The sequence below is a fragment of the Mizuhopecten yessoensis genome, unplaced genomic scaffold (assembly GCF_002113885.1).
Source record: "Mizuhopecten yessoensis strain PY_sf001 unplaced genomic scaffold, ASM211388v2 scaffold10281, whole genome shotgun sequence".
Classification (NCBI taxonomy): domain Eukaryota; kingdom Metazoa; phylum Mollusca; class Bivalvia; order Pectinida; family Pectinidae; genus Mizuhopecten; species Mizuhopecten yessoensis.
This window is the reverse complement of record NW_018408468.1, coordinates 144816-278310: the sequence shown is the minus strand read 5'-3', so window position 1 is coordinate 278310 and position 133495 is coordinate 144816. Positions and strand designations below refer to the sequence as shown.

General features: G+C 35.9%; 5 protein-coding genes across 8 annotated transcripts; 3 read left to right on the top strand and 2 right to left on the bottom strand.

Moving 5' to 3' along the window:
- Positions 1–2550: 2550 nt before the first annotated feature.
- On the bottom strand, positions 2551–27928 carry LOC110460005 (monocarboxylate transporter 9-like). 2 transcript variants are annotated; one of them, XM_021512692.1, is made up of 6 exons: positions 27844–27928; positions 19514–19737; positions 15916–16059; positions 10785–11564; positions 9841–9891; positions 2551–5171 (listed from the first exon to the last, which is right to left on the bottom strand). In XM_021512692.1, exons 2-6 carry the CDS (start codon positions 19713–19715, stop codon positions 4975–4977), a joined length of 1374 nt encoding a protein of 457 aa, XP_021368367.1. In that variant the 5' UTR covers positions 19716–19737; positions 27844–27928; the 3' UTR covers positions 2551–4974. The 2 variants fall into 2 exon arrangements, with proteins under 2 accessions (XP_021368367.1, XP_021368368.1); XM_021512693.1 differs by lacking the exon at positions 15916–16059.
- A 22314-nt stretch (positions 27929–50242) lies between these two features.
- LOC110459999 lies at positions 50243–64439 on the bottom strand. Of its 2 annotated transcripts, none has more exons than XM_021512683.1 (7): positions 64217–64439; positions 60554–61953; positions 60275–60340; positions 59723–59779; positions 57623–57697; positions 55409–55501; positions 50243–53744 (listed from the first exon to the last, which is right to left on the bottom strand). In XM_021512683.1, exons 2-7 carry the CDS (start codon positions 61941–61943, stop codon positions 53059–53061), a joined length of 2367 nt encoding a protein of 788 aa, XP_021368358.1. In that variant the 5' UTR covers positions 61944–61953; positions 64217–64439; the 3' UTR covers positions 50243–53058. The 2 variants fall into 2 exon arrangements, with proteins under 2 accessions (XP_021368358.1, XP_021368359.1); XM_021512684.1 differs by having other exon boundaries at positions 57623–57694.
- An 8090-nt stretch (positions 64440–72529) lies between these two features.
- On the top strand, positions 72530–83005 carry LOC110460003. The gene is made up of 8 exons (XM_021512688.1): positions 72530–72588; positions 72743–72793; positions 76392–76685; positions 77106–77192; positions 77425–77516; positions 77757–77847; positions 80154–80374; positions 82842–83005. The coding sequence occupies exons 2-8, from the start codon at positions 72754–72756 to the stop codon at positions 82857–82859; spliced, it is 843 nt and encodes a 280-aa protein (XP_021368363.1). The 5' UTR covers positions 72530–72588; positions 72743–72753; the 3' UTR covers positions 82860–83005.
- A 4943-nt stretch (positions 83006–87948) lies between these two features.
- LOC110460004 (monocarboxylate transporter 13-like) lies at positions 87949–102459 on the top strand. Of its 2 annotated transcripts, XM_021512689.1 has the most exons (6): positions 87949–88072; positions 90056–90314; positions 91333–91476; positions 91896–92663; positions 93028–93078; positions 97656–102459. In XM_021512689.1, exons 2-6 carry the CDS (start codon positions 90104–90106, stop codon positions 97943–97945), a joined length of 1464 nt encoding a protein of 487 aa, XP_021368364.1. In that variant the 5' UTR covers positions 87949–88072; positions 90056–90103; the 3' UTR covers positions 97946–102459. The 2 variants fall into 2 exon arrangements, with proteins under 2 accessions (XP_021368364.1, XP_021368365.1); XM_021512690.1 differs by lacking the exon at positions 93028–93078.
- Positions 102460–104544: 2085 nt separating this feature from the next.
- On the top strand, positions 104545–118857 carry LOC110460000 (monocarboxylate transporter 12-like). Its single transcript, XM_021512685.1, has 6 exons — positions 104545–104746; positions 111449–111699; positions 113606–113749; positions 114706–115488; positions 116291–116341; positions 117077–118857. Exons 2-6 carry the CDS (start codon positions 111504–111506, stop codon positions 117439–117441), a joined length of 1539 nt encoding a protein of 512 aa, XP_021368360.1. The 5' UTR covers positions 104545–104746; positions 111449–111503; the 3' UTR covers positions 117442–118857.
- Positions 118858–133495: the final 14638 nt, after the last annotated feature.

The following is a 133495-nucleotide window of genomic DNA, read 5'->3' as shown; positions in this document are numbered from 1 at the left end:
TATAACTTATCAACTAGGGAAATAATACAAATGTACATAGAATTAGATTCAAAACCAGAAGTAACTAATTCTATAACTTATCAACTAGGGAAATAATACAAATGTACATAGAATTAGATTCAAAACCAGAAGTAACTAATTCTATAACTTATCAACTAGGGAAATAATACAAATGTACATAGAATTAGATTCAAAACCAGAAGTAACTAATTCTATAACTTATCAACTAGGGAAATAATACAAATGTACATAGAATTAGATTCAAAACCAGAAGTAACTAATTCTATAACTTATCAACTAGGGAAATAATACAAATGTACATAGAATTAGATTCAAAACCAGAAGTAACTAATTCTATAAAAAAATAATTATGGCGGTGATCCCCTTTCATAGCTGTACGCCTCTGTCAGCACATGTTCAGTACGTTACTCGTGTTTGGTCCCTTTTGACTTCGTTGATACACTAGCAGGACATGGCCACATATATACTGTTTTTCATGATTTCGATTCTAATCGTGATATCAAGGAAACAACTAGTGATTGCTTGCTGATATCGGACCTCCTCGCTTTCTTTCTTCATACACCGTATGTTTAAGAACAAACAGGACATGTGCTTCATCCTTTTTATTTTGGGTTCCATCGTCTAGATGGAATAAGTTTCAATGAGGTGCAGTAAACATCTTCTTTGTTTGGCTTTCCCCGCCGATTAATCTGATTTTCGAAATAGGTGGTACCTTACTTAGCAATTCTAGTGATTATTTTACACTACATTATTGTTGAGTCAATTGGTTGGCTGTCAGTCCCTGAGGCTTGACACAACCTTGTAGCTGGACTGTCAGTCCCTGAGGCTTGACACAGCCTTGTAGCTGGACTGTCAGTCCCTGAGGCTGGACACAACCTTGTAGCTGGACTGTCAGTCCCTGAGACTTTCAATTCCTGAAGCTGGATTGTCAGTCCCTGATGCTTGACACCACCTTGTAGCTTGGATGTATTCTGACACGGTTTAAGTAAAATTATTCATATGTTTTAGCCAACTGTTACAATCTTGGAACTATTTTCATACAGAGTTTGGACATATATACCATTTGCTGTATTTTTACATATGTTTTGGAACAGTTTTAACATGGATGTTTCATTCATTTTACCTTTATTACGAGTGATGAAGATTAAACATTAATGTACGATATTTCAATTTGGTGAAGTTAATATTTATTTGTTTGTTTAGTTTCTTCGTCAAGTAACTAATATTTAAATGTGCTTACTTACAATGCATTTCATTATTACTTTTTCTTTATACGTCACAAGGTAGTTAAATAAGGGATTTGACTGTCAGTCCCCAACGTTGACCAAAACATTGTTAATAGCATTTATTGTGGCACGTTTTACATGGAAATTGAATTATCTGTTGTAGCATAAAGTTGTAAAATAAAAAGTGTTTTAAAGACAAATTCCGATTTTTTGTGATTTTTACATATTCTGTGATTGGCTTTCGCCATCGTCATGCTACAAAATAACAAGATGCTTTCTTACCAAGTGTTTCTGGTCATTTCTTGACTTTAGACAGTTTACGGAGAGCGGATCCTTCCTCCTACCTGATGTTAACATTATATTTTGTCTTCGAGATAATATGTATAAATCTACCCTTTCTCATGCACATAGTCTGGCCAACTAACTTCACTGGATTTAACATGTTACGTAATAAAGGAAACTATATGCAAGGTGCAGGTTAGCTTATTCTTCCGGAGAGCCATAGTTTTGCCTCCGGATTCTTTTTTTCCGCACAGAATCACGATGTCTTTCGGTTTGGTTTGTAATCTCCTCTCTTTCTGTTAAACTTCAGGGGAGAAACTTCGTCCACAATATCATTCCTTTTGCCCCTAACGCGTAGGCACATTTTATAATCGATTTCGCTTTTCATCCTAGGTTTCTTTCGCGTTTCCGGTTCAACCAGAAGAAACGGTTAAACATAGAAAGTAAACGACATGCGTAGATCTGAACCGAGGCTGACTTTAGGAATATTCGTGTAGATGGAGGGGTCCAGACGTGCCTAACCGAAACTACACTATTTGCGTTATTTCTTTATAAAACAAGGCCAAGCCACATGTAAATTTTAATATACGTTACATAATTTAGTTGACGCGTGAAAGAAGGGCATGGTATTCTTAATACATGTACATTGTTATTTATTCTCCGAAACTGTGCACTTTTTAGCTCTGCCTGTAGTTCGGTCCAAGTGCGTTCGTTTGCCGTGGAATATTTCTGCGCCATCTGAGCCGTTTCAAACGGGATACCTGAATGTGATCCTAGTATGTTCCTCTTAGAACGTATGAGTCCGTGACGTCACTGTTTCTGCTATGGTTTGTGTTGTTATCACAGTAAATGGAACTATGTGCAATTTTCGCAGCATATAGACATGGCCAGTGTGGACAGGCTTTGCAAGGGACACTATCCCCGGATGGAAGTAAACTGACTGAGACTTTGATGAATTAATTGAAACACCTTCAACAGTGTGAATGATAAAAGACATACATGTAGCACAACGAAAATTGTACAGAAATAACAACTTTATTGCAACGTTAACAGTTAAATATATTACTTCGTTATATATAATACTTAACAATCAACAAGTTAACAGCACATCCGGTTCCTGAGTAGTAAAGACACAAAGGGTGTGTACACCCAGCCCACGATCAGTTTTCGACTTTTGGTTACGTGTAAACTTTAAACTGCTTTCCCGATGAGGTTCATACATTGTAGTTCCTATTACTACTCAATTCGGTTCATAGTCTTATAAACCGAAACGAAGTTTACTCGGTTCATATACATGAGTGGCATTATAGCATTATACATAAACCGTCATTTATTCTCTTAATTTACACAAACATTCTTTATGTACATAATCACAGCATCGGTATGAAAAACAAATGGTTACACAACTTAGAAAGTGTCTTTAGTTTTTCGCTAGTGTAGAAATTAGCCATCACATACAAAATACAACAGCGCATAATGAGAAGGAAATTGATCAATCATCGACTCTATAAAACCGAATTCTTACATAGAGAAAGGAGGTAAGTACTGAACCTGTACAACACCAATCGGGAACCGTCGATATTTTCTCGTTTACGGAAAGTGCCGACGGTTCCCGATTGGTACAACACACGCAGCCATTACCGCAACGGTTACCTGGTTATCTCCCTTCATACACTACACCGCTGAGCGTTCATCGTACACATACACTTACGTTATATCAGTCTCGTATATAATCATCGTCCTATCCCAATACTGACATTCGAGCAATAATATCACAGCGATGCCGAATACACTTCTGCATGCTAAGTTACAAAATTGACACGCTTCTATTTACATGACTGACACCGTGACACTATGAGCCGGGGAATATAACGTGGAGATAAATCAATACGACACATATCAAATATGAAAGACATGTGGCATATTTTCGCTTACTTGTTAGGTTTACCCCCAAAACAAAGAGATACAAATGCATCTACAGGTATTCCTGTGAAGACAAACAAATATTCACCTAATGATGCTGCCGAAATATATAAGTGATAAATAAAGTATATACCAAGTTAACTTTCTCATTTAATTTATGGTCTTTAAGTCATTCACAGCAATCATCCAGTATGATGTATATCAAATTGTTTATAATGAATTATTTCTGATTTTTTTTTACTTGAATACAGCGAAACGCTCATAATAAATAATATGAAATTAAATGGCTTTTTAATTTAACCTCCTTTCTGAGTTAAAAATCGGTCTGCGAACATACCATGCATATTGATTCAGTTTCGTCCAAGGTAGACGTGTTAGCATTTAATTATTTAAAAACAAACTCCTGCATGTTAACTGTATATATAAACTTGATATAAAAATGCAAACAACTGGGATTTAACAGACCCGATTATCTAGTAACCCCTGTAGTCCAGCAGGACAATGTGAGACGGACTGGTTAATGAAATTTCACCCTGACAAATGCAATATACTCAACATTACACCGAAAGGCAACAAAATACAACATGACTACAAACTTCACAACCACACTTTACACCAATTAGAATCCAGCAAATACTTAGACTTAACATTACAACAATAGCCTACGATGGGACAAACATATTAACAACATCACAGCTAATGCCAATAGGTCCCCAGGTCTTCTAAAACGCAACTTAAATTAAACTCACCACATATAAAAGAACAGGCATACAAAGCACGAGTCAGACCAAAACTCGAATACTGCTCTTCCATTTGGGATCCACACAACACACACCAAACAAATAGAAAAAAACACAACGAAGAGCAGCACGCTACGTAAACAACAGATACCACAACACTAGCTCCGTAACAGATATGATCCACAACTACAATGGCCAACACTACAAACACGGCGCTTTCACACAAGAATGATCCTTTTTTTTTTTACAACATTGTACACCAAATCGTAGCTATAAACCCAACATATATACTCACACCCGTAGACCTCAAACCAGAGATGCAAACCCTCACGCATACACACACATATCTGCTACACATATTCATTCTTCTTCTTTAGGGACCACATATTCATTCTCTCCACACACAATTACACAATGGAATCTCCTTCCAATAGCAGCAGTACAATGCACAAAACTAGAGGACTTATCAAGGCACACATACCCTATGCAGCCCTTGAAGCCCTTACCACACGCTAAAACATACGCAGCTTTTATCTTTTTATCCATACCTTGCACTAACACAACCCCCCCCCCCCCAAAAACTAATCACTGTAAATAACCCCTTTTTCACGCCTCTGTGATAGGACCTCGAGGGCATAATCGTCATTATTGATGGAGGCCCTACACCTAAAGGAGAAGAAGAAGATCTCCAAGGGTTTAGAGCGTAAAAAACATGGGAAAACAGGAACAGCGCATGGAACCCTGGGAGAGATCAGTGGCACGCCTGTATCAAAGGTCAAAGGTTATTGACTCCTATGGTCTGTAGACTCTGTAAGGAATGCTTTCTTTTCTGCATTGGTGTCGTATAAAACAACAATGTCCTCCACTTTCTCGGACGTCAGTGTTGGCTTCTGATCTTGACAAACTCTGGCCTTCGAATCCTGTTGCGTGAACAACGCCATTAACAGCCCAGAGAAGAATGAAAGAAAATGCATCATTCCTGAAATAAAAGTTAACATCATATTAAACATACTAAACAATTAAGTGTACATATAAAGCAATGTATACCACAAGACGACGCAGCTTTATATTTGGAAGCAATACACAGAATATTATGGTATTCGAATCCCTGCAAAATATGAGTTATAAATTAAACATGAATCATAATCTTTCACAGGGTACAACAATCTAGGTAGCGCTACATACGATGTTGGTGTACGTTGTATGTAGGAATTACAGCTTTGTACACAAAAACCCAGGTATATATTGATATTGTTTAAAGTTAACAGCTCGCGGTAAACTGATCGGAATAAACATTTATTTTCCTGTTCACCTTTATCATGCGTGATCAGTGAATTGCAAAGCAACCACGTCACTTCAAAGCACCGCCTAGCAATACAACGACACATGCCAATTCACTGTGAAAATACACTGTATAAGCTTCCTGTGAAAATACACTGTATAAGCTTCCTGTGAAAATACACTGTATAAGCTTCCAGTGAAAATACACTGTATAAGCTTCCTGTGATTTCACAGTTGCTACTTACTGGGTTTGAAAGCAACAAATATGATGAAATGTGAAGTTATCATAATCAGGTGTCCATCTGCAGTTATAAATGCTGTCAATATGTTTTTATTACAAAGACACACCCATAAGTTACATAACTGCGTCGTTTACATGTTGTAAAGTTAACTCTTTCGAGTGAGTCGATCGAACAAACATCTTCACTAGAGCATGGTAGATTTTATGCATTTTAGTTAAACGCGTGACTTTAAAAAAATGATTACGAAAGCGAATTTATCAGGAACCTAAGACTATAACTATAACTAGTTCAGGGTTGTAAGGTACATAGCACTAGTAAACTATAGATAGACTCATCCTTTCTCAGGTAATTATAGAGTAAAAAACAACTTTGGTCATTGGTATATTTGATCAACGAGCTAGAACATGTACGATGTGTCTATAAAGGGAACTTGTCAGCAACAAGTTTTGTTCACAAGTCTGAGTGAAAAGTTCATTTCGTATGTATATACCTCATTAAACACGAAAGTCGCAACAAATTGTTTATTTAATTCTGAAAATTGTTAATATTTCTCTTTACCAGAAAAGCCACGGGCGAGCAGCTCATTTAATTTTGAAATTAAAAAAAGATTTCATACCGCAGAAACCTCAGGCTGGTAAGTAGAAGTTTTAATTTTCTTTCTTGTTCATGATAATATTTTGCGTTCAATTTATAGAGCCTCTCGCTAAACTATAAACTTGTAATAGAAGAGAAAAGTAGATGCTATCTATTTATGACAAATGAACATTTTTGGCAGCTGATAATAGGGCATAAAATACTTCCATATTTAATTAAAAAACAAATTGGTACACTGACGTAAGTTGAATAGAATAGACTTCACCTTTACCTCAACACTCTTATATAGCTATCACACGATTTAATTAACCCACTCCTAACTGCTTTTCATGTAAATATGTTAAACGTGTCATTTGGTATGGAGCTCGTATAGAAAAAGTAAAGCATGTCAAAGTAAAATACAGGTAGCATATACATGTATCCTTATGTTGAAACTTCTGATTTATTGATCTAGAGCATTGTTATTCTGTTACGTTTCCCCGGTAACCATCTGTTTACTGAGTTAAACTGTTGGCATGGAGACAACTGGTCGCCATCCCTTCGCAATCACAACACATGTTCTAGCCGCCAGTACATGAAAGCACCTGTTGGACAGGTAATGGAGATAAAAACTGATATGAATGGTCTATATTAGGAAAGTGTGATCAATTCGACGTTACGATAATAAGGCCAGTCGATATTGCTCAATTACTCAAAGGCTAATCACAAGGTTGTTTTCACATTCTAGTGCACTCAGGGACGTTTCATCAGGGACATACACAGTAAATAAATCTCGTCAGCCATGTTAATTAAAAATGCAGTCTAATTTTCTACCACGCCTCAGTATCTGTCGTCATCTTTATGAGTAAAACAGGCTGCGTTGTACACGGATTATATGATTACAGGATTTTCTAATTTCTATAAGTATTGTCATAATTTAGCGACTAAGGTCAGATTCGTAAGCGGTGGAGGTATACATTATTACCGCCAACGAAATAAAGCCAATCTACGAAACAAAATAACAAAAAAACACAACGAAAACCTGCTAGAGCGAACTTATAGCCTTGTCGATGTATAGTAAACCTTCGTTATACCAGTACTGTCATGATTTGTCAAGCGTTGCTATTTGTGTTATAAAGAAGTTTGTGAAACGAGATCCGTTAAATGAATTAAATTAATAGAATTTCAAAATTGCCATGGTCCCCACGCAATTTAGGCACATATACATGCATTAATGACTTTTAAGGGGGTAGGCTCACATGTGCTTCAGCCCTTATGTACGAGGGCCATTCAATACATTATGTTACCACTCAGCTCCCATACGAAGTGGTTATAGTGCTGTAAAACATTAAAAGAACAATGCACGTGCAAAATTTCGACATCATCCGACAATAATTAAACAAGTTATGCATTGTTGAATGGTATGCACTCGTGACTAGTGGCTACTTTTCAATGCTAAAATGAGGGAAGTGAAAAATCTGAAATACGCACTTTGTCAAAGCACGGCGTGCTTTACAGATACCGTCAAAACACGCATACAGGCTTGTGGAACATAAAAGCACAAACGGCACCTCTGCCGTCACATTGATTACCGGTTTCAGGCAGGCTTGGTTTGGTTTGATTTTGTTTAACGTCCTATTAACATCTAAGGGCATTTAAGAAGGTGCCGCTATGTGTGTTGTGTAAGCTTGCAAGTGTATGTGTGCTGGAGACAGGGTATGTAGGTGTGCTTGCATCCTTGTAATAGCGCGGATCTGATGCCAACATTATAGTGCTATCTCACTGAAACACCATGCCGAAGGCACCCAGCACAGCATTCCACCCGGTCGCATTATACAGACAACGGATGAAACAGTTGTTGTAATTTCTATCTATACTGAACGTTTAGCAGGGAATAACAACTACCATTTAAATGACGTTGGTATGTCCTGACCTGGGGACATAACACATTGCCTTTCTTATCTGTGCGAACGCTTAACATTAAAGCCAGCAGAAGTGAGGTATTGTCAAGCAAGGTGCTAGGAAGTAAAAGGTAGATAGAAGAAGAAAGAACGACAAAGATTCCAAATGTTGCAGTGGGTGGAGCATAATTATTTTGGTCGCCTTTGTGTCTCCGAGTAGAGGGCACAAAAGCAAATCCTCAATTCTGCAGGGGTTCCCACACAAGTTGTCTTTTACAATGCATGCAGTGGGTGACCGCAGGTGTATTCTTTTCTCGATCCCCGACATGAAGGGATGTTTCAGGTGGGTAAACAAATTCAAGAACGGTAAAGTTGATATTAAAAAGTCCACACACGGCCAAGCAGGCCAGTTATTGCAGCATCAAAGATTGCTATGGTTAGGTTTAGTATTATTGTTTAACGTCCTATCAACAGTTATGGTAATTTAAGGACGGCCTCCCCTGTTTGCAAGATACATGCGTGTAGTGTATGCATGTGTGGTTTGGGAGGCTAGTTATGTTTGTGTTTGTCGCCTTGTGATAGCTCGGAACTGATGCCGACTTTATAGTACTACCTCACTGAAACATACTGCCGAAGACACCCAGCAGGACACCCCATGCCGTCACATTATACTGACAACGGGGGAACCAGTCGTCCCACTCTTAAATTGCTGAGTGTTAAGCAGGAGTAGAAACTCCCATTTTTACAGACTCTGGTATGGCCTTCCTCACAGGGGCAAACGCTCAACTAAAGACCAAAGTGAGGCAGCAGGTATAATTCGTACGCCCTACCTTCAGGAACATGCAGCGTCAAAGAAGATCATCACTGCTGTGAAAGCAATAATTAAGAAGAAAGGTCATCAAACTGTTTCAGAAATAGCTCATATGGTTTGCATTTCAGAAGGCAGTACACGTCGAATTTTGACCAAGTGCTTGAAATTAACGAGGCTTTGTATTCGATGGATCCCCATTTTGCTGATATCTGAACAAAGGCCAAACGTTTAAAATGTGTTAAAATATATTGAAAAAGTACGGTTATAACGACTCAAGCAAGCTATGTGACTGACTTACAGGGGGCGAGGCCCAGATCTTTTACTTTGAAGCCCTGAGGCGCGGTAATAATAATATAAGCAATGGTTGTCGAGAAATCAAGAAAGGCCGGTGATTGCAAGATGTATAAAAGGCGCGAAGAAATGTATGCATGCCACTTTATCAATTTTGTGGGTCTTTGGATCAGATACTGTGCAAGGAAGAGAAAACCATCACAGCTAAGTGTTATAGAGACAAAGTAATGTGTACAAAGATTCTACATAAAGAACCGTCAACGTAACATGCTGAATAGCATCTATTCACCATATAAATATAGGTCCCTGAAACTTCTTCCTGTTTTGGGGGAATTGTATAGCGAAAGTGTGTTTCTGCTAAAGCTAGACACTTCGAAGGATTGTAATAGATCGTTGATGTGATTCCTGACACAGGCGACATAATGTATTGAATTGCACTCACTAATTTACATTGTACACACATACAGTTCTATTTTAATGCTTCGTGTAGCAACATTTTTTTTTTGATATTTGGGGATATATGTGTATTTATGTATTCTAATTTCTTACCTGCGTACCCAAATACGTAACTAAATTTGTCCATTCCATTCATCATGTAACCTGAAAATAGAAAGGAAATAATCGGTCTGAATGCATTCACATTTGTCAAGTTGTGGTGATTGTTATGATTGATATTCCGAACAAGTATAATTGCATTAGTGCCAGTTCAGAACTGTACAGCATTATTCGAATACCTGCTATAATCCCATGTTTATTTCCTGTATATTGTATTTATATACATTTCGGTGCATCAATTACAGTATTATACCTGGAACCCCCTACGAGTTCAGTTTCCGTGGATGCTTTATCAAGTACCATCAACTTACTGAAAACAATAAGTCTACATTTAGAACAATCATATACAGACATTGCGGTTTTCATGATACATCGCCGATAATTAAGCCAATTAGAAGTCATCATTAACAAATTACAGTGCTATTGTTGTTCACATTGCCACATTGGCCGTCAACAATTTAACACAATAATATTTGTGCAATTGTACCAATCAGTAGTTACACTGTATGTGACATTTGGATAGAGTTTGTTAATTCGACCAACCAGAAATCGTGTTGTATATAACAACGCGGGTAAAAGGGCGTAATATATATATATATTATGCACATTGTAGTATCTTACGGAAGCCGGTACGGGTAACCGAGAAAACAATTGCTATGTCGTGATATCGACTGACTGTTTCGTACTAAAGAAATAGCTATGTCGTTATTACAATATGCAAAAATGTAGCAAGTCGTTATTACAAGAACATAATAATAAGTTGGTATTACGACATAACATTGATTTTCTCTATGGCCCGTACCGGCTTCCGTAGTATCCACACTCAACGTCAATAATTGACCAATCAGTGACCATGTAACATAAAAATGTAGTATTCCTCGCTGACAATTACACCAATCAGGGTAATGAAACATTACAAAACAGTATTCCACACTCACCACATATAATTGGACCCGACAGGAAGCCAAGTCCAGCAGCAGCCATCTCAATAGAAAACCCACTGGCCAGGTTTTGAATCCCTACTAGTTCCACGGTGATCGGACCGAGTAGTGTCCATGATCCTCCCGTATAGAGGCCAAATAGGGAGGAGAAGCAGGCCTTGCTCCAGTAGCTCGTGCAATAAAATGGTGAGGTCAAGGTCAGCACACCAATCACTCCGTACGATCCAAAGTACAATAACTGCCGGTCTACACCACCGTCAACGGCGGCAATTCCAACCAGAACACGTGATATTATGCTTCCTATCCCAATCAATGACGTCAGAAAGGCAGCTTCCACCATACTTGATCCGGTTGAATGATAAAAATCCGTCACATACAAAGTGACAATAGATAAAGATTTACACCATAAGAATATGCTCACACAGAAAATAAGAAACGACATTTTACCCAATATCCTTGCATCATCAAACAATCGTTTACACAGGGAAGGTTTACTTATTTCCCTCCGTCTCTGTGCCTCGGAGTATAACGCCCGTTCTGTCCGGCCCGGGGCGATAATGGTACCGAACACACACGTCTGAAAGCCAACAGCTGATAAAATTAGGAATGTACCCTTTAGGCCATACCCGTCCACAAGGATCTGAGTGAGGGACGGAAAGACTACCATACCCACAGCAAATCCTGCCACCACTACTCCTGTAGCTAAACTTCTCTGCTTTCCGAAGTAAAAACCAACCACTACGAAAGAGCCAGTGTAAACGAACGCCTGACCGGTACCTGTAGAAGAAAAGAAATTCGATTGTCTGAATGGATTGGTTAAAACAGTTTGTATTCCCATCTTCGTCTATGTCTGATGTAGCCGAATGTGTAACGCAATTAACTCGTGACAAGACAAAGTGAACGTGCAGGTTCGAATCCACGTTCAGGTTTTGTTTTGTTTTTGTTTGTTTTATATTTAGACATGTGATATTTTTCCTTAATTAATTAATAGAATATTTTTCAAATCAAAAGTACATTTAATTTATATTTTAATTACATACCTAATGATTTATCTTCTATGGAATCATGCCAACAAATCACTGTACACGTGTACAGTACAGCAACGCTTTGTCGATAAGACATCATCTTAAAAGTTATTTATGAATTATTTTTACCTCGAATTGGCACTAGTAATCTTATCTATTATTTGAACACAAACAACTGATGCTGAAATACAAAACAAAACAAAACAAACAATATGAAGTGTTATTATCACAAATATATTACCAAAAATTCGGGAAACTAATCGTTGAGGATAGTTTCATTTGTTTGAAATGCAGGAAGACTGCAGAACAAAGTAAGAATCGCAATACACGCTGGATGCATGCTATTCGAAAATATATATATCATCTTGCCATTCATATGTACAGAAAAAACAATATCAAGATGTGTTTTTTGTAAGAAAGCAGGTAACGGCATGACGCAGGAAGTAGTAATGATAATTGAATCCTACGATTGTTACATACAGCATATTATTTGTTTTAAATTCATAGAAATAACGCGAAATAAGCATTTTGTTGAGTCTTTATCGTGAAACGCATGCATCAATAGCCATGGCCTTGAAATGCAGAAACTTTTAGATTCATTATATTTATTTAACCTAGAATGGAAGTTAAAACTCAGTATCTCCAAAACCAAGATTGTTATCTTTCGATAAAATGGACCTACAACAACCAGGAGGTCGATATCGTAAATGAATTCAATTATTTGGGAATGTTGATGAATTTTAACGGAAAGTTCAATGTTACCCAGAAACATATTGCTAACCAGGAAAGAAAAGCTTTATTTGCAATTAATAGCAAATCAAAGAAAAATAATTTTAATATTGGTACAAAATGTTTAGTGTTTGATACATGTGTCAACAGCATACTCGAGTATGGAAGCGAGATATGGGGCTTTCATAAAGCACCAGAGATAGAAAAGTTCCATTCTGGGTTTTGTAAACGATTGCTTGGTGTCAACAAAAGTACAGGTACTGATTTTGTATATTACGAGCTTGGTAGACAGTCACGTTACATAAATAGAAAGTTAAAAGTTATAAAATACTGGTTAAAATTAAAAGAACCTAAAAATTGTATATTGGCCACATGTTAAGAAGAGCGATTAATAATGAATGATGATTGGATAAACAATATTAAACAAGAACTAGATAAACTTGGTTTATCTTACTTTTGGACTAGTGATACGATAAATGGTGATATGTACAAAGTAGTAGAACGATTTAAAGATTGTTACACCCAGGAAATGAGAGCAAGAATTATAAATGCTCCCAGAGCTGACCTATACAAACATCTAATTGATCATTTTTGCATGCAATATTATTTACTGAAACCTCTTGATAATTTATATAAAAAATCTATAACCAGTATTAGATTGTCATCACACCAGTTAAAAGTCTATAGCCAGTATTAGATTGTCATCACACCAGTTAAAAATCTATAGCCAGTTTTAGATTGTCATCACACCAGTTAAAAGTCTATTGCCAGTTTTAGATTGTCATCACACCAGTTAAAAGTCTATAGCCAGTATTAGATTGTCATCACACCAGTTAAAAGTCTATAGCCAGTTTTAGATTGTCATCACACCAGTTAAAAATCTATAGCCAGTAAAAAGTCTATAGCCAGTTTTAGATTGTCATCACACCAGTTAAAAGTCTATTGCCAGTATTAGATTGTCATCACACCAGTTAAACATCTATAGCCAGTTTTAGATTGTCATCACACCAGTTAAAAGTCTATAGCCAGTATTAGATTGTCATCACACCAGTTAAACATCTATAGCCAGTTTTAGATTGTCATCACACCAGTTAAAAATCTATAGCCAGTAAAAAGTCTATAGCCAGTATTAGATTGTCATCACACCAGTTAAAAGTCTATAGCCAGTATTAGATTGTCATCACACCAGTTAAAAATCTATAGCCAGTTTTAGATTGTCATCACACCAGTTAAAAATCTATAGCCAGTAAAAAGTCTATAGCCAGTATTAGATTGTCATCACACCAGTTAAAAGTCTATAGCCAGTATTAGATTGTCATCACACCAGTTAAAAACCGAAAACGGCCGCTATCATTAACGCTTGTGCAACTGTTAAGTATAAATAATGTTAAGGAACTAAATAATCGTGGAAAATATATTCATTTTGCCGTTGAGAAAAGAAAAACACACTTTGGCTAAAAGTGAATATTATCGTTATATACCTCACATATGTATTTCAGGTATATTTCGAATTCAAAGAAAAGCATGTCATCGCTGAAAACGAATTATTACTTTTACTTCTGTCTGTCTGTATAATAGTAGTATGATTGCTGATGTTGTACAACATATATTTATTATTAAACTTAAGCAATAAGTGGTACATAAGTGGTAGATTGACTCAGCACTAATGTAATCCCATTCAAGGTAACATTGGCGCATCTCTGTCAGTATGTGTTTGTTAAGTTAAATTTAACTTAAATTAATTTTTCTTGTACTGCTATGTCTGTGATGTATCTTATACATACATGTTAATGTTACCCTCTGTGTTCGGTATGCTTGTCATGCGAGATCACTCTCCAAATACGTATGCAATAGGTATATGTTTTGTAATCATGTATACCTTAGCATTCTGCCGTTAAGAAAAGAAAAACATACTTTGGATAAAAGCGAATGTTATCGTTAAACACCTTTCATCTGTATTTCATGTATTATTTCGAATGCAAAGAAAAGCATGCCTTCACTGTAATTATTACTTATACTTCTTTCTGTGTGTGTGTGTGTGTGTGTGTGTGTGTGTGTGTGTGTCTGTCTGTCTGTATAAGACAAGTATTAATTATGTGTTTGTGTATCTTATATATCTATGTTACTTTCTGTGTTCTGTATGCATGAGAGATCACTCTCCAAATATGCATGTAATATTATGTATAATATTTATGTATACGTAAGGCCCCGGAATAAACTTGAATTGTATTGAATTGATTTCGGCTGATTACATTAATCTATTCTTAGACACAGGATTCCGATATAGCTACCTGTATAAAAAATACCTGAGGACGTGTCATAACAGTATTCGGTGGCACGCGCGCACTAGCGGTCTCACTTTTGGGGAAATAGGTATAGGAACCCGTCATAGGTCTTTGTCAAAAAATAATAATTCATTGATCTGGATCACATAGTGTCCTTCTTTCAATGTTTAAGAAACTCTGTACGTATCTTTTACCTATGACCACTACACCTGTATAGATTTTCATTTCTTCTTTAAAATTCAACGACATGATATAAAACTTCAATGAAGAGATAAGAAGATAAGTATCGTGCCGGAGAAAAAGGGGTAACCGACCTCATGGTTCGGAGACTGGCACTGTGGATCATAGCTATATATATATATATAGGATGTTACGAAATAACGCGGGAAAAGGGAGGGAGCGCATGGCGGATGAGTTGGCCTGGGGTGGGTACTGACACCACGGGGTACCTGTTACCGGGATGGACCGCCTGGTGGGTGAGTTGCCCTGGGGTGGGTACTGACACCACGGGGGTACCTAATACCGGGAGGGACCGCCTGGTGGGTGAGTTGCCCTGGGGTGGGTACTGACACCACGGGGTACCTGTTACCGGGAGGGACCGCCTGGTGGGTGAGTTGGCCTAGGGTGGGAGCTGACACCTTGGGGTACCTGGTAACGGGAGGGTTCCACCTGGTGGGCGATTTGCCCTGGGATGGTGGCTGACACCATGGTGTACCTGGTACCGGGATGGACCGCCTGGCGGGTGAGTTGCCCTGGGGTGGTAAGTGACACCTTGGGGTACCTGGTAACGGGAGGGACGGCCTGGCGGGTGAGTTGCTCTGTGGTTGGGGCTGACACCACGGGTTACATGGTACCGGGTGGTATGGATAAATTGGGATGATGGGCGAGTTGCTCCATCACCATAGCACTACTCCTTATTTCTCTCAACAAGGCGATACATGTATATTATAGATACTTAAATGTTCGAATGGTCGAAGCAGTTGGCACACTGCTGGTTTGATGTAGAATAGCGCTTCTGTGTATGTGTACCTTTCTTATCCATGTAACACCGCTCTGGTATGTCCGTAAACCAAGTGGTGCAAAACGTACCCGCTATTATTCCGTAAGTGATATACAGGACGTATATGTTGCTGGCCAAGCTGGACACTCCAAATCCTATTAGGTTAAGTACAGCTCCACAGATGATGCACGCACGACAGCTTACTGTATTGATTACCACTCCGGCCAAAGGAGCTGGAAAATAAATGACGTCATCAAAATGGTGAAGGTGAATAGGAAGAAGTCGGGACGTCAATGATAACAGATGAAGATGTTTGAGTGATAGAGATACTTATTAAAGGGGTAAAACTGGATCGTTTATATGGAGGGAAGGGGCAACAGCTACTGAAATATGACGTGAAGAGTGGGTGATGACATGTGTACGCATCCAATACGAACATCACAACGGACCTGGCGAAAGTTGAAGGGACGGGAGGCGACGCATGTAACGGAGATAGACAAAAGGATGACAATAGTAATTATACACAAGGTCTACTACAAAAAATAGGGCAGTCGTGGATGTGTCGTACAGAATTCGGATGTTTTGCGGCGAGAAATGCGGTCAAAGACTGTTGTCATAAAGTTTTGGACATGTTAAAATTTTACTTCAACGATGTTGGTTTTTCTCGGCGTCAGGCCCATTCCGTAGACCCGTAGTTCTATACCTTACGATGTTCTACGGCTATAATGTAACCATATACCGACACATTTCTCATGTTTTAATTAAGGTCTGGGGCCCTACGAATCGTAAAAGTTTCCAACGATAGTTCTAAAATTGCCCGATGTTAAAACCCACAGCAGTTCTGTGAAGGTTCCATCAACGTTTAATATGTACTTCCTGTCTGCTACTGCCATAGCTTGGGTCCACGATATTAATGGTATATCAATCGTACGAGTTGGCCGGTTGGCGCAGTGGACAACGAACTCGACTTTCAGGCGGCCGGGGTTCGATTCCCCGATCGGACTTGAAAAGATATCGGGTCACCTGCCTTACCATGGGGTTTTTCTCTTGGTACTCCAATTTCCTCCCACATTAAGACCTCCATCCGCGCGCTTATATCCAGGCTAACAAGAGACATACTATCAGTGTCGCACGCCAACCAAATCTCCGAGGATTGTTGTACGACGGCCTTTTCTGTCTTGCAACAATCGACAGTCGTACATATAAACTCATTTTATGTGTGAACGCTACTGCTCAGCTTTCAAATCAAAATATAATTAAGGCTCTTCTGTAAAAGCTGCAATAAAGTCGTAGTTAGAATGCTATGGAGGCGTAAATAAGGGATACAATGGATGTTGAATAATGGATGTGCTTTTGTTTTGTATGACTTTAACATTTTTTTTTTGTAAACGCGCTAATACCAGGTATTATAAAGCATTGTAAGGTCCATAAACCTTTTACGAAACCGTTCACCTAGTACAATGTATGCACAGCGCTGACTGCTAGGCGCCTTTCTGTACAGAACTTTAACAGCAATACAAATACATGTAGAAGTGCATCAGATGGTGCACAGCAGGTACAGTATAATATACAAACTCCGCGTAGGTGAACATCCATGTAAACAGGTTTTGTTTATTAATTCATCTCCGCGACTAGATATAATGGAACATTTTTATAACATGATCCAACAACACCGATTAAATATGAACGTTGTAGCTTTCGGTCCATAAAATTACCCCCTTCTCATGTTTTACATATATGTACAGTCAGCCATTGTTATGCGGAATTGAATTGGGCATGCATTGCGTAGGCTGCCTTTGTGATGTCGAAGTGGAAAGGACATTGTGACAGAGTGGCTTTGTTATGTCGAAGAGGATGGGATATTGTGTTACTGAGTGGCTTTGTTATGTCGAAGAGGATGGGATATTGTGACAGAGTGCTTTTGTTATCTCGAAAAGGACGATGCATTGTGTATAATCACTGTGTTATATCCTAAGCGACGGGATATTTGACAACATAATTTTGTAATGTCGAAGTGGATGGGGCATTGTACAGAATTGCTTTCTTATGTCTAAGTGGATAGGATATTGTACATAATGACTCTGGTATATCGAAGAAGATAGAACATTGTACAGAATGACTCTGGTATATCGACGAAGATAGGACATTGTACAGAATGACTCTGGTATATCGAAGAAGATAGGACATTGTACATATTGATTTTGTTATGTCGAAGTTCAATAGGATATTGCACTGAATGACTGTATAACATGTATATTGATGCGGGTGAGACATTGTTCACAATAACATGTATATGTCGAAGTGGCGAAGAAAATGGGATACTATATAGAATAACTTTGTTATTTCGAAATGGTTGGGACATTGTGTAGACCAACTTTTGTATAATGGTGATATTATACAAAACAACTGTGTTTCATGTATATTGAAGTAGATGGGATGATTTGGACGGACATTGATCAGAACGATTTTTTTATGTCGAGGTGAATTGGGACACTGTGCAGACCAACCTTGTTATTTCTAAATGGTTGGGACATTGTGCGAACCGACCTTGTAAGGTCCAAGGGCTTGGGACATTGTACAGACTACAAAACGATCGAAGTTAACACATTTCGCTGTTCTCTGTTTACATATGCTTACATAGAAGGTACTACAACAATGATAGTCCATATGAGCGTTATTTATTATGAGAATGATATCAAATGCTAAAATAAAAATCATTAGTCGCTGCCTTTGTCATTGCGTATAGAACGTCGCTGTCTTACACGTAACCCCTACACCGTAACTGACGTACACGTAACCCATAGTTCGTAAATGCCCGGCCTTAACCGTTACTGTCCTACAGGTAACCCATAGTTCGTAAATGCCCGGCCTTAACCGTTACTGTCCTACACGTATCCATAGTTCGTAAATGCCCGGCCTTAACCGTTACTGTCCTATATGTAACCCATAGTTCGTAAATGTCCGGCCTTAACCGTTACTGCCCTACACGTAACCCCTAGTTCGTAAATGCCCGGCCTAAACCGTTTCTGTCCTACATTTACCCCCTGATCGTAACTGGCCTACATTTACCCCCAGACCGTAACTGGCCTACATTTACCTCCTAGACCGTAACTGACCTACACTTTCCCTATAGATCGTAAATACCCTACAATTACCTCCTATACCTTAAGTGTCCTTCACTTACCCCCTAGACCGTAATTGTCGCACACTACCCCCTAGACCGGAACTGACCTACACTTATATATAATTACCCTCTTGATCGTAAATTTCCTACAATTTGCACCCAGATCGTTAATTTCCTACAATTTACCCCCAAACCGTTACTGTCCTACACGTGACCCCTTGACCATAAACGTCATACACTTACCCGATAGACCGAAAATACCCTACATTTACTCCCTATACCGTAACTGTCCTACATTCACTCCCTATATCGTAAATGTCCTTCATTTTCCGCCTCGACCGCAACTGGCCTACACTTACCCCATATATCTTAAATGCTCTACAATTACCTCCTCGACCTTAATTGTCCTTCACCTACCCCCTATACCGTGCTTACCTACACTTACCTCATATATACCGTTACTACCCTACACCTACTCCTTAGACCGTAACTGACCTACACCTAACCCCTTCACGTTTATTGGCATACCTTTACCCTCTAGACCGTAACTGTCCTACACTTACCCCCTAGACAGAAGCAGGCGTTGAAAAGTGCTCCGGTCCAGGTAGTGACGGGAATGGATTCCTGAAAGAGATCCAGCAGAGCGATGTGAATTATCCCTGTTGCCGACATCAGACTCGAGCCAAAGAACATGGTAAGGAAGGCCGACACCAGCACAACATGGCGTTCGGGGATACATCGCCCGTCCTCACGCCACCCCGCCATTAGGACAGCTGTCTGGTCTGGCCTGTAGGTTTAAAAAAAAGCTGTTGTAGCGGATCACATGCCTCGCAGGACGTTCCCCGACCTTCAGCAATCATCTAGTTCACAGCCACAGAGGCAGCATAGCATATAGCGTCTTCACGGTCTGGTTAGCTTAACGCGATATGTAGATTTCTCAGAAGTTCTACTAAACATAATTTCGAACTTTGAATATAAAATGCTGTATTGTGTTGATATTCTAAAACTGTATTTATATATAATAAAAGACATCATTCATTTTCTTCAATACGATCGTTAATTATGCTTAGCACAAAACCTTACCGTCAAGACGTTAACTTATTACGTATCAAAGGTAACCCACGTGTTTCGAGCGTGTACTCATTTAATGTGTATGTACACGTCTGTACATACATATATATATATATTATATGTTTGCTAGACGATTTCCTTGTATACTTCAGGTTATATGGCGTCGACGTCATCACCACAAATCCTATTTTTTCTGTGTGATTTCATGTATCACGTTGCATCAAATTTAAAATTCACGTTTTAATCTAAGCCTCTAAATATAACATTCGTAATAGTAAACTGCAAACGCGTAAGACAGCTTCAGAACGAACTACGTCCGCGATCATTGTTCGACTTCATACACCTCGTCAACATATATAATTTTAACATGATGTGTACATTTTGTATAATATTATATTCGATTAACGAATCTTTATCACATCATGATATCATTAAAAATACTTCGTTGTTTCATTTAAGTAAATGTCCAGCCAACTTAGATTTATGAGACACTACACTATACACGTATAGATTTACATATTTGTAGTTTACTGATAAACAGCAATGTTTTTCTTCCGCCAGTATCACACAACTGACAGGTACACTCCTTCGACGGTATACCATTACATCGACCGAATTTTATTGCCAATGGTTAGACTGTCTTTATACGTGTACAGCAATAGTGTCTCATAAATCTAAGGTGGCTGGACATTTACTTTAATGAAACAACGAAGAAGTTTTAATGATATCGTGATGTGATAAAGTTTCGTTTATCGAATACAATATTATACACATCATGTTAAAATTGTATAATGTTGACGAGGTACATGTAATCGAAATAATATGTTTTACGGCACGGCCGTTAGTGAGGGCGGAGCCAGGTTGTACTGTAAATGTTTCGGAATATCGGTACTGTAAACTTTCAAGCATTGAGTGATGTGTTGAATGACTAAAGCAGACCTACATGTATAGCTATACATTGTATATTACAGTTAAGTTTCCTTTCTTGATTTCTTTTTGGCTAACAAGATGTTTGATATCTTGAAGTTTTCCGCCTAGGCGTATAATGACATGACATTAATGTGAGAATGCGAAAGGTTCATTAGACTCTATATAAGTATTTAAATTTGCATCTCTTGAATCCATTGCAAAAATCAAGTGCAGCATATTCTACAAAGACATTGAAATAAAACATATTACGATGGATATTGTTAATCATGTATAATAGCATAGGTATCTGATATCCATGAAAAGATATACATATATATATATATATCTTCACGAATAAGCCCTTTGGATTACTTCAAACTTAACTTCAATGATTTATAAATATTGCATCCAGAGAGAATTTATGCAAAGTATTTTACAATTTTTGTGCTTTTTATGTGTAAAAATTAATTTGTTCAATGCTATAAAAACTGGATTTATATGAAGTTTCTATTAAAATAAGAAGCATATGCGAAATCACAATTTTTGTCATTTTTCAATACCCATCATTGCAGCCAAGAGAGTCAATAGATCTATATATCATATATATATTGTGGATGAATACATTTGTTTCAGTAACTTACTGACCATATGCTTTATATGTCTCTGCTTTATGTATTGTTTTAGCAATAGAGAAAATGTATTGTTTCCTCAATTAGAATTTGAATCATAAAATTGTATAGTTTTTTTTTTTAAATCGAGCAGATTTGTAAAACAGCAGATTTTCTTTTATTTATAAAAAATAGCTGTGAGATAGTAATCAAAAATGAAAATGTTACAGTATGGATTCAATTTTTTTTCTTCAGTCTATTTTTTTATGCAAAATATCAATAAAAAAAATCTTATGAAAATACTTGTATGTTTTTTATCCTATCATTTTGCGTCACTGGGATAAACTCCCTTTTTGTTAACAACCAGCACGTTGTTTTGTTGATATTCCGTTTTCTAAATATATATATATACCACTGCAATCTCTACCCAGAGTTGTCGTCGGGAGTGCAAGGACCGTAACTCTGCGTGATAGTCTCGTTCAACCAGACTCTTGTTGTCTGCGCAAGCGTCTGATTGAACGAGACTACACTGCCGATACAATAATATTTCGACCATTCAGAACTAGAGCAATGTAGCCGGTAACGTTATGTCAAGAGAATTTACATCTTTAACCAAATCAAATATTTAAGTATCCTATAGTTAGATATAAGTTTTAAATCTTACAAAAATGTAACGTTTGTTCGAGATTCGGCAAACGAGAACTTGTTTCGAGATCAAGATGGCGGAGACTACAGCGCGTGCGACTGGCGGCCATGTTAAGACAAGTTTTTCAGTTCCATAGGTATTGTGAATAATCTTTATTTTTCTTACATACGTGTTACCTATAGGGAGAGCTTCGCTCTCACGGGCCCTAGAGCTCCGCCCTCTATTAATAAAATGCAAATGGGATAACTTCAAAATTCCAACTGTATCGGACTATCGGCTGCGGAACAACTTTTATTGGGAAAATAAATCTACATGAATCCTATGAGGTATTCTTACTTTTGGAGAAATTCTTCACTTTATCCGGACGTCTGCTCATCAAATCCTTCGCGGCGTCCATTTAAAAAAAGTCTTGGTCGTGAACATGCTTATTTCTTTTACTTTCATACTAAGTTCAAACGTTCAGACGACCTGGCTCAACACATTTTGCGGCGCCCATTTTTGAAAAGTGACTAATCATCAAAAAGAGGCGGTCCGGAATTCATTACAATAATCTATTACATTTTCGGTCCGGATCAATACGGTTTGTTGACTTAATCAATCCCGTGTAATTGCATAACCTACAAAATGGCGCCGCTTAGGTGGGACATTTTAAACGATTGAATACTGAAGACTGTACCACTACTGACGGAACGTAACAGTCGTTGGTGATAATTAGCGCGTTGTTGGATCAATTATAAATCCATTTATCGATATATGCTAGGTATGTGTATGTGTTGTGTCATACCAATTTTTTGTCAGTACCTTAAAACGTACCGCTTCCAAACGGTATCGGAGACAATTCCAAGTTTACATCTGGTAGTGAGCTCTGGACAAAAACCAGACATTTATCCATCAAAAATGTCTTAAGTCTGGTGTCGAAGACGGCGGAACCTGGGCTTATACTTCAGCCACGACACATGGCCTATACAGGTCATGTGTTAACTATAATTGAACAGATCATGTGACCTAGTCCGCTAAATCCGACAATAATCGCTCAACAATTCTTATCGATCGTCTGTTTATGGTCAGCTATTGACTGCTCTATAGAACACGGGGATTTGTCGTCGAAATCTGACGACAGCGATTGTGAGCGTTTTACATGTTTGTTAGAGAAAATATTTATACCTATATTTCAGTTGATGTCATGTCCGTACTCGATACATTATGGACGCTACATCGTTTTATTCAATTGAGGTGCTTTCGTTTGCTCACATCGACAGCCATTTTGCCAACATCAACAATAGGGCGCACTTGCCCATCAAAATTACTTCCGGTTAATTTGATCAAATGTAAACATTGGTTACGCAGTGATCTTTTAGCAAACATAAAGTACTTTAGCACGTTGGATTTATATATATTTATTACATTAATTAGGAATATCAAAATAACTCTGATAGTTCTAGCACTTCTCAGCATTATAATTACGAAAACAACTCGATCGCGAGGAAAAGGAAAACTAGAACACGTGTTTTTGTCGTCAACAAGTCGAATTGCCGGAAGCAATTCTGATTGGCAAATACAAACATTGTATTGATGTCTGCAATATGGCTGTCGATGTGAGCAGGCGCAATTGAGGTGCTTTCGTTTGCTCCGTATTTGCTCCATATGTTGTAAAGCGCCTTAGAGTAATTTTATAAATTATATAGGGCGCTATATAAATGTTGTATATTATTTTCTTATTATAGGGGTTCAGTACGACAATCTACATGATCGGGCAGGATTGGGCCATTTTCGGTGGATTATACCGTTATTTTGACAGGAAAATTGCATTTTGTGATATATTTTAATCTCTACAAGGCAATCATAATTGTAAGTTACATGTATACCTACCTAAAATAGTTTAATTTTACCTGTCAAAACAAGACAAATACACTGTACACGTACTTGTAGTTTACAATATACATATTTGACACTTAATATCATGAGCTTCCTGGTAGTGTACAATAACAGTAAAATTTCATTTGAAATATCCGTACATAGAGATTTATTCCTTCCTAAATCAGATTAATTTTACCTGTCACAACAAGACACATATTTTTAATGTACAACACTTGATTATCATAAACTTCCTATAAACGTTTTTAAAAACACTTATTTCTGTGGCTGATGTGGCGAAATGTTAAAATTTAAGACGTTCTATATAAATTATATCTTTTAAGGCTACAACTGGCAATGCTCTCAATTTGCGTAATATGCATATATACATAAATATATATAGGGTGGTTTGTACGTGACGTCTGTGTCAAGAGCCTAAACTGCAGACGTGAAAGGTGGGTCTCTATATCCTTCTAACTGAGCCAGGTTTTTTGTGTTCCTGATAGTAAATGGTAAGCTATTCCACAACGTGACTGAAACCCTCCCACAGCACAATTTCAATAGGTCACAGTACGAGAGTTTGGGACTCACAACAATGATTCGGTCTCTGACCGCAGTGATCGTGACGGCTGATACAAGGTTACAAGCGCCTGTAAATACTGGAGAGCTGTTCCATTCGGTGCCTTGAACATGGATGTATGTGCACACCAAAATTGTGCACTGCGACCTGTATCGTACAGGTAACCAGTGCAATGAATCAACCACAGGTGTGTATGCTCACTCTTTTAAGTTCGATTGACCAGACGTGGTGCAGTGTGCTGGACACTGTGCAGACGACTAGTTAGTTTATCAGATATATAACAGGGCAGAGCATTTCCATAGTCCAGCCGAGAAGTAACAAGCGAATGCATCAAACTATTGCATGCATCTGCAGTAATAAACTGCCGGATACAGAGGAGGTTCCTGATCTGGTAATGTCAGGATTGGTAATAGCTTCTCCATGTTTAGTGGACTAGGGTTTTTAACAGTTGAGACAGTCTCAATAGTTCAAGCAATGACCTCGATTTGGAGAGCCATTGTTTGCTGACACTTGAGAAAAAGACGACGAGTTCCGTTTTTTCCCATATCCATGTATTGATGTCTGTCAGACAAGCTTACAGATTTTCTGATATGGTATCCCCACTTTCTGTGGTTAAATGACCATGGAAATGTGTGTGTCGTCAGCATCACAATGATAGCGAAGGCTATGGCGACGACAAATCTCTACGATCGGTGGTGTTGCATATAGGCAATATTATCGTGGTCCTAACACCGAGCCTTGATGACCCCCAAAAACTGTCATGTGAGGTGGTAGATCCTATGGCAACACACTGTCGTTGTTCACTCAAATAAGACTGTATCGAGCACAATGCGTCCTCAGTCATTCCATAAGAGTACTCTTGAAGTGTGTTAAGTGTGCCATGGTCGATGACGTCAAATGTACCTGACGTTCCCAGCGTGGCAAGCACCACGTTGCACGTGTGCACGTAGGAGGGCCGTCTAAGTAGCGGTAGACCCATTGCAGGATGTCATGTGGACTGTTTGCACGGCGACGAACCTCTAAACGCCGGGACACATCCGTATCTAAAATCTTACACGGGAAAGGTATATTTGGTACTGGGCGATAGTTCTGCAACCCCTCCTAGTACAAATATATGTACCATGTTTACGGTACACGTACGCTTGTGCATAGATCGATCTATCAATATCAGTACACGCATGCTCTGTTTAAACTGTAATCATTTCAACCAATGTACACGCGTGATACTTTATTGGAAACTCCAAAAAAGTACCTAACGGTTTTATTTGGCTATTACTGGACCACTCGACATTTATTAAGTCCCCAGATCCTGAACAGTCGAACAAGACTTATTCCACCAAAGTTTGATACACATATGGACATTATCATCGTACGTACCAACAATATTTATAAACATGGTGTACGGGGCCGAAAAGTGCCCGCCCAACGGAATTTGTCAATTTATCCGGATTTAAAAACTCGCTATACCACATTTTGACATATTTATAGTTCCAAATGTTCGAACTTCGACTTCGACTTAACACAAACGGGTTTTGTTTTTATTTCGGTTATACATGTAATATGTGTCATATAGAACATGTTTCTTGTGTTATAAACTTTCAAAACCTAGCAACTTTCACTCCAGCCCGAACGGTTTTCGTTCCACACAAACGAGTACGACACGTGCAAGCTTCAGGCCATCCCTGAAAGACGCGTTGATGGTGTTTATAACAAAACCAGGTTTTCTCTTTCGGAATGTTTTTTTTTTACTATTTGTGGATTATTTATTGAGATTCGGAATTCTATCCTAGCTTCCCTCGAGATTGCCGTACCTTCTCTCTTCCCACAGGCACTTACTTTCAGAAACAGCTAAATATGCCACATGTTATATACTAGTAAACCAACCCACAAAAGACATTTTTTGAAATCTACAAGAAGACGTTATTTGCCGATCAGCTAAAACACAAAATCGATTGTGCACGTGCAGTTATGTTCATACGCGTGCGTACCACGAAACACTGATCCGCTACAGACACAAAAACAAAATTCGGAAAATGCTCGCCCATATTAATAAACAATGGTTTCATTACAGAACACCCAGTTTTCTACAAAGTACAACGTAATTCATCCATAAACAACGTTTTATTTGGCTAATAAGGTGGTTTGAAATCATTTTTTCCCCCGAACCGGTGTTTTAGTGATTTTGCCGTTAATTCACTTATCAAGAATAGTGGTGTGTATGTACGTATGTGTGTATGTATGTATGCTAGATATATGTGTTTATGATATGTGTGGGGATGCATACATGGAAGAAATAGCTGAGTTGCTTACATAATAATAAATCAATTGAATTCTGATTTATTATCTTATGACGTCTTTGAATAAGATTCTTAATCAATGACTTTTGTATTCATATAATAAAATATATCATATTAAAGTAAGTCATGCGGATGGTCTTTCCCGATATAAACAGTCTAATGGAAACAGATATACAAGGAGGACAAGAATGAACAGGAGAATGACGTATTTAGGCACGGGATGTCACGGACAATTCATCACTAACAGTGTATGGAATGTGAACAGTCTATCACAACGACTGTCTGCGTAAGGAAAAACATCCACATGATTATCATAGAGTATATTATATATGTTCGATCTTACTTATATGCATATATATACCTTTCTTGAAATAATCTGAAAATCAACCATAAAGTGTTTTAACGATGAGGCAACAGAAGGATTTTTCTTGACCACAATGTACTAATTTTATGAGAATAACGTATTTTGTACATGTACTATATTTTATACTGCATTTCCCCAACTCTCTTCTATCTTCCCCTGTAATTTATTCACGTCACTATCCCTAAGCTATAGTTCAAGTTGTTAATGTTGGTTACGATGAAAGGTAACAAATTTATATAAGTGTATTAGCACTTGTTTCTGTCTCCAATTCATTTATGTTTAATCATGTTTGTAATAGTATTATATATGTTATGTGAATAAAACAAAGTTTTAACTAATTCACTTAACACACTTCTTCTGTTACTTTCAAGAACAACGCCATATTGACAGGTTTGTACATACAAATGTAATATATATTCGTCCGCGCAATAAACTCGTGCTGTCTGATTCGTTAGATATTTATGAATCATAAACGCAACAACTGTGACACTTGTGATATGATTTCAACCAAGTGAATCTCATGGCCATAGCGATAAAATATCATTTTGTTAACCTGATACTTACGATGTACGACATGTCCTATTACAGTGTATACTCTGAACTCTTCTGAACTCTTCTGACTCGGAGCGATACTATTTAAACAAACAAAATGGCGCTTTCCCTTGAAAAAAATATGACGTCATCATGCTATGACGTTATACCATTTCATGATGGAAATTGATTTCAGAAATTGGCAGCATCATGATAAACAGATGAACATTTTTTCGATTTTTTTCGATATAAAAATACCCCTAACGTACTCAATCAATACATACACAGAATGCTGAAATACGACCGTATTCAATGTATACACGTGTAAAAGATGTGTATTGATAAGGTTGTCTTACGAGCGTCAGCTATAGGGAATTTCCTTTAGCTCAGCGGTAGAGCATCGGGGTGGAGAGCCAAGGGTCGTGGGCTCGAGTCCCAGCGACGACACGTTCTTTATCACTATTTCTCGTCCTACTACAAACGGGTGCCGTTGAACCTCCCCATTCAAGGTAGGAGAACTATTGGCTGGGAGTTAAAAAACCTGGGTCGGTGTTTGAGAAAAAGGGGGAGTGGATAGTGTAAAAGATGTGCATTAATTAGGTTGTCTTACAAGCTTCAACTGTAGGGAATTTTGGGCTGGAGAGCCAAGGGTCGCGAGCACGAGCACCAGCGACACTATCTTTATCACTATTACTCGTACTACTACAAACAGAACGCTAAAACCCGACCATACTCTGTCCGTACAAAGAACGCTGAACCGCGACCAAACACTGTCCGTACACAGAACGCTGAAACTGGGCCATACACTGTCCAAACACAGAACGCTGAAAACCGATCATACTTAGTCCATACACAGAGCGCTGAAAACCGATCATATTCAGTCAATACACAGAGCGCTGAAAACCGATCATACACAGTCCATATACAGAACACTGGAACACGATCATACTTAGTCCATACACAGAGCGCTGAAAACCGGTCATATTCAGTCAATACACAGAGCGCTGAAAACGACCATACTGATCAGTCCATACACAGAACGCTGAAAACCGATCATACACAGTCCATATACAGAACGCTGAAAACCGATCATACTTAGTCCATACACAGAGCGCTGAAAACCTATCATATTCAGTCAATACACAGAGCGCTGAAAACCGCTCATACACAGTCCATATACAGAACGCTGAAAACCGATCATACTTAGTCCATACACAGAGCGCTGAAAACCTATCATATTCAGTCAATACACAGAGCGCTGAAAACCGATCATACACAGTCCATATACAGAACGCTGAAACACGATCATACTTAGTCCATACACAGAGCGCTGAAAACCGACCATATTCAGTCAATACACAGAGCGCTGAAAACCGACCATACTGATCAGTCCATACACAGAACGATGAAACACGATCATACTTAGTCCATACACAGAACGCTACACGAACATACTCAGTCTATTCAAATGACGTTGGAACCTAACCATAATCAGTCCATACACAAAACGCCGAGATACAATCATACTCAGTCTTTATACAGAGCGCTGAAAACCGAGTATAATAAGTCCATACACAGAGCACTGAAAACCGACCTTACACAGTCAATACACAGAACGTTGAAAACTTACCTTACACAGTCCATACACAGAACGACGAAACATGACCATTCTCAGTCCAAACACAGAACGATGAAACACGAACCTAATCAGTCCACACACAAAAACCTTTACTACATTTTGTATCTTTAGCCTGGTCAGTTTTATTCATGCCGAGATTTTTTTAAGAAACAAGTCTGCTTTATACGATGGCCGATAGCAGCCGACACAATAACAAAACAACTACAATATAAGACATTTGTGTACATGTACACTTTTTAAAAACTGTACATGTACACAATACAACTACAAGTGCTATTAACATTCCTTAACGGTTCGGGTCAACTTGATATTTCACACGTGCCTGATGCGGCGGTGAGTTAAAGACCAAACGACAAGGAAAGGAAATATGTTCATAAATCAGCGAAGAGGCGATAAAGGTCACCACACAGTGTTGCTACGTAGACTGTACAACATATTTCACTAGTTGATGCTTGAAGGCGACTTAATCTCATTACCTGAAAATGGATAAACTAGGAAAGTTTGACATTAGTAATTATAAAGTATTTAATTTTTTTTAATCTTTTCTTTGTATGTTGATTGGTCTTATGTCCTATTTTTGATTTGAAAGAAATGTAACAGACATAAACCATCGTTATATGCATATCTATGTGGGCTTTACCTAATGTATGGATTGGAGTCATAAAGAAGAACGTTGCATTGTTCAGTGTGAATAGTTGAGTACTAAAGTCAAATATGATATAATACTTACTGTAACAAAAGTTGTATGTAGATTGTTCTGAGAGAAATAACTAGTGTTTTATACCAAAGGCTTTAGCCTTCAAACTTGTGAATATGTCACATGGAACACTTTAAATTACGTATTTTGGGTTATTGAGTTAAAATTATAGTTCTATATACAAATTAAGTAACTACATGTTTTTGTTTTGTCTCCAACCATTACTCCAAAAATCACATACAAATTATATGATATTTGGTATACCTCTGATTTGTGACCGTCTAGTACTGTTTGACATCTGGGGAATCTAGTAATTTCCTTGTCGTTTATTAGCCGCCGTATCAGACACGTGTGAAATATCAAGTTGATCCGAACCTTTAAGGAATGTTAATAGCATTGCAGTTGTATTGTGTACATGTACAGTTTTTAAAAAGTGTACATGTACATAAATGTCTTATATTGTAGTTGTTTTGTGTCGGCTGCTATCGGCCATCGTAGCTTTACGCTAGGCAGACTTATTTAATTACTATCAAATAGTACCAATACTGCGCACGTATCGCATATACTGGAAATACAATGCTGACACCGTTGTATTTACTAATTGAGTGACACTAATCGATAAATGGTATGCAGTTACATAACAGGTGTCCAGAAAGCATTTACAGCATGGTGTCATGTCCTCGAGTGTGTAAATGGACAGACAGATATAAATAGTTGAGGTCAATTAAGAACGGAGGGTAAACGAACTTGAGCAAGAACATCTAATCTTTCTGCATTTTAGAGTTTAACCTTTTCTGATATACAATGTATATCACCGCTATGTATATATGAATATATTTTTACCATTCTACAATTAAAATCGATGTATCGATCACTTATACATGTACATGGAATCGATTTGAAAGTAATTGTTTGCTTTACGAAATTAAGGTTGGACAGTACGTCCATTAAACTGTTTGTTTTGGTTAATGATTAATCTTCTAACTGTTGAAATGTTGCCTTTGGAAACATACGAGTCAATACCATTTGAGCAATTTACCTGTACCTACCTATATTGTACCGCACACCGCGTACAACGTATATCACCTGATAAACGGGGTCATTCTACACAAGTAAATCTCTTCAATATTTTCAGTGCATTTTACCTAAAGCTGAAAAGGCTTATGTTTTCTTAGGCTTGTAATTCTCACGTTTAGTTCTCCCGTTACTCTGTTATTTTATCATCTATTAATGACAGCTTCAGTTTGTTAAATGTTTAGGTTTATAATAGGTCATAGTCTGTCAAAAAATTTAAGATGATTTCTTGGGTGAAGAGTTATCAGAATTAATAGAATACATGACCTTGCCACACTTTCAATGTGACCAGGATCAAATACGTTCAAACCCTCAAACAATTTCTTCTTAAAATCTGTGAGGGCAAGAGTTGTAATACTCGGCCTGTGGCTTGCAGGGATACCACGCTCCCAAGTGTGTTTAAATGTATCACCTACATCAGGCATTGAAAGCTACACAAGTAAACAAGGTTAAGTCCACCACTAAAGATATGTAGTGTAATGATATTTTTCCTGACCTTTTCGGCCACTTATCAAGGTGCCACGGTGGCTAAATGGTTTACGGTGTCTGACATTCTGCTATCACTAGCACTCCACCATTGGGTCGCGGGTTCGAGGCCTACGTTGGGCAGTCTCCAGGTACAGACTGTTTGTCGGTGGTTTTTTCTTTGGGAATTCCGGTTTTACTCCACCACCAAAACCTGGCACGTTCTTAAATGACCATATCTGTTAATAGGACATAACACACAAACAAAAGGCTACTTAGATTTGCCTTGACCCAATTTGAGAAACCGTTTGCTAAAATATTGAATAACAAATGAGCGATAAAGACCCATTAGGCCTTTGTTATATGCATTTGATCATTTTCCCAATTAGAGTTAAGGTTATGAACACTAAAAAAAAGAAAACTATTGATGATCAATGCGGCTGGAAGGCGAATGTTGTGCAAAGTCTGTCGAATTGCCTCATAGTAATTTCTTATTGCAATTAATCCGGTAAATATTGACCGACAACTATTGATTGACTGGTACCTTGAACGCTTAATTGTTTCAGCTACGTCAGACAAATCGACCATCTGATCGTTTGCGTTTATTATTTATCTCGACAGAAGCTTAAGATATGCTAAATCAAATTTTCAACCCCCCCCCCCCCCCTTTATTCAAAGTTAAAAATAAAAAAAACATGAATATGTTTGGGAATTTTACATGAAAATGTTATTTGAAATTCATAGATATGAATATTTTATTTCATTTTTTTTTTAATATTTCAAAAAATTCCATTTACTTTAATGTGTCACTGGTAAGATTATGGATCTATGAACCAGAAAGCGTAATTGAACGTACCCGTCACGTAACACTTATCATGCATGTATGACATACTTGTCACGCAATCTGAAAGTGCATCCAGCATGATACTTACACACAGGTAGCACTAGCGTGCCCATCGTGAAAGGCTTGCGGTGACACTTTGAACACTGGCTCCAAAAAAAGTTTTAGATTCCTTTTCGTAAGAACTCGTCTGTGTTCTTGTAAACATCTACCACTATACTAGCTTTACTTTATATAATATCACATTCTTCAGCAAAAGATCTGTTGATACTTATCGTCTTACACTGAATTAAGCAAAACTGTCATTTCAGTGAGCTCCGGGTAACTATCACTTATTTCAGTGATACTGTACCTAGTGTTTGTATACATAATGCTTTCCTCACTTACTCTAGGTGATAAGTCTTTTTCTTGCTCATCACGGCCATATATATTGGAAGCCGAAATCCCCGGATGTAGCCAATAGGTCAGTGAGGCGAGGAATGAAGAGCGTTGCAACACTGCTGTGTGGCACTTTTTTATTCATTTGGGTTAATGTATTATTTATTCAATGAAAGTAGTGATTTCGTCCTTACATTTCTACTCTTAAGTTAAGATTATCCTCGCGAGTTGTTGACAAACGCAACACCAAGTAAAGTCTGTCTATTACTGAGGAATGTACTGCTGCTGGAGATATTGAACAGTCAGACAGAATGGGACTAGTTTACGATACATGTATAATGTACACGTGACTATTGACACATGCATTAAAATTAGCTTGTATTTTATTAATATCAATAATGTTAAGGCCCTGGTACATTACAATAAGATAACTTACATGTATAACTATGTACATGTAAGTTACGGGTATGGTAACATGCATCAAGATTAACTAGCATTTTGTTTTCAAATTAAATATAAATATGGCTACTATAACACTCCTGGCCAATATTACAAGCAGTCCTTAACTTAGTGAAATTCCTTAGTATTTCTGATTGAGGACGAGTTAAGATTTTTCATTTTCTCTAATAAGGATTTTCCATGGATGAGAATTTAGGAAGAATTTTCCTTCTGATTTAAGCACCAGCTAGGCGTCAAGTTTTGGACTATGTGATAAACGTTAATACTTTACTGTTATCTATTTAAATATTCCTATTCACATGATTTAAATACTATGTAAAGGACCAAGGGCCTCAGACTGTCCAATATGTTACATAATAGACAGTTTGAGGCTTATTTCTTACTTACCCCCCCCCCCCCCCCCTATTTGTGTTAATATTGGACAGTTTCAATATCTTTCAGTATGCGCAATCAACCATGACGGCTATCGATACAATAAAGGATAGTGGTGTACTTTAGCATACTTTGCATGCTCTTGTACAAGTGCATACCCGAGAAGAATTTAGTCTCATTTGAATAATGTCGTCCAACAGTGAAGGTGCGTTTCCAACACAGTCCCTGTGCAGTACATTTTGAGCATCAGCATTCAGTATTGAAATGGATTAAAATCAAATAATGTGATTGATTTATTGAAGAAAGTGATTACAGTATATTTCTGGGATTATATCTGTTAGAGAATGAAATGAAAGAATTAAACCACACAATTAAAGTGAGAAATTCAAAATTTCAACACCACCTCCAAAATATTTTCATCAAAGATATATCACAGCTATATATCTGGGATTATACACGAATATCTCAAGGGATGATAGGTATATTGTGTTGTACATAAAATACTTATTGCAAGTGGAATACCAGCTGTGCAAACGAATAATGTTTCATTAAATATAAACCATGTACATGTATACGACACATCTTATATAGCTTGCTATTCCCATGTTAGTGATATGTCCTCACTTGCTCTCTGTTATCTGTGATTAGTCGGGTCAATTTATTTATATATTACATATCATAACTGTTTCAACATCATTTTATATAAGATGATTGATCCCTGCTATACAACTTTATGCTTTTATGTCATGTAACTGTATATTTTTCAAAACAGTTATCAATGCAATTGTGATATATATGACGCTCAACTAAACACTGTTGGCGTGTTAAAGACACAGGGGGGTCTGGTGGTGCAGTGGATAGCGCACTTGCCTTTCACCAAGGCGGCCGGGGTTCGATTCCCCGATCGGACGTGAAAGGTTTGGGTCACCTGCCCGAACACGTGAGCTTTCTCCGGGTTCTCCGGATTCATCCCACACTAGGACCCCCACGCGCGGACATCCGGGCCAACAGGAGTGATAAATATAAGTTGAAATAACCGGTTTCATAATTGTTTTAAAATAAATAAAGTTTATATTTAAAAAAAATAGACTTGGTGTAGAGGCATGTGATGCGGAAGAGAAATTGCGTGCATACAGACAATCTAACCACTGACGATAGAAATCGGTCGATGTAATGGTATACCGTCGAAGGAGTGTACCTGTGATCAGTTATGTTAGACACAGGCACATGATCATATGTCATAACACGATGAGAAATACATACTGTTGCTAGTTTTCCTAAGTAGCATTTTAAACTATAATTTAATGTAACTTTAGCAAACCCATTTAATTTCGATAGACCTTGACCTAAGGGTTACTTGCATTGAAATGTTAACAGATAATGCTCATAATTCGTACAAAAGTGGGACAGTATCTGACTCAAGATGTAATCAGTTCTGATGATTTTTCGCATGATGTGGATGTTTTAAAATATCCACATACTTCAATATCCTTTTAACTCAGCTTCGAAAGTAATATCACAACCAAAGAATTAATATGACATGTTTGTGTCGTCATCTATAGAGTGTCTCGGACGTTGGTCTTGTCAGTAGGCCAAAACGTTTGTCGTTGTAGACGAAAATAACGCTTGGTGATATCATTTCATCTGATAATGTTGCATGAAATCTTTCGTCAGTATATGTACTGTTTAAAGTGGGCTGTACCAATGTGCTGTTTTACAAATGTGTATGATTTATAATGAGTGTGCTGTACATTATTTTCATTACCCTTACTCTACTTACTAAGCTATCTCTAGTTAAGTATTTTTTAAAAGATAATGCTTGGTACGTTTAATTGGTTTACAAACTTATTTTTAAGTATTTAAAGTAGGTTTACGAGATTACTGTTTAGTATATAGTATTCATAATTTGTTTACAATGTATTGTTTAGTATGTATAACTAGTTTATAAGACAGTGTAAAAATTGGTTGACTAGATATTTCTAAAGTAGGTTTGATTTTTAATGAGGTTCAGATCAAGCGATCGATCTAGGGAACTATACAGATAACAGTGACGGTTACGTACGACTATAACTGATCAAGGTTCACAGTGTTCAAATTAGGCTACTGACCCGGTAACATGTTAATAACAAGGTAACTATACCGCCACGGCTGTCAGAATGTTAAAGTCGGTCCATTTACCAGGTACCAAACATACGAAGCATTGACTTCCCTTATGTCACATAAAACTAAAATGTCAAACTGAAATGTTCCCATCGAATAACTAAAGTATGAAACTAAACGTATTTTATTTACTGAACCAATTATCGCTTAAAATGACAAAATGCTTATTTGTAATTATGATTGTAACACTCATACAAAAAATTTACTTCGATATTATTATCATGACTCAATACAAGCTAACTACATTTTATAAAATAGGTAAGAGTTAGCTATACGAAATTACTATACCAACTGACCTCACTTTTAAAGAATGAAAGGTTTAAAAGTAATCCTGTTTTGATCGAACTCTAGCGTACCAGCAACGCCTACTTTTAACATATGGTACTTCTAATGGCTCCAAATTGGAAGGAATGACCGTACAATCTTTTCCTCGTTTGAAATATTAAATTAAATAGTTACAGCCCTACGTTATGCTTTCAGCGATTGTTTAACGAAACACGGTGTCTGACTCTGAAAGTCGACTACCAGACCCCGATGTTGGCCGTAAATGTTATATTCAAGAACCTCAGAAGGACGAAACAGCTGTATGATGCAGTATAATGCATTTTTAGCATACTGATTCAGTTATCAAATTTCAAATGCAAGTACCTGTGTGTGTGTTACGTTCTTCATTGAATACAATAAATTCCTCCATTTAAGACTTATAAGTGGTACTACAGTCAACATAATGATAATAAAATTATCTGTAGAAATACAGCAATAGGACTCAGCTGAAAGACATTCATCATACAGCAGCAGACGGTGAACTAAACAAACTGTTTAATGCTTCATTGGTTATATCTTTACCTCAACATACGCACAGAGTATCAAATTTATATCACTGAATCAATAATTCCCCAGCAAGTAAAATATGATCTTGGAAAAATATGTTACATGAACATAGACAGGTTTATGTTCGATTATTACATTGTAATCGCTAATTCAATATCAAGTCATATATGTAGATACTGTTGATACACGTATTCCGTCTTTGCGTATTGCAGAGTTATCTTCTCTTGTGAGCAGAGATATTGATTGTTACGTCATTGGTTTGTGTGAGAAAAATTACGTCGTTTTCTCAAAAATTGATGACGTTACTCTCACAAACAAATGACGTAACAATCAATACCTACTCACAGGAGAAGATAACTCTGCAATACGAAAAGATAGAATAGAACGTTGAAATGAAACTCACTTGCTTATTTTGAAGGTGAATGCTAGGTAGTTTATTATCGGCTGCGTGTCTATTTGCTTTCTACTGCTATTTATTTGTTTTCAGGGTGGGGGTGAAGATAAATGAGAGCAGTTTTAAAACTTATATTAAAATGTTTGAGGTAAAGATATTTTGTATGTACTAGATCTCGTGTCAACATTATTTTAACCTTACAGGTATCATTGACCAGTGTAGGTATTTTGTAAATGTAATATCATGTGTATGAGGGAAAACGTAACATTTCAGAAAACTGGAAAACATCTGTTTCACACGAAATAAACTTTGCACTAAAGTTGGTAAACTGATGTCAATAAAGCTGCCGACAATATATAGCAACAGTTGATTCATAAATACCAACAGTGACTTTGGCGTTGACCTTAGGATTGTGCAATACAAACGCATTACAGCTGACCTGAAAATGAACTTTTAAACTAGTTAAATATTAAGAATTGAAGTCAGTAGAGTCGTGAATGAATCTAGAAGCAACGGTACTGGACGAGAGGAAAAGATGTCACACTATGTCCCTCTACCCCTACGTTTGAGACGAATCAACATTTAGGGATTTGAGACAACTACAAATTAACAGATTAAAGGTTATATTAATGCTGGAGCGTTAATTCGAGCATGATCTATCTGTCTAGGTAGGAGACAGTTCGAACTAAAAGTGATACACTCAGTAATCATAGATAAATCAGTATTGTGATGGTTAATGTTAACAAACTACAAATTAAATATCAAGAACGTGTGAAAACTCACCTGATCAAAACCTTCCTGACCTTATCTCTGATATTAAAAACACACTGAACAGTGTGCCGACTAACCCTGGCTTGACTCAGTTATATTTAACCTTGTGTTTGACCTTAACGCCTTATTATCTCAAACAACGTGCTACACGTACAGAAATGTATACGGTGTACACTATACTTAGATGTTCGTTCATTCACCCTACGATTATCTATACAAACTTACCCTACCTTTCATCGTTGTCTGGTGCCCTACTTTCTATTTTGTCTCACTCAGCTTTGGACTTTGTAATCTGTTATATCAACTGACTTTAAAACGGGAAACATATTTCATATATCTGTTAAAGTCACATAACTAAAACAGTTGTAAACTAACCATGCTTTTGACATGGCTGTATTTTAGTTGACCATAGTAATACACATCAACTTAACTGGGTAATGTTTATCGTTCTGACATTAAACAGGGATTCATTTCGGGACCTTTCAGCTGCATCTTGTGTACCACATTCCTTTATCACTGTGCCTTGAACCAACTTAGTTTATGTATACCCTGGAATATATCAATCGCTATAGATACAGTATCACACATGGCGTAATAGAAAATAATACATGCCTTTTTCCATATCACACCAAGTATCGACACAAGGGCTGATATTGGTCGAGGGTTGCTACTGGGTGTGATGTGGAAAAAGCCATGTTCAACTCTGTGTATTACATACTTACTAATAACAAACGGATAGATTTACTATCTTATGATCTATTTTTCTTTTGCAATATTGAAATACGAAATATTTCCAAAAGGGATGTGCTACGGGTACGAGTTTTGGGGTGTGATACGGCGAGTGCCGATATTGGTTAGAGCAACTGAGTCGTATGCATATACAAAAACACCGTATCCCGTATTGTTTAGTAAGTATATAGTAATCTAACTTAACTCACTGTTGTTATTTGCAATGAAATATATATGTATATGTAATACGTACTAATATCACTGATTAGGCAGACTTATTATGAGCGATACCAGTATTCATTCACGTTTTTCTTATTAACTCACGTATGTTCATTGTGTTTTTGTTTAGGGTTATATCAACAGATAAGGTCATTTGAAAACGTGCCTCAATATGTGTAATATATGTGCGCATGTGTGAATGTGTGCTGGAGTCCAATTGATATTGTATTCACTGACACAGGTAGGTTGTTCAGCTGGGTGACACTATATGTTGAATGGCCCAAAATCAATCATATCGCTATGAATAACCAACAAAACATAACTAATCGATATATATTATTTTTCCAAATATTATTTCGCCTACATCATAGGTGTAGTAAATTCAAATTTAGACAAATATAGAACTCGGGGATAACAGTTTTACCATCATGCTTATGACTTAATCAGTTGAATCATTATATCAGTTCAACAATCACAAAGGATTGATGTAAAAACTGGTCAATGATAGGCTGTTGGATGAGTAAGCGATGCTTATTAACAAGTAAGACACGTAACTCTTATAATTTGTTTCTTTCTTAAGCAAGCTTGAAATAAACGGTAACGAGGGTAACATCTGCACGATTTGCACGATGTTCGCTAGAAGCTGTAGTGGACACTTAGTCACATCTTCTTGTTGTAATACATTTGCTTCAAACCTAAGAGTCGATATTGTAATTAATGTTTATTTCCTATAATTTCTTTCTCATTATCTCACTAGCCTCCTTACTGTTGTTTATAAACGGGAAAGCATCTGTCCATACTATGGATGCCATACACATGTACGACGTTCGATAGAAACGATTCTTCTACTTGTCTATAAGTGCGTATCTCATACATTTACATCTAAAAAATGTACAACATCTTGATCAAAACATATAACATACTTGTCCATGCACTGTGCATATGCTTTTAATCCAAGTGATGTGATATGCAATACTGTTGAGAGGAACGCGGAAATCGGCCTGTTTAGCAGTCGTTCAAATTTGCTTCAGATGCACGCATTGTAAAACTTACATAGTATTGCGTGTACATTTCACCAGTAGATTACCAGAATTAAGTCTGTCTTTATTACATAATAGTAATGGTAAGTACATGTACAGATTTTGTAAATTCAGTGTCTGACGTATATAGATAGCCACGTGCTCTTCACCATGTCGTCAAGATCAAGACTAGGGAGAATTAAACAGTAGAACGGTATTATTAATTATTATACACGTATATATATAATGACATGTGGATTTATTGATGTATAAATTACTTTCAACTGTTGTTAATGTAATCAACTACCAGCCAGATACTGTTATCCACGTCTTCATAATCACCATTCATAAGCCGGAAATAAATCACGGTACGTACAACTAGTTTATTTGTGTTCCTAACGGAAGGCATGACAATAAACCAGATGGCAATGTAACTGTTTATAACAGCATGAGGTCCTGTCTAATAGAATAAAACAATAGCAGAGTCAATGTTTCAGTCGATAATTGATTTTAAAACGGAATATTTTAATACTTTTTCGGATTATATCCAAATCACAATTACTACAAAAAAATCAGGTAAAGGCGAATATTCAGTTAACGATCCAGGGAAGAGTAACACTATTGTGGAGAAATGATGGACATGCTAATTATTTAAAAATATTGTATGTGGAAATATTACATAATTGGTATCATAATGCCAGTCAGAGTCAAATTTCTCTCCTCAAGTAGACTCAATTTCACAAGAAAAAATTCAATGAATTGAAATAAAACACTTGACTCAAAACATAAAAGGAAATACATTAGGTGAAAGTTTGTTTGACTGCGTAATCCACGCACATTGCACAGGCATTTTTATAATAATAAAAGAAAAACAATAATAAGGAAACTTTGGAATCAAGGTGACTTGTATGAACATTGTTGAAGACTAAGCTGAATAGCTAGAGTTAAATAAATAAGAGTTTATTATTTTTTAGAAATTTAATTGCTGCAATAAAAAAACAGTTTTATCAACACATTTTCCGTGACTTGCGTTAACAACGTTATTTAACAGGTGCACACCTGTATTTTAGTGCATAGCTAGAGTTAGATTATCAACATAAATAGGCCAAATGAAGAAAGCGATAGATATCATAACATCTCACTAAGTAAAAATGCTTTAGAGAATGAGAAGACGCATTATCTTCACTTGTGTATTTTGTGGACTCACTTTCATGTAAATGTAATTTGTGCATTTTTTTGCGGATAGGTACGATGGCCGATAGCGGCCGACAGAACATTCGTATTAGTAAAAAGTGTTCTGTCTGACAGTTTGTCAAATTATAAGTGGGCATTTTACACATTTTGTAAAAAGTGTAAACTGTCATGACACTTTGTCAATTCATGCATGGCAGTTTACTCATTTTACTTTCACAAAATAAACATTGGGGGAGGAGGAGAGATAGAAAAAGGGTCACATTCCAAGGGTTTAAACATAAATCACACGGATTAGACGGTATTTTTAACTGTTCATTGTGTACACTGGGAGCAAGAGGGAGTTCCTGCTATGAAGTAGGTAAAACGATGCTGTTTAAAAAGTATTTATATTTTACATGTATATATATACTGTTTTGAATATGTAAACTTAAGGATTTATTGACGATCACAAGTTCAATACTGAAGGTAGCACTAGACTCTCCTGGCAGCAGGATAACCTTTCTTGGTCATGTTACACACCGTATGCTTGATCTGAAGGTCACAAATAGGAGGCTAATAGTTGTTTTAAAAGTTGTTTTGATAGAAATGATGGCATAGTCAAAGTCTGCATACATTTTAACCGTAATGTTTGATATACTCTTTTTATTAATATAGCACAGAATTGTTACAATCTTGATACAATAGTCCATACCATTAACTTAACTTATCCGGGAGAACACCGTAATGATAATTGTAATTATTGTACAAATGTAATACTCAGTGACTATTGACAAATTAGTAGTATACATATCATGTTGTTTTCAGTGACATTTCAAAATGCAGACTGAACCTCAAGACAGTAAGTATACTGTAGTGGTATGTAATGTTCAACCCTTCGATTTGATGTATGCGTTGTATCTCCTAATACACATGATGTATCCACTGATACATGTAATAGTATAATAATATATTTGAGATATACGATATGTATTACATTTTATCGTTGCGGACATATGTTTGCGCAGTCATTAGCTCCTTCGTGTGTCCGTTTACATAAGTATGCTAAATGCTCCAATCCCTTTCGAAAATTCAAATGATATGCGGTTTATTTCACACACAAAATTTCACGAAGTATATGTTATTAAGATAATGTTCACGAACTGAAACTTCATATCAAAATGGAATGTGAAACTGTTTTGCATGCCTTATTGAATGCCTTATAAGCTGAAAGTGAGGAATATGTCGAACATTTTATTAATATAATCAATACTGCTTAGTTTTCAAAACGATTTTCGAAAATATCAATTTCTACCACGTCACAATCATTGAGCTGTGGTATAAAATTTGCAGAAAGCATGACATGTCTAGCATTTTGAACAGTCAGTACTTTCATGTGATTAATTTCTACGCTACTATGGATTATCTTTTGTTCATTTTAGTCCCTCAGCCCTTGGAATGTGACCCTATTTCCATCTCTCCTCCTCCCCCAATGTTTATTTTGTGAAAGTAAAATGAGTAAACTGCCATGCATGAATTGACAAAGTGTCATGACAGTTTACACTTTTTACAAAATGTGTAAAATGCCCACTTATAATTTGACAAACTGTCAGACAAAACACTTTTTACTAACATGAGTGTTCTATCGGCCGCTATCGGCCATTGTAGATATGTTGTACATTAAGCAAGAGAACCATAGCGTGTCCCTGATAAATGTTTGATAAAACGTACAAACGCATATGTCTGCTCTATTTAAGCTTTAACGACCCACTTGTGTTCTTTTAAAGATCGTAAAGGTTATACATTTAGTGTCAGTAGACAATAGCGACAAAAGCTCTTTTACTGTGTCAACATATAGACGAGCACAAAGAAACACAAATAAATATAGTTCAAGGACAGGAACTAAGAAAATATCCCAGTTTACCACGCGACCGTCATGTGTACGTTAAAAATACTACAACATATAAAGCAGCACCATGATGTTGTTATACTATAACAAAATGGATATCGGAATAACACATATGCCAATATGATGACGGTTAAAAAATCACAATATATGTTATCATAGCATGAATTAATAATGAAATATACTTATTGTAAGAATAGTGAAGAGAAAGTATACTAAAACAATTGACTGCAAGCACACATTGAAAACAAATATCTTTATTGGTACTTTTAAACACCATTTTACAGCATGCATAGTGCATAAAAATCAATGTTTTTTTGCAGGAACACATTTGACTTTCTCTCATGAAAAATGTATGCATGTGTGTAGAATATACACCCATCGTACATGTAATTGTTAAGAGAATTACAGAAACTGATCTGTAACACTATATAGTACCAGACAGGGAGGTAAGGTTGGATATACGGCTTACATCATTATCACAGGTTTTATTGAGCTGTTAGCCCTTGAGACATTAAGCTGTAGTTACACAGTAGAATGATTTATTGTTACCTTTGATAGAATGACATCACCTTTCATTATTTATATCTAAATCCAAACCCAATATTTTATTATTATATATCAACTTCACATCCATTATTTCTTAATAGGCGGATTCGATGGTTTGGTTATTTTTTTATGTGTAGTATGCACAGTGAAACAAATGGTTATCATGATGGCTACTTTAACAACATATAGTCAGTACTACATTATAGTAAGATATACTGAAGGGGTTGTTCAGACAAACACAGGTTTCACGGTATAAAAACCGGCCATTGTTGCATGAATCCGGTTAAGTAATGTATAGTCATAATTTCCTTTACATCAAGGTTTGGAGTGCAGTCTATGTAAATACGGAAGAACATATTTGTTCTTGTATGTACAAAGTCATGTGCACTCCAGTTAGTGTACTTGATAATTTATTTTCCATGTAAAATATAATATAAATCATTCTAAAATATGTTTGTTTTGCATAAGACTATATTCTGTAACAAATAGTAAAAGTAAAGGTCATACTTATGATATAAATGTTTTTGTTTATTACATAAATATAATGTAGTAAAGGTAAGGTCATACTAAGGTGATATATATGACCTGCTTATTGTATTAATTGCAGAACTAAGGTAAGACATGTTCTTGCGTTATATATGGCCTGCTTATTATATTAATTGTAGAACTAAGGTAAGACATGTACTTGTGTTATATATGACCTGCTTATTATATCAATTGTAGAACTAAGGTAAGACATGTACTTGTGTTATAAATGGCCTTCATATTATATTAATCGTAGAACTAAGGTAAGACATGTACTTGTGCTATATATTGCCTGCTTATTATATTGATAGTAGATGTAAGACACTACTTATGATAAATAGGGTCTTCGTATTATAATAGTACTAGAACTAACGTAATACTTATGATATATATTGTCTTCTCATTATATTTATCAGAAGTTCCTTCAAATAGGGAATATATGAATTTGCATCAAAGCAATAAGAAATCACAATCATTCATCGAATAATTTTCTCATAGACTCCCTTTCAATATCTCAATTTTTGTTTGCTGTTGAACAAATACAGTGTCCTTTTTGCATTTGATGTGGCCTACAATTGATTTTTAAGTTAAGTTCAGACACCGTATAAGTATTAGAACCGTCTTTTACAAAGATATATATATATATATGTTTGTGTATCACGTTCAATGGTATCTAGTTGGACATGGTAGCACGTACAGTGTAGAATGTAGAAGACAATCTAGCATGAACATCATCACTTACCTCAAAACGACAACACATCGACTACTCAGTTTGTTATGAATCAGTAACGTATGAGTGTGTTAACATGGTTTGGTTATAATCGAGGTTTTAAACCGCAGTGAATCGTGAAGCTTCGAGAACTATAGTCGTGTATTACATTTTAATGCTCTGTAGATGGGACGTCACATCTATTCTTTCGCGTAGAATAACGAGCTTAGCCTGATCGCATGGACAACATTTAAAATAGCTATATACATGTGACATATATTTCATTTGTATTTATACTTATTAACCATTGTGTGTATAAATAGATAGCACACATACATACACATGCACAAACGCCTGCTGTATTGGTATTAACGCCAAAATGGATTTTACTTATAAATCCAGGCTAGTCTGAACTTACGGAGTAAACGGGAACGTCTCTTGTGTACCAGGTTTGTACTGTGTTGACAGTTTTCACACACGAAATTCGATTCTGTAAAATCAACCTACTGAGGGACCCATTGAGATGACGTAGAGGTCACGTGGTTCAGTGCTAAGGGAGTTTTCGGTTCAGACAGACGTGTTTTCTTATTCATTTAACAATTAACAGCATAGTACGGATACCAAGATTAATTATAGCTATCAGCTTATCTTGTTGTACATATAGATGTTTCCGGAATACCAGGTTAGTCCGTGTTAACAATGTTAACATGAGATGTCCGGATTTCAATGTTCATTAACAAAGTTAATTGAAGTGGGTTTTTTCTCAGATTATCAGTTTAGTTTATATTAGAAGGTTCTCAGGCATCTATATCGATGAATCTCGAGGGACTGTATGATTTGCGATGACGAAATATTGTAAAAATAAAAGGTTCAGCGTGTGGAGATATTCGCAGTGTAACCTTTGCAACAGATCGTGATGTGGAAATGTTCGCGTCGACGATGGTTCGGAAATCATCCCATATATCTATGACCCATAGAATCTACAAATATCCATTGCGTTATCGCGTGTTTATACTTTTGCGCTAGTTTACCCAACGCGAAAATTATCGATATGAATTAGATGGCGCTTACATGTGTTGATGTGGAATCATTCAACATATTAGTCTGGAAATATTTACACACAAGTGAATTAAGTACACGAAACTTAAATCATTCGCCTTTCGTTCCAGTGACGTAAGTTTTGTAACAGAATACAAAAGACCAGCTAACATAAAATGTGGTACGATATTATTTACTCGCTAAAGAAATCTAGAACATTCTTCAAATTGGTTGGGTAGCCTTATACCAACATTGCCTGTTGTGCACTTGTAAGAGTAGGCCCCCACTATCATTTTACTATTTTTCTTTTTTACATGTTATAAATATGTTATATTAATCGTAAAACTAAGGTAAGACATGTACTTGTGTTATATATGGCCTGCTTATTATATTAATCGTAGAACTAAGGTAAGACATGTACTTGTGCTATATATGGCCTGATTATTATATTTATAGTAGATGTAAGGCACTTCTTATGATTTATAGGGTCTTCGTATCAAAATAGCAGTATAACTAAGGTAATACTTATTATATATATTGTCTTCTCGATATATTTATCAGAAATTCCTTCAAATAGGGAATACATGAATTTGCATCAAAGCAATAAGAAATCACAATCATTCATCGAATAATTTTCTCATAGACTCCCTATCAATATCTCAATTTTTGTTTGCTGTTGAACAAATACAGTGTCCTTTTTGCATTTGATGTTGCCTACAATTGATTTTTGAAGTTTAGTTCAGACACCATATAAGCATTAGAACCGTCTTTTTCAAAGATATATATATATATATATGTTTGTGTATCACGTTCAATGTTATCTAGTTGGACATGGTAGCACGTACAGTGTAGAATGTAGAAGACAATCTAGCATGAACATCATCACTTACCTCAAAACGACAGCACAAGTAACGTATGAGTGTGTTAACATGGTTTGGTTATAATCAAGGCTTTAAACCGCAGTGAAGCGTGAAGCTTCGAGAACTATAGTCGTGTATTAAATTTTAATGCTCTGTAGATGTGACGTCACATCTATTCTTTCGCGTAGAATAACGAGCTTAGCCTGATCGCATGGACAACATTTAAAATAGCTATATACATGTGACATATATTTCATTTGTATTTATATTTATTAACCATTGTGTGTATAAATAGATAGCACACAAACATACACGTGCACAAACGCCTGCTGTATTGGTATTAACGCCAAAATGGATTTTTCTTATAAATCCAGGTTAGTCTGAACTTACGGAGTAAACGGGAACGTCTCTTGTGTACCAGGTTTGTACTGTGTTGACAGTTTTCGCACACGAAATTCGATTCTGTAAAATCAACCTACTGAGGGACCCCTTGAGATGACGTAGAGGTCACGTGGTTCAGTGCTAAGGGAGTTTTCGGTTCAGACAGACGTGTTTTCTTATTCATTTAACAATTAACAGCATAGTACGGATACCAAGATTAATTATAGCTATCAGCTTATCTTGTTGTACATATAGATGTTTCCGGAATACCAGGTTAGTCCGTGTTAACAATGTTAACATGAGATGTCCGGATTTCAATGTTCATTAACAAAGTTAATTGAAGTCGTTTTTTTCTCAGATTATCAGTTTAGTTTATTTTACAAGGTTCTCAGTCATCTATATCGATGAATCTCGAGGGACTGTGTGATTTGCGATGACGAAATATTGTAAAAATAAAAAGTTCAGCGTGTGGAGATATTCGCAGTGTGACCCTTGCAACAGATCGTGATGTGGAAATGTTCGCGTCGACGATGGCTCGGAAATCATCCCATATATCTATGACCTATAGAATCTACAAATATCCATTGCGTTATCGCGTGTTTATACTTTTGCGCTAGTTTACCCAACGCGAAAATTATCGATATGAATTAGATGGCGTTTACATGTGTTGATGTGGAATCATTTAACATATTAGTCTGGAAATATTTACACACAAGTGAATTAAGTACACGAAACTTAAATCATTCGCCTTTCGTTCCAGTGACGTAAGTTTTGTAACAGAATACAAAAGACCAGCTAACATAAAATGTGGTACGATATTATTTACCCGCTAAAGAAATCTAGAACATTCTTCAAATTGGTTGGGTAGCCTTATACCAACATTGCCTGTTGTGCACTTGTAAGAGTAGGCCCCCACTATCATTTTACTATTTTTCTTTTTTACATGTTATAAATATGTTATATTAATCGTAAAACTAAGGTAAGACATGTACTTGTGTTATATATGGCCTGCTTATTATATTAATCGTAGAACTAAGGTAAGACATGTACTTGTGTTATATGTGGCCTGATTATTATATTTATAGTAGATGTAAGGCACTTCTTATGATATATAGGGTCTTCGTATCAAAATAGTAGTATAACTAAGGTAATACTTAGGATATATATTGTCTTCTCGTTATATTTATCAGAAATTCCTTCAAATAGGGAATACATGAATTTGCATCAAAGCAATAAGAAATCACAATCATTCATCGAATAATTTTCTCATAGACTCCCTATCAATATCTCAATTTTTGTTTGCTGTTGAACAAATACAGTGTCCTTTTTGCATTTGATAAGGCCTACAATTAATTTTTAAGTTTACTTCAGACACCATATAAGCATTAGAACCGTCTTTTTCAAAGATATATATATATATATATGTTTGTGTATCACGTTCAATGTTATCTAGTTGGACATGGTAGCACGTACAGTGTAGAATGTAGAAGACAATCTAGCATGAACATAATCACTTACCTCAAAACGACAGCACATCGACTACTCAGTTTGTTATGAATCAGTAACGTATGAGTGTGTTAACATGGTTTGGTTATAATCGAGGCTTTAAACCGCAGTGAAGCGTGAAGCTCGAAGAACTAGAGTCGTGTATTAAATTTTAATGCTCTGTAGATGTGACGTCACATCTATTCTTTCGCGTAGAATAACGAGCTTAGCCTGATCGCATGGACAACATTTAAAATAGCTATATACATGTGACATATATTTCATTTGTATTTATATTTATTAACCATTGTGTGTATAAATAGATAGCACACATACATATATGTGCACAAACGCCTGCTGTATTGGTATTAACGCCAAAATGGATTTTTTCTTATAAATCCAGGCTAGTCTGAACTTACGGAGTAAACGGGAACGTCTCTTGTGTACCAGGTTTGTACTTTGTTGACAGTTTTCACACACGAAATTCGATTCTGTAAAATCAACCTACTGAGGGACCCCTTGAGATGACGTAGAGGTCACGTGGTTCAGTGCTAAGAGAGTTTTCGGTTCAGACAGACGTGTTTTCTTATTCATTTAACAATTAACAGCATAGTACGGATACCAAGATTAATTATAGCTATCAGCTTATCTTGTTGTACATATAGATGTTTCCGGAATACCTGGTTAGTCCGTGTTAACAATGTTAACATGAGATGTCCGGATTTCAATGTTCATTAACAAAGTTAATTGAAGTCGTTTTTTTCTCTCAGATTATCAGTTTAGTTTATTTTAGAAGGTTCTCAGGCATCTATATCGATGAATCTCGAGGGACTGTGTGATTTGCGATGACGAAATATTGTAAAAATAAAAAGTTCAGCGTGTGGAGATATTCGCAGTGTGACCCTTGCAACAGATCGTGATGTGGAAATGTTCGCGTCGACGATGGCTCGAAAATCATCCCATATATCTATGACCCATAGAATCTACAAATATCCATTGCGTTATCGCGTGTTTGTACTTTTGCGCTAGTTTACCCAACGCGAAAATTATCGATATGAATTAGATGGCGTTTACATGTGTTGATGTGGAATCATTCAACATATTAGTCAGGAAATATTTACACACAAGTAAATTAAGTACACGAAATTTAAATCATTCTCCTTTCGTTCCAGTGACGTAAGTTTTGTAACAGAATACAAAAGACCAGCTAACATAAAATGTGGTACGATATTATTTACCCGCTAAAGAAATCTAGAACATTCTTCAAAATGGGTTTGTAGCCTTATACCAGCATTGCCTGTTGTGCACTTGTAAGAGTAGGTCCCCACTATCATTTTACTATTTTCTTTTTTACATGTTATAAATATCTCCATGACATAACATGGTTTGAGTTACACGCCTGGTATTCATGTTACAGAGACATCCATGAAACTAAACAAGTTGTATAAGCTGGTCTGTTTAATGGTTTGAGTGAAATGTTATACTACAAATGAAGTTTGATGTTTCACACGGCCCAGTACTCAGATTCTTGTATCATAAAATGTATTCGTGGACAGATTATTTGCATTGACACGTTACAAATTACAACAGTAGCTCTTGGTTCATTATATACTACTCCTTATACGCACAGGAATGCAAATGTAATTAGTATCATAAGGTCTCCCGAATTATATCATTTTGATTATTTTAGATGAGAGAGGGAAATTAATAGATACATGACACGTTTATAATACTTTATGTTTATTCAAACATTTTGCGAGAGAAAACAAATCATATGATAACAAAACAGATTTGAACAAATAAGACATTTCATAATTGAACTGAGAATGGTCTTAATAGTCTAATAAATAAGATCAGTTACAAATACATTGTAACGCAATATCGTTTTATATCAAAGGAAGTACTTTACATGGTACTGTTATGATCCTGTGTTCGTATCTTAGGAAATACTTCACATGATACCGTTGTGATCATGTGTTGATATCTTCGGAAATACTTCACATGTTACCGTTGTGATCATGTGTTGATATATTAGGAAATACTTCACATGTTACCGTTGTGATCATGTGTTGATATCCTCGGAAATACTCCACATGTTACCGTTGTGATCATGTGTTGATATATCAGGAAATACTCCACATGTTACCGTTGTGATCATGTGTTGATACACAAGGAAATACTTTACATGTTACCGTTGTGATCATGTGTTGATATATCAGGAAATACTCCACATGTTACCGTTGTGATCATGTGTTGATATACAAGGAAATACTTCACATGTTACCGTTGTGATCATGTGTTGATATATTAGGAAATACTCCACATGTTACCGTTGTAATCATGTGTTGATACACAAGGAAATACTTCACATGTTACCGTTGTGATCATATGTTGATATACAAGGAAATACTCTACATGTTACCGTTGTGGTCATGAGCTTATATATTAGGAAATACTTCACATGTTACAGCTGTGATGATGTCGAGGGATCATTGCCAGAAGGTGCTATCTGCCATATTTGTCAAAAAATGTTTTATTGCTCCATTTGATTCAATAATACATTACCCTTAATCTGTGAAATCTGTACAAAATTCCAATTATTGATGAAAATAATTAATAATTACATTAGGTGCTATCTAAGTATTTCACAAAACCTGATTGCCAGAATGTGCTATCTACTACTGTTAGCCTGCCAAAAGGTGTTATGTCACAGATAGCACCTTCTGGCCGAACAGTTTGCAACCTGATACGCAGACTATATTACAAAGAACATGACAATGATACATGCTCAACAAAGATTGTCCCACTAGATATTTCCCTCAGAAAATGGAAACACCTTAACGGAGGAGAATCAACCTGAATTTTCTCATGAAAATGTCCAATACAGTGATCCAACGGACCCGATTATAAAGGCAACATGGATGCATTCATTTTTACAAAACAACTAGTAAATGAATCTGATCCTGATTCTGATTCATTGCCGTCTGTAACAAGCAGTGACGAAACTGACAATAACCTTCTGAGGGACTGGTAGCATGGAAACAAGAAGATAACAGCAAAAAAGACCGGAAAACTATTTACAGTAGCAGGTGATTCCGAAACAGCCCTATCTGAAATCGCCAAAACCATGAAGAAAAGCATAAATGAAAAACAAAGAAAGAAAACTTTTCTAGCAATTCACCAGCGAAGGTTTGGCGTTCTTTTAAAAAGCTATGGATTAAAAAGGCAGGATATTGCAAAAATTAGCAGTTGCCTCTTTCAAGCAATTTCAACTCAACTGAAAAGGAGCAAAACTCTTCGGATAGCACCTTTTTGCTCATTATTATTGAGGTAAATTTCGCCGGCCAAAAGGAACTATCGAGCATTTTGACCAAATATGGCAGTTTAAAAGACAGATATGACCAAAAGTACTGTACAGTAAAAAGTACAGGCCATCAATATTACCAAATAATAACATTCTCATTTAAAGCATGATTAATAAATATATATTTAAAACCTTAAATCTCAATTATCTCGAAAAGTAAAATAATCCAGAAAGCACCTATTGGCAATGAACCCTCGATATGTTCTTATCTTAGAAATTATTTCACATGGTACACTATACTGTTGTGGTCACGTGTTTATATATAAAGAAGTACTTCACAGGTTTCCGTTGTGATCACGTGCTTATATCTTAGAAATTTCTTCACATTGTACTGTTATGATCGTGGGTTTATATCCTAGGAATACTTCACATGTTACCGTTGTGATGATGTGTTTATATTGTAGGACGTAATTAACATTTAACCTTTGGAACCATGTGCTTATGTCTCACGCTCAACGTGTCACGCTTTGAATAACTTCGTGACAATATCGTTTTATCACTGACTGTAAGCAAAACCCATTACCGGGTCCAGATTAAAACGTTATGCATAGCACGTTTTTAATCACATTAAAGAGACCCTGCCGAAAAAATATGTATTCGGCTAGGTCTCATCAATCTCATATGAATCTCATACGTTATGTGTAACACATACAGGGTCAGGCTCGACCATCTAAGGACAGAAAGTTAAGCCTGCTGGAAATCATTGAAACTGTTGAACGCGATTTCAAAATATGTTTAGGTATAAATAGAGATACCTGCATACATTGCCAAATTATATTATTGTGTCACTTAATGCAGATAATTTGGTTTTAAATGATTAAATGATATCATGCCAAGTAATATTTGAAATTAACAATGTCACAAAAAGCTGATAAGACCAGTAATAACCTCTCTGAAGCAAGCAGAGCAGCCTTCTCTGAATTTAAAGCTATATGACGATCTAGTCAAACGATTAAAGTTCATCGTTATGAAAGATAATATCTATGCAAGAAGATAAAACCATGAGAAAACACCGGATCATGATCCAAGTTACTGGAATATTGGTTTTCTGTTGTTCAAAATTTGTTTTGGAACACATGTCAAACAATACTATTTTAGCTGATATATATGTATATGCACGATATCTGTATTACTTTCCTTCCCTAAAGAACCGATATTCTAAACAAATGCAATTATATTGGCTGGTACACTTAGAGGGAATGTGCTATTGCGATTACTTAAGTAGATGGAATGGTATATAGGTTACATCGGTGCCTGATTTAAGACTAAGTACAACGTCAACTTTCTGTGGATTAAACACTCCAAACACAGGCCAAATACCCGCCCTGAAGTCTTGATTAGTGAACTTGAACAAACTGACCATATCACGGGACTTGTCAAGCACAATGACAGACTGGTTTTGGGTGTCTGCATTTAAGCCCAGAGTCATCACATGACAAGAACCTGAAGTGCCTGCCTGTATGGTCTGAGAGGATATCAGCTTGCCGTTTCCCCTGAACCCAAGTCGAACTGTGCCATCGTTAGAGCAGGCGTGAGCCGCGATAGAACATGAGTGTTTATCATTAGCGACGGTGTCAGAACTGTCAACAACGCTGTCATGCGCAAACCCAATTTCAAAGATGGTGACGTCATTGGCAAGATTATGATCAAATTGGTAGCTGATATCCACCTCGAAGTAAACGTCCTCTGGTAAGATTATTTGTGAGGATGACTTGACTCCTTGGTATCGTTGGAGTTTATGTTCTCTCCTACTCCTAACCGTGGCGTGGTTTGGTTTTCTTTCATCGTGTTCGTCCTCAGGTTGTAGTCGAGTCTGCTTCCTGTTGAACAGGTTTTTTCTGTCCTTCGAAAGGAGCCGAGATTTATGCAAAGTTGTTTCATCCAAGTGAAACGTGGCCCCTTAAAAAGGAAAAGCAAATATATATAAAAAAATACATTCTGTAGCCTGTTGGCGCGCATTCAGTGTCATTTCAAGACATATAACTCAACTCAATATACCGTTAAAAAGTTCACGGGTTTTTAATTTTTGTGGAAACATTTGTAAAATACAATGTAGCAGCTTAATAAAAAGTAGTTTATATCCAGCTTTCGCATTGAAGTCAACCAGCAATATCATGTCTATTTCTAGTTTATTTACGAACTTAACATTTAAAACGTTTCTTCAATATCAACCAAAATCAGCGCCACGACATGTTTTCCATGAGGACCCCATTACTCAGTATTCAAATCAAGCGGACATGTCTCCGCTGTTTGACGTCGTTAACAAATAACGTAAATAATCAAAATGACTAACAAAATGACATATTTATTATGTCTAAAAAAAAAATTGATGATTGTTATCATGCAAAATTTGTTCCTCAATGCAAATAAATCTTGGTTGGATTTTGGTATTATTTTTGTTTTAAAATATAGAAATAAGTGAAACTGTTGACCTACACATTTAACTGCTTGCAGAGGTGGATCATATGCATGAGGATACTCTTGCATTACAGGAAATGACACATGGACCACTAACGTGGTTCATGTCATTTTCCTGTTATGCAGTGGGCATTCATATTGCCTATGAACCGCATCTGAAAGCAGTTTAACGCTTAAATTTAGACACACATATGTGTTTCCACAGAACCGTATGAGTTATACGCAAAATTATTGAAATATGTGTACCGGTATATGTATGTTTATTTATGTGTGTTAATCTGTATTTTGTAAACTCGATATTTGTATAATGTCTTACAATGTAAGGGATTTAGTTTATTTACTCTTGTACTATGTAGAAAAATATCAACTTTGTTCATTACGAAAGATTTTTAATGAATCTCAATAAAAAAGAAGTGAATCTTGAACATCGTCATTCATTAAAACAACTATGATATCGAGACAACAAACCATGCTATTGTTCAACTATCCTAACTTGTTAATTTTTGTTTTAATTTGACCCACGTGACATAGAGAGTCGGTCGAGGTCATCCTGCCATAGCAAACGGATCCAAGTATTTATTTGAACATACTGGATGGCTCTTCATCCAATCACGCTACTTCCAATTTTCATTAGGCTTGATGCCAATTATTTGTACAAAATTGATTTTCGTCAGACTCACATGCTACAGGTAATATCATTTTTCCAATGAAATCATGACAGTGTCAATAAAAAGTGCCCATTAATATTTAGTAATCATTTTACCTCGAAGCAATGTGTTGTCCGTCAGGTTTTGAGTAACACGTGTCTATGTGATATCAATATCGCAAAGGGACGCATTTACTAGAAAACTGTTTATCATAGCATTTATAATAAAAATAATAATACACATCATTGATATAGCGTCCTAAACGATTTGTAAAATTACTCTAACACGCTTTACCCTACATCAATAATAGTATTAGCTTCAGTAGAAAAAAAGGCTTACAAATCACCATTTCACGTTAAGTAAGAAGACATTTATCTCAATATGCATATAAATAAATATATATAAAGGATACATGACATGAAGAGTACAAGGTGAACATGACGTCTGTGCAAACAGCCTAAAATACAGACGTGAACAGGTGGGTCTTTACATACTTACGTGTTATAGAACGCTCCGGCCGTGAGGAACCTGTAGCTGGTTCCGGAACTTGGTTAATGGTCGGTAAACTGTGTACTTCATTTCTCCCGCAATCTGAAATTATATTGTAATATTAATAAAAAATATTCATTTTTACTATCATATATGAATAAGACATTGGAGGTGAGTTTGGTATAAGATATGATATTGTTATTTTAACCCTTTCACTGACCCCTTCCGTTCACAAACGTTGAGACAGAACTTCTCTGACAGACATTTGGTTTCATTTTATAGAAGAACCTTCGAGAGCCTTACATTAGTTATTTTGCTGTGGCGTATTAAATTTATATAATAAACATGTATATCGTAGCATGAATACATCGTGTGTTATTGGAGTGTCTATATAGCATGAATTCAACACCTACAAATCCATGCACACAGGGATAAGTCTTCAGGAGAAAGTTTTTATTGTCCCAGATTACAGGGGGCCGTCGGGGAACAAGACAAAGATATCGTATTTATAGGTATAAAGATGTCTTTGTTTATCCGCCCATAACTACCATCTCTCGGATATAGCTACTTTTGTTGCTACTTTTAGCTTCAATGATCACGTGTGTAACGTTAGCAGAACTATAAATAGAGAGGTTTATCTTCATACCACAAATCATTAAAGTTAGGTTATATATTCATATTCATGATTTTATCTTATGTAACACATACACGCTCGCAGGCTGTTACAAGTTTAATAAGTCGTGAAGCGAAATATACTTTGCACGCGTTGTTGGTTTGGGTCATCTTATAACTTCCTATAACTAGACGGTGTAATGTACAAAGTGACAAGGCCGCACAAATGTTGGTAAGAAATAATCAATGGTAAGGGAAAAGTTTTAAATAGGAATACAACAAACCTTCGAACCGCTGATATCATTTTACTGCTATAGTTTTGTTTTGACAGATCAGATTGATGTATTTTGAGGATTTAATTTGCAATTAAAAACACTTGATTCTTATAAGTAATAATTGGAAATGTTCACTTACCACTGGTTAAAGTAAACTAATCTTGGAGCAACTAGGGTAGTATTGTTTATGTTAATTCACTACCTTGGAAATTGATTGTCCTTGAAGATGCATATCAGACGGTAGATCAGATTTAATGTACATCTACATGTACTTAACATAAGTTACAAAAAAAGGACAATTGTGACTCTTTCCTGCCAAAATTTCGACTATTTATTTGCCTAGCCGGATAATACTAGTTACTCAAACCTACACCACAGCAACAGGTACCTCCGAAAACCCCCCAAAATGGGTGATTTGTAAAGGATAACAACCCGTGACCATCAACGTTCTAATTGTAACAACTTGGGTGTACATAACTAACTGGATATAAACTCATTTTTGCGTAAAAAATATATAAACAGTCAAGGTATCCATTTCATAGAACTATTATAATATTATATTGGGAGCATTTTCTAACATGATTCTGCGATTAATTTTAAGCATATTCCAGCTAGGAATTTGCTTCGTTAGCTAATGACTAACATTTCTGATAGTTCTGAAACTGAAGATAACGTTTTTGACTGAGGGGCCCTCCTTAGGTTCACATGTTATGTAATGTTTATGTATAGCATTAACTACGGTTATGTATTAACTCCTATTAAAATATTAATTATATATATACCGTAACAGCTGGAGAGCCAATACATTGCTGCTCACAATATAAAACAAAAGAACTCAAAGTGTACATGTCAGATGAGAGGTCAAATTATGGAACTTCATGTACTCCACTTATAGTACGACCGTATGAAGGTCTCTTAAGAACATTTCTGTTTTGTGATATTTAAAAAAAATCACATTGATATATCGAATTTTATCGAATTCCCGGGGATATTTAATGTTCTATTTATCTGGTGCAAGTTTCTAGTGATACTGTCCCTTTGTACGTGATATACATACAAAATTTGATTGGGAGGAATAACTAATAGCATACTCAAAACTGTTGCATACTTGTTGTAATTAAATTGGAATTGCCATGATGTGGGTTATGTTTAATATTCCACAAAAAACAATTGTAACAAAAGCTCTTCGACCGACACCGGAAGTTGAACCTGCATATAGCAGTACAGTCACGATTTAAACATTTCATATGACTGGTGTTGGCATTAGTTAACTGCAATATTAAAAGATAAGTATGCCAGTTTTTGCTACTTTTTATAGTGCTTGTAATTTACTCACCGCGGTTTAGAAGTTCGACTTTTGGTAGAGGTGGTCGTTCTGGGCCTCTGGGGCTCTCAAGGTCAAGGTCATCTACTGCCAAAACACATTAACGAATTACTCACAAGAAGATCATAAATGGATCCATTTGTCGCATAATCGAAGTTTGTACATGTCACACACAGAGGTGATTGAATTTTAAAACCTGATGATAGATACAGCATGCCAAAATGAATGGCATTGCATCATACAGCTGTTTCGTCCTTCTAGAACTCATTAATGAGGTTTGGGAATTGTTTGCTGTATTTTGATATAATTGTTCATTTCTAGCTTTACTCTAACATTATTGTTAGCTACACTCGACCCTGGAAATTACGCCTATTGGTAGAGAGTGTATACACACTGTATGAAATAGGTCATTGGTAGGATTAACAGAGACAACGGGGGACACCAGCATAGTCATTTGTATGAACCGATATTGACCTAACGGGGAGAGGGGGCTAGATCGACACCATACCAGTAATCTATTCGATACAGTGTGTATACCCTCTCTATCGATAGGCATACGGTCTCGGGTCGAGTAACATATGGATTATACATTTTTGTCACATCGTTCTACCGGTAAACAATACAAATCGCTCACTCAGTCATAGCTAGATAAAGGGACCAGTCGGTCTTGAAACGTTGCGACACGTTTAAAAGTTATTGTTAGTTATACTGTTATACAATTGTTAGCTTACTTGTAATGTAAATGTTAGCTTTACTGTTACACAATTGCCAGTTTTACTGTTGTACAAGTGTTAGCTATATTGTAACACTCAACAAAATAATAGATAAAGTAAGTTAGAATATAATACATGTAATCATCTGAATTCTTACCTACTTTTTATTTAGTATTAAAACTAATTTGCCTAGCTTTGTATGTATACATGAAAACATACCGACCCAGCTAGCTACTAGTATATATATATTAAGGATTCAAATTGCTTTTTGTCAATTTCACGGGGTAACGGACAGAGTTTGTCCCGGGTTAATTTATGAACTAAGAAGCAATCTCAGTTGAATTGGTCTGACCACCGACTCAATTCATCACCTCGTGATATAAACCGAAGTATTATTTAATCTCAATTTATTAATTAGATCTGCTTGTCAATATATGAAATTTGGATAAGTGCTAGATATACTTAAGCTTAGGTAAGCCGACTTAACCAATATGTTCTGCTAACCAACCTGTCTACCACTGACGAAATATGTTTATTTTTGACAACGTAGAGGAAGGGAAATAACTCCTTAATCTCTATAGTAAATATGCGTCTTATTTATATCACTAACATGATACAAGGAAATCTGGATGAATCAGATTGCTATTTTTGCTTTACACCGAATAATTTTAAAAATAATCAAGCTATTCATATACACTGTGAATTCAAGGACTTATCTCTTAAATGTTTAATATGGGGCACTAAAGGTAGTTTCCTATGTTGTTGCTGATTCCTTGCAGTACCGACTCAAGTGATAAAGAAAGACTATGACAAAAAATAGTTTTGCCTGTATACTATGGTGATGTGAAGATCAACGATAATTATTATTCAATAGCCCTTTTAAATATATGAAATGGAAGAAAGGATATTCAGTTTTTAGACGACATATTTTATGAGTAAAACTTATAATAAAATTTATTCGGTGAAACGTAAGGTTTTACGATTCAAGGAAAACTGATTTCTTTTTTCTGTGCCAAATAACATTGTTTTTGTCATATTCACACTGAACCAATCGGGAGAGAGGAGCCTAGAAAAGAGTATGAAAAATAACAAAGATTGTCACAATAGTCCTGCCATTGAGATGTCAACACAGCATTTTTGTAGGCGAGAGAAAGGGTTTCCTGTTCATGGCACCCCATATCTGTACACACAACTACAATAAACATAATACTCTTGGTTTCTTGATATATACATTTAGTCATAATTCCTCCGCTCTTACTAAGCAGTCGTCAAAACAACAAAATGTTCATCCAGCGTAGTGTTCGGTAAATCCCCCCCCCCCCCTCACACATACGAAAACGGATATAAATTATCACAAGAGTGTTAATAAGGGAAATGATGAACCGTATACAAAACTCACTTGTTTTCATGTGTGGTTTGCGACCGAGTGAGGAGGACACCTGCTCTACACTAGTATCTGGAACAGAAACATGCTTAGCATGCTTAGAACCAAACAGAGTTCACGGTAATAAAAGGCCCTAAAATGTATGTTATAGCTTATCTTTGTATGCTTTTACAATCAAACATGAATATTTGTCTTCAAAATCACCCTCCCCCCCCTAAAATAAATGTATCATTATGTTAAGGTTCAAACTACACAGCCTCAAACATTGGTCGCGCCTCTGAAAAGAAATATTCACAAGGCAATATGTTATTGTGTAAATTGATGTTTTTCTGTAATAAATGTGTATTTACATTATCCTAAGCACGTGTAGCGCCATATGACCATTTTCTTTAAAAAATGACGTTGAGTCGTAAATATGATAATAAGTATACAGAGGTTATAAGATGACAATATTATGAAACTCAGTCATGCAATTTATATAGCTTCAACACCATTTAAATGGTTAATACTAGCTGGTGTTGCGAAAAAGTCTTTAATATAAATCCTTTATAAAGCTAAATAGAGTACCTGACGATCGTCTTTGTCTCCTGCTAGCGGCCGGTGGTCCTGTACGGGAGAACGTTACTTGGTAACCTGTGTATGTACGTTAACAAGATTTTGGCAAACTTTTCTACGTGGTTAAAGTTCACATTTCACAGCGTATCCTTTATATATATACCTCAGACATATACAGATCATATTTAAAGAAATAGATAATAATAAACAGCTTGGCTAAAATAAATCAAGCTAGTACAGTGACATGTATTAAGTATGTGCGAATGAAGGTAAGAAATACGTCTTACTTACCATTTGATTTGGGGACTCGTCCCTCCCATACAGGCATCCGGTCATCAAAGGTCTTCAGACACAGTTCACAGGAACCAAGCGCCGGAAGTATCATCTCGTACGTACCACCGTCCCGGTGTGCTAGACTGGTCTTTGAATGTATCTCACCGTCCTTCGACACAGTGGCCTCTATCTCTAAGTGTTCGTCCAGCAGTTTCCCTTCGTAATTCTGAAGTTCAATGATTATTTTGCCTGGACTGTCACTGGTAACTGGCTCTGCATGGACACGTGTTTTCGGTCGATAGAAGGCAGAAGATTCAACATTTCCCAACGATTGGATAAATGTTCCAAATTTTAATCCTATATTGAGGCCATTGAAAGATAGAAAAGAAGATTCAAATGGCTCTTTATCTAAATCAAGGCTTTGGAGGTATGAAAATCGTCTGGCGATCACTGGGGCTATCTTTAGAAAGGCTGGTTGATTATTTGAGGTAAGACTCTGGTGCAGGAAATCGCAACAGTTTTCGATTGATTTGACAATTATGTCAAGAGATTCGTCTTGGTGTTCAAGAACTTCCTTCTTTCTTAGTGCTGCCACATTAAGTTCAGTCATCAAATCCTCCTTGCGTCTTGTCAGCAACTGTATTAGAGTTTTGAATGTGGCATTCAGCTCCTCAACCGATTTAGACATATTATTGTCAACTCCTTCTTTCGCCTGTTTTACCTTTGTTCTGATGTTGCTACATTCAGCAATGCGACGATGCAACGTCTGCGCTTCTTCTTGAAGCTTTGTCTTCTTTGTGTTGTAAACTTCCTGGATGTCCTCAACGGCGTGTGTCTTATGGTGTATTAGAAAACATCGTGTACAGATGGATTTATCACAGCTTGTACAGTAGTAGTGCATTGCTTCCCGTTCATGTCCTTGTGTATAACAAAACGCTTGGTGCGTAAATTTGCTAATATTTTCCTCTAAACTTTGCTCTTCGTCAAGAGAGAATACTTCGTGTCCTTGTAGAAATACCAGACGTTGATGCGCGTCTCTGCATGCGTCACACAAGAAATGGGAGCATGTTGTACATCTATATTTAGCAACATCGTTAGAACCACACCCCTCACACACTAAATCAGGCCTACGGAGTGATGCACGAACGAAATCCTGAAGATCCTTACGAGTATAGTCAGTAGGAAATATACCAAGGTTCTCATCAGGAACAGGGTATGTTTTTTGGCATAACGTACAGGTAACACTAGCATCTTTTATGATTGATTTCAGGCAGGTATCACAATGTGTATGTAGACACGGTAGGACCCTTGGGAGTCGACCTTTTTGAGAAAACTCTTCATAACATACAGGACATTCCAGGAATCTTTCCTTTAATTTTTGAACGTAGCTTTTATCAGTTGGGTCCATTGTTATATATCTAGAAGAGAAAGTCTTTGTATAAATTGTAAGACAATAGCAATTCACATTGTATGAACATTATTCTATTTTCATTTCATTAAATTTTATTTGATTTAGAAAAAGGATTGAACAACAGGCATAGCCTATATTAGTTCTCTCCTAAAGGTAACAATGGGTGTATAAATATATATATATATATATATATAAAATAATATGTTGCTATTTTGAAATTTCAAATTTGATTATTTTAAGTATGAAACATAAAATGTTTAAAAATGATATATGAGTTTGGAAGTAAGGACAAAATTGAGGGGGTTGTTATAATATGTGAAATAGTGTATTCACTATGTTTTCCAAACTTTTTTTTTTTTTTTAGAGCCTCGAATCCAGCATCCATGACAGGATTCCTTCCACTCATGGGATACAGACCGAAAATGTCCATATTGGCTTATCAGCCACTGGTCATCCACCCATGAGTTTTGGGGCCAGCCATGGATACTGCATTCTGATTTTCATAGTTAAGATAATTAAGAAAGGGAGAATTTGGCAGATTTTGAACATAATACTATATTGTAAAGGAATATATAGACACTAATAGAATATGTTCCCACCACGGAGAGACTAATCTATATTTCCATGTACAGGTTTCCACTTCCCAAGCAGCAGGCACTGAACAAGAAAGTATATAGAAACTCTATAAATTTTCCAGTTTCAAAACCCTGTTGGGTAATTTCGCTAAAAAACACTATTATATAAGAATTCTGTTTTGCATGGCACGATGTTAACATACTACGCTGAAGGATAGCTGTATTGTACCTCTGTGTTTATACCTGTAAGCCTATTTATAGAACTTTTATCCAGACACGGCGAACTAGTGTGCTTTGTTGTTTCGTTGTAACTACCCTTAATTATGAGTACGTAACGTTACTTGGTTTTGACCTAGATTTGCAACCTGGTGGCTGTCCTTCCAATACACCTGGTGTTATTCCCCTGTACTTTTTCACACGTATCGTTGTAAATAATTCCTTTAATTATTTTTGGCCTTGGTTTACGAACTATTTTGATTTTGACTAAGTGTTTTTTGACACGTTCTCTAATGTGTTGTTTTCTTTATATATTTTAGTACTAACGTTGTCAACCATAACACCGTGACCTTTTTTTCTGCAAGTGTAGCATGTCGATACACCAGGTTGTAGACAGTGAACTACCATACAGGGAAATCCGCCAATAATTATGTCCGGGATGGGAAAAAAATAACTCCCAATTAGAAGGAAATGTAAAATAACCAAGACGTCATATTTCTAATTATAGCTCTGATGAAATATTCTTGTGTTTTTAAATTTTCATTCATGATTGAAAATGACATCAGATCTATAAGAAAACGTGGAGATTTATAAAATGGTACATATGAATAAAGTAACAGCAAAGTGCCACAGTGGCATAGTTGGAATCATGATGTCATAGGTTTTTCCAGAATTTCAGGATTGTTGTGGAATACCGTATAGAGGGTTATTTACACGGACTTTAATTTTCGCGATTTTTACCCCAAAAACAAGAAAATTCAATTTACACGGCTTATAATTTCGCGAAATTAACATGCGAGGGAACGAACATTTAGCGGTATTTCAGTAGAGAGATATAAAAAATGTCAAATTGAGCATATTGAGCAACAAGAATTCATCGTATTTTGTTAAACAAATCATCCTCAAATAGACGCCTGATATACCATATTTGTCGAATATCCTTTCTCTTTAAGTATATGAATTGTCACAACCACGTGCACGTTATCTTATGACGACATCACGGTTATGAAGTTTGATATATAACGGCTGCTTTTTACGATTGTGTTATTATGTATTGTGCGGATCATATTTTCGGGATCACATAATTGACCCGCAAACTATCCTGCTGTACGGTATATATTTAAGTATTGTTCCTGTGAAACTCCCTAAGTGTATCCGTGAATGGATGAAATAGCTACATACAAACCGCTACCAGACATTATGTTTCGTGACGATCAATACTACATATATAATATCACAAACATTTAGAAATCCTCCCGATAATACGCAAAGCTTTCAAAGGACAGAGTTTTGTCAGACTCTGTGGAAAGCTTTATAGTTCACCTCACAGAGACTAAACGCTTTGTATACCTATAATCCTATCGCACACATCCTACGAGTTAATTGATTCAATGAAAACATAGAAATAGTGACATACATACTTTGGATATACAATAACAAATATCAATAGAAAATAAACATTGTTTGGTAATGACTTACATTCAACTGTCCACGGAAGACTTGCTCTAAATCATTTGTTGTCAAATAACTCGACCATTGTGTTAGGTATCCATTAGAAATCCTTTATGAGAAGTAAGAATACGTAACCCTGTTATATACCCTTTTACGATATACACAAGTTCAGTTGGGATATAGTAAGACGCTATTTATAACACAAAAGACGTTAATAATTAGGACAGTCAGATCTAAAACAAAGCGTGTGATACCATTGATGGCCAGTTAGCCGTGTAATATCTTTTAATGTTCCAGCGCAGTACGAGTGCAAGACAATGACAAAATGATGAACCTTTGATCTTCTGTGTAACACGTCAAATACGATATTGCATAGTGTTTATCATATCCACTAACAGCTTACTACAGCTGCTCGGTGCACTGAGGTCCATGGTGTTTTTGAATACATGCATGTATATAATATTACTATCTACAATCATTTCACTAGGTACACGTATACTTTATTTACATACATAATGAAATTCATCAACAGGTATATTTATACACTTAGGATCATGGTTTATTTACATACATAATGAAATTCATGAACAGGTATATTTATACACTTAGGATCATGGTTAATTAACATACATAATGAAATTCATTAACAGGTATATTTATACACTAAGGATCATGGTTTATTTACATACATAATGAAATTCATTAACAGGTATATTTATACACCTATATAAGGATCATGTTTTTTTTTACATACATAATGAAATTCATTAACAGGTATATTTATACACTTAGGATCATACTTTATTTACATACATAATGAAATTCATTAACAGGTATATTTATACCCTTAGGATCATACTTTATTTACATACATAATGAAATTCATTAACAGGTAGATTTATACACTTAGGATCATACTTTATTTACATACATAATGAAATTCATTAACAGGTATATTTATACACTTATATAAGGATCATGGTTTATTTACATATATTATGAAATTCATTGACAGGTATATTTATACACTTATATAAGGATTATGGTTTATTTACATATATAATGAAATTCATTGACAGGTATATTTATACACTTATATAAGGATCATGGTTTATTTACATACATAATGAAATTCATTAACAGGTATATTTATACACTTATATAAGGATCATGTTTTATTTACATATATAATGAAATTCATTAACAGGTATATTTATACACTTATATAAGGATCATGGTTTATTTCCATACCAAAGTAAATTTTCGGAAAATTATTTTATTTAGTACTAACATACTTTATCCGAAAATACTACGAAATTCATCACAACATATTACATATTCATGGAGTCGTAAACTACAATGTACTTACAGTGCTATTAACGTCCTTTGTCCTGCATTTTGTTTTGTAATGCGATAATTAAATGCTTGTGTCTCGGGAGGATTCACAGATTGCTGTCACTATTACCTTTTACTTATACAAATATAATCGAATAACTTACAACAGACTTCCTCAAGTTTAATCACATAAGAACACTAGAAATATTGAGTGATGACATTTCTCCCAAAACCACTACTGGTTTATTACTGGATAAACCTGCCAGTGATAACCCTTCAATGAGTTGGTAAACACGTCGATGATCTTTCATTTGTCATTCTTCTTATTATGACAACAAGTGGAATGCTTTGCAATATCAACTTTCATTGTGACATCATAGTTCATGACAATTTTGTCACCAATCGGAAACAGAACTAATATATAAAGAAATGTATTTATGTAAGTCCATTAACGTTTAGGGTACAAACAAGTTTAACTATATCATTACCAATGACCCTTTTACAATAAATGATTCTTAAAACCGTCATCTTCGCTAGCCTAGGGTTACGATCCGGTACGATCTACCTACTCTTGAAGAGTAAGAAGACCGGATCGTACCGAACCGTAACCCTTGGCTAGCGAAGATGTTAAACCATATGCTGCCATGCATTTGTTATTCGAAATGTGAATGTTTGAAAATAGAAACAAGGAACATTACATTACCAAGCTTATTGTTTACCAACGTTTCTATACAGAAATTATACAAATACAGCAAACTGAGTGTCCAATTCATAGGCAACATATCATATGAAAACTGTGACTGGGGAGGCAACTCTTATTCAGAAAAACTCCTTTAGGCTCCTACACGTCAAAACACCTCCGAGTGGAACTCTTCTTTGCAATTAGAACTGATGAAATGGTACCTTTCACCTTAAACAGTTATTGTATTTCGGAATAATTTCTTTCATTTGGCAATGAATGTGTATTGCATTGCATAGTGAAAAGACATTATGCTAACATTTACTTCAGAAACGCAATCCAAAGATATCCAATCAGATACATTCGTTACATCATTACAGCAGTTTCATGATTTTTTTAGTGCCAATTAATTTCATTTGGTAATATACGCAATACGTAATGTTCGAATGTGCTACGTCAGCTTCAGGTGTGTAAGTAAATCTGTTATGCATACATTACCTATGTATTACACAAAATCTTTGCAACAAAAACTTATGCTAGTGTACAAACAGCCGCCTGTAGAAAAAAAAGTTTCTCAGTCGGGACGTAAAACCGATTATTCGGGTTCCTGCACTCAAATTATCGATTAGATAGCATCTCTATGGCAACTCGAGATGTTTTGGAAGCCAAAAAACAGTGGGGAGAACTACAGAGTTCTCCCTTCCTCTCCATGTTTATTGATCATTATCGGGAAGATACACCAAAGTAGCGATAGTAAGGGACCACCGGGGTGATTTGTCCTCGACCTCACATAACCGGTACAGTGAGAACATCTCCCAACTACACTGACGTTTAAAGAAACATGTTTAGTATATTTTATTGAATATTGTCTAAATGGTAAGATTTACTACATGTTAAAGTGAAATAACCCCACAAAGTGAAAAGTGAAAGAATATGTGACTTTTATTAATGTAAAACCATATCCTTTTAGTAACAACACACAAAAAATAGGCATAGTATTTCCTAAGTTATGTTCACTTACTCAAAATCTGACTGCTCAATAACAGCAACCGATAAACAATAATGAAATCAAAGTATATGTAGAGGTGATTTCATAGATTTATTTTGAATATTCACACTCTTCGTAACGGAAAAAAAATCATTAGTTTTCCTCTATAACAATTGTAATGCATAAGAGAAAAAGCTACTGCCATAAGAACGTGCAGGAATTCGAAGCGTAATGACTGCACGCATAACTGAGTGGGCTATCAAGCGTAATGACTGCACGCATAACTGAGTGGGCTACCAAGCATAATGACTGCATGCATTACTGAGTGGGCTACCAAGCGTAATGACTGCATGCATTACTGAGTGGGCTACCAAGCGTAATGATTGCATGCATTACTGAGTGGGCTATCAAGCGTAATGACTGCACGCATAACTGAGTGGGCTACCAAGCATAATGACTGCATGCATTACTGAGTGGGCTACCAAGCGTAATGACTGCATGCATTACTGAGTGGGCTAACAAGCGTAATGACTGCACGCATAGCTGAGTAGGCTACCAAGCGTAATGACTGCACGCATTACTGAGTGGGCTACCAGGCGTAAAGACTGCACGCATTACTAAGAGGGCTACCAAGCGTAATGACTGCATGCATTACTGAGTGGGCTATCAAGCCCAATGACTGCACGCATTACTGAGTAGGCTACCAAGCGTAATGACTTCACGCATAACTGAGTGGGCTACCATGCGTAATGACTGCACGCATTACTGAGTGAGCTACCAAGCGTAATGACTGCACTCATTACTGAGTGTGCTACCAAGCGTAATGACCGCACGCATTACTGAGTGGTCTACCAAGCGTAATGACTGCACGCATGACTGAGTGGGCTACCAAGTGTAAAGACTGCACGCATTACTGAGCGGGCTACCAAGCGTAATGACCGCACGCATTACTGAGTGGTCTACCAAGCGTAATGACTGCACGTATTACTGAGTGGGTTACCAAGCATAATGATTGCACGCATAACTGAGTGGGCTACCAAGCATAATGACTGCATGCATTACTGACGCATAACTGAGTGGGCTACCACGCATAATGACTGCACGCATTACTGAGCGGGCTACCAAGCGTAATGACCGCACGCATTACTGAGAGGGCTACCAAGCGTAATGACTGCATGCATTACTGAGAGGGCTACCAAGCGTAATGACTGCGCGCATTACTGAGTAGGCTACCAAGCGGAATCACTTCACGCATAACTGAGTGGGCTACCATGCATAATGACTGCACGCATTACTGAGCGGGCTACCAAGCGTAATGACCGCACGCATTACTGAGTGGGCTAGCAAGCGTAATGACTGCACGCATAACTGAGTGCGCTACCAAGCGTAATGACTGCACTCATTACTGAGTGTGCTACCAAGCGTAATGACCGCACGCATTACTGAGAGGGCTACCAAGCGTAATGACTGCGCGCATTACTGAGTGGGTTACCAAGCGTAATGACTGCACGCATTACTGAGTGGGCTACCAAGCGTAATGACTGCACGCATAACGGAGTGGGCTTCCAAGCATAATGACTGCATGCATTACTGAGTGGGCTTCCAAGCGTAATGACTGCATGCATTACTGAGTGGGCTATCAAGCGCAATGACTGCACGCATTACTGAGTAGGCTACCAAGCGTAATAACTGCACGCATAACTGAGTGGGCTACCAAGCGTTATGACTGCACGCATTACTGAGTGGGCTACCAAGCGTAATGACTGCACGCATAACTGAGTGGGCTTCCAAGAGAAGTGACTGCACGCATTACTGAGTGGGCTACCAAGCGTAATGACTGCATGCATTAATGACTGCACGCATAACTGAGTGGGCTTCCAAGAGAAATGACTGCACGCATTACTGAGTGGGCTACCAAGCATAATGACTGCATGCATTACTGAGTGGGCTTCCAAGCGTAATGACTGCATGCATTACTGAGTGGGCTTCCAAGCGTAATGACTGCATGCATTACTGAGTGGGCTATCAAGCGCAATGACTGCACGCATTACTGAGTGGGCTACCAAGCGCAATGACTGCACGCATTACTGAGTGGGCTACCAAGCATAATGACTGCCCGCATTACTGAGTGGGCTACAAAGCGTAATGGCTGCACGTATTACTGAGTGGGCTACGTAGCATAATGGCTGCACGCATTACTGAGTGGGCGACCAAGCGTAATGACTGCACGCATTACTGAGTGGGCTACCAAGCGTAATGGCTGCACGCATTACTGAGTGGGCTACGTAGCATAATGGCTGCACGCATTACTGAGTGGGCTATCAAGCATAATGACTGCATGCATTACTGAGTAGGCTACCAAGCGTAATGACTGCACGCATAACTGAGTGGGCTATCAAGCGTAATGACCGCACGCATTATTGAGTGGGCTACCAAGCGTAATGACTGCACGCACTACCAAGCGTAATGACTGCACGCACTACCAAGCGTAATGACTGCACGCATAACTGAGGGGGCTACCAAGCCTAATGACTGCACGCATAACTGAGTGCGCTATCAAGCGTAATGACCGCACGCATTATTGAGAGGGCTACCAAGCGTAATGACTGCATGCATTACTGAGTGGGCTACCAAGAGTAATGACTGCACGCATTACTGAGTAGGCTACCAAGCGTAATGACTGCACGCACTACCAAGCGTAATGACTGCACGCATTACTGAGTGGGCCACCAAGCGTAATGACTGCACGCATTACTGGGTCGGCTATGAAGCGTAATGACTGCACGCATTACTGGGTCGGCTATGAAGCGTAATGACTGCACGCATTACTGAGTGGGCCACCAAGCGTAATGACTGCACGCATTACTGTGTGGGCTACCAAGTGGAATGACTGCACGCATAACTGAGTAGGCTATCAAGCGTAATGACCGCACGCATTACTGAGTGGGATCCCAAGCGTAATGACTGCACGCATTACTGTGTGGGCTACCAAGTGGAATGACTGCACGCATAACTGAGTAGGCTATCAAGCGTAATGACCGCACGCATTATTGAGTGGGCTACGAAGCGTAATGACTGCACGCATTACTGCTGAGTGGGCTAACAAGCGTAATGACTGCACGCATAGCTGAGTAGGCTACCAAGCGTAATGACTGCACGCATTACTGTGTGGGCTACCAAGTGGAATGACTGCCCGCATAACTGAGTGGGCTACCAAGCCTAATGACTGCACGCATAACTGAGTGGTCTACCAAGCGTAATGGCTGCACGCATAACTGAGTGGGCTACAAAGCGTAATGGCTGCACGTATTACTGAGTGGGCTACGTAGCATAATGGCTGCACGCATTACTGAGTGGGCTACCAAGCGTAATGACTGCACGCATTACTGAGTAGGCTATGAAGCGTAATGACTGCACGCATTACTGAGTGGGCTACCAAACGTAATGACTGCACGCATTACTGAGTGGGCTACCAAGCGTAATGATAATGACTGCATGCATTAATGAGTGGGCTATCAAGCGTAATGACTGCATGCATTACTGAGTGGGCTTCCAAGCGTAATGACTGCCCGCATTACTGAGTGGGCGACCAAACGTAATGACTGCACGCATTATTGAGTGGGCTACGAAGCGTAATGACTGCACGCTTAATTGAGTGGGCTGCGAAGCGTAATGACTGCACGCATCAGTGAGTGGGCTACCAAGCACAATGACTGCACGCATTACTGGGTCGGCTATGAAGCGTAATGACGGCACGCATTACTGAGTGGGCTACCAAGCGTAATGACTGCACGCATTACTGAATAGGCTACCACGCGTAATGACTGCACGCATTACTGATTGGGCTACCAAGCGTAATGACTGCACGCATAAGTGAGTGGGCTACCAAGCGTAAGGACTGCACGCATTACTGAGTGGGCTACCAAGCGTAACGACTGCACGCATTACTGAATAGGCTACCACGCGTAATGACTGCACGCATTACTGAGTGGGCTACGAAGCGTAATGACTGCACGCATTACTGAGTGGGCTACGAAGCGTAATGACTGCACGCATTCCTGAGTGGGCTACCACGCGTAATGACTTCACGCATTACTGAGTGGGCTACCAAGCGTAATGACCGCACGCATTACTGAGTAGGCTACCAAGCGTAATGACTGCACGCATAATTGAGTGGGCTACGAAGCGTAATGACTGCACGCATTACTGAGTGGGCTACCACGCGTAATGACTTCACGCATTACTGAGTGGGCTACCAAGCGTAATGACTGTACGCATGACTGAATGGGCTACCAAGCGTAATGACTGCACGCATTACTGAGTAGGCTACGAAGCGTAATGACTGCACGCATTACTGAGTGGGCTTCCAAGCGTAATGACTGCACGCATTACTGAGTAGGCTATGAAGCGTAATGACTGCACGCATTACTGAGTGGGCTACCGCGCATAATGACTGCACGCATTACTGAGTGGGCTACCATGCATAATGACTGCACGCATTACTGAGTGGGCTACCGTGCATAATGACTGCACGCATTAGTGAGTGGGCTACCACGCGTAATGACTTCACGCATTACTGAGTGGGCTACCAAGCGTAATGACCGCACGCCTTACTGAGTAGGCTACCAAGCGTAATGACTGCACGCATAACTGAGTGGGCTACCAAGCATAATGACTGCACGCATTACTGAGTGGGCTACCAAGCGCAAAGCCACCTATTTTCTATTTCTTCCTGTGAAGTGCTATTATATAATGATTTGTCAACTGTGTTGTTAAGTTGATACCGTCTGGTACATTGTATATTCTAATGATTAAACAGATAATGCGGTGAATAGAAAATACAGTTTGGAATGATTTGGTCACATGAAAAATCCATATATTTTAAAAGATATTGAGTTATAAATTTCAGTTTTATCAGATCGATATGATTCATACATCAATTTGAAAACCAATTGAAATTGTTTCATAAGGACTAGTTTAAATAAGATAATATTTCGCATATATTAAGACATGTAAAATATTACGTATTTATTAAATCGGATGTTACCCTGTGGACCAATGTGAAATCGATTTAGAAAATACATATTTTGTTGTTTTTAAACATAATCATAAACAGAAAATCATAAAAAAAGAAATATAAGCAATCCAGCAAAATACTGACAACAGTATATAGTGTGATTTCGACTTTCATTGACCGTAACCTAAGGTAAGATGGCTACCAGTTAAGCTTTGGTAATTTTGTCTGGCATCTTGAACTAGTTTTCACGTGCGCCTTTAAAGTCTCTCTGGTGTCGATAAGTGATAAACCGGATGCTGTTCAGCTCCTTGCCCGATAACTAAACACTTGTTAGACGAAAACAAACTATATTCCGAAAGAGACGTGGAAACAGCACACAGGTAAGAAAGAATTATGAAAACTATATTTTGAATGTCTTATTATTGCATTTATTTAAGTTTGAAATCAAAAATTTTAAATCAGAAATGTCGATGGCTCTAAGGTATTTTGATATTATATAAAACTTGTAATGATAACTGTTTTCTCTTCATTTAGACGGCAAAATAATGATCTTTCTCGCGAGTCTGATCCTCTTCTGTTTTAAAGGTAAGTTGAATGATCATACTACATGTATCTGGATTGCGTGACGGACCATGGTTTTGTGTTACACTTGTTCAATTGTGTATTTTGTTTATTTGACTTCTTTTCCCCAGACAACGATACAAAAAGTGATAGTGACCATACACTGGTTTACATGTCCGTCCCGTCACACACTGTCAGATTCAGGTTCAGTCTCATCTCTGTAGTGACTTCGATTCTTTACGCATTTTCCTTAAAACTTCAACTGTTATGTATGTCGTTGTTGAAAGGTCAGTGCAAGTTCACTGTTGATATTTATAAATATTTACGTTGGCTTTCCATCCTTCCATTGCTATGCATTGATAATGCAAATGTTGTTGTGAAACTATAACAACATTTGCTATTTTAAGGAGGCTCGACCCTTTCGCAATTAACCAGCAGAATTCAATGAAACTTTCACACAATGGTTGTGTCACTTTGTAGGGATGATTTTATGAAAATCTAAGCAATCAGAAAAACTTTGGATCTTTTAGGAAAAATACCGAAAAATTGATTTTTTGTCACATTTAACACTTTCACATGTTTTGAGTGCGTGACATTGTTCAAAAGTATTACAACAATAAAGTTATGAAAAGAAGCATTGCTAATCAACCCTACAAATATTATATTTATCATAAAATATCTGAAACATGTTACACAAAATGATTTTAATTGATATTGTATGGATAAAAGTTATTATATACAAGCTAAAAGCAAACAGGACAGATAGTTTCATACAAAAAGAGTGAAAAATTGAGCCAAATATACACAAAGTCTTTATAATTCATTAATTTTACTTTTAACAATCATTTTAATCCGGATGAGAGTTGTCTACCTTGAAACAACCGAGGACCTTTTTGCAGAGGGATAGAATTTATACAATGACAGTTGTTTTCTTTACTCTACCTAAAACGACGGAAATAAATTAAATTATGATATTAAAATAGTCAATTTACTGTTCTTTATTTCTGGAACAAATTAGTCTCAATCATATACACTTTGGACATCATTTCATAGCCCGCTTACAGATGATATATTTACATGTAAGGTACATATGTAACCATAGGCTATCGCATGGTATGCCGTTATCACTTGCACGCACATGCACTTGCATTTTATAGGTATCTTGACATTTTAAAAAACTGCATTTGTAAAAAGATTTACCTGACAGAGCGTAACTCGTTCGACAACAAAAATTGTGGCGACCCGAGCTTGTTAACTTGTGTTAGCACGTGCTATGTACAGGTGAGGTCGGTACACAAAACACATCAGTCTGCATTCCATGCGCCTCATATGGAAACATGTGTTTTACGAAGGGTGGGAAGTCATTAACGTTTTAAAAAAAAAATGTGACGTCATCAATTTAATTTCATTGTTGTCTACACTTAATGTGCTGTTCAAGAATTGTTCGAAATAATAAAAATAAAGCATAACTACTCTATCGAAATGTAAATATAAATAATTACTATTATAGCAAATATTGTTATTGTCTATGTACATGTACATGTAAGTTTTACATCAATGGCAATGTGTGTTATAGGACCATAGCAACATTTGCTAAATCATTCATTGCTTAAACAGTCCAGTATTACATGTACCACTCTAACGACTTCGTGATATTTTACGGATTTTGATCAAATTTCATACAAAGGTTGTAAGACGATTAAGGTTGCTCCACACTTTCGCAATTAAACAGCAAAATTCGTTGAAACTTTCATATAATGTTTATGCAACTATGTAGAGTTGATTTTATGAAAATCTATACATTCCGATAGTTTGGGGACTTTTTTGGAAAAAATACCAAAAAATTGAATTTTCGTCAATTTTAATATTTTCCGTTTTTGTTTGTTTGTGGCATTGTTCGGAACAATAACAACAATAAAAAAATGAAAAGAAGCATTTTTAATTAACCCTACAAATATTTGATTTATCGCAAAATATGTAACACATGTTACACAAAGTGTTTTTTTATTGAATTTGTACGGATAAAAGTGATTATCTACAAGCTACAAGCAAACAGGATACAAAGATCTATACATATAGAGTGTGAAATTGAACAAAATATACACAATGGCTTTATAATTAATTTATTTTACATTTTACAATCACTTTGATCCGGGTGAGAGTTTATCTTCCTTGAAAAAAATCGGAACTTTTTGTAGAGGGATGAAATTTACACAATGACAGTTGTCTCTGTTTACATATAACAAAAATGATGGAAATAAATCAAAAATATGATATCAAAATTATCAATTTATTGTTCTTTAATGGAACCAAATTACTCTCAGTCATGTACACTTTGGTCATCATTCCACAGTCCGCTAACTCACGGTATATTTATAATTACATGTCAGGTAGGTATGCCGTTCTCACGTGCACTCACACATGCATTTCATAGGGATCTTGATACTTTACAAAACATTATTTTCACAGAGTAAGCAGACTACATTTGTAAAAACCATTTAATCGACAGAGCGAAACTCGCTTAACAGCGAAAATCGTAACGACCTCGAGCCTATGAACTCGTGTAAGCACGTGATATGCACATGTGCTTTTTGAGGTCGTCTGGTCTCATGTCACTGTCTTCCCGTGAGTCTGTTTATGTCTATGAATTGGAAAGCTTTATTCCTCAACTACGTGTGATTATACATTTCCCGGTAAAATCTCGATATCGGGTGTTGCCATATACATGTATCATCGGCACGCACGTGTACTATTGTTTGCCTGTTCGTTTATGCGGAACAACCGGTTTGACCGTTTATAAATATAACAATTTCGGGTATAAATCCTGGCGGACCTGCAAATGTGTATGCAGGCCTTGTAAGGCTTTCTCAGGGCTCGCCTGAAAGCAGCATCAGATTACTAGGTCCGACCTTATTTAACAAACGAACAACAATGGTCCGACCGTTTAAACGAAAACGGCCCTGTGTTACTATAATTTGCACTACGATATTGAATACCCGATACGCAATACGGAAATGACGTCACGGTGCATATGCACATTTAGATCAAGATAATTGAGTCTGAGCTGTACTTTTTCCGGAAGTACGTCACGAAAATGGACGCTGATGACGATGTGTGGAGCCATCTTAAGTTAGTGTTTCCCAACGTCAAAGTAAAAATCAGTGGTACTGTTTATAAAAAATTGTAAAATAATTTAGTGATTTGGCGGCTTAACGTGTCTCAATGTGGCAAGGTCAATGTCATCGTTAACGATTGTACTGGTCCCTTGTGCTGGAAGAACTTCATTTGTGACCGGACTTTTAATCATATCTATGCTATAAATAAAAAGTGAGTAATGGATTTCATCGAGTATGTTACACCTTGAAAGAGTCTGTATGTCAAAGAGCCAAGGTCGAGTATACTTAACGAAAATGACAAAACATACCAAATTAGTTATACACGGATACATTCTAGATGAATGCTTTTCTTTATTTGAGACACTAGATCATATTTGATTTTAATTCTACGAATTTGTTTTGATGTTGAATCACATAAAATATCTGATTTAGTATTCCTCTTAATTTAATTTCACCAGAAGCCATGCTTTAAATCATTGTTTCATTTCAAAACTAACTATACACAGGAACAACCGGAAGTACCCAAACTGATCCTGTGCATATCACGATGTCAACGCGGGACCTTATGGTAATGGAAAGTACGGACTTCACTATTAACTGTACCACGGATGGCCTGGCAACAAAGCTGATGATTGAGCCCATGGAGTTCATATTTACTCCACAGGAGACAGCAGACGCAACACCTGGGAATCGGGTCTCGCTTTCACAAAACAACGACCTCAAGACCGGTATCGACAGCGATAAGTACGAAGTATCCTTTTCCGCCCAAAGCGACTTCAGTTTCTTTCTTGTTGTCAAAGGTATGTTAAAACAGTTTCTTTTTCTGTCAAGTTATCGATATAATTACTATTTTCTTGTAGGGATATTTTTCGAGGTTTGATATTTCATGGAAAAATGTAGAAAACAACTTAATGTTATTATGAATATGTACTTGTTTAGATCTACTTTATCGATTTAATTCCTATCAGGCCAATATAGTGTTACCAGTTGTCTTATTCGTCGCTTTGACTGACAACCTCAATGATATTCTGATTTATTCTTTAAACGTAATTACAGTCTAACATTTCGATACATGTGCGTTTTATATGGAACAAATCAAAAATAGTATCATCAAAAAGCTGAATTATAGGCATGCAAAACTTTGATATTTTTTATATCATTACTGTATCCAAATGATATTAAATCAAATATGACATAAATACCCGTGTTTTGATTAACAGCTGCCTTATTAAAAGACACTGGTGTATACACATGTGCACGTGGGGGACTGAATGTTTCCACGTTTGTTGAAGTTCGTTCAAAACAAGGTAATGTGTCTTTAAACAACACATAATTTATTCATAAAATGTTATCATGTGTAAATTATGATAAATGAGGTTTATACAAATGTTCAAACGAATACGGTCTTTGAATCTTTTAAATATGAACCAAATTAACATACATATATATATATGCATTACTTTCCGTCGTGGTGTCAAGTGGTAAACAGTGAATTACAACATCGTTAATCTGCGTTAATAATTGTCAATTTCATTTTAGATATCATATGTACATGCGCCGACGGCTACATCCGGTATGGTAACGCATGTTTCCGCTTTTATCACCAGGACATGTCTTGGCCAGAAGCGTCGGTACGAGAACTAACAATCCCTCTAATAAATAACATTATGAGAAATTTTTTTTAAGAAAAGTGATAGTAATAAAATAAAATATAATTAATAATAAGAAATTAAACCACTAGGTATAATTATTGAATATATTTTAATCGTATGATCTATTCCCTGCAAACATATTATCAAATATCAACATTACAAATGAATTTGATGCAATATCATCCCTTAATATTACAGTTTATTACGTTGTTCCAACAGTACATGTGTGAAGCATTTGGTTCGGAGCTGGTACATATCGAGTCGAACGCAGAGTACGAGTTCATCAGAGGCTATGCTAAGGAGACACAAGGTATGGTGTGATGTTATGTTATCCCAGGATAATATTCCCGTCTTAAGATTTATTGCTCCTATGGTGGACAGAAATCACGATAAAGGACATTTCAGTGGTTTCCCGTTGAATATCATATATATTTCACAAGTCTGGCAGAATATCGATATTTCTCACGAGTGAGATGCACGGGTAAAAATGTCGAAGCACGATTGAAAATATCGGTATATTCTGCCATACAAGAAGCTATAATGGCATTCAACGAGAAAGTAATTAAATATGCTATGTATTGTATTTAGTAAAGTAACACGACACCTACCGATGCATCATAAAACTTGACACATATTGTCGCAACGTAATATTTGACACATATGTTCTCATGCCGTCTCGCTTGACACGAAGGCAAAGCTTCACCGTTTGCTGCTATTATCCGACCTACTCTCTGTGATCGCAGCTTGTGAACCATAATGTGAGTTGAATATCGATATTTGTTTAGTATGATCATTAGTGCACTTTGTGCTTTCCTCGTTACTACCCAGGCTCTTTCTATGAGGAATAACATTACTAAGATTTGACTATTGTTAAATAGTAAACACTTCCCTTTCTGGAATACTTCGCCCTTTTTTTCCATGTACTAGTTCAACAACCTCGATCTAAATCGTTCCCCTTATTTATATCGTGCTTTAGTGTCTGCGATTTCGATTTCGGATTGCAATGTTTTTCACACTTTGGTATTATGTTGTAACGATTGTCGAAGGCATTGGACAACGCACTCCGCATGCAAGGGTCAGATACGCAATGCTGGTATATCTATATCTTTGTTTAACTTCCATGTTTATCACTCTGGTAGACGGCCTTATTACTTTATTACAAGCTTGGCTTTTTGACAAAGGTGCCGTTAATTTCATTATTTTCTACTGAGATCTCAACCTCAGTTTTATTTTCCTTTGTTACAGTTTTGCTACCCTCATACAATACATACCTGTTGTTGTTGGTATTTCCCCGGCGTGTACGATTCTCTGCTCTTTCTAGCTTCATCCTATCTTCCAATATAACCACAAAGGTTAATGATAATGTGCTGCCAGAACTGTAAGTTCTTTCCACCTATGAAGTATGAACCCAAACACATTTGTAAGGTACACCTACAGCACTGTCGTAGGTCCATCTTTCTCCTTAGCTTCTCTCTTAAAGGGGCGTGTTTCACCTCGTATTTTCGGTTTAACTTAAAGAATGAATTTGAAGTGACTGTAGTACATAGTGCTGTGACCACGACATTTAATCCAATTTTAATAAAACAATAGGATGTTTACACTCACGTTTGCCAAAAGGTCCATATGTAGTCACTGTGCATCACGTACTACAGTTCATCTTCGCCAACAGAAACAGTTTGTATCGCAATTATTCCAAATTAAACGGTTGCTATTTAAAAATGGATGCCTAACAGTCTCGTCAGTTATACCGAATAATTTCACTCGTGTTGCTGATATTTAGATATCTCTCGCGAGTGAGCAAAATATCAGCCACACGAGTTTACAGTGGTATATATATAGTTCGTAATACTGAAGACACTGTTAGCTATTCTTTTCTTTTGGTTTATTACATTTTTTATAAGAAAAAACGTACCCCGGAACTCGAAGCAACCCATCAAGCCGACAATACTTGATATTAATCCTTCCATAGCTAGCATGTCTGGACAATCCTACGCGTCAGAACATAGTTCAAAGTTAAAAAATACTTAAAACAGTATACAAACCTATTATTAAATTCTTTAAATTATACACTTTATTACAGTTGGTACGCTAGTTAATACTTTTATTAAAGTTTGGCAAATTACTATAAAAAAATAATGAACTCAAATCACTACGCGTTGTTGATACTTTAAAATCCCGTCTCTAAAATGGCACATATCGGTCAGAGACGCTGCGCGCGTTTCATTTGACTTGGGTTTCCTTCTATCAAATAGTTAGATGAATGACCTACATAGTCTAATGGCGTCCGTGAACATAAGTAAACTTTGGAAAGAAATGTTGTGTTTCCCCCAGAGAATAGTTGTCCCACTATTGGTAACAGATGATTGTTCTGGACAGTAGACTGGACTTATGTCTCAGAAGGATTTTCTCGAGACATGGGTATCGTTAAGCTAATCAGGCCTTGAAAGATTAGGTCACTAAAAACGTGGAGCTTAGGCTTTCCGATTGGTCTTTTTTATTGGAGTTTGTAATCAGTGTTTTGATATAGAATATATCATTTGCAATATTTCACTTTTGAAAATGTAATAAATAATCGAATCATTATTTGTCTCAAGTATTAACCATTATTTTTGACAGGTGGCTATAGTGGTAATGGGTTCTGGTTGGGAGCCACGTCGGCGATGCTCCCAGGTCACTGGCATTGGAAGGACGATCTCTCAGAGGTTGACTTTGATGAAATGTCTCGACTACAATCAAACGAAGCGAATGATGATTGCCTCAGCCTGTCACTGCAGAATAGCTTTGCTCTAAAGGGATCAACATGCAATAGCGTCATGAACTTTATATGCAAAACAAAGGTGAGCATAACTCAATGCTATACCATAACCATATAATTCATCTTTAATAATGCACACTTTACCTTGTAGCATATAATTGGGCCAATACGAGCTTTAAGCTCATTTCCCGGCCATCCGGATCAAGGTTAATCAAAGTAAATCATGTAGGACGATGTGTCTTCTGCCATATTCAGTGTATTCACCTAACCCTCTCCCTACAATGTATCGACCCAGCTTTCTCGCCACAACAAAGGAACCTAATGAACCTGGAGAGTGACGAACAACATGACCGTCAGTCACGGCTTACCTCTTACCTGTACGATTAGCGTGACGATTTTGATTTTCTGATTGTATAATATCATGCTCTTGGCAGAAACATCTCTGCTTCCCCGCATACAGTGTTACATGTTGCATTTTATTGGGTTTTTAATGTCTTGTTTCTAAAATCACAATATGCGGACAAACTTACAGTAAAGGGCTTCTGAAGATTTTTGTCGGGCATTATAATCAGCGTCATGATCACATTGGGAAATATATTTTCTTGTGCAATATGAATGTCGATGTTTCTGATTATGCTTGTAAGGGTCCTTTGTGGTGTCATTCTATCTACCTCTGTCCCTATTTTGAGGACATGGCATTATTTGTATTTGACGTAGATGTAAACTCCGTTTTCATCAATGAAGAAGCTAGAAGACTCTTTAGAAATCCAAGATGGCCGCCAAGATGGCCGCCAATGGACCCCATGGGACAATATTTCGCATTGGGAACATACATATTGATTTACTAGATACCCTGAGGATTACAAAAATGTAGGCTAAAAAAATATATCCTTGGGGTGCATGGGGACCCTACCTTCCTGCTAGACTACTTACCCTTTCGGACACTTCTAATTCTTTATGTTATTTTGAGTGTTTCCACATGTATCTTTCCTTTATATATTTTGCCATAATCTAATCGATTTTTAGTTTTTGAATAACAGTTCTGTTGAATTGAATGCACATATGTATCTGATCTTTGAACTCATTCTTATTTTAAAAAAACTTTTGGATAGTTCCAATTATCGAGTAAGTTGATTAATAGTTTTTGTCAAGTAGTGAAATGTTTCTGTAAGTGTAAAAACTCAATGTCACCAAAATTGACTGCCGTACTTGATTTATGCTTTCTTCCGTTCCTTGTCTGTAAATAAGATATTTCGTATCTATTGAGTAATGATCACATGAACAAAAATCACCAGAAAATAAGAAATACGCATAGAGCAGTGTTCATAGAGATACCTGTTTCTAATAAAGATCGCGGATTTATACTGAAATCAGGAATGCACTTCAAAGTCCAATCGATCTGTGCAATACACATTCGTGACCGACACAAATCCATACTTTTACTCACTCTGCAATACTTTTTATACATATGACCAAAATGCATTATTATGAATACAAAAAAACTACCGTGTACGACTAAGCCATGATACTTGCTGAACTAAACCTGTAGTACAATTTAAGAAATACGTTACAAACGAAACGAAATACGTTTATAAACAGTGGATTTAAATAAAAGCAGTGGCATTTAAAAAAAACACATTTCCATATCCAGCATGAATTACAGCTTCTTTACAAAGTATAGCCTTTTTCTTGTTTGTGTTTAACTCTATTGAATTGTTAAAAATGAAAAGTGAAAATCTACCTCCCGTTATCTTCTCATAAGGATATTAAGTACACACATACAAATGTATACTTGATGGTTGATTATAAAAACACGTGTTTTCAAACTGTACCATAATATGTTACCATTGTTTGTTTAAGTAACTATTTTGACAGTTTCATCCTACCAAACTGATGATTCCTATTTAAAATATGATACAGATGTTTTGAAAGTTTTCTGTCGCTATTGTGTTAACAAAATGTCACGTTTGTTTATACATATTGCATATTCATATTTTATTTATTTTAGTTGCGTTATCAAATACCTATGTCAATGTAGGGGTCTGTCGTTGACTATATAAACCAGGTGTTCGTACAGTTATCATTTACTATCGTCCGTTCATAACCTTAAGGGGGATAAAAGAGCGCCTTGACCACAATGTGCTGTTAGGTTGTTGTTTAACGGTGTCGCGGTCGTTTTTATTGGACATTAAATAATTTTTACAATAGTTGTTCATTAAATATTTCTCATGCGAAAGACATTGTTGAGATAATCGAGAGCCAAATACAAACGGTTCATATATGTATGTGTGTCTAGAAATAGAATGCAGAACAGTTAGTGAGATATAACCAGGAAGCAGAGTAATGCAGGAAACATGTTTTCTTCCTATTTGTTTTGGTGCTGTTTCGAATCCTGTTGTTCTCTTTTCCAGTTGGCTCTGATTTCCGATTTTGTCAATTTATATCTGGTATGTTTCCAATCTTATAAACAAATAAGAAATATTTTAACACCCTTTGTTTAACGTAGATATTCATGCAATGTCATTGAAATTGATTGGGGTTTCTTACAGGTGTCCAAATGTATCTGAGCGGAAGTCAAGGGACATACAACCTACGGCAGTTAGCGATGTTAAAGGAATCTGGACAAATTGAACGTATAACTGTATGTTGTTGGACAGGAAAATGACGAAATTGATTTTAAATTGTCTTTTTAATAAAAAAATATTTGTGAAAATGAAATTGATGTTTGTTGAAGTCTGTACTATAGGTAAAATTTAAATTGTTTGCATGCAAGTATTCATGGCATGACGGATATCAAGTATATGTACACACGGATAATAGAAGGATATTGAATTTACGTACAATGGATCGGAAACACATTATCAGGATGATGAAAGCACTTTTATAAGTTGTTTATTACACAAGAGGACTGGACGTGAGAAACGAACACCAGTTTTACATATTCCATGCATTAGTAATAAGATAGTCTGGGTTATGGTATTTTTTAAATATGTATAAAGAAAGGCATATCTTTTGATTTATTAGTTTTTAACAGGTTTTAGTAATTTCAAATGTCAAAGATATTATCAATGCATACATAAATATATTATATGCATGAAATCATCGACCTGATCATCCTCAACACTCCAGGTTTGCGTTCTCTGTAGAGAGCGTACGTGAGTATAACCCCTGGAGAATCAGGGATGCAAACTCATGAGCTATTTGGAAGGTGAAAGAATTGACGATGGACGGTTTGACGGCACAATATGAATAGAACATAGGACAGCTTTTCACCGATCACATAACTGATGAAAGGAGTTAAGTGGTTAAGGCGTCTGATATTTTGCTACCACTAGACCTCCACCACTAGGTCGAGGGTTCGGGAGCTACGTAGGGCAGTCGCCAGGTACTGGCCGTAGGTCGATGTTTTTTTTTGGCGGAAACCCCGGCTTTCCCCCATCACTAAAGCCTGGCACGTCCTTAAATGACATAGCTGTTAGTAGGACGTAAAACACAAACAACCAAACTAATACTCCCGACAGAATGATCTAGGTTTTAGGAAATCCTCGGTGTATCAAAATGAATATAACAAAGAATATTGAGGCATTTTCATAATTTATAGTGATACTTACTCATAAAAATCTAATTTCTACTAATTCTTTATATATGATTTTAAGTTATCCTATATTACGAAATATTTTGATTGGTTAATCAGAGTACCATAGGATCACCTCCCTTGTTTCAGAATAGATAAATTGGACATTTTACCAGCTTTCTTAGCTTTGCTTAATTAAATTAAACACGTCTTTTATCACGTTTACTTTTCTTTAAAAAAAAAGATAAATGAAATTAAAAATATATCGATTTTTGATCTTTATAAGTAATATTTAATAAGCTTATTTAGGTCGCAACATTCATATTTTAATTAATTGATGAAATTAAAATAAAAAAACTTTATATTTACTGTTTTAGAACATTTATGGTATTTTTATTGGTACATAGATATAAATACAATTCAATTACAATCATCCGTGAGTTATGGTTGCTTAGCTACGAAGTGGATCTACCCTCTGTTACTGTTGTGAGTTTCTTTTGTCGTTGATCTCAAATCCGAATGTTGTGATTTTCTTTTTCTCATATGTCTCCGCTTCCCTTGGTGTAATTTGCTTTCGTCTTAGATCTCTCTTCTGTTACTGTTGTGATTGTCTTCTGCCTTGGCACCTCCCATCCGTTTCTGTTGTGATTTTCTTCTTCCTTGGTACATGTACCTCCCATCCGTTTATGTTGTAATTTCCTTCTGCCTTGGATCCTCCCATCCGTTTCTGTTGTGATTTCTTTCTGTCTTGGTACCTCCCATCCGTTTCTGTTGTGATTTCTTTCTACCTTGGTACCTCCCATCCGTTTCTGTTGTTATTTCCTTCTGCCTTGGTTTCTCCCATCCGTTTCTGTTGTTTTTTCCTTCTGCCTTGGTTCCCCCATCCGGTTCTGTTGTGATTTTCTTCTGCCTTGGTCCCTCCCATCCGTTTCTGTTGTGATATCCTTCTGTCTTGGTACCTCCCATCCGTTTTTGTTGTGATTTCCTTCTGCCTTGGTCGCTCCCACCCGTTTCTGTTGTGATTTCCTTCTTCCTTGGAACCTCCCATCCGTTTCTGTTGTCATTTCCTTCTGTCTTGGTACCTCCCATCCGTTTTTGTTGTGATTTCCTTCTGCCTTGGAACCTCCCATCCGTTTCTGTTGTGATTTCTTTCTGTCTTGGTACCTCCCATCCGTTTTTGTTGTGATTTCCTTCTGCCTCGGTTTCTCCCATCCGTTTCTGTTGTTATTTCCTTCTGTCTTGGTACCTCCCATCCGTTCCTGTTGTGATTTCCTTCTGCCTTGTTACCTCCCATCCGTTTCTGTTGTCATTTCCTTCTGTCTTGGTACCTCCCATCCGTTCCTGTTGTGATTTCCTTCTGTCTTGGGATCTCCCATCCGTTTCTGTTGTTTTTTCTTTTTGCCTTGGTTCCCCCCATCCGTTTCTGTTGTGATTCCTTTCTACCTTGGTTCCTCCCACCCGTTTCTGTTGTGATTTCCTTCTCCCTTGGAACCTCCCATCCGTTTCTGTTGTCATTTCCTTCTGTCTTGGTACCTCCCATCCGTTTTTGTTGTGATTTCCTTCTGCCTCGGTTTCTCCCATCCGTTTCTGTTGTTATTTCCTTCTGCCTTGGTACCTCCCATCCGTTTCTGTTGTGATTTTCTTCTTCCTTGTTACATGTACCTCCCATCCGTTTATGTTGTGATTTCCTTCTGCCTTGGTTTCTCCCATCCGTTTCTGTTGTTTTTTCCTTCTGCCTTGGTTCCCCCCATCCGTTTCTGTTGTGATTTCCTTCTACCTTGGTACCTCCCATCCGTTTCTGTTGTGATTTCCTTCTACCTTGGTACCTCCCATCCGTTTCTGTTGTGATTTTCTTCTACCTTGGTACCTCCCATCCGTTTCTGTTGTGATTTTCTTCTTCCTTGGTACATGTACCTCCTATCCGTTTTTATTGTGATTTCCGTTTTCTTTGTTCCTCTCCTCCGTTCCAGCTGTGATTCCATTTATTTTGATCTCTTCCTTGTTCTTTATTTATGTCATTGCTTTGCAGTGAAAGTGCAAACATGTGTGTAATAAGATTTCCTTGATAATGAAAATCACGAAATCCAAAATGTCGTCCAATCTTCTTCCCATATACACTTCAACCCATATCTTAGCTAATCATTGATACTAAGTTCCTGATTTAAATGTCTATTTACATGTTTTTTTAAGAATGATTAAAAAGTCATAATTTTTAATATAGAATTGAAGAATTTACAAAAACATTATATATAGGTCCTCGACTACATCGTGATTTTCCCCTTTTGGTTTGAACTTTGTTTTAATCATTTTTTTTTTACAATACGTTGAAATACAATTTGTACATTTTATAAAACAGAAAAGGAAACAAAAACAAATGTCATGACATTATGTAGTTACCTGCTTCATAATCAATTTTTTAAACACAAGCTACAGGAATGAAGTAATATGTACAACAGAATAAAAACGGGAACAGGGGAGGGAGTAATGAGTTAGTGTACAGTGGAAACCAGGAATGAATAATAATAAATGATTATACATGTGATCATCATATGTTAATATCATATTGCTAAATTGAAATGAGTATTTGGAACACGATTCTGTATAATATAACTATGTTATAGTCGATGCAATGTTCATCAATGCCGTAAGTGGACACTCGATGACTGTTAGAAATGTATATATACAAATTACAAATCATAAATTACCACTGAATACTATTGACAAATTGAGTATGTCACAAAGCACCGTCGTGTTTATTACAAACGTTGCAGTTCACATACTAGCCATCATACATACTTTATACCTTTGATATGACATAGACTGACATGATGTGCACTCTTCCGAAACAACTGGTTCTCTTGTCGATGTAATTGATCATGAATGGATCTCAATGTATATCTGTTGTAAGTCCGTAAATTCGCCCCAACGTTATCGATTTTGAAGACGAAATACGGTTTTGTTTTCACATACTTGCAATTGAGATACATGTTTATTTTAAAATGGGTGACACGTGATGTAAAAATATTCGTTAGCATGTCCCCACATATATGAAATACAGTTCATAAAAAACCCATTTTCTAGTTAGTTGTATCGAGTTAATGTAGTACTCAGCTGCTACTTTCACCTGAAAATAATATAATGTTAAAATAGATGTCAACCAGACACTATGATACTATATGAACATGTTTGGGTATATTCATTACATTCGCTGATTTAATTAATTCTGGCAAAATTTCATTAAAACCAGGACATTTTGCATTATATCAGCAGACAAATTGAAGTATGCGCGATTTGATAATATTACACAACAGGAAGAGGGGGTCGCTACCGAAAACAGATCATTAGGAACAGGGACGATAACCAGACAAAAGAAAATCACAACTGAGTAGAGATATCAATAAAATAGAAAATCACAGCAGAAACAAAGGCATGATCGAAGACAGACGGAAATCACAGGAGGAATTACTGAGTAGAGATATCAATAAAACAGAAAATCACAACAGAAACACAGGCATGATCGAAGACAGACGGAAATCACAGGAGGAATTACTGAGTAGGGATATCAATAAAATAGAAATTCATAGAAAAAAATAGGGTAAAGGTACTAATACATACAGATAAATCGATCAGCAAGAACAGGGACGATACCAAACCAAGAGAAGCAGCCTCCAGGTACGGGGGAGAGAAAACTGTAAATAAAAGTCATATGGTCTTAATTCCTTAAATTACAGTTGTCATGATGATAACCAACACACGGGTACTTGAGGGGTAAGTAATCATATTACTTTTATTATATAAGGCTGTGCTCGTGTGCTAAAAGATTCCGAGACTATAAATATCCTTTTAGACAAAATCAATTAAACACTAAATAAGCTGTTCATTATTTACATCGTTACATTTAATAACCAAGCTGCTCCCGTTTTTATTTTGCTCCCTCACTATAATTTTAAGAAGAAGTATTAGCTCAAAACAAGTTTTTTCTACGTTTATGTGAACACAGACGAAATGCTGTTACGGTAAGCTCACTACAATGAAATGTCAACCGATTGAGCCCCTGCAGTGATTCATAATTACAATACACACACACGATGGTACGCAAATGAGGCAGACTGATCGGCAATCAATGACTGAAAGACTATACATGTGGGATGTGTTGAAAGGTACGATTTACATGCTGAAAGCAAATGCAATGATCGGGAATCACAGGTAAGTTAAACATCTTTTTTGTTGTTTCTTTTATTGTGTGAGTTACTATACCAGATATGTGTATCCAAAGAAGCCATTTTGTATGTGTATTGTTGTGACACGTGTTTTACGTGTATACGCTATATAGTTCTCACGAAAACAATGAATTACTTCTGGTGCTGGGGAATGTACGATATACCGATTCGCTACGTGTTCCACATTTATTAGCTTGTTCGAATATCTGTACGTGCTCCATCTCTCCTACATGCACACTGTGTATAGCAACATACACACACAGACGTACAGCTGGTACACATGTGTAACGTCGCGTTCTATTATGAGCAACTTAAGGCTTAACCGCGAGCTTTATTTAAATACCAAGAGCGATTACCAGCTATTCATTGATGTTGAATCGTAGTGGACCTATTTACACTGTGTGATACGTCATTTTGAACACTAATTTTTCTACATTCGAACCAAAATCAAGGTCGAAATATGTGTTTTATGATACATAACACATTGTACAGACCGGTGGGTGGGACTCTATATCAGTCATGCCCCTTTACTTCAAAACATAAACGTTACTGTAGGCAAAATAACCAATCATCGATCAAAGCACCCTTCTCATCCAAGCTCCCATTCCACTCCTCCCAAACATTTATCCATGCAAACACGCCTCTATGAATGGGGACGTTTTCATGGCAATTTCTCTGTTGATTAGTACTACTAGTCCACCACCTTGTTTTGAGTCAGTGCCCGACTTCGACACATCACGTCCGGCTGTTGCGTATGTGGTTTTAATACTAACACTATACTGGCTGGCTTTTGTGAATGTTTATCAAGCTTCTGTTTGCTTGGACATGCATTGAATGTTAGAATGTAATGAAAATAAAACATTATCGAACACAGCTTTTCATTACTCCTATGGGATCAGTCAAAGGTCAAGGTCGATATTACGTGTACCACATCCTCGATATCCAGGTGTTACGCTCACTTTCGTTCTCTACACAGAACGAAAGTGAGCGTAACCCCTTGATATCGAGGAGGATATTACCGTAAAATAAAAGTTTACCAGAAAGCTTAACTTTACAAGGATTATTATTTCATTCTCTCATATATACTTCGGACATGTTAAAAAGTGAGCGTGACTTGAATATATGGAACACTTGACAGTAGCAGTTCAGTAAATGGGACGCATCTCGCCAAGTACATGTATGACATATAAAGAAGTGTTAAGTGTTAACGGATATTCATGATGAATGTATTGCCTTTGAAACGACTTACACGCTAAAATATTGATTTATGACGATTCAAAATCAGAAACAACACGAACGATCTTTAATTTCGCACAATATTCGTTATTTATTGCGTTCTGACAAAAAGAGTTTCTCATAAGCCTCTTGACTGGTGCAGAGCAAGTTTCGGCGAGACAAAAACAGTTAAACATGATGAAGCCGAAGAAAAAAATGTGAAAAATATAGCACTGCGTGTGTAATGACTAGAATCGGGCAATTTGAATGTCATTATGTTTCATGGTTCATGAAAACACTATCACGTTAAATACTAACGAGGTATAACATCCTTAACTCCACAAATTGTGCGGTGTTTTTAGTTTTTATTTGGTCGTATTAAAGCGATTAAGTGTACATGTATTGTGCATGAATTAAACGCGCGTTATTTAAATGATCGTAAATAAACTGTAAGTTGCATTGATATGAAAATAATGTTCTTGTGTAATACGACTATGTAATAAATACCGTAACAAATCCGTGTACTACATGCAACACTTTTGCCTTTGCTAGATTTTCATACATGTATAGGTAATTGCAATTTCTCTGATGATATGAGATAAGTGATAAAAAAATACACTTGTAAGAAAATGTATCGGGTCAAATTTCCATGGTAGAAAATGTACTTTTTCTATGCGTTGGTTCGGGGATCCTTATGGTCTATATTTCTAATAGAGTAATATAGTTAATATTTGTAGTTTTATTCTGTTGCTAGTGGGAGTAATGACAACAAAAATCTGACAGCAGGGAAGTGACGGTTACCATGGAAACAAAGATGGCGGCTCCGCTTGAAGGCGTGGATCGAGGGTGGGCTTGGATGGTCCTAGCCGCGTGCTTCCTGTCTAATGTCATGAATGCCTATTTTACTTACGCTGCCGGAGTTCTTAATGTCGCCCTTCTCGCGAAGTTCAACGAGAACGTTGCTTTCACGGCCCTGGTAGGGTCTGTGTTCGCCAGCCTACTAAGTCTCACAGGTATAGGTTCTCAGTAACTTGCCTTGTTGCATTAGAGCATTTAATGTTTTTAGCGGTTTAGTCTTCACATAGTCAGCAAGATGCACGAGATGCAGATACAAAAAATACTTTATAGAACTTTTGATTGGAATACTTCCGCTTCCTATTTTGAACTAAATATGAGCTTATATATTGGTGATTTTAAACGTTGTGACTTAAACACTCTCTGACAGGAAATCGACTGTGACATACTACAATATTAGGGTTAGATACATTTTACCTGTATACTGTAAAATTGGAAATTCTCGCGTGTGCAAATGTTTTCGTTTTAACTCTTTGCACTAAGCGCGGGGTGGAAACTGACAATGGCTGTGAAATGTTTTTACTTTTTGTATATATATAATCTACATAATCGAGCAATACATATCCGCGTTTTAAAGTAAATGTTGTTTAAGACAAAGCAAAGGAGGGACTCAAGTACATTTATTTGTCAGTATTCCTCCCAAATATTTGTTTACACTATCGATATGCAGTAGTTCATATGATTTGCTAAACCATATTTTGATCAACTCAAATAGCCGTACATGATATCGAATCATTATTATCAGAAGTAACAAAAACATATTTTGCTCCGGCAAGTTACCATATATATGTATTGTGATTTATTATTTAACAAATAGTAATGCAGTATATAATGTATTGTGTCTATGTTGCTACTGCTCTTCAGCAAGGTCCAGATAATGTAAAAACCGTCTATTACACTTAATCAATCATTCGACTTTATTCTGGCTATTACCCTCGGACAATCTGATTGACCCAATGAATATATAACATCATAATCTAAATTTCGGAAGTTTTTCTCGCGAGAAATGTAGTAGAATGCATGACTTGTGATGTTTTAGTCTAGAAACGTTGTACTGGTGATGATCTGAAACTTTCAGTTCCAGAATCATCGTCTTATACCTAAAATATGGGGATACAATATTTGTAGTTGTAACAGAACGATACTCACATCAGTGTTATGTTGCTGTGGTTACAGGACCGATATCGAGTTCCCTAGTGACCACGACGAACTGCCGGGTCACACATCTCATTGGTTCAGCCTTGGTCTTTATAGGGTTCTCGGCCAGTTATTTTGTCACCAGCCTTAACGTCCTTTTGGTCACCTACGGCATTTGTGCAGGTAATATCACTTTTGTTCGCTAACGTTACCGGTTATTTTCAATAGATAAATTGTATAAACGCTGATAGATTTATTTTTCTTTTTGAGATCGATGGCTAAGGTACAGTATTGGTACAATAATATGATGCATATATCTACCTTGCACATCCATTACAATGGTATAAGTCAGAACAAGAGTTATAGACAATGCATTTGATACAGACCTTGTTACATTTTACCTTTACCATCAGGTGTGATGGTTTTTATGATGCAACTAAAAACACCACATGTTTAGCTGTTTTATTTCCGGTAGGGCTATGCCCGCTAACGTTTTCGTCTCTTCTGCTGTTCATGTTTCAAACATTTTGAAAAATTTAATAATAAATTGCCCATTATTTTCAAGTCTTGCCTATGGTAAAGATTTGTTTCTACCTCTGTAGGATCTGGAACAGGACTGGTAGCAGCCTCTATTTTGATTAAGCTGGGATACTCGTTCGATCGTTACCAAGGTATCGCGGTGGGAGTGGCGGTGGCCGGAAGTGGTCTAGGGATGTTCCTTAGCGGACCTCTCACCCAGTTCTTACTCGACACATATTCACTTAATGGAGCTTTCCTCTTTCTTGGTGGACTTAGTACTCAGGGTTTTGTCTTTGCGATAATTATGCGACCATGTGGTAGAGAGTTATTAGAAAAGGCAAAGCGAGACGAGTCTAATACTGGTGGATTTTTTAATTCGTTCGATTTCAGTATAATCAGGAATACGACGTTTATGGTGGTGCTATTCTCTAATGTACTGTGGAATCTCTCGTATTCTATTCTTCTGGTCCATCTTACTAACTTTGCAGTCACGGAAGGATCAACTCCCGCAGAAGGGGCGTGGTTGATAACAATGATCGGCGTAGGGAGTATATTCAACCGGATCCTGACTGGACTCTCACTAGGGAAGAAGCACGGACTGGACCCGTTACTTATGCAGTTTGGGTTTCTTGGATTATCAGGGCTTATTACTGTGATATTCCCACTATTTTCAGGAACCTACAAAGGTCAATGTGTTTTCGCTGTGATATTTGGTTTCCATAGTGGAGGGATGATCACCCTTATTACCCCCCTTGTCGTGCATCTGGCTGGCGTCTCCCAGGTGGCAGCAGGTGTCGGCGGAATGTACTTGTCATCAGGGATCGGCGGTATTATCGGTCCGCCATTGGCTGGTATGTATAGCAAAGTAGAGGTATGAGCGTGGAATATATATGGCATTTCATTGGTTAGGAATGAAGATATCAAGATTGTTAAAATGTCTTCCAAATATAGGTCTAGACTAAATGTCCGACATACTTTTCAGTTAACAGGATTAAAATTGGTTTAATTTCCAACACTTACAATATATTTTACAGTATATTTTTTTAGGCTGCATATATCATCACTTACAAAGTAGAGGATGTGCTATATAAAGTGGTATAATTACAGTAAGTCATTCATAATAAAAAATCCACATTAAAACTTCATAAACAAGCTCATATCATTCCATAAAGGAAACATCATTTGACCAAGATGCTTCTTTTAATCGTTTTCCAGGTGCCATATATGACTCGTGGGAGACCTATGAATACACGTTTTATCTCGCTGGTATGTCAGAGTTACTTCCCTTCCTTTGTATCTTATACAAAATTCAGCATAGGCAGACTCCGACTGTGCAAACTGAATTTATGAACATGTAAATGTGTTGTGATGAAGTCGCATGTTACGTTAATGAATGCAGTAAAATAAAATAACGAATGAAGAAAATGAGATAATGAACACATTGAAATGCAATAAAAGGTAGTATCTACAAATAGGGATTGGCTATCGAAAGTTTTATAAATGTATTTGGTGAGATCTTGCCGATAGTTTGGTGAAAAAAAGATTTATGAATATACATTCGGTGGGACTTAATGGAAGGTTGAGTATGTCAGCGTTTAAAATATACTTGGTTGGACTTACTTAAAAGTTTGTTTGATGAATTTTATAGATATGTTTGGTGGGAAAAATAAATGTTTGGAATAGCAAGGAATGGTTAATATATCTGTTTAGACCTAGTTATAGGTTTGGTATAGGAATGTTTATAAATATATCTGGTGGGACCAAGTTAGGTATTTGGTATAGGAATGTTTATAAATATATCTGTTGGGACCTAGTTAGGTATTTGGTATAGGAATGTTTATAAATATATATCTGGTGGGACCTAGTTATAGGTTTGGTATAAGAATGTTTATAAATATATCTGGTGGGACCTAGTTAGAGGTTTGGTATAGGAATGCTTATAAATATATCTGGGGGGACCTTGTTAGAGGTTTGGTATACGAATGTTTATAAATATATCTGTTGGGACCTAGTTAGAGGTTTGGTATAGGAATGTTTATAAATATATCTGGTGGGACCAAGTTAGGGATTTGGTATAGGAATGTTTATAAATATATCTGTTGGGACCTAGTTAGGTATTTGGTATAGGAATGTTTATAAATATATATCTGGTGGGAACTAGTTATAGGTTTGGTATAGGAATGTTTATAAATATATATCTGGTGGGACCTAGTTATAGGTTTGGTATAGGAATGTTTATAAATATATCTGGTGGGACCTAGTTATAGGTTTGGTATAGGAATGCTTATATATATATCTGGTGGGACCTAGTTATAGGTTTGGTATAGGAATGTTTATAAATATATCTGGTGGGACCTAGTTATAGGTTTGGTATAGGAATGTTTATAAATATATCTGGTGGGACCTAGTTATAGGTTTGGTATAGGAATGTTTATAAATATATCTGGTGGGACCTAGTTATAGGTTTGGTATAGGAATGTTTATAAATATATCTGGTGGGACCTAGTTATAGGTTTGGTATAGGAATGTTTATAAATATATCTGGTGGGACCTAGTTATAGGTTTGGTATAGGAATGTTTATAAATATATCTGGTGGGACCTAGTTATAGGTTTGGTATAGGAATGTTTATAAATATATCTGGTGGGACCTAGTTATAGGTTTGGTATAGGAATGTTTATAAATATATCTGGTGGGACCTAGTTATAGGTTTGGTATAGGAATGTTTATAAATATATCTGGTGGGACCTAGTTATAGGTTTGGTATAGGAATGTTTATAAATATATCTGGTGGGACCTAGTTATAGGTTTGGTATAGGAATGTTTATAAATATATCTGGTGGGACCTAGTTATAGGTTTGGTATAGGAATGTTTATAAATATATCTGGTGGGACCTAGTTATAGGTTTGGTATAGGAATGTTTATAAATATATCTGGTGGGACCTAGTTATAGGTTTGGTATAGGAATGTTTATAAATATATCTGGTGGGACCTAGTTATAGGTTTGGTATAGGAATGTTTATAAATATATCTGGTGGGACCTAGTTATAGGTTTGGTATAGGAATGTTTATAAATATATCTGGTGGGACCTAGTTATAGGTTTGGTATAGGAATGTTTATAAATATATCTGGTGGGACCTAGTTATAGGTTTGGTATAGGAATGTTTATAAATATATCTGGTGGGACCTAGTTATAGGTTTGGTATAGGAATGTTTATAAATATATCTGGTGGGACCTAGTTATAGGTTTGGTATAGGAATGTTTATAGATATATCTGGTGGGACCTAGTTATAGGTTTGGTATAGGAATGTTTATAAATATATCTGGTGGGACCTAGTTATAGGTTTGGTATAGGAATGTTTATAAATATATCTGGTGGGACCTAGTTATAGGTTTGGTATAGGAATGTTTATAAATATATCTGGTGGGACCTAGTTATAGGTTTGGTATAGGAATGTTTATAAATATATCTGGTGGGACCTAGTTATAGGTTTGGTATAGGAATGTTTATAAATATATCTGGTGGGACCTAGTTATAGGTTTGGTATAGGAATGTTTATAAATATATCTGGTGGGACCTAGTTATAGGTTTGGTATAGGAATGTTTATAAATATATCTGGTGGGACCTAGTTATAGGTTTGGTATAGGAATGTTTATAAATATATCTGGTGGGACCTAGTTATAGGTTTGGTATAGGAATGTTTATAAATATATCTGGTGGGACCTAGTTATAGGTTTGGTATAGGAATGTTTATAAATATATCTGGTGGGACCTAGTTATAGGTTTGGTATAGGAATGTTTATAAATATATCTGGTGGGACCTAGTTATAGGTTTGGTATAGGAATGTTTATAAATATATCTGGTGGGACCTAGTTATAGGTTTGGTATAGGAATGTTTATAAATATATCTGGTGGGACCTAGTTATAGGTTTGGTATAGGAATGTTTATAAATATATCTGGTGGGACCTAGTTATAGGTTTGGTATAGGAATGTTTATAAATATATCTGGTGGGACCTAGTTATAGGTTTGGTATAGGAATGTTTATAAATATATCTGGTGGGACCTAGTTATAGGTTTGGTATAGGAATGTTTATAAATATATCTGGTGGGACCTAGTTATAGGTTTGGTATAGGAATGTTTATAAATATATCTGGTGGGACCTAGTTATAGGTTTGGTATAGGAATGTTTATAAATATATCTGGTGGGACCTAGTTATAGGTTTGGTATAGGAATGTTTATAAATATATCTGGTGGGACCTAGTTATAGGTTTGGTATAGGAATGTTTATAAATATATCTGGTGGGACCTAGTTATAGGTTTGGTATAGGAATGTTTATAAATATATCTGGTGGGACCTAGTTATAGGTTTGGTATAGGAATGTTTATAAATATATCTGGTGGGACCTAGTTATAGGTTTGGTATAGGAATGTTTATAAATATATCTGGTGGGACGTAGTTATACGTTTGGTATAGGAATGTTTATAAATATATATCTGGTGGGACGTAGTTATAGGTTTGGTATAGGAATGTTTATAAATATATCTGGTGGGACGTAGTTATACGTTTGGTATAGGAATGTTTATAAATATATCTGTTGGGACCTAGTTAGAGGTTTGGTATAGGAATGTTTATAAATATATATCTAGTGGGACGTAGTTATACGTTTGGTATAGGAATGTTTATAAATATATCTGTTAGGACCTAGTTAGAGGTTTGAAATAGGAATGTTTATAAATATATCTGGTGGGACCTAGTTAGAGGTTTGGTATAGGAATTTTTATAAACATATCTGTTGGGACCTAGTTATAGGTTTGGTATAGGAATATTTATAAATATATCTGTTGGGACCTAGTTATAGGTTTGGTATAGGAATATTTATAAATATATCTGTTGGGACCTAGTTATAGGTTTGGTATAGGAATGTTTATAAATATATATCTGGTGGGACCTAGTTAGGTGTTTGGTATAAGAATGTTTATAAATATATCTGGTGGGACCTAGTTAGAGGTTTGGTATAGGAATGTTTATAGATATATCTGGTGGGACCTAGTTATAGGTTTGGTATAGGAATGTTTATAAATATATCTGGTGGGACCTATATAGGTATTTGGTATAGGAATGTTTATAAATATATCTGGTGGGACCTAGTTATAGGTTTAGTATAGGAATGTTTATAAATATATCTGGTGGGTCCTAGTTAGAGGTTTGGTATAGGAATGTTTATAGATATATCTGGTGGGACCTAGTTATAGGTTTGGTATAGGAATGTTTATAAATATATCTGGTGGGACCTAATTAGAGGTTTGGTATAGGAATGTTTATCAATATATCTGGTGGGACCTAGTTATAGGTTTGGTATAGAAATGTTTATAAATATATCTGGTGGGACCTAGTTATAGGTTTGGTATAGGAATGTTTATAAATATATATCTGTTGGGACCTAGTTATAGGTTTGGTATAGGAACATGTATCAATATATCTGGTGGGACCTAGCTGGAGGTTTGGTATAGGATATAGTTTGCGTCATTCCCGAATGGAGACAGTTTTTGTTGTATTGAATAAGTCTGAAACTTCAAATCTATGGCTGATTTTAAAGTAAAAAGCGACAAAAATGGCGTGACACATTCATCAAATAAGATATATATAAATCCTTATCATACGTAATATGCAAGTTTTAAGATAACTGAGTGATTGTAATATTAATGTTATTATCTATACATATATTAACACAATACATTGAACAAATACATGTATATATGAGTTTGTTTTACCCCTTCTCTCTCTACAACGGCGTCCCCGTGTATGTAGTCTTTGATTACAACTTTGATTTCAGGTGCCTTATTTATACTGGCTGCGTTCTTCGTATTGATATCAGCTATATGGAGAAATGAACTTGAAGAAGAAGTTGAACACCTTGATATCAAAGAAAGTAATATTCTTGGTGGTTCCGCCTTGTTTCTGGCCGGTTCGATGAGCCACCTGGCCGATGGAGCATCACCCAGCATTGCGCGTCGGACCATGGGACATTCGAAACATTCTCTCCTTTTGGATGACGTTCTTCGAACATCTCATGTATCTATTCACAGGTGCGAATTTCACAAAGCAGAGGCCGAGGAGGGGTAACATCAGCCATTACATTACAGTAACCTCACCGACAATTGATTCAGGTTGATTTGGATCTTGTTTTAGACTAGCGACAGATATCGCATCTCATTGGCCTGTGCATGTGTTTTGTTGCACATCACCTCGTCAAAATAAAAATAAAACGATTACCGATATCGTGGTACCTTAATTAGAAGAAACGTCGTTATTTGTGATTAATTTGTGAATGCCCAGTAACAATCGTTGTCTTAAATTACATGTATCAGTCATTCTAGGTACAACCTCTTTTCGTAGGTCCCTGACCATCTGTATCAGTGTGAGGGATTGGTATGTTGCAGAAATCATTGTTGTTTTGCTATACATGTTCATGATTATGACAATCATTAAATTAAAGCAAGGATGAGGAAACCTAAAGTACAGCCAGCAGATATACTGAGATTAAAAAGTGTTATATTTCTTTTAATTCATTGTAATATTTTCGAAGTTCTTTTTTCAAGTTTTACTCTCTTTAAGGATGGATGATCTTAATAACACAAGAGGTGATTTTTATCTCTGCAATTTATCTCCATGGAAACGCTGCTGTGTCTATTAATACAGATGTGCTAAATTACGTAGTTCAAAATTTCAGTTCGAATCATTTTAAATGATTAAATAATTAATATTCTTAAATACCATTTTCTTTACACATTAACCAAGTTATTGATGAGACAAAATGTATCTGTTTCATAAACAGTTCTAGTCCAAGAACATTTTAAGCAATTCCGCAGTGCCAAATATACAGTTTTAATGCGTGCATGTTTGTAGTGTTAAAATTATCTGTTAAGGTGCGTGGTGCTTTATGTCTTATTTCATGGGTTTCATCAGTGCTCTTTAAGACTTTTTTCTCTTTTTTTGTTGTGTGTAGTTATATCCTTACGCTGATTCTCACTGTTAAATTGTTTGTTACTACCAGATATGTGTTTCTTAAATGTCCTAAAGTGTCTAATATAAGTGCTCCTTGATTGTTACCTTACGTACAAGTGTTTAGATTGGTTTCTAAAACATTGATATATTTGATTGTGAAATTGAGATGCATTTTTCGATAGTACTTTTGTTATTGTGTGTAGGAACCCTTTACTGTCAGGAACAGTTATACAAGTAAGTTTGTCATTATAAGCATTCATGAAAAATTGTTTCGACTGTCTAATGTGGAACGAGACAGTATAAATAGGATAACAAAGCGTTGTCAGTGTATCCACTATGCGCTACTATTGAGATATAGCTAGTAGTTAAAGGAGCATTACTCTGTGTTGTTCTTGTTATCAAGAGATTGCATGGCATTATTTAGTACAAAACATCAGGGATCGGTTCTACTGAAAGTTCAAGGAAAGTTATCTAGACAACAAAACCAAAGGTAAACAAGAGGACACATGGTCTTTCCATGTTTGAAGGTCTAGTGTGTTATAATGACGACCATATATCACTGAAATGTTTTAATGCAAGGACGGCAAATAGTACAAAAAACAAATCAAAATAAACCGGTTGTGACATGGTTTGCATGGTGAAAATTGAAAAAAATACAAGTTTAAGGATAGAAAGACCTGGTGATCTGGACGAGTAAGCGTCTTCCGCTTCACCGGTTACACCCGCAATTAAAATCTAGGTAAAATCTAGTCAAGTCACGTCCCATAAGCGAAACAAGGAAAGTGACAACGAAACAGACCACACTGAGGAGTAAATGAAAATCGTACAGATTCATCTTGTACAAGGAAACAAATTATTTCCAAATGAAAGTATGATCCTGATGAAAACAATCCATGAAAAACGGCGTCCGCCCTTCAACTGATACGTAACATGAATTGCATTTTTCCGTCGCTGACTCATTCTTATAATGCCAAGTAACCAAACAAAAGTTTTGTTTTGTAATAACTGCCGAGTTCTGCTTTTCCAGGTTACTGGCATTTATAACGTAAATAATAATAAAAAGGTAAATAATTCCTAAGTAAGAATCGCTTTTCATTTGCCTTTAACCTTTAGTTGCCTCATAAAACTTTGAAATAACACTCAACATGTCCTAAAAACAAAGTTAAGATATTTCACACGGTGCTAAACATGGATTCGTCACATTAACATTGAATCACTCTGTTGTGTATTTATCAATCTGGGTTAACACCAAGAAAAGTATGCGGGTCATTTCACTGTATGCATGTTAATCGGTATCTACGTGTGTGTTAAGTCTAGTTATAACTGGTATAATGTTTTCATTGATGTTCTATGCTACCCTCTTGCTGATCATAAGATTCAATTCTATGTCGTTCCTATTATATAAGCGTGTCCGGTTGTTTTCAAAAGCAGTGTTTTTGGGTAATGGGTAAGGGATAAGATGTCATCTGTATTAAACAACATTGTAACTTCGTCATTAAATGCAGCATGAGAGACACAAACTAGATTATATAATGAAAAACTCGAAAAGCTTATTAAAGAAAAAATGTTGTCTTATAAAATGTTGTTGTATGGTGTAGATTTTGGTATCCTATATTTTTCAGTCGGGTATAGAATTAAGTTAAACTGTAATTAGCTTTGGGTTAGAAAAACAACTGACAATGATTATATTACAACAGAAATAGTCGAACTACGAATTTTAAAAAGAACAACTTTATGTTTCAAGTTTTTGTTACCTCTGCCGATGTGTATATTTCGTTTTATTCTCATCTAGTATAAGCATACTTACAATGTTTTTTTTTTTATTTATTTTTTGGAGAGGTTATACATTAGTCTAGTTCACACTTATCTATTTATACATATGCAGAATCTCATATCAGAACAACAGTTTTGTTCAAATCCTGGTCATAATCATACCTATTTGTATTATTTTATGTTGTTCACTTCAGAGATTGTTTTTACATGTATCTCATTCCAAAATATTTTTCTTTACATGTTTGCACGATTACATTATTTTTTCAATGTTGTAATGTGCTTTTTTGCTTAGTTGTTATGCCTATATTAATGTATCTGATCAGCAATTATCAATGTCTACTGCTACCAAAGCGGTTCCACGGTCTTACGACTGTGATACATTAAAATATCTGTTGTTGAAACTCACTTATTGCTAAAAAAATTAAACAAACATGTTGGTATTATGATGGTATATGTCACGAAGATGAGAACATGTCGGAAACATAACCACTGAAGGTCAATACATGTTCTTTTTTCAGATATTGTGAAATCCCGAGGAATATTTAATGTTTTTTGTCTTACTTTTAAGATAGCGTGATCTATTTAATAGGGGTATAATTTTGGGACAGCTCTTTGGATGCATGTATTATTGGGGACTCATGTGTAGTCTGCCATTCAATTGCTCAAGATTATTGACCGATGGAAACGTTGCGAAATCGCCAACGTCGAAGAATTTTGTATTAGTGCTAGATTTGTTAGGGATTGTCATTTCATGAATACATAGCGATTTGTTACCGGACATATTGTACTAGTAGTCAGTTGTTTCCGCTCAAACGTACTATGTATCTATGTGCAATTCGGAACAATACCCAGTATGTATTCTTTTTTTATTGTGACTCAATCATTTATTTGGAGTATGTTTTCACATATGTTAATCTCGGATTATCTATTGTTGGATATTTCTATAGCGAGTGAATTTCAATTACATTAAATTGATACACGAAATATGTTTATATAATTATGCTAACCATACATACTTTACGAATAAATTGCATAAACAATTAAGAGAAACCAATGGAGGAATGTCACCTTAGGTTGGATGCTGCAGCATTTGACATATTGTGTGATATTTACGGAAATATACAATCAGTTTAAATCTCCCGAAATTACAACGAATTTAAGATATAGGAAATAAGAAATTTATATCAAGAATCGCAATATTGAAGAAGTTTTATAGATGTTCAGTTTTAACTATCTTATTTGGTAAGTCAAGTTATGTCTACGTTATTGTTTGATACAATGAACGTACTGGTAATTTGATAATGCTGCTTTGCTCTGATGGTAAATACTTAGTAAAGGAAACGTGTAAAATAAAATGGTTTACATGGTGCACTGTACTTTAGTATGTGTAAATGATGGTGTGGATTTCATTAACAATACAATGCGATTCTGTTCACATTGTACATGAAAAACAATTAATAAATGATTTATGTATTGCCAACTTGCATTTCATTATTTACGCTAGCGTTTTGCTTATGCTCCGTTTAAAAGTTAATACAGCTACTGTGATTCACATGACTTTCGTATGGGGCTATAAATCGCTTTTTTGGTATTTTGAATATCATGTCCAATGAAAGCATTGTTCATACGTGAGAATGAGTGTAGCTATTGACGTAAAACTGCGATAATTTAGTCACGTGGAGTACGATATTTGTATAAATCCTAAAAATACTGTACTGTACGAATTGGTCATTAGGGTTCTGTTGTGCGAAGCCTGGTTAGCATAATGGAGGAAAACCTAAATTCAAATACAAAATATTAAAAGAATACAGAAAGATATTTACACTGGTTTTTGCACTTGGAAGCATTTAATGAGATCCGATGAGAGCAAATGTATTAATTTTGTAACATTCAAATACAGATCAGATTTAGAAAATGCGCATTAACGATTATTTTTGCTTTTCAGACTGAACAACTTACAGTTATTGATGATGGGTTGGTAAACTAAATCTTGTACTCCCTACACATCAGGAATCTGTGGCCTACTTAGTACGGTGTAGAGCTGATTAACAGTAATACAAGCTAACTGATAGTAGCAAAATATAAAACGATTTGTACTTGTCTATAAAGATATTCGAATACATTATTGCTTAATATGTCAAGCTACACGTAATATATAAAGCTATCTTAATCTGTCGCTCCTCGCCTTCCTTTACTTCAAGGATTAGGTAAATACGATACTCTTTGTACAAGATGTTTGCCAAATGAGACAGCCTCAATTCTCTTATCGACTATCTACTCAAAACGTTATATAAACACTGACCTAAAATGCACACGCATTCGAATTGAACCAGTGTAGGGATAATGTGATAACAGCAACGAATCGCATTTTAACTTGTGTTTTAGCGATCATAATAACAGCCACAGAACCTTTTTTCCTTACATACTTAACGATAAATCCCATAAGTGTGCACCATACTACTTTTGCCGCCCCTCCCCCGTCTACCCAAAAGGTGCTCTCTCAACCCTTAAACCAAATTCGACTAGAGTTTAACCGCCCAAGTATGCCTACCGTACCGGTGCTGATAAGATAAACGTAACCTACACACAGGTAATGCTCTACAGATAGAAAAGCTCGCTTTACCCATGTAGTTTATATTAATGATTTTAATGTTTGCAGTAAAAGCACTCTACATTTTAGAAAATACATAGCGGAATAACATGTCATAACAATTTTTTTTTTTATATTTACAACCAATGTAGTTAAGTGACAAAATACAGCATGATCTCTATATAGGGTACAGTTTCTATATCAGATTATCTCCGGAACGATCTTATGGAGCATCGAACTTTGTGTGCGACCACCGATTTACGATAGCTTAACGATTTATGTTGTCATGACCCACTTTGTGACCGTGTGACAGTTCTTCAGTAAACAACCTAAGAAACTTCAGCGAGACCTCTGTGCTATGGCGAATTTGTACGTCGAGCGTTTTTTTCTGATTAAAATACTTGCAGACAATCGAATGAGCGCTTTCAACAAAATTTCAGAATTACAAAACACCAGACTTCCTTTTGGATTAATCCATCCAAATATTGGATTTTAAATGTTACCACCACCTCAGTTATACCAAAGCTAAGTAATGATCTGGTACGGTCTCAGTTGAGAGTGTTTATACTGATTTATTATTAATGATTCACAATTTTATTTGTGATAATGAATGAATGAATAAAAAAATGCATGAATGAATGAATGCCTGAATGGATGATGGATGGGTAAATGAAAGCATGAATGAATGAATGAATGAATGAATAAATGAATGAAAGAATGAATTGATGGATGGGTGAATGATTGAATGAATGAATTAATGAATGAATGAATGAAATAAATGAAAGAATGAATGGATGGTTGGAAGTGTGATTGATTGGATTGATTGATAGACGGACGGACGGATAGGTGGATTAATTCAGACAGTTTTGAGTGAAAAACAATGATAACAAATTTAAATGTTGAATGAGATAGACACGCCCTTGCAATTTAAGTAAATCCGACAAGTGTGTAAGAAATAAGTTGTATTTTGTGCTCTTTTTCGTTTGTAAGTTAATATCGAAAACAGAATAAAAACTACTGTGCGTTGGTATGTAACAGTGTGATAAGGCCAGTTATTTACATAGTGTAAGTCAATATGATTACGTAAAACAGTCCTTCTCGATGTGTTGTAAACCAATATGACCTTTTTGTGTTTAACTTAGATTAGAATATCAACTGCGTCTACTTTTATGTATTAATGGTACCATGCGATTATTGTTTACTAAGGGTGAGAAAAACATTATCTGAGTAGGGTGTATTATATTTTTTTCTATGTCGTCGTATACAACTACTAGTATACAACTAGTTGATACTCAGAGGTCAACACAGATAAATCGTATGTGACCCTATAGATCTCTCACACATCAACAGAAGAGCGCGTTTTACGCCAAGCAGCTGTCCTTTTGTTTGAGAATACTGATAATATGATTAGGGTTCAAGTAAGGTAGCTATGTAAAACGACAGCGGTCACGTAAATTGTCAGTGTGCGTTCACGTTCCGACTACGTGGGCTTTGTCTGACCTAGTGTAATCTACCTGAAAGGTTTGCCGATTCAGGTACAGCATTGTCGTTGCTATGTAAGTATATTTCCATTTTGTTCGTAATAAATTCCCAAATATAACATGTATGTATGTTGACGGTGTGATATAGTGTCACTATTACCTGTTTGTGATCAAAACAAGCTATTCGTTCTTCAGAATCATAATCAATCGATCACATCTGACATTTAAATAATTGGTTAAGCCAGCATCTAATAAACGATTGTTATAAACGTGTATACCTATTCTTTAATGTGTATAAGAGATCGTTTCTAACAAGAGGATCTAAAATCAATCCAGGCTACTTTGTTTAACTAGATAACCGTTAAACCGGGTTTGAAAAGGTCGCGTTAGGACTATATTTATCATTTGTTGTATCTCCATTATGTTAAGTCAAGTAGTACATTCCATTACCACTATTCAACATGACAGAGAGCTAATAGTGACAGACTGCCCACTCCCATGTGTTAAAAGTCTTAGATACAATATATAGTTCATGTGTCTAACTGGAATTATCGATCAAATATTAATAAATATGTTTTATTGTTGGAAAGAAGAACAAACATGCTAATTATCAATATTATTCCATGATAGTTTTTGTGAATAATTAACATATTTCTAAAAATCTTCAAGCGGATTTTCTCTCATGCTTACCCTGTTCAGTAGATGCACAAAAGTCGATCGTAAAGAACTTATGAACATGCTATAATATACTGCCTATTGTGACGCCATAAAATGATTATGAAATAACGTCACAAACCTCCAGATTATTTAATGACATCACAATTGAGAAAATATATACAATGCATATCAAATTAATCAAACCTGATACCAATTGTTAATTTTAGCACATCAAAGACTCACTGAAACGAAAATTAAAATCCTTTCCAAAAAGATCACATCATGTAATTAAGATCCTTCAAAATACATCTGATATCAATGTTTCCGAATATAAATGTACTTTGTAAGTTATAAGGGTGTTTATAAGGACCATTCCATGACCATGTAGTATATCTGCATATTTCAGAAAACTTCAATTATGATTTTAAACACTAAAGTGACTTGTTTATTTTTTAAATACAAAGTAATTTTGTTTAAGTGTGTGCATTACTTATCATTAGCCTTGACAAGAAATATTAGGCTGATAAACACCAATGCAACAAATACAACTGCGGGCCAGATGTGGAACAATTACCAAGTTTTGTTTATAAAACGGAAAGTATACGAAATCTGTTTAGCCTCATTCCACCTTCCTTCAAAGTATTTCGCATTAAATCAGAAAAGGACGTTTCACAATAAATCGAAACATAATATTCTCAGGGTGACGAGATATATGCATGTGTAACAAAATGATTATATTAAATACCAACTCATTAATAGGTTGTTCCCGAAATATTGGAGATTTTTTTTTTTTTTTTTTTACCTGTATCTAACAACGGTTGGAAAATAATTGAATACACAAACACATTGACATATACAATGTCGCTATAGGAGACATATAAATAAAATAATACAGCTACGGGAGAAATAATAATACAATATATATGTATATACAGTGTAGTAGCTATGGGATAAATAGAAATACGATAATATAGCTAAGGGATAATTAAGGATAAAATCCGTATACATATAGTAGATATGGACGAATTAGAAATAAGAAAATATATCTAAGGGAGAAATAAGAATAAAATACTTATACATATAAGAGCTATGGGAGAAATGGAAATACGATAATAGCTATGGTACAAATAACAATACATATATATGTAGTACATGATAAAGCTAGGAGGGAAATAAGAATAATCGCGTATACATATAGCAGCCATGGAAGATGGGAAAATAAAAACAACTACATATATATGTAGTAGCTATGGGAAAAAATGGAAGCAAATTTAATGTTGCTAAGGGAGAAATGAGAAAAACATGCGTATGTATTAACAATAGGAGAGAAACAAATACAAAAGCACAGGTGTTTAAACACCAACAGTTTGCAACAAACAGCTACATTCGTATAGCAGCACCGTTTACAGTCAATAAAACGAATACACTTTAAATGTTCTACCTTCTCCACTATACATGAGTTATCTCCCTTAATACCTTTTTGATATTAATAGAACTATAGAAGAGCTATAACGATTTATCTTCGTGTGTTATATTACAATATCAGATAACTACAGCAGTCATAAAGAAGTACTTTTTATCAAATATGATATGTTTCTTAGTTTTAAATATCTTCAGAAAAAATTATTTTGCAAACAATCTGATAAAAACATTGATGTTAGTTTAGCAGTTACAGACGATGTGTATAATGATGATATATATTTTAATGAAATTGTGTTTAAACGCTTTTGAAGTAATAACATTTTTGTGATAAAAATTGTAATGAATTACTAAGGTCAGAATTTTGAACTCTATTATTTTTTTCAGGTTTCTAAAACATCATTTAATTTAACCTTGTGTCAAGATGTTAGAGACTTGACCGTGCTGTGTTTAAATGTTGTAGTTAAACATACATTTATTCCGGTACGGTTAGTAAGTAATCCTACGTTCAGAATAAATTATCTGTTGTAACAGTGATACGTTTGTAAAGTAATAGAGGGTTTTATAGGCATTTTCCCTTTTGGCAGTTCTCGTACATTGTATGTTTCGGAATACCTTTGACATGAACTTTAATTCTTGTGAACTTACACTGTAGGATCACTGATTAGTCCTAAATTGAGTTACTGATCATATGGTGCAGTATGTACGTAGTTTATTTTTTAAATGTTATTGTCCCACAATATTTGTTTTTGGAATACTGCCAGGGTTGGGGCCCTGGTAACAGTCTCCTTACAATAATTGTCCTCATGCAAGAGGGCTCTCTTTCATACATTCATTTATGCTCATTAATTCATCCATCCATTCATTCATTTTGACAATCATCACGTGGAATGCCAGAAATGCTATTAATGACTATTGACTAAGGTAAGTATTAAGTGTGTGCTGAAATAATTGTAAATAATATTTTAGTTGTTCTTAATATTCTTTCATGCCAATTTTTTGTTCAATTTGATAAAACTTCGAGTCTCGAATATCTGACATAGAGCGGAGACCTGTAACATAACAAGTATATAGCTAGTAGTCATGTTGGGAGCACGGGGGCTCGCCACTAATGTCCGAAACACACACATATTTGTGCTGTGACCAACATATATGCAAGTTAGCACTTGATCTAGGAAGGTCAGCAGTCACCCTATGTTTGTTTACATGTCCTTATTTTATATACAAAAAGTTGGTATTGCATATCTTTATTTATAGTTACCCTTTCCCCTTTCTTCAGAGGAGGAGAAGGGCATATTACTTTAGCAGAAAGGTTGATGATGCAGAATGAAACAGACGTTAGGCCTACTTTTTGAAATATCGTCAACAAGCCAAAGATCATTCTTTCGTGTGAAGTTGAGTGTAAAGAGCCCTATTGCTTATTTCTATGGTAATTGACATAGGGTATGTATATCATTGCACATGGATCAAAAAGTTAAAAATATGTTTTACATGGTATATACTAAATATTCATTTATATAATTTACAATTAACCTTTATTTCATTCGTTTTCCTTCATCATTCATTTCTTTTAACACTCCTAGGATCCAACATCCCTTCTTCCATTCATTTTTCTGTCATTCATTTCTTATACAATCTCTTTTTCATTCAATCATTCATTCTTTCCACAGTCATTCATTTATACATTCATGCCTTCATTTGCTTTTATTCAATGACTCCCAATAGTGTAAATCCAATATATGCTTCATATAAAACATTAGATCTATTTGAAACCTCTTGAAAATTTCAAGTTTTTTGTTTGTCTTTTTCACAGATAAATAAGGACCTGTATATTGTATATCCAATCAGAATCAGTAAAACAATTTAGATATTTAAATTTTGTCTCACTTGGCTTGTAACAAAGAAAAATATATTTTAAAGTTCTCACATTTTGCTCTTTACCCATATTAAGGAAACAGAAATTAATTGAATTCCAAAAAACATCAAAATGCTTACATTCTACAAAAAGTAAATTGTCCTCCATCTTATTATAATTTGGACATACATCATAATCCTCTATTCTCCATCGCTTAAGATTTTTCCTTGTTGGAATTATATTCTGAAACAGTTTCCATTTGTAGACTTTACATTTATTGTCCTGTATATTCTTGAAATTATATTCAAGTGCTTCTTGAAAATCTGTTTTCAAATTGTAATTGTGGATTCCATCTTTCTATTACTTTTGGTTTTTCTTGTTTGCACTAGATTTATATTTTATAAATTATATTATTTGAGTACATATCCTAGACTTTTCAATATCATTTTACCGTACTTCTACATGTAGTTCGATTCTGGTTTCATTTTTGCTTATTTTCTCGATCCACTCCTTTGGAATTGATGATTTTAGTTTTAAGAGCTCCACAATCCAGTTGTGCTTGCTTAGTTACGTTTTCATTAATTTTTTTTTATATCATTTATTTTTCCTGTTTCATCACATAAATCACATTTTTTTTTATTATTCAACTCTCCATCCAATGCGTGTAGATTTAGGATTTACGCTCATTTTGGATATTTACACACCCCAAATTATTTCGTTCAATATATCATCTGGTATTACGACTCGTTATTTTTTCAACATTACTAGTGGTTTTTTGTTGTTGATCTATTTCTCACATTACAAATTCCCATTTTTTTTCCAAATTTGTTAAAATAAAACTTTGCCTGCTCACAAGAGAAGATAACTCTGCAATACGCAAGGACGGAATATGTGATTCCATATCCCTTACTTTTAATCCTCCTTCCTTATGCTCACGTATCATGACTGTTCTCTTGACTTTATCTGTTTTACCATCCCACAAGAATTAAATATTATCTGCTCTAAGTTCTTTATTAGTGTTTTATTTTCATATTTTAATGCTGCATTACATGCTATTTTTGGTATTAGTAATTCTTTTGCAATTGTAGTTTTACCAATTAGGGTTAGTTTTCTTTGCTTCAAGTTCTTGATTAGGTGGTTAACCGAGTCCACATTTTTTCCCCAATTGATTTATTCAACATTTCCTTTTCTTCACCTCAAATATTACCCCTAAAGATTTAACATTTTCTCTTGACATCTTTATTTCCATTATATCTATTCGAATTTTATTCTGTCCTAAACATAAACCCTCTGATTTGTCTTTATTAAATTTATCTATATATGTTTGCCACATTTTCATGGATTTTTGTACGTTCATAAACAATATCTTTGTTGTTTTGTACTTAGTTACTTTGGTGAGTTCTTCGTACCGTTTTCAGTTCTATCACTACTTACATGGTCTTTTTCTTTGTTGACTCCTCCAAAGAAGAAACGGAGATCTAACACGCACTTCATCATACTAAGAGTTATTTTTATCTGCCCATCGTCGGCCGATAGAGGTACATTAAATACACGGATTCTCGATGTAATTTCATGGTTATGGTCTGGGCGCCTAGGGTTTGTTGATAGTAAATGGACAAGCTTTCTACGTATAACTATACCTGTAGTCAGCAGCTTCGTCCGATCGTTCATGATATCCACATACACCCTACACATCTTTCCCGTCCTCTGCAATCCATACACATGGTCTGCCTCAATCTTTTGTCATATAGCCTGGTATAGCCCCTGATGCGTAAGCCAGCCTTTGCGCTGTGGTTGTGTTAATCCAAAAATATAAGCTTCAATAAGAAAAACTGAATTAGCTGTTCCATATCCCTCCTGTTGTTCCTCACTGTCAGGATTCCTAACAGACGACACCCTACTGGCGACAGACACATTGTCTGGCACATTTCCCGCCATGTTTCCATCCATTGTTCCTGGCTGAGCGTAAGAAATTCCTCTTTACGTTCGTCAAAATCGAGTCACAAAACATTCAAACCTCAACTGTCGAATTCGTTCTCTAGGTCACTTAAATATGTCTTGAGTACCACAAAATTCTGTTTGCATGATAAATTATCAAAATAACATCCCAGTTTTTCGCAAGAGAAAATCCCTGTCACCTTGGTTCAGGGGCGCTAATTCCTTTTTTGCTTTCTTCATCAACAAACTAAAATTTTGATTAGGCGTGTTTAAGATTTCGAATTGATAGCGACTATTTTATGAACATATAATGTTACGTCATGTCTATATCAGGTTATTTTTTTATTTTTTTTATCCATACAAGCTTCATACAGATATTTCTGCTGACTTTTCAATCATTGATATTTCCGAGTTATTAAAGAAAAAATAGAATATATTGCAAAATCTTAATCACTCATTTAAAGAAAAAAGGACAATGTGCTCTAACTTCGCTAGAACTTAGTAACTACAACACAGCTGTTACCTCCTCAGAGAGGTAATACGCAGTAAGTGAAGCAATAACAGTTTTGTTCGCATCCTGGAATTTCTTTTAATATTTTGATACATATCTTTTTCAGTTATTGATAAGAATGTGCTTTTAATGTAAAAAAATAAATAATACTAATACATACGACTATCCAGCTTATTTAACGTAGATGATTTAAAGCATACGTAAGAGAATAATTTATTCCGTCAAGAAGATTGACATACTGAGGACACATTGTATATGTACAATGTACCATTTGTTTTCCATATTTCACAGTGGCATTCGATTTGAAATACCAAGATTCAATCGTAATGTTATATGGAGGAGTTGCCGTGATTCATATTTTGCACAAATAGTACTTATTTGCTTTTATTTATGACAGGGGGTACATTGAATAGCAACAATTAAAGGTCTGTATCCAGTCAACACTTTAAGACATGGATCAGTTCCGTGATGTTGACGGCGGCTGGGCTTGGGTGGCAATGGCGGCCTGCTTTGTTGGTAACGTTTTAAACGGCTTCCTGAACTACAGTGTCGGAATCTTCCACGTGGCATTATTGGAAGAGTTCCAGGAGGACGTGGCCACTACCGCCATTGTTGGTTCCGTATATGCCGGTCTATATTCCCTCTTTGGTAAGTCTTTTCGCATTGCTTTACAAGAAGAGATCTTATAAATAAGCCCCTTAAGTATACGTATACGTTTAAGCATAAGTTTATACGCTTATCCGAAGGGAGCATACATTGATTTGTTAAATCTGTTAAAAAATGTATTTATTATATTTGGTATATTTTGGGATATATATAGACGTCAGAAGTACTTTTAGTTGACATTGGGGAGTATGGGCACGATCTACGCGAACATTTCACTACTTGTACGTGTATTTTATGCCGTAGACTTTGCATAGCGCTACCATACTGGTACATCGGTGACAGTGTATACGGCCGTGACAGTTAGATGATGCCAGGGCATGATGATGATGTAATGCCTCTGAATAACAATAACTTTGATTACTATGCACTGTAAATCATTTTTATTTCGGGAGATATTTATTTTAGCGTTAATCCGCGTAAGACTCAACCCTGAAAATATATATCTTGGGAATAATTATATCACTGTATCATACCTGTAATGTGTGGTTCTCTAATCATTCGCCAATTTTAATATTTAAATAGGTGTCCTATCGTGGAATAAAATATACGCAAAATACAAGTGATTTAAAGTACATGCCGTATGAAGTTTGATGACTATGTACTACATCCTCTATGATACCACTGACTACTCTGGTTCAGCTGAGCTTCATTCCTGATCGTTTACCGATCTTACGACAACTATGGTCACCTGCGACCAAACCTAATGGGATGACTGTAATTTTGCGATTGTGAACTTTCATTTACTCAGTAGTTATATACTAGCCTCTCTAACATACTGAGTTAAGATAATCCAGAGCCTGTTATCAGCTTATGTACATAAACAGAAGTGTGCACTTACGAGACTGTAATCAATGCTAAAGAAATGGTACGATCGCTATTCAGATCTTGTTTCTCACTATGGGATTTATATATCTGTTATAATTAATATAATGTTCAATTTGTCTGAAATGTTTGCTTATATTGCCTGATGTGTCGGCAGACATAATGACGGTTATAGGCGCGGGACAACCGCTAATTTATCTGGAACACCTGTTGTCGTCTTCGGTCCATTATTTTTCCTTTATTTTTTATTTTTCCGTGTTTGTTTGTCTCCAGCAAATAACTAATTAAAAGTAAGTTGTTTTTTATCCTTATTTTGCAGGTTAGTATTGAATTGTTGAGTGGATGTGTTATCCATGTTCTTCCATAGTCTTTGTTACCGTTGTTAATGTAGTCAACGCCACCATGGCCACCGATACACCAATGCACCTGTCTGTATACGGTTGAGCTATAGCCAGTTGTACTGAATGAAATGCGCGTGAAAGTAGTGGATTGTTTGAATAGCTTGTGTCTCGTACTTTACACTTGATCTTGTAGAGACGCTTATTCTTCACAAATAATTACTTTCCGGCTGACTGTCTTAGTATAGAAATGATATCTCTATAAAACACAGTTTTATCAAAACAAATTAATTTTCTTAGATGAACAGTCTGTATAAATAGACATGAATGTATCTAATATGATTTTAACAACCAATAGTTAAGAACTCCCGTAAAAAGACATACCCATATAAGCGTGGGATGGGCTACTACTACTAGAGATCTTACAAATAAGCCTCTAAAGTATACGTATAAGTTTACGCATAAGGTTATACGTTTATCCGAAGGAAGCTGTACACTGTCTTCGAACATTCTTATTGATTTGCTAAACATTTCAAATAAGTATTGGAATACAAGTACCATTAAGAAACAATATTTTGTGTCGATAGTAGAGTAGGAGTAAGAACAGTCATCTGCCACATACCCAAAGGTATGGCTATGTTGTACTGTTTGACACTAACCATTGTAAATGATTCTACATTGTTTCGTAGATCATTACATAAGTATTTTAACTTGTAATTGTTTTGTAGGACCATTTGTCAGTATGGTTGTCAACACGACAAGCTGTCAGACAGCACTTATGATTGGGGCAGTCCTGACCGTGCTCGGATTCTCATCCTGTTTCTTCGCCAATAGTCTTTCTACTGTTCTCTTTACGTATGGGATCATAGCAGGCAGGTGAAAGATTATCTGATTTTTCGTTCACTAAGGAAAGCATGTTTGCAGGTGTTGACTGAGGTTTGTTACAATATGTATATGAATATGCTACTATTTTACTTCTAGTTGAGATAAGCCACTAAAGAACACACAGTAATATATATTTAATTTAATTTATTCAAGCAAATTTTGCATTATGAGGATTGCGCAAATGTTGCCTTTTCAGGAGCTAACTACTGACCGTAAGCCACATAACTAATTGCTCCACTGATGTGGGTGTCTGAGCGTGTATTGTTGACCTGTTTGCGCTGAGACCGCTCCTCCAACAGTATGTGTTTGCTTAGTGATGCCTCAACTAAATGTTATAACATCGTAGCACCCACCCCGATCCATTGTTAGGTTATTGGAATTGCTTTGTCGGAGGGAGGGGGAGGCACTTTTGTTCCTGAATAATTCAAATTCAAGCTGAATGGACGCTTATGAACCTTTTGGTTAAGTCGATGATTTTAGACAAAATATACGTTTAAATGAAAACGCAAATACATTGCCGTTAAGTGAACCCGAATATTGTGAAGAATGACAACGCATGCATTCAATATTGCGAATAGTTATAGACCTAACATGCAAAGAAAATCGCAGACGCGCATTTTCGTTTCTTTTTAGATTAGGTTATTTTGGCATTACCGTATAATATTAACACAATTAGGTTGTGTTAATATTATACGGTAATGCCAAAATAACCTAATAAAGCAACTCAATTTTGTTAAGACATCATGTGAAAGTTTATGATGGTCAACGTATTTTAAGAAATTTTAATGACAAATATATATTGTCAAACTGCTTCTAATGATTAATTGAATTACTGTGGCTTTGAAAACGTAAATGATAAATGTAATTTTGATAACATATCCTTGAGTCTATGATTGTTTATTACTCACTTTGTTTCCAAAATCTTATTTATTCCTGTTTCAAGGTCTCGGGTCTGGCTTCTGCGCTACACCTATCTTGATCATGACCGGATACAGTTTCAAAAAGTACCGGGGAATAGCCAACGGGGTTGTCGTTTGCGGGTGTGGAATTGGCATGCTGGGAAGCGGCCCTTTAAGTCAATATTTTATCGACACATATGGGCTTCGTGGTGGCTTCCTCATGATGGGTGCTGTCGCGTGCCACCTGATTGTGTGCGCAGCATTGATCCGACCATCCGGTGCGGAAGGGTGGCACAAGAAAATGCGACAGGAGTCAGAAGACGCTTCTAAAAAGTGTGTCCAAGTTCGCAGTATTCTTGATCCTTCCTTGTACAAAAACCACGCTTTCCTGCTTATACTTATTGCTGGTTTCGGATGGAACGTCGCTTATGCTATAGTTCTTCTTCATCTCCCAAACTTTTCAGTCGTTCTAGGATCCTCCAAAGCAGAAGCTGCTATGCTTCTTTTTGTTATCGGAGTTGGAAGCTCCGTAAGTCGGGTCTTTGGAGGACTCGTAACCAGCAACGAGGCAGGAATAGATCCAATATTGTTAAAGCTTGGAGTATTGGGAATCACTGGAGTACTGACCTTATTATTTCCGTTCTACTCTCACATATATTGGCAGCAAGTGATATTTGCATGCCTGTTTGGGATATACAGTGGGGGACTCATAGCATTTACAGTTCCTATTCTCATAGAGATAGTCGGGCTATCTAAACTGTCTGCTGCCGTTGGCGCACTGTACTTCATGTACGGAATTGGCTGGTTTGTTGGACCGACGGTTGCAGGTAGAGCAAACTTTTGTTTTCCTGTTTTGAAATATTTGATCAGATACATGAATTGATGCTCTATGTTATTTGGTAAATGCATTATTATCCCATCAATAGGAGATACAACTATACCAATTGCATGTTATGGAAATATTGTTATCGGTACCATATTGTGGTGTTATTGTTATATATCTATATGTACATTTGTATGTCATCTTAGAAATTCCAGGAGTTATACTTACGTTTCTACACCCTATGCATATGTCACGACAAAACATCGAAAGCACGCGGCTAGCTATTGTTTTTCTCTGTAAATATGCTAGACTTATGCCTGTCTTTGAAGATACGAGATGAGGGACAGCTGATTGTAATTCCGGTCAAATTTATCGTTACGCTGCCACGCGATCAAAACATTGTGTATCAAAATATCTACTTATCTCCCAAACGGTTGGTTTATGATGATTTGTCTACTGTATGTTTAATTCATGAAATTAACTCTACCTGAGATTATAATAGAGTAATAATTGTTCTATATTCAGTGCAACACGTATTTGTAACCGTGATTGTTCCTCTGTAAACAAAATAGTTGCCTCCCTGAAAACAGTACACCATATTATTATTTTTTCTCTGTAAACAGTACAGCACATTATGATTTCAAACAATTGCGACTCATAGTTTGATATTCTCATTTGTATGACTTGAATAACTATTATAAGCATGTTTCTTTATTATCATTTTTGATATTCCTTTCTTTACCCAGAATGCATTACAATGTATATCCATACTGATATATAATCTACTTTCTATTTCTCATTGATAGGTCTGATAATAGATCACACTGGCAGCTACGATATCGTCTTTTATGTAACAGGTATTGTCATTTCCAGTTTGTGAGCTAAAAATATCACGTTCTTTGTGTTTGATATTACTCTTCACAAAATCATTATATATATTTCAATACACGCTATATTTTCTATATAAACGTGGAATTCATATAACATCGCCAATATTAAATGAAACAGATTTGCTGACAGGATTCCCTTTTTGTAAAATGTCATGGTATTATCAAGATTGTTTGAAAAACTCCAACTGGCATGTTCTATTTTTTATCCAAAATCATGTTCATGGTAGATGTCTAAATCTCATTGAAATTCATTTCTTAGCATATGATGACAAAACTTAATCCTGTAGACTTAATTAATATGTGTTTACTATAACCTTCATTAGACTTCAATGTTAAGGATTTTCTGTGAACGATTTCGTATCACTATGAAGAACTGTATATAATGAATTGGAACCTTTTCACCGCTATGACAACAGATCAAGTTAAGTATTAAAATAGCATTTGAAAAAATAAACCTATACCTTTCGGAACTTTATAAAAACATGATTTAAGATGGAAGAAACAAAATTCAACTACGTTATGTTCTGAGAGTATACTTTGCAATAGTGGCCGACCGGGATTCGATCCCTGAAATTTTGGAGTATTTTACTTGCAATGGGACAGACATTACCATACTTATATAGCTGTATCGTCATCTAGAGGAATCAAGTACGTACCTAACTGTCACACCTGCTATCTATACTAAAGTATCTTCTGTTTCAGGTGCCATATTTACGCTCGCCTCGGTGTTGACGTTGCTGTCTACAATATGGCGTCCGAAAGACGTGAATGTTGACGAAGACGACCGCTTTGTGGCCTCCGTCCTGTTTAAAGACTCAAACTTTCTTACCGGGTCAATGCTTCTGACGGGGTCAACCAACGTCATGCTGGACTTCCGGGCATCCACTATGAACATGTCTCACTCCTCCAAATCACTAGGACCCTATAGCTCCTACCGGTCTGTCCGGATGCAATCCTCGAATCGATCTGTCAACACACAGGAGAAAGTACCACTGAAATTATCTAGACTTGCTATCGACAATGGGGAATCAGCTCCTTTAACTGTAGAAAGTGTAAGTGAGATATGAACAGTGGCAAAAAACAATATCGTAAATTTTTAAACTAGGCTATAATTGTTAATGATGAAATGCTTCAAAACCGGTGTTGTAATGAAATGTATTTATTTTGACAAAGGTATTGTCGACTGTTTATTAATGACACTGATATGCTGGCACTATTATGTTGGTGATCACATAGATTGTACCTCAGGTATTCTTTTGTACATTTTTGATTGGTTTATTACTAAGTTTTGAAAAGATGTATTAATGTATATATATATATGAATATTGAGATCATCAATCCATCAATCAATCGTTAATTATCTGACAGTGGATGTTAAAGAGAATCAGAATATATGTATTTAGGCATTTTAATTTTTATGGATGGTTGTAACGTAAGAATACATTATGAAAAGATGATAATTTAGCTGATGATTAGATGAAAATGATGGGATGAATGCATGTATAACACAGCAAGTCTGCCTAATTATTGATTTTCTTTACTTTTTCTATGATTAATTTCTGCTGTTAACTTTGATACGTTAATTAATTAATATGATACACGTATGTTCGTACATGTAGTTAGTGGTACTAACGCACAGTTTACTGACAAATATCATCCTGATACATACCGCTGTTCGATGGTTATATCACGTTCGGTCACTGATGGAAATAAAAAAAGCTTACAGAGTATAACTCTTAAGTTACTGGTAAACAATGTAGTTCATTGATTAAAGCACGTTTTTATTGATGGATACATGATATCTGCTAATGAATAAACGTAGTTGACTTATGTATCAACACAGGTTACCGAGCTTTGTGCGTAGCTAACTGATACTGACATGTTGTGTGCTGTCGTTCTGGGATGGATACATGTATATAACTGACAACTGTATGCGTTTGTCTTATAGTAACACGTGGTTATTGATCAGTATATGTTGTTCTCTGATGAACATAGTATGTAAATAGCTGACATCTGTACGCATTTTCTGATAGTAACAAGTGATCAGTATATACATGTGTTGCTCACTGATGAATACAAGATGTCTACTGATGAGTTTAGTTTGTTGTTTCGGCATCGAAGACCTAATGCACTGAAACTAGGTTGATCCAATTACAAATATCTTGTTACCACAGATATGAGAATATTTTTAAACGTCCATGTCGTGTGAAAAAATATATATAAAGGCAGAGATATTGACCTCTTATTCAATTAAAACGAATGCATATATTTCATCAATGCACTTCAAATCTGGAGGATGTCATGCTATCATCTCACTTATTCCCTAGCACGTTTTATTTCCGATTTATTTCAGGTACACTAAAACTAAATGAAAAAGAGGACGCATTTTAATACGAGGCATGCTCCTTGCATAAATTCGCAGGCAGAAAGACAAAAAATATCCTACGTTCTATATTAAAAAATGTTCGTATTAAGCAAATTTTAAACATACATAAACAATGTATTAGCAATTTGTATAAATATGATAAATTATACAATCCATCTATGATATGATTTATATACTATATAGACAATTTGTATATGCATGTACATAATATGTGTAAATATATTGTGATAAACAGAAATGAAAATGGTAAGACAAATCAAAATGTAAACACTCTATGAATAGAATGACAAAAGATTCAGTTTATTTCTGCATTTTGTATCTAGTTTGATGATTTTATGTTGCTCGTTTATCGATTATCTTTAATGTGTGAAACAATCTTATTCACATTAAAATGCCTGGAATGAATTTGTGACTTAAGGCAATAGTTCATCCCTCAGCACCAGCCACATATCGGCTGAAAAGGGGGTCGGCACATTTTCTACGACTGTTGGGGATAGAACGGGGCAATGAAACGCCTAAATAGAATTAACATTTCATCCTAATAGGTTTTGAGTATTTCCTTAAAACTAGACTGTGTTAATATCACACACATTACGAAACTTAATGGATCACGTATCTTCAGAAATAGAAAAAGAGTGAAGCGTGTGTTATAACGATAGCTCTACTCATCTTGTAAATTACACCCCGACCATGGTGACGCAATTACGTCGTCTTGGTGGCGTGTAGAGTTTGGGATACAGTGACAGTCATACTGTAATTTAAGTACGATTAGGGATCGTATAATTACATTACAACACAACCTTCCGATTGTTCCGCGTTATTAGAACAATCAAAGTTTAATGCCGAAACCGCAGGTCTAATATCTTTTAATGTTTTCCTTATAACCATATCGATTAGCAAAAAGGTTAGAAAACACTAGTATGTATTGAAATAAGGACACGTTTTAAGGGGATTGGATAACTTGTAAATCCCATTACAAAAGCTTCGTTTGTTAAAGAGTTGTTTTTTCTCAGTTGCGTTTGTTTTTTGTAATGAGAATTATTCCAAGTAAATTGAACACGGGAAGCTATAATGTGAAAGCTGTTTATACGTACAGATGTGAATAAGTGCTGCATAGCTGTACCTTTATGAAAATGGTATTACCATTAGATGAGGATTTGAATAGTTATGTATAAAGATAATGATATAATACGGCGACGTTGGTAATTTTCTATTCCACGTAATGGAGTAAATGTGAAAAATTGTCTATCAACATTTTGTTTTCAAAGTGAAAAATAGTACATTAGATGCATAATCTGTTTCTAAACCAATTGCCTGGCGACTCTTATGTATATAATGTTGTTTAAAGCGTTGTTTTTGGACAGGAAAACCTCACAATCTTGTGACGTTGAAATATAATCATTTAGTGCTTTGCATGATTTCCATAGTGTTTGGTAGAGAAGCGCAATCACTAATGGCAAAGGGGGAAATAATGCACTTTAGGAAGGAAATCATAAGGGAAACTAAAGTTAAAGAAAATCTCTAAAGACTACAGTAACAATTTTAAGCAATTGAAAATAAGCTCGAATCCGATATATTTTGGAACAAATGTCATTAATGTAATAAGAAAATAGTGTACAGATTGAAAACAATAGCACATATATCACGTTATGCGACATCGAGGTCCAGTCTAAAGTATATAATTACCTTAAAGGATTATCGTGTAGCTCGTAAATAAATAAACACTGTCCAATTTGACCTGATTAGATAAAAGTGTGTATGTTTCTACCATTCTTTACGCATCCTGGTACAGGGTATAACATACGTTATCAACACACTAAATATGGCGACTGTAGGTGACAATCAAGTTTTCAAATATCCTGAAAGTCATGCTAGTAGAATGATCAAATAGCCATTTGAACACGACAATATTAACAACTGCAACATATACAAGTGTAACAATACAGTATCAAAGTCGTACCCGGTTCTGACCGGAATACCACACTGAAGGGTCCTTAAATCGCTACTGTTTCTTATATATATTCTCTTTCTGTATGATATATATGTATAAGTTGTATCATGCAACTTTAGTTTCATTCTCACCTCGCAAACTCACTTTAATAAAATGGAAAATAACATAATCATTATAATAATTCGAGGTTCTTTTATACCGCTTTATTACAACCAAGTTCGTAGGTCGTCTCAAAGTAGTTCACAAATTATTATCCGTGGTTATAGGGCCTTTGCAACAAGCCAACATCTTTCTCAACTCACTGGGGAGCAAACAGCCGGTGCTGTCATTTTAGTGCTCACAGTTAGCATTCAACAATTCTGGCACTGCCCAACCATGTACTCATTTACAGCTGAGTAGACTGGAACAAAAGGAGTAAAGTATCATGCTCAAAGATATAACACAGTGCCGTGCCTCGAACCCACAACCCTTCGGTTACGAGCCCGGCTTCCTACCAATAGACTACCGTGCCTCCTTAAAAGGTTAATACAATCAATGTACCAATATAGAGGTCGTTTGTGTACCTAAACGAAAGCATTTTTCGTTAACTATTTAAAACCGTAGTTAGACCCACGCATGGAATATGGGTTATGCGTTTGAAACCCACACGAAATAAAGGAAATTGAACTTTTAGAATCGGTTCAAAAAGAGTCACAAAGTTACGTCCGGGATGAAAGGATGTGTCATAAAATGAACCCCCCAGGAAACTTTATCAAACACGTTAAAATATCAACGGCTACTACGAGACATAGTCAGATTACAATCAATATATTTTATGATAGAGAAAGCAATGGGCTCTATGGAAAAGAGAAATTATCATTAGCACATAACATTAGCAAAAAAAGATAGGACACTGCGAAACCTCAGGGAACGGTTGATCGAACGATTATTAAAAATTCATAACAAATTAAACCGTCTTTAAACCTTGATTAAATAGTATGACGCCAAAAACACAATAATGATGTTGCAAAACCGTTCATCAACGTAAATCTCTGCTTAACGGTTCGTTAAAGCTTGCTTAAACCATAACTAGACAATGATGATCGAAAGCATCATTAAACCACCATTAAATTATACACAACTAAAAATGATGATAAATAAAATGTATCATATTTGGAAAACTTGGTAGACAACGTACTCAGCGAGGTAAGCGAGATTTTTACGTGTCGGACGAACTTCAAAGTGTACAAAATATGCATACATACAAAACATCACAACTAAATTCAAATAACATACTTTACCATAAGGTGCTTCAAATTAAAACACAAAAAAAACTTTTGATAAAAATGTACTTTTTTTTATAGTAAATGTGATGTTTGTACCATTCGGTACCTACATGTACCACCAACTATGGCGACAAGTTCCTACGGTTCTTATTTGTATATCTCTCATTTTACATGAAGATGTTCGTACCTCAATGGAAAGTGGCACGTACAATCATAATTAAGTTTTAAACAAACATTTAACAGTCTCCCCAATTAAGCACTTATCACGGGTATGGCTTCTTCAGCCCTTACTGAGATCTGTCGGGGGCTTCAGACTAATCTGGTGATTCAGTCACAGAATGATTTACGTACCATGCACGTCTTTAAAAGTAGTAAAGTGTCATTTGCCTAGAAATTTTATAATCTGTCGTCGAATTTAAGTTTATTAATCAATACCATTTTATATCTTACAGTTTAGTTAATGTTATTGGTTTTTATTTGAACATTTTCGGTTCGATACCGTGCAAATACGCGATATCACCGCTGTGTTTGTGACGGCAAGAAATAGGATAAAGAAGCGTGAGATATGTCGTGATCATGTGACACGAGAGGTGTAGATATAAGAACCGTATGGGCCTGTCTCCATAATGGGTAGTTCATACCGAATGGTACGAACATCGTGCTGTTTATAATCGCATTTCATTTACATGTTAAAATAGAAACGACCGGTGACGACCTTAAATAGGACAAAACGTCATCTACCAAATTACCCTGCTTTCCTTCTCTATATTTTGTTTTTATTATTGTTGTAAGTTGTGTTCAAGCCGATTGTAAGAAAAGCCGCATAAAGTTTTGATGATGTCATATTTGATGTGTCTCTTATTCTTCATGTTCTTCTTCTTCTCCTTCTTCTTCTTCTTCTTCTTCTTCTTCTTCTTCTTCTTCTTCTTCTTCTTCTTCTTCTTCTGCTTCTTCCGGTACTGAGTTGGGTTCCATACAGAACGTCATAAACTCTGGTGTTTTTAGTTGATATGTAAGTAAACCTGTTTGTTTTCTTGACATATGCATATACAATTGAATCTGTATTAAGAGAACACCTAAAAAACCGGTCGTTAGATAGAACGTTCGATTTACAACGTTTGACCTTATTATTTATAGAATTACACGACCGACTAGCCGAACTTCTTCTTCAGACAACCGTAAACAGACCAACATTCCAAGCGCACATTTAAACATGTATGTTCAAGAGTTCAGGTGAATAACTGAGCAATAGTTGATTGATAATTATGAAAGTAACCAATATAATTTAGAGTGTGTGAAATGATCGTTAAGAAGCCTATCGTCAAACTTGGTGAGTCGTAAATTTAAAGTCGACCAGCAAATTTGACCAAAATTAATATGGTCGTTTAGCACAATATTTGGGTCAGTAATGAGTTGTCGCTTGTCACATTAGACGGATGGTTACTTAATACAGTTAAATAAGTTAGTAAAAATGTCCGGGAGGAATGAAATGTTGTCGCAGAAAACATATGGTCGTTAATACAGATAGTCGCCTGAGCAGACTCAATTTCCATTTAAAAAAATTCTTTATAATAATGCATTTATTTTTTACTTTACAAGTAAGGTAAAATACAACTGCAGCTTCCGATTGGTTGGGAGACGGAGGGAAGAATAGTGTGTAATGGGTGCCTTCGGGAGTCAAGGCGAGTGTGAACATAGAGTCCGGGCGATATTTTGAGCTTTGAGTACGCCGTGGAGATTCCACAAGATGGAAACAGGGAGAAAAGCTGGGTGATATTTTGAGTTCTTAGAAGAAAAAACCAGAGCTAAAGTGTGGAGAGCGGGTAGCAGCATCACTTTGTCATGGATTCATCATGGAAAGATGATCCTGAAATGTCGATCCATCATTTAACATCCATTAAATCGCCAAATGATCACATAAATAACTTTTCCAACAACAAATTTTAATGGTAGATTAGCTTATTTATCATTAGCGGTTTAATGTATCATTAAGGATTCAAACCTTAAATTGGTTCATCACATAAAATGGTCAGTATTATCACAAACTGTTAATCTAAACAATTTATGTGTATTAATTAAATGTATGTTGTAGCACTTCTTTAGTGTATTTTTTTCTATAAACCTGTATATGATATATGAAATAAATGTTGTTTTAAACCAATATATCTATAAACGTTCGGAATGGCCTAAAACAGAGAGCTATACTACAGGTAAAGAAGTTGAAATCAATTGAAATGAAAACTAGAAAATATATCGATATGAAATATGGCTAATTTATAGGATCTAACAAGTATGTTTAAGTCAATAACATTATAAAAAATGAATATACAGAAATTGTAAAAAGTATTATACATTTTTTGTACCATTAATATGGCTATCAAGGCAGCTATACACGCAAATATCTGCCTGTGTTCATCTTTTTTCGTAATAAATTGTAATGAAAGTCATTGGTTCGGTTACTATCCATAGTATATACATGTATATATGCCAAGTTGAAACTTACAGAATAAACATGAGAAGTTATCACTCTTCATAGAAATTGTCCTGTTGGGATTTATAGTGATAACAATGATCATTGAAAGCAGTTTAATAAAAATGAAGCTGTCAAATACGTTAGAAACTAAAACAAAGATTGTTTTGCTTCCTTTCTAATTATAATTCTAGATATCCAGCTTTAAAAGTGTGTACAAAACCATTGAAATATCAAACGCAATTTACGATGGCCGATATGGGTCGGCAGAAGCGTATTATGACTTGATTTAAATCAGTCCGGCAGTGTTCTCAGAGGAAAATATGTCAGTCAGAAATGTATTATGACTTCACCTTAATCTGCCCGGCAGTTTTCTTAAAAAAAATATGTCCGGTAAAAGTATGATTGAAAAGCTCCCTCTGGAAATGGGGATAAAAATAAATATAGCAACTACCGTATACAGAGCTCAGTACGGGTTAAAGTATAGATAATAAAGTGTAAATGCTTATTGGAGTAGGGGTAACATTGTAATAATGTTAATATTTCTCACGTCATTTACTGGCCGGCTAAATTCCGGATGTCAAAGCAATGGGCGGAACAAAATGATTTTAAAACAATACTAACGCAAATCATTTAGAGTACATTAGCCATCATCCACTACCGGTAATTTATTCTAATTCCCTCTGTCTTCATAAGAGTGAATGTCCTTCAAAAAAAAGCATCAATATTACTGGGAGACATTAGGATTTGATCATTTCGATAAATTATGTACGATTATCAGATAATTTTCGTCATTTTAATAGAATTAGTAATGGACACAGGCACTGACTGCCTCTATATCCATATCTTATAAGGTTACATATACATAATATGATTTGTCACTTCCAGATATCTGTCTTTAACTAGCCAAAGGATTGTACTTAAGCTCTAGTTTTTGCCAATGTTTATCTAATTTAGTTTCGAAGTCTCGTATAGTTGCTGAGTTTATGACATATTCGGGCAGACCATTCCAAATATCAACAGTTCTGAAACTAAACGAGTTGTTTTCTTATATCTAGGCTTCATGATTAATTAATTAGACATCATACTACAGGTAAAAGACACATAAAGTACATCAAACAAAAATGAATATCAACGGCATGCACATATTACAGATGATAATACTGCTTAAAGGATACATGCTAAGGAGTTGAAACACATGTGTAGGTACATGTATCTTGCTGGGCTTTGTTTCACACGTGAGTTATAATGGTTTCCGCTGCCATTTACTCAGACCAAGTAAAGTTAAAAGTTATTAATTTTGGAATCCTGTTTCGTGTTCTGTTTAGTTACCTAAACACTCTTGTGCTAACTCCTATTGACTGGTAGATATACTGCAAAGTACCTCTCTGTCGGACATTTTTTCCAAAAAGAAAACTGCCGGGAAGATTAACATAGAGTCATGATACTTTTTTTCGGAACACAGTTTTCTCTAAGAAAACTGCCGGGCAGATTTATATTAAGTCATGAAACGTTTCTGCCGGCCCATATTGGCCATCGTAGGTATTTCCTACAGTGTGTCTTCTTGCTGATATAGTGTAGGGCTATTACACATGTTGATCTGTGTTTATCTAATGTTATAATCTTTACTCTGTGACACACATAGTAACATTTACATGCTTGTCCATCGGCCAAACAAGAAAGTGTCCATTAAGAGGTTATCCAGGCGGACACCAATTTTAATGTCCCTCTTAAGTTTCCCGAATGAACTGGGCATATCGATAACGACACTTCTATTATCACTGTATGTTTTCTTACTATTTTTCCACATGGTCATAGTCGAGTTAACAAATCATAACATTGTACGTGTGGGGTGTAACAACCAAAAAACGTTTTCATTGGTTATTACATGTACATTGATTATGACGTCATATCAAAATATTTTTGTATAAATGTAATAGCATGAGGGAGGTGTTTGCTGGCGATTTTCAATTCAAGCTGACGAAGATAATGCAAGAGAGTAATTGCAACATTATAAATACAGAAAACAACAAGAGAATGCCAAAACGTCACAAAAACACTACAACGAGAGGCTACAACTCTACAATGGGTTACAACATATACGATGGTAAAGATATACAAATAACCGATCGTGTGGAACTTTTCAAAGGAATATTCATACTAGTTGGTAACATTTCTTGTGTGTTTAAATGTATTGATTACGGAACACACTACTGAAATATGTTGTCAGCAACTTTGACAGCTTTACTACTGAGTCTTATATAGGGTATATTTTCAAATATGAAGTTATTTCAGAAAAGTGATGGTTTTTAACATCAAATAACAAAACAATACACATGTAATGCAGACAGTTTGAAGCTTTTGGGTTGTTCGGGAGGCGCAGTGGATAACATATTCGCTTTTTAATTTGCAACAATTATGAAACAAAATTTTTAATTTATATTAATCACTAATGTTGGCCCGGATAATAGCGCGAGCTTTTCACCATAGCGGCCAGGGTTCGACTCTCAGATCGGACGTGGAAAAGTATTTGGTCATCTACCTGACCACGTGTTTTATCTATGTACCTCAGAACACACAAAAAAACCACCGAACAATTGGAACATACACACCAAACGATCGGCAATGAAGCAATGACAACCGTTTAGTCTCATTCCGACTGTTTAGCTCATAAGAACTAACTCCAGGTAACATAGATCTACCGACATTCCTTATCTAGGTGTCGACTCACCTGTAATCAATATTGTAATCGAAGGTCAACACGACTGGTAACTGTAGTCAGATCATACAAATTGAGACTACACCGACTAACCTATTTAGGCTCTTCTCTGTACGCAGAGGCGCATTAAACAAAGCACGTTTCCTCCATTAAATTTTGTCGTGAGCCATTCGTTTTGATACAGGTATTTCAATCCTTTCTACTACAGGTTATGCTAATGTTACTGTACGTCAGAGTATCGTCCTTTTCGTTCTACTTTTTCTTCTTTTTTCTCCCCAATTCTTTAATGGTGTTGTCTGTTTTAGCAGAACATTTCATTCCACCTCGATTTCCGTCTGGTTATTTCTGCATTGATAGCATCAGTTTAGCTTCTTTGTTTGAATTTCTGGTCACTGTAAATATAGCGCTGACATACGTGAGTGAATACTCTTGTTGCCCTAGCTATCGTTTCTGTTGTTTCACAACGCTCTTACTCATAACGCTTGTTCATGGACAGTTGGCTTTTTAAGCAAGTGTTGTCATCTCCGTATTCTCCTGCTGTTGATAAACTTTTCTCACGTTTGTCCCATTCTTTGATTTTATCTTCATAGGTGAATGCAGCGCTGCTGATAATACTACTGACCGATATAAATTTAAAACCTGGTTTATATCTTTTGATGGTATATTTCGGTTTTGTTGTTAATATTCATCACCTGCGTTGAAATCTAAATAATTAAACATTTTAAATATTCGCTCCATTTCACAAAAAGGATAGATTATAATACTACACGTTGAATAGGTAATATATACCTCTATATATCTAAATACATGTATGTGTGTTATGGTACATTACAATTTACATGTGTATCCCTACTTTAATGCAATACACGTGTAAGATATGTTATGTATGGTTCTAATGACGTGCCTCATACAAAGACAAATATATGGTGCATTGTAACTAAAGTTTTAATATCAAAATGTATATATGAAATCACATGTATATATTTACACTTGCATGGCATTGTCACTATATAGCCTCTTTGAAAGCTGTGTCGTTGATGGGACTTTAATTACCATGCATCACGAGACACAACTCTAAGCGTACTAATACAACACTGAACGGAACTACAATATCCAATATAAATAAACATAACGGCTGCTGAAATATCGCTGGGCATTATGAGATTTGACAATGTCATTGTAAATTTATGTGCAAAATAAAAAATGAAATAAATAAACACTTTTATTACAACGAAAACAAGATCAAGGTCTGCAATATCGTACAAAATGCACATCGGTTGAAATCACCAATGCCGGCAATGGAAACAATTTTAACGCTCATGCAATTTATCAGAAATATCGTCTGTTACACTGCACTGATCAACAGGGGTTCGTTACAAATGTCTGAAATACACATATTCTATAGACCTACTGACACATATGTAACAGACCTACTGATATGAGTCACAGCACACATAAACATTTCAGACATTTGTAACGAACCTGTGCTCCGTCGCAAGATCACTCACTTCAAACGCTATCAGTTTCACGCGTCTCGCATTCACGGTTCCTCAGTTTCTGACGACATGTCAAATATCGAGGCTGTTATAGAATCTACCGACTGTTGTCAGGTTCCCATACAATCAACAAATAAATTCACGCCTGGATTCTTCACAAAATGAGCAAAGAGAAAAGTTCGAATTAACTTCCAAAAATAACTCCCTCGTGGAGGGCAAGGTCGGATTTACGGTGTTCACTGTATTTGTCCAGCGCGAAATTTGTTCCGGGGGAAAATCGAAACAATTTCAAATCTAAATTTCAGCTCAGAGTTCTATTGATAAACTTAAATCACACTATAGACATATCATACGCAATTGTATTGATACTGAATTGTGGAATAAAATTGAAGTGTTTGTTAAAATTTCAAAGTACTACTTTGTTTGCCAATCAGCAAGCGACAATACGCTGTTCAAACTATTGAACGAACTTGTGTGGACTGTCGATAAGGCGGACATTTTCAATTTAAAAAAAAAATTATAAGTTAAAAAAGAACATGAGAGCAGAGAAAACGTAAATATAAGTATTGAACTGTTTTTGTATGGTATTTATGATCTATTTGAATGACACAGTTCAATGCTTAAATGTGGTACGTTCATCTTTCGATATAGAGGATTGTACACTCTTTTGGTGAATTGTTTAGTGCCAGAGGTTTACCGTAAACGTCATGGCCATAATGATATGATTTGAGTATCGGCATGTTTATTAATTATGCATTCTTTATATATACTCATATTTAGTTTGAAATTAATTTCTACACCTCTTTTTTTTTGAAATCATATATTACAATTTTACGCATCCTTCCTTCTGTTTCAAAAGTAGTTTAGACGAAGGAGGTCAATTTGGGAATTTTTGATGGCTATCACCGATCGGATTTATTTTATGTATAGATATACTTTTGGATTATGCCGTCATCATATGACATGAATGTAAGGTCAGCTTATAGATAATACCGTGATATGAGGGGATACAGTAGTAGGCGAACCCAAATCACAAATTACCTCAATTTGACGAAGTTTTATTTATTGAGCTTTCTTCGTTACTATGATTATTGCGTAACACTAAAGCTTCAAATAATAAAAACGACCAGAAAATTGATAAGTAGGTCACAGTGACCTATTTAATATATATCGGATAAAACATGCCAAAGATACTTTCCATTTTGTTCCTATTGGCACAAAAGCCGGATACCAACTGTTGTTTATATTTGTACATGGACCTTACGTTCAGATAGATTATTCGAGAATAAGTTTATGTGAATACGTCTGTACTTACTATTTGCTATCTAACAAGTGTTACTGGCAACAAATATGTCTTTACATACAGTGCTTTCAGTTCAGACCAGCCTACAATGCAACAATATACATTGATGTAAAGGTAGGCCCTTAAAAGTATAGCATTTGGTATAGTGTTGAGTTTGGCTAACATTATTGATTGAATTTGATACGATATTCGTGAACGAAAGCATTGATGTCTCTATATCCAGTTCAATATGATATAAATTACTTTGTTTAAACATGAAAAATTGTCTATTAATAAAAAGCTGTATGATTGTATTTCAACTGAAGATCTTTTCAGAATTCGTTAAAGGGTTTCTCAAAATCAAATACGTTACGAGATAAAATAACATCCTGAGAGAGACTATTGCAGATACAAATAATTCTTTGAGTAAAGTAATGGTTTATGAAACTAATTGGCAATGTTGTTTGAGTAAATTTGTCCACGAGTTTTACCCGAGTGTAGCGAGATCAAATAGTCTATCATATCTCCGCTCAAGCATATGTAACATAGAGTTCGAAGCCTAACGCAGTGTAGTATCTTGCTGTAGCTAAACCCAGGGAATAGCTTTGTAGATCTGTTTTGGAATTTTTCTATCCTTTTGATTTTCTTAATTTGTGTGGACTCCAAACACTTGCATCATGCTCTAAATGAGGTCGAACCAACGCTTGGAACATATTTGTGAACCTTGTTTTTGTCCAGATACACAAATGATTGCGTTATTACACCTACTGTACGATGTTGTTATACGATGCTGTATCACCTTATAATCTCTTAGTAGAATGAATAACGTACTTGTGTCAAAGTCCAGCTATATGTAAGCTGCATTCGCGTTATGTTTACTGTACTTCTAAGACAGCTTTAAAGACAACAAAACCATAGTGTCCGTTTGCACAGTTAATAGCAGTAAGGAAGCGATTAACAATGTTAGTTTCAGAGATATGATAATGCAAATCCGATTACCAGGATTTGAGAGTAAAAACCACTACTTAGTGGATTGTGAGGCAATTATATTTCATGTGTGCAAACAATCTACTCACGGATAAAAGGATCTCCGCCCTAATGTAAGGTGTGTGTCAGAGGGTGGCAATGCGTCCCATAATTCTAGCCAAACTTCCAATCAAGACGTAAAAGAATAAAAATATGTTAGGTTTATATGTTAATTTCACTCAGTCATTGAGTATTTACTATAAGGTATCGAGATACACTTACTTGTTGCATATCGAAACATAAGTATTAAGATACATTTGTATTTATTGTAGACTAATATACATTATATATCTGAACGACAGATGCGTGCTTATACAAATAGCAGTTGTTGTCTGGCTTTTGTGCCAGAATTCATGGTGTATGAATAAAAAAGCCCTCCTCCCGCTCACTTCAATCTTTACCCATTTGTGGAAAGCTGGTTAAGATACCCCAAACAAATACAAATGGGTAAGATGTTTGTGTTTCTAATGTGTATTTAGCCAACTAAAAGAGGGTTTCGTTAGCATGGTTACATCTGTAAGCCGATACATAACAATATCACTGTGAAATACTTATTAAATATGTGCTAGTTAAAAAAATATCATTTGCTGCTTTAATGCTACGCAATTCATCAATAGTATAAAGAAATGTTTAAAAAGTACATATTGTTCTGTATAAATGCAATTTATGTTTTTGTTCCCCATTTATCCCCGCCCCCACACACCACATAACTCGAAATGGTCCCCGAGCGGATCTTATATATTATATCAGTATGGCATAACCACAGTGTATGTATATGCAATCATTGGTGGTACAATGTTGCCATGGAACCCCAAACTTGTATAGGTGCAAACACACGTGTATGTCTTTATGTTTAGATTGTCAAGACACAGCGTGGTAGACACAGCTTGTAGATTTCTCAGCACCCGGGGTATATCGTAGCCTTGATGGCCGCAATGGTAGAATTTGAGTAGTGGCATAATCTACACACTGTACAAGATATACATTTGAAATTAACCAGCAAATATTTATTTTTGAAATTCATATAAGGAGGCAGTACCCGAATCGGATCAGTACCCAAATCGGATCACTTTTTGCAAAAATACTCATAAATTAATAAATGTGTCAACAAATCAGTTATAACGATGATGTGGCCTTAGAATAGATAACCATGCACCATTTTTTGTCTTCAGATGACTAGTTTTTAAGTTCAAATAGCACCAGAAAACGTAATTCAAACTCAAATGTCAGTGTTTTGATAACGTTTTTAAAAATGGCGCGTGCGACGACTATGCATTCTGTTTTGGACTGTAAGAATAAATTCAAGCTATAGAAATACGTTTTGTCATATAAATTCTAAAGGTTATCATAAAATGTTAATACATGCTGACAATTCTTTTTTTATTTTTGAAGTGTAAGATACTGCAAAATTCAACCCTTGATCCGATTTGGGCCCTGACATTCGCAAAAACCAGAAACGCGGATTGGTGACTTCAGAGCGTTCTATACATATCTCAAGTTGGACACGGCTGCTAACTTGTAAGAACACCCATCGATATTCTTCTTTTGATAAAACCATACATTAATATAATGTCTCCTCAGATTTTTCAATGAATGAATAAAATGATGGTGGGTGATCCGATTTTTGTGCTGTTACCTAACATGTAGTAAATGGATTTTACGCCACACCCCCTTTTTTGTTTCAACAGCTGCCAAGAGCAATTTTGATTTCCAACTTTTGGTCCCTAACATCACCTATTAGTTCTAGACGGACGAAACGGTTGTATGGGGTTGTGTAGTTATCTTTTTGCATACTGTATTTATTTTGATATATCTTATTTTAAAAGTGCAATCCACTGTGTGTCTTGCGTTTATCTTTATAGATTACAATGCATGGGAAAGATAGGTTATGCGAAGTAAAATACAAGTGTAAAGCATCTCATTTATAAGGGTGATCTTCTCTATACTACAGTACATATGAAGGTAATTCTATTTATAGTTCAAAGCACGTGTAAGACCTCTCTTATTTTGTAATACACGTGAATGGCATGTAATTTATCGCATACTATACAAACAGGACATCTTCGTTACAGTACAACACGTGTTGGACAAAATCTCTATAGCAAAATACATGTTTGTGACAATTTTTATTCATAAAAATACCAATATGACATTTAATCTAAATAACAAATCACGTGTACAATGTACAACGTCTTATTTATTGTGTAATACACGTGTTGACATATTAGCCAATAAAAAAACACCTCAAGGATATCTTTGTGATTTGGCTTACGTTAAGTGGTTCCATACGCATTGCATTGTTGCTTTCAAATATGTTATTTTTTTAAGTAACAAAAAGTATATTGTTGGGACATACTGAAAAATGGAGTATGATCAATCAGGTGTTTGTGCAGCAAAGCATTAACTTTTGTATTTTAAACACACATTATAACGCTCTACCTTTTAATATTATAATATATATTTTGTTTTTATTAATATAATGAAGTCGTGACCTGTTTATACAATGTACTGTAGACCGACATATGT

Coding starts and splice junctions, on each gene's coding strand:
- LOC110460000 (XM_021512685.1), top strand. CDS start 111,504: ATGGATCAGTTCCGTGATGTTGACGGCGGCTGGGCTTGGGTGGCAATG. Junction 115,489..116,290: donor TGTTGGACCGACGGTTGCAG/GTAGAGCAAACT, acceptor TCTCATTGATAG/GTCTGATAATAGATCACACT. Junction 116,342..117,076: donor TATCGTCTTTTATGTAACAG/GTATTGTCATTT, acceptor CTTCTGTTTCAG/GTGCCATATTTACGCTCGCC.
- LOC110460005 (XM_021512692.1), bottom strand. CDS start 19,715: ATGGCGGGGTGGCGTGAGGACGGGCGATGTATCCCCGAACGCCATGTT. Junction 16,060..19,513: donor CGCCTGCTTCTGTCTAGGGG/GTAAGTGTAGGA, acceptor TTTATTTTCCAG/CTCCTTTGGCCGGAGTGGTA. Junction 11,565..15,915: donor CACTTACGGAATAATAGCGG/GTACGTTTTGCA, acceptor TTTCTTCTACAG/GTACCGGTCAGGCGTTCGTT.
- LOC110460003 (XM_021512688.1), top strand. CDS start 72,754: ATGATCTTTCTCGCGAGTCTGATCCTCTTCTGTTTTAAAG. Junction 77,517..77,756: donor TGTCTTGGCCAGAAGCGTCG/GTACGAGAACTA, acceptor TTGTTCCAACAG/TACATGTGTGAAGCATTTGG. Junction 77,848..80,153: donor CTATGCTAAGGAGACACAAG/GTATGGTGTGAT, acceptor TATTTTTGACAG/GTGGCTATAGTGGTAATGGG.
- LOC110459999 (XM_021512683.1), bottom strand. CDS start 61,943: ATGGACCCAACTGATAAAAGCTACGTTCAAAAATTAAAGGAAAGATTC. Junction 59,780..60,274: donor GAGACAAAGACGATCGTCAG/GTACTCTATTTA, acceptor TTTCTGTTCCAG/ATACTAGTGTAGAGCAGGTG. Junction 53,745..55,408: donor GCCGGAGCGTTCTATAACAC/GTAAGTATGTAA, acceptor TTCCTTTTTAAG/GGGCCACGTTTCACTTGGAT.
- LOC110460004 (XM_021512689.1), top strand. CDS start 90,104: ATGGAAACAAAGATGGCGGCTCCGCTTGAAGGCGTGGATCGAGGGTGG. Junction 90,315..91,332: donor CAGCCTACTAAGTCTCACAG/GTATAGGTTCTC, acceptor CTGTGGTTACAG/GACCGATATCGAGTTCCCTA. Junction 92,664..93,027: donor TATCGGTCCGCCATTGGCTG/GTATGTATAGCA, acceptor ATCGTTTTCCAG/GTGCCATATATGACTCGTGG.